The sequence below is a fragment of the Micropterus salmoides genome, unplaced genomic scaffold (genome assembly GCF_014851395.1).
Source record: "Micropterus salmoides isolate LMB-PRFRI ecotype aquatic unplaced genomic scaffold, ASM1485139v1 Ms_hic_scaffold_17, whole genome shotgun sequence".
Classification (NCBI taxonomy): domain Eukaryota; kingdom Metazoa; phylum Chordata; class Actinopteri; order Centrarchiformes; family Centrarchidae; genus Micropterus; species Micropterus salmoides.
This window is the reverse complement of record NW_024040817.1, coordinates 6595345-6737937: the sequence shown is the minus strand read 5'-3', so window position 1 is coordinate 6737937 and position 142593 is coordinate 6595345. Positions and strand designations below refer to the sequence as shown.

General features: G+C 41.6%; 24 gene segments (V, D, J or C); 19 read left to right on the top strand and 5 right to left on the bottom strand.

The window, feature by feature from the left end:
• The first annotated feature begins 10612 nt into the window (after window positions 1–10612).
• Window positions 10613–11678, top strand: LOC119907467. The segment is given in 2 exon segments: window positions 10613–10664; window positions 10881–11678. Coding segments are annotated over 2 exon segments (357 nt in total).
• Window positions 11679–12606: 928 nt separating this feature from the next.
• On the bottom strand, window positions 12607–14317 carry LOC119907735. The segment is given in 3 exon segments: window positions 12607–13119; window positions 14105–14156; window positions 14288–14317. Coding segments are annotated over 3 exon segments (423 nt in total).
• A 451-nt stretch (window positions 14318–14768) lies between these two features.
• Window positions 14769–15251, top strand: LOC119907734. The segment is given in 2 exon segments: window positions 14769–14824; window positions 14932–15251. Coding segments are annotated over 2 exon segments (372 nt in total).
• Window positions 15252–21001: 5750 nt separating this feature from the next.
• LOC119908058 lies at window positions 21002–21595 on the top strand. The segment is given in 2 exon segments: window positions 21002–21056; window positions 21273–21595. Coding segments are annotated over 2 exon segments (360 nt in total).
• Window positions 21596–24253: 2658 nt separating this feature from the next.
• LOC119908045 lies at window positions 24254–24796 on the top strand. The segment is given in 2 exon segments: window positions 24254–24317; window positions 24415–24796. Coding segments are annotated over 2 exon segments (393 nt in total).
• Window positions 24797–31189: 6393 nt separating this feature from the next.
• Window positions 31190–32672, top strand: LOC119908055. The segment is given in 2 exon segments: window positions 31190–31244; window positions 31458–32672. Coding segments are annotated over 2 exon segments (360 nt in total).
• Window positions 32673–34417: 1745 nt separating this feature from the next.
• Window positions 34418–54496, top strand: LOC119908040. The segment is given in 2 exon segments: window positions 34418–34481; window positions 54133–54496. Coding segments are annotated over 2 exon segments (405 nt in total).
• LOC119908044 lies at window positions 43574–44212 on the top strand. The segment is given in 2 exon segments: window positions 43574–43636; window positions 43712–44212. Coding segments are annotated over 2 exon segments (393 nt in total).
• LOC119908038 lies at window positions 52747–53757 on the bottom strand. The segment is given in 1 exon segment: window positions 52747–53757. A coding segment is annotated over 1 exon segment (471 nt).
• A 4974-nt stretch (window positions 54497–59470) lies between the features above and the next one.
• Window positions 59471–61106, top strand: LOC119908052. The segment is given in 2 exon segments: window positions 59471–59525; window positions 59742–61106. Coding segments are annotated over 2 exon segments (372 nt in total).
• Window positions 61107–61306: 200 nt separating this feature from the next.
• On the bottom strand, window positions 61307–62495 carry LOC119907730 (the record flags this gene model as incomplete). The annotated part of the segment is given in 3 exon segments: window positions 61307–61527; window positions 62283–62334; window positions 62466–62495. Coding segments are annotated over 3 exon segments (303 nt in total), but the record flags the coding sequence as incomplete, so codon positions are not given.
• A 357-nt stretch (window positions 62496–62852) lies between these two features.
• On the top strand, window positions 62853–63432 carry LOC119908043. The segment is given in 2 exon segments: window positions 62853–62916; window positions 63014–63432. Coding segments are annotated over 2 exon segments (393 nt in total).
• Window positions 63433–67800: 4368 nt separating this feature from the next.
• Window positions 67801–68775, top strand: LOC119908049. The segment is given in 2 exon segments: window positions 67801–67855; window positions 68072–68775. Coding segments are annotated over 2 exon segments (372 nt in total).
• A 2424-nt stretch (window positions 68776–71199) lies between these two features.
• On the top strand, window positions 71200–71718 carry LOC119908042. The segment is given in 2 exon segments: window positions 71200–71263; window positions 71361–71718. Coding segments are annotated over 2 exon segments (393 nt in total).
• Window positions 71719–75763: 4045 nt separating this feature from the next.
• Window positions 75764–77403, top strand: LOC119908051. The segment is given in 2 exon segments: window positions 75764–75818; window positions 76035–77403. Coding segments are annotated over 2 exon segments (372 nt in total).
• A 1782-nt stretch (window positions 77404–79185) lies between these two features.
• Window positions 79186–79690, top strand: LOC119908041. The segment is given in 2 exon segments: window positions 79186–79249; window positions 79347–79690. Coding segments are annotated over 2 exon segments (393 nt in total).
• An 11124-nt stretch (window positions 79691–90814) lies between these two features.
• On the top strand, window positions 90815–91393 carry LOC119907728. The segment is given in 2 exon segments: window positions 90815–90869; window positions 91086–91393. Coding segments are annotated over 2 exon segments (360 nt in total).
• A 548-nt stretch (window positions 91394–91941) lies between these two features.
• On the bottom strand, window positions 91942–100777 carry LOC119907727. The segment is given in 3 exon segments: window positions 91942–92756; window positions 93462–93513; window positions 100700–100777. Coding segments are annotated over 3 exon segments (471 nt in total).
• A 6087-nt stretch (window positions 100778–106864) lies between these two features.
• On the top strand, window positions 106865–107471 carry LOC119908054. The segment is given in 2 exon segments: window positions 106865–106919; window positions 107136–107471. Coding segments are annotated over 2 exon segments (360 nt in total).
• A 2660-nt stretch (window positions 107472–110131) lies between these two features.
• Window positions 110132–110610, top strand: LOC119908047 (the record flags this gene model as incomplete). The annotated part of the segment is given in 2 exon segments: window positions 110132–110181; window positions 110279–110610. Coding segments are annotated over 2 exon segments (381 nt in total), but the record flags the coding sequence as incomplete, so codon positions are not given.
• A 12598-nt stretch (window positions 110611–123208) lies between these two features.
• LOC119908053 lies at window positions 123209–123825 on the top strand. The segment is given in 2 exon segments: window positions 123209–123261; window positions 123478–123825. Coding segments are annotated over 2 exon segments (372 nt in total).
• A 1696-nt stretch (window positions 123826–125521) lies between these two features.
• LOC119908046 lies at window positions 125522–126124 on the top strand. The segment is given in 2 exon segments: window positions 125522–125578; window positions 125686–126124. Coding segments are annotated over 2 exon segments (390 nt in total).
• A 13203-nt stretch (window positions 126125–139327) lies between these two features.
• On the bottom strand, window positions 139328–140811 carry LOC119907726. The segment is given in 3 exon segments: window positions 139328–139840; window positions 140599–140650; window positions 140782–140811. Coding segments are annotated over 3 exon segments (423 nt in total).
• A 357-nt stretch (window positions 140812–141168) lies between these two features.
• Window positions 141169–141661, top strand: LOC119908048 (the record flags this gene model as incomplete). The annotated part of the segment is given in 2 exon segments: window positions 141169–141232; window positions 141330–141661. Coding segments are annotated over 2 exon segments (381 nt in total), but the record flags the coding sequence as incomplete, so codon positions are not given.
• Window positions 141662–142593: the final 932 nt, after the last annotated feature.

Sequence of the window (142593 nt, the reverse complement as noted above, 5' to 3'; positions counted from 1 at the left end):
TTACTTTGCTAGCACTCGAGAATCAGGGATTCCAGATCGTTTTTCAGGCAGTGGATCAGAGACTGACTTCACTCTGACCATCAGTGGAGTTCAGGCGGAAGATGCAGCAGTTTACTACTGTCAGAGTTATCATGAAATCAACAGTCAGGTTGTGTTCACACAGTGAAAAAGCATCGTACAAAAACCTCCCTCAGTCAGACTGAACAGAAACAGAAAGAAGGATCAGTTCAGGGCCGTATTGGTCATCTGTACCAGGCTCCCTGGATGAAGCTAAGAGTCTCTGTTTATTTTTGTGGAGACTCATTACTGTCTTGTGTAATACACGCCTTTATATCATCATGCCTGGATTACTGCAACAGCCTTTGTACTTGCTTCATTAAAAAAAAAAAAATCAATTGATCAACTCCAGATTGTTCAGAACTCAGCTGCCAGGCTTTTAACCAGAACAAAGAAATATGAGCACATCACTCCTGTTTTAGCTTCATTACACTGGCTCCCAGAATATATTAGAATAGACTTTAAAGTTTTATTGATTACCTTTAAAGCTCTTCGTGGCCTCTCTCACTGTTATATCCCTGACCTTTTAGTCCCATACCCACCTGCACATATCTTGAGATCCTCGGGCAGAGGTCTTTTGTCCGTTCCAGAGTCTCGACTGAAAACTAAAGGGGACAGTTTGCAGTCAGGGCCCCGAGGCTCTGGGACAGCCTGCCTGAGGAAATCAGGGCGGCTGAGTCAGAGAACTCCTCTTCTTCTTTGTTACGTTTTATGGCGAGTGGCCCCAGCGTTAAGGTGCATTACTGCCACCTTCTATGTATGAGTGTGGACCAGACTTTCTATTCCTTGATAAAAAAATAAAATAAACACAACAAAGCAAAACAAAAACGTAAAAGATAAAAAAGTTTAATTACTGAGTTATTTCACAGTTCACTAAACTCTATTGATCAATCCAGTTTCTTTCAAATAATGAAATAGTTTCCCTACCTCAATGGCAAATACATTTTTTAGACTCAATTCTTCCTGTCCAAGCTGTCTGATTTCCCTCCTTAATGTTTCTCGTTCCCGAGAGAATTTTTGACAGTGAAGAATTACATGTTCTACTGATTCCTCCATTTGACAGTGTTCGCATAATCCTGAAGGGTTCTTGTTTCTTAAGTGCAGTGTTTTATTAAGTCTAGAACGCCCTACCCTCAGCCTTGTCAAGATGTTCTCCTCTTTATTGATTCTTCTAGCGGTCCTTCTTGTGCCCACATCCTGCTGTAGTGTATAGAGATGTCGCCCTGTATTTCCTGTATCACTCCTTAATGATGTTTCTTTTGATTATTCCTTTGGCTTCAGATTTACTGAGTGCTACGCACAAGATCTCCTCGTGTTTCAGAGCCTGTTTTGCTAATGCATCCACACCTTCATTTCCCTTAATCCCTCTGTGAGCTGGGGTCCACATAAATGTTATCAGCGTGTTCATATTTTTAATTCTGTACAACGTCTCGTAAATCTCATTAACCATATCTTGCCTGCTGTCAGATGTAAATGACTGCAGTGACATTAATGCAGAGCAGGAGTCTGTACAAAGAATAACTTTTTTAATTTGTAATTCTTCTATCTGCTGTAATGCTGTTACAATTGCCAACATCTCGACTGTATATACGGATAAATGATCTGATGTTCTTCTTTTAACAGAAACATGTAAGGCAGGAATACTGAAAGCAAAACCGGTTCTGCCTGTATCAGGATCCTTGGATCCATCTGTATATACCTGGACAAATGTTTGATATAGTGTCTGTAACCTATCTTCAACCAATACTGTAATATTCCCACAACCCTTTTCAACCTGCATTATCCCCAGAAAATATAAGTCAACTGACACTGAAGGAAACATCCAGGGTGGTGTTACGGATAATGGCACTGTAGGGATATATCTTCCTTGACTTAATGTCATGTCTCCAACTATTTCCTCACATTTCCATGCAAAACACGCTTGCTTGGCCCTTTCTCTCTCCCAACATGGGAGAAGTATCTTTGTTGTAGGATGTCGGTCCTCAGGCTGCCCTTGCAGATTTACCCAGTAGTGCATCATTAACTGTTTATATCTAATATTCAGCGGCATTTCCCCACCTCAACCTGAAGAGCAGACACAGGAGTTGTTTTTACAGCCCCGCAACAGAGTCTCAAGGCTTGAGCTTGCACCACCTCCAACTTCTTTAATGAAGTTTTTGCTGCCGATCCATAAGCGATACACCCATAGTCTAATACTGATCTAATCAGCGCTATGTTAACATTTTTGATAGCAGCCCTACTTGCTCCCCACTCTGACCCTGTTAAGCATCTCATCACATTCAGTATCTTTTTACACTTGGTGTTTATCTTACTGATATGTTCATTCCATGTTAACTTATCATCAAACCACATACCCAAAAATCTAAAGACTTTTACTTGCTCTATCTTTTGCCCATACATCTTTAACTGAACATCGACCCCTCTCTTTTTAGTGAAGACTACGGTCGTAGTTTTCCCAATTGCAAACTTGAATCCCCATGCAAATGACCATCTTTCCACCACATTAACTGCCTCTTTTATTTTACCCTTAATATGGTTAATGTTCTTTCCCCTTTTCCACAAGGCTCCGTCGTCAGCAAACAGCGACTGTCCAATGTCACCCTGAACTTGAGAAAAAACATCATTAATCATAATGGAAAAGAGTACAGGGCCAATGACACTGCCCTGAGGAGTACCGTTCTCTACCATATACCTTCCTGATACAGCTGTCCCGATTCTGACTTGTATACTTCTCTCAAATAAGAATTCTTTAATCCAGTTATATGTCCTACCTGTTATTCCGATCATTTTTAATTTTATCATTAATCCCTCCTTCCAAACCATATCATATGCCTTCTCTGCATCAAAGAACGCTGCCATTACAGATTCTTTATTAACTTTCCTTATCTCTGTTTCTAAGTACATAACAGGATCCATAGTTCCTCTACTCCTCCTAAATCCACTCTGATGAGGTGATAAAATTCCTCTGCTTTCCATGTAAAATGATACTCTTTCTGTAATGATTCTTTCCATTATCTTTCCTATATGTGACGTAAGTGCTATTGGCCTGTAGTTCACTGGACTTGATGAATTCTTCCCTGGTTTCCTGATAGGAATAATTATTGATTCTTTCCACCCAGCTGGCAATTTCCCCATTTCCCATACTTTATTATAAAAACCTAGCAATTTAGTAGATGCTAAAACACCTAAATGTTCTAACATTACACAGCAGATATCATCCTTCCCCGGAGATGTTAGTCCAGATCTTGCTATTGCCCTCCTCATTTCCTCCATAGTAATTGGAGCATCCATTGTACTGTTAGTATCAAACCTATTTTCAAGTAAGTCACCATGCGCTGATCTTGTCATTGCCCTTGCTCTTTTACCTTCCTCCGTCAAGATATCGGAACTATGGATAAGAGTAAGTGCCTTCGCTATCATCGCTGCCTTCTCTTCATCAGACACTGCTGCTTCCTCCCCCATCTTCAGTACTGGATACCGCCATTCCCTTCTGATTCCTCGCATGTTCTTAATCATGTTCCACACGTCTCCGACAGGTGTTGCTCACCAATTTTACCACAAAAGGCCTGCCAGCTTTGTTTCTTTATATTTAATTAAATTGTGAAAATTATGGGTTCTACTTAATAACCTGAGGGCTTTATTCCTTTCTTTCACTACTTTCCCACACTCATCTGTCCACCAGGGAACTGCCTTTCTCTTCATTTTCCATTTACTTTTAGAAATTGATTCTTTGGCAGCTTGTAGTATTACTTTTTTAAGCTTTTTATCAATCTCCTCTATTTCCTCATTTAGGTCAATTTTATCCATTTCTATCTCACATATATATTTAAACCTTTCCCATTTTGCACTGCTAAATACCCACTTCCCCACTAATTCCCCTTGCTTCTTATTTTTTTGTAATAAAACACTACACCATACTGGAAAATGATCACTAACTACTGATGTTTCTTCTGATCGATCCCACTCACACATTCCCGCTAAATTCCTAGAAACTAAAGTTAAATCTAATACTGACGTGTTCCCTGTGTGCACATCTACTCTAGTCCCTCTCCCATCATTTAAGCAAACCATGTTCCTCTCTTCTAGCAGTTCTTCTATTACCTCACCATTTGCATGTGTTACTCCTCCCCATAACGTGCCATGTGCATTAAAGTCCCCACATACGACCATCCAGCCCCACCATTTGTGTCAGCCGCCCCAACTCTAATTTCCTACAAGGATTATAATAGTTTATAATTACAAGCTCTGCCTCACTTGTCCATATCTCTACAGTAACATATTCTTGCTCTTTCCCCCCTACACTCATTTCTCTAAATGAAATATCATTCCCAATAAATGTTGCACATCCTCCCCCTTCTCCATCCCCCCTATCACACCTAACAGAGGCATATCCTACTATAATATCCTACTAAAATCTAAATTTGGTCTCAACCATGTTTCCTGTACACAAATGACATCTGGTTTATTGGGGAGATTACCAATGTACTTTTTAAATTCCTGTCCATTGGCCAACAAACTTCTAGTATTCCATTGTAGCAAGAGGACCATTATTAATATTATCCAACCCATGCTTGCTCCTGGCTTGCTTGACTGCTAAGCTCATTCCTCACCTCCTCCCATGTTAACCCGCTGATATTTAGGTGATGAGCTGCTGCCTTTACGATTATCTGTATTCTCTCTGTTTTAGACTTAACCTCTGCTATGAAAGTGACTAGCTTCTTTAAATCCACCATTAATATTCCCTCCTTTGCCTGATCTGGTTCTGTAATGGGTTGTCTTTCATCTCTGTTTCTTTCCTCACTCCCCCTACTCTTACTGACCATCTTCACTGCCTCTGCATATGTGACCTTATTCTGAATTTCCCTTTTCATCACCTCATATCCCCCATAAGCCACACTATGATTTCCCCCACAGTTACAACATTTTGGTTGCTCATGATTACAGTGACCATACTCATGATCTTCTCCACATCTAGGACACCTTCTTCTGCCTTTACATGCATTTGCTGTATGTCCAAACCTTTGACAGTTGTAACACCTCATTGGTTTCGGTACATACTCTCTTACGCTAGAACTCAAAAAACCTAGTGTTACATTCTTTGGGAGCATTTCTTCCTCAAACTCCAGTACCACATGCTCACTGTCCTTCCTCACTCCCTCCCGAGTTACCTGCAACCTTTTAGACTTCCTCCTTTTAGATTTGATTTGATTTCCTCCATTGTAACTCCGACTGGCACCCTCCAAATCACTCCTTTACTCCACTTACTTCCTCTTTCAATTTGGCTTGTACTTATTACTTTGAATCTCCCAATTTCTTTAATCCTTCCAGCCCGCTCTCTCTGTTCTTTGTTTTTACAACCGATCATTAAATTGCCATCTCTCAACACCATGGCTACTACAATGTCCCCGACCTGGTTTCTCAAGACAGTTGTCAATTTCACCGGACCCATTGACGAAATTCCCCCTCCTCTCACCAAATCTCAGTATGATTTTAAACTCCAGCCCTTCTTGACCTTTTTGCTTTAATCCTTTCTTGTACTCTTCATTACTCCTGATCCTCTTTGTACTGGTCCCAGCAAAAGTATTTTCTCTTTGTCCCTCATTTTCCCACCATCTTGACTTATCTCCATGCTTCCGTCACTATCGGCTATGTCAGAATCTCCCCACGCTGGCCCATTCTCAACATAGTTGTGCCTACCCGCTGTTTTCTTCAGCTTCTCCATTCTTTTTAGTTCTCCTCTTTTCCGACCTCCAGCTGTCAACCGATCCTTTTTCCCAGGATCATCTGTTGGATTTTGTTTAAACGTTTTAACCATTCGTCGCCTCCCCGCTGTTTTACAGTTTTCCTTCTAATGACATCAAATGTATTGGCTATAACGGTACACAGTGATAACTGTCCAGCGTCAGAGAACTCTTTTCTTAAAACATACTTTTATAGAAGAGCATATTCCTGATACAGACAAGCACATTTAATGAGGCAAAATGTGACATTAGTGAGGCCGTCCATACAGAAGCTAATTAGCCTACTTTGAACGTCAACAGTTAGTTAAATACCCCATTAATCCATATTTTTCATTGGTATCAAAGTGATAAGAAAAGCACAACATTTACCTGTCCACTCTGCTGCATGTCTGTAAGTGATCATTATTGATTGTATAGTGTAAATAGTGTGTTGATAGTTCTATAATACTGTTTCTGTTCGTTTATATACCTTTGTGCTGCTGTGTCGACTGAAATTTATTTAATAATGTTACATCTTATGTTATGTCTTGTACTGTGCGTAGCTGAAGTCACTATGGCTTTATACTAAAATCATTTGTAATCACCAATTGCGGTTTGGTGGGCTGCGGTGGGATTGTGGGGCGATTGTCGATGCATCTTGATGCATTATACTTTTTCCCTGGGCAGGGTCTCTGAATGGCTGCTGGGCGTTTAGTTTGTGCATTGGAGTCCGGGGGAGGCATCTCCTCGTTGGCTTGGAGGGACCTGTTTGCGTTCCTGTTTTGCTTCGTTGGCCTCGGATCCGTGCTTGCCCATTCGGCCAGTTGTTGGACCCCTCTGGATACTGAGGTATATAGTTAGTTTTCGGGATGTGCAGTGTGGGTGCGGGGCAGGGCTGTGCTCCGGTTTGTTCTGGGTTTGTGCCTGGAGTTCTCGGCCCATTATGGGTGGGTGGGTTGTTGGTGGCCTGCAGCTGAGCTAGTTGATTTTGCCTCGTTGCTGGTTTGGTTGGTGTTGCATGGCGGCCGGGGGGGCGCGCTGGGCATAGGGGATGTCGGCTGGCGCCAGCAGCCTTAGTTTTTTCCGGCGGTTGGGGGGACGGTGGACTTTTATTGGCGGGTGCACGGTGACCTGTGCGGCACGTTTGCTGTCGGGCTGGGACTTGCTGCTGGTGTTTCTCTCCTCTGGCTTTCGCTGTCGTGTTGTTCCGTTTGCTCTCTCTCATTTGTCCGACCTCGCACGCGGGATTCGCGGGGGGGCTGCTGGGCATGGGTGTCGCCGTGCTCGCGCAGTGTAAGTAAGTAAGTAAAAGTTTATTTCTATAGCACCTTTCACAGGTATAGGGCCACAAAGTGCTTCACAACAAAAACATTAATATCATAAAATACACACAATAAAAGCATAGACAGTACATGATCATATCAACCCACAAGTAGCTAATTGAAAGCCTGAACAAATAAATGTGTCTTTAGTCTGCATTTGAAGGCATCAACAGAATCAGAAGAGCGCATAGATGGTGGAAGGTCATTCCACAACCTAGGGGCAACAGCCTGAAAAGATCGGTCACCTCTAGTACGGTAGCGAGTGCGTGGAACCGTCAGCAGGTTCTGATCCACAGACCTCAGAGCACGCACAGGGGTATAACGCTGAATCAGGTCACTAATATAGGGTGGAGCCTGGCCATGTAAAGCTCTGAAAACTAAAACCAAAATTTTAAAATTTATCCTATAAGACACTGGTAGCCAATGAAGTTCTTTTAGGATTGGTGATATGTGAGACCTCCTATTAGTACGTGTTAAAATTCTGGCTGCAGAGTTTTGTACTAATTGCAGTCGAGAGAGCTCCTTCTGGTTTAGGCATAAAAATAAACTATTACAATAGTCTAACCGCGACGACACAAAGGCGTGAATGATTAGCTCCAAATCATTTCTTGAAACTATATTTCTAAGTTTTGAGATTTTCCTTAATTGAAAGAAGCAGTTTCTCGTCAGCTGCTTGCAGTGCTGCACTAACGACATGTCTTTGTCCAGGACAACTCCCAAATTTCTAAGACTTTGCTTAGCAGACTGGCCTAAATCACCCAAGTATTGTTTAATTCCTGGAATTGCATCCTCAGGGGCAATGATTAATGTTTCTGTTTTGTCTGCATTTAGCTGCAGGGAGTTTTCACTTAGCCATTTTTTAATTTCCACAAGACAATGGAGCAAGGAGTTTAACTTCCAGATCTCTGACGGCTTGAAGCAGCAGTAAAGTTGGATATCATCAGCAAATAGATGAAAAGAAACATCATTGAACCTTTGTATGATCTTTCCCAAAGGGATCAAATACAACAAAAATAAAACGGGGCCCAGAACAGAGCCTTGAGGCACTCCACAAAGCAAGTCTGCAGACTCAGACCTTATTTGGTTTGCTGTAACACTAAAACTACGCCCAGATAAATATGAGGTGAACCACTGCAGAACTGACCCTGACAGCCCTACTTGATCCCTTAATCTTTCCAGCAAAACCTGATGGTCGACGGTGTCAAAGGCGGAAGACAGATCCAAGAGAACTAGAACAGTGTGTTTTCCAGAATCAGCAGACATCATAATGTCATTTGACACTTTCAGTAAGGCCGTTTCGGTAGAGTGTTGTTTACGAAAACCTGACTGGAATGGCTCATGGATGTTACTATTATCCAGGTAAAATGTCAACTGTTCGCAGACTACCTTCTCAATGATCTTGGATGTGCGCGTTGGGCTCGTCACTTGTGCATTGGTGTTGATGATTGCGTGGCATTTGGGCATTTTGGTTGTTTGCTGCGCGGCGGTGGGGTGCTGGATGGGGGGGGCCACTGGTCTATGTTGTGTGCGCGCTGCGGTCAGTCCGAGCGCTGCTCTTCCTCTTTTGCTTTCCGTCGGCATTACGTTGTCAACTGGCATTTGGGTCGGGGTCTTCTGCGTTTGCATCGCGGTGCGTCTGGGAGTCTTTGTTTTTTTTTTTTATTTGATTTATTCTTTTTTTCTTCCACCCCTATTGGCTACTGGGGTTCTTGCCTGCCTGTTACAGTCGTGGCGTCCCACTCTCTCTAACAACTACATTCTTTAACAGGCTTATGCGCACACACATGTACACACACACACACACACATACAGACACATTCACCCACATGCACACAGACACAAACAAACTTAGGTTGTCCCTGGTAGAATTATTCCTGATGCTTTTCTTTCAGTTACTTATTTAAATTAATTATTATTCCAGCTCTCGTGGCTGTGCTGTGTTGCTTATTTAGTGTGTGTGACTGTTTCTTGTTTTCATTGTTCTCTTAGTTGTCTTAATATGTCAGCTGTTTATTGCTGCTGTTCGGCTGGTTGTCTTTTACTATTATTATTATTTTTTTGTTTGTGTTTGTTTGTTGTTGTTGTTTTTCTCCTCCCCAAGCCCCCCTCTCTGTTCTATTGCAGGTTTCGTTGCTTTCTGCAATTGGTGTTTCCCACAGCTTTTCCCTGTTGTCCCCAATTTCCATCCCCGTTTCCCCCTTCTCTTGCAGGTGTTGTCCTTTCTCTGTGCTGTCTGTTTGTGCCCCCCCATCCCCGTGTCTGCCCCCCTGTCCGGCCCGGTGACAAATTAATACATAATTAAATAAATAATAAAACAGACAAAGGAGTATTTTAATACTCTCTTGTTAAAGTAAAATCTGTCTGGCACAATATGGTATCCAGGTCATTATACTCTATACCAGGCTGCTGGGCAGGACAGGTTTAAAAAAAAAAAAAATCATTTGCATCTTTTACGTGCATTGATTATAATTAACCTGTGTTATGCCAGTTTAAAATGCACTCTCCTTGTCAAGGGAGGTGTTGTGAACAGCTGTGGGATCAGCAGGTAAGATTGTTCAGGCAACCGTTTCGAGCCACTTTTGCAAATGTTTAACTCGTGAATGACACGTGAACCGTAAGTCATGGATAACCTTCTGGGTCGTGATGCTGTCTGAGGGACGACACTGACTGACTGAACGTGCACACTCTGAGTTAATGTGCTTGACACCGCTGGTCATCAAGCACGAATTGTAGCTTAGACTGCCTTCATACAGTTTGCTGTCACGGCAGATATTCATGATTAAGGAAACTTTTTTAAACACAATTTATACATAGTGGCAGGTAGCAACATGTAGGCTTCAGTTCTTGCAGCACTTCACTAGCCCTGAGTGTGCAGTTGCCCACCTCTCTTGCGCCTTTAAGAATGGGCGTCATCACACCCTGATTTACTAAAAGGAGAATCACCAAGCTGCTCTCAATCATTGTTGAGGAGTCAGTCCCCACACCCTGTGCAACAGGTGATCTGAATGATCCTTTAATCAACCCAGAGGAACGCTGACATTCAGCCAAGATTTATGGGAAGAAGGGAAATTAAATGGCAACAAATACATAAGAAGGGACTGCAACATTCCTGATCACCTGGGGATTCTCACTTACATCTGTTCTGACTCGCTAACCTGCCAGGAAGCTTTTTCATCTTCACTTTGATCTATAAATGACTGAACTGTCCCTGTGTGCCCTGACTGTCTAAGTCTGAATCCTCCTCCCTCTGCTGTATGAATTCAACCCAAAGACAGTTTGAGGTCAATTTGAAACCTTCTAATTTGGTTTTTTCATGTCACAAATATAGCCTGTTTGTGAGGCAGCTGTCCCAGCAGTGAGGAGGAAACAGCATGATATGTTGAGGACAGCTACAGCTCACTGACTCTGTGTGTTTGCATATCTGTCCTGCCTCTCTGCTCCCAGCCGTTAAGAGGCCAGTGTTGATCAGTGGCTGTCCAGGCCTTTCAGAGCCACTGACACGCCGGCAGCACAATGATGATGTCACTGATTCTACTGCTGGCCACCCTGGGGCTCCTTGTTCAGGGTGAGACTCTCTTCTGAAAACTTTGCTTCAGGATGCAACCAGGTTCACCACAATGATGTTCTGCTGTGATGGAGAAACACTGAAACAAGCAGCATTTACCTTCTTCCATCTGTTCTCCATCTTAAAGAAATGAGACTCTTCTGTTTGGATGCTGATCATCTTTCTCCAAGCTGGATTTGTCTCAATAACCCTTCTCCTCTTTTTCATCTTTTCCAGGTTCATCAGGACAAAACGTCCTGACTCAGTCTCCTGGATCTCAGTCTGCTGTTCCAGGACAGGTTGTCTCTCTCAAAAGTAAAGCCACTAGTAGTACTAGCTTCCTGCACTGGTACCTTCAGAAACCTGGAGAAGCTCCTAAACTCCTGATTTATCAAATTACAAACCGTCAGTCTGGAGTTCCAGATCGTTTTAGTGGAAGTGGATCTGGGACTGACTTCACTCTGACCATCAGTGGAGTTCAGGCTGAAGATTCAGGAGCTTACTACTGTCAGCAGGGTTGCAGCCTCCCGTTCACACAGTGATACAACGTCGTACAAAAACCTCCCTCAGCTGGAGAGGAACTGATCTGACTCAACAGCTGCACTGAAACTAAACATTTGAAACTTCTTCATGAGACATGATCACACTTCTACAGTTTACTTAAACTCCAATTTAAAGCAAAGTTTCAATCAGGAAAAAAACTGTTTTATAAGGACATGACACAAAAACACTAAATCTTTTATTCTGGAGAAAATGTTTCATCTTTGACTGATTTGTTAAAGCTACCTGTTTTTTCAATCTCACTGAGAATACTGCATTAGTCAAGAAGAAATCAACAATTCTAAAGCAGAAACTTGAAACTGAAGGATACATAGTTGGAAACATACTGAGTCTTTGAACACATTCAAGAAATACCAAAAAATCTGCATGTAAAACACTTTGAAATATTCATGTACTCTTTAACCCAAAACATTTGACATTATTGATGAAGCTAAGAAATACAGTATCCACTTTATTAGGTACAGCTGTATTACAAAAAATAATGTAAAACAGCACCTTGACCAGTAATAAACAAATGACTGAATTTACACATTTCTGACAAGGTCGACAAAATTATGAGTTATGAGCTTCGCAAAGATCGATGTTACAGGAGATGTAAATTCCCCACAGCTTCCTCCTCCACAAACTCAAATCAGAACCGGAGAGCAACATGACCACGTTATCAGAAGTAATGCATCAGAGTTTTAGTGAGAATCTCAAACGACTGACACAACTGGTGTATTTTATGGTTGAAACCAAAAATGATTTATGGAGTGTAATTCAGTAACACTTTGATTCTTTCCCCTTTTCATTATTTTCATTTGTCTTGTGGTTAAGCTCTTCAGCAGAAGCCGTATGTAAATATTTCCAGCTTTACATTTGAAGATGACTTATTTTGTAACAATGCTGATGATACACTACTTATTTCAGATGTAAAAAATATTTTTCATACTAGTTATATTTGAAGAAGAATACATGTTATTTGGAAACACCTAAACTATTATCATATTAAAGAGAGTCTTTAACAAATGTTATTCAGTGATAAGAGATGATTGGATGGCTTTTCATTGAAATTTTCCTACCATTGGTTTTGTTCCAAAGATTTATTATTGCATACAAATCTGTAATGATTATAACAGAAAAAGGTTTTACAGTCATGAAGGCATTTTAATTGATTGGAACAAATACTGGATTTTACTGGTTTTAACAAAATGATAAAGATATAATGGGGAGTTTTGTTTGAGTGTAAAAACTCTTCAGTATACATTATTTATGTCTTTTCATTACACAGTCTTACTAATAATTTGTAAAATCATCATGGAGATTCTTGTCACCATTTTTTCTGGATGTGAAACAGTCACTGACACCATCAAGAGAACATTTATTAAGACACTTTGATAATAATAAACATGAAAACAGCTGATTGGATGAAAAGGTCTTTATTATCTGGAAACACTGAAATAATATTGAAACAGTGCAACAAGCTAGTAAATCTTGCTGTTGAAAGATGTCAAATAAAAGAGAGAGACAGTTCCACAGTGCAGAGTGAGAGCAGGAGCAGAGGAAAACCAGTAGCAGAGTCCCAGTGAGTCAGGTCAGGACTGGGAACACTGGTCTCTCCTCAGTGTCTCTGAGAGCGGAGTCTGGGAGCCCTGGGTGGCCTCACAGGTCACAGAGCCCACCTTCCTCCACTGGTCTGCAGAGAGCCTCAGGGTGCTGCTCCAGCTGTAGTGGCCGTCCTTCTGCAGCACCCCGGGGCTCCTGCTCTCCTCCCAGCTGCTGCTGCTGCTGCTGCTGCTGCTGCCGTCCACCTTCCAGGCCAGACTCCAGTCTGAGGGGAAGCCCTTGTTGGCCAGGCACATGAGCGTGGCCTTCCCCTGCTGCAGCTCCTCGCTGGAGGGGGGCAGCACCGTCAGGGTGGGACGGACGTCACCCACTGGAGGAGGAGACAGAGAGATAACATGAAGAAAGTTCATGCACAGAGAAAATAAACTCCACCCTGGCGGTTGCAGCAGAGGAGGCTGCTGGTTCTGTTGGTCTTCCTCAGACTGGATGAAACTGGTCTTCAGGGTTTCACTTCCCTCTCTCAGCTCAGTAACCATGGCAACAGACAGGCATCACTGCTGAACCATGAAGATAAAGTTTCGGGCGGGAAACTCTTTCTTTAGCTGAATTAACGTCTTAAACTTCAGAGTTCAACAATTAAAGACTTTTATTTGTTCTTCAGATTTTTCAGCTCAAATCCAAACTCATCAGAGACGGTGTGTGTTTGCTCTCTTCATTTACGCAGACATCACTACTGAACCACGACAACAGACGGACTGAACTACTGAAAACAGTATGAAGTGCTACAAATGCTTTTTCCAGATCAAACAAATATTCTACCAATACAGCATGTGATTAAACTAACTGCAGTGATATTATGATATTCATTGGTTATAGTGAGGATGTGACATGTCTTTAAATTCATCAGTCTGGGAGGAAGACTGAGTAAAACACATTCAATGTTTCCAGATAAAACACTCACTAAATAAATGCATGATAGATTTCTTCAGCTGAAATTTTAACATTACTACATTTAAATCATTTAAGTATATTTTCTTTTAGTGAAAGTTTTTCCACATAATTTTATTTATGAGGCCAAAATTACGAATCAAAATATTTTTTTCTTTAATAACTAACTGTAGTTTTTAAAAACAACTAAATTATAAGAATGTACAAACTGTGTAAATGAACATTTTAAGTGTAACTAAAGAGTTTCTTCATCAGACAGAATTTTATCTGTATCACAGTGAAGTAATGGTCACTGCAATAATATTCAATTTCAACTATCAACCAACATCTTTAACTAAAGCTTGTTTTTATTCAATATAAAAAGAAAATATTAAATCTGAGTTCATGTAGAAGTCAAAAGTACTTACAGTTAACATCCAGTCTGGTTCCTCCACCGAACGTGTACCACAGTGATACAAACTGATTGAGTCGTCGTACAAAAACCTCTCACTGTAGAGAGACACGGCTCTCTGACTTTGAACACAACAAACTCAACAAAAACACTTCCTGTTTTTAAAAGAATGAACTATTTCATGTTATATTTATCAAACAGTGACACAGTTGTTCAGAATGAATCCCATTTTTACGTAAATATTGTTCCATTGGTCTGAAAGTCAAATTGATCCCTCTAGAATGAAATGAAAGCAGACAGAATTCAATTTCAATTCAATTCAATTCAATTTTATTTATATAGCGCCAAATCACAACAACAGTTATCTCACAGCGCTTACACAGAAGATGTTGTAAAAGAAAATCTTTCTGCAGTCATCAAAGCAAATGTCCATAAAAATGATCACTGACACATTCCTAATCAATCCTCTGGTAAACGTATTGATCCATTGAGAAGCAGCATCATCAGAGTAATCCAAGTCCCTGTTGGAGTCAGTCAGAGCATTTCCATAGAGAGCCACTTTGCATCAGCAGCACCATGCTCCAGTGCTCTGGGAGACTTTATAGTCCTGAGAGTTGAACACTGGATGACTGACAGCTGTCCTTCATGACAACAGAAGCCACAGAAATCCTCCTCATCAAAAACATGACTTTGGTCTCCGTCCTCATCTGGACTCTCCTCTGCTGCTGCTTCACAGGTAAAGTCCAGAGAATCAAACTCCTCTCCTCTATGAACATCCGTCCCTCTGAAATGAAGCCCACAAAACCATGACGCTGCTTTATGTGTTTGTCTCTGTATCCTCAGAGTCCAGAGGCCAGATCACAGTGACTCAGCCTGGAGCAGTGAGCTCTGCTCTGGGAGCCTCCGTCTCCATCAGCTGTAGGGTCAGTCAGGAGGTTGATGGAGATTTATTAGCCTGGTACCAAAAAAGAGATGGAGAAGCTCCTAAACTGCTCATTTACTTTGCTAGCACTCGAGAATCAGGGATTCCAGATCGTTTTTCAGGCAGTGGATCAGAGACTGACTTCACTCTGACCATCAGTGGAGTTCCGGCTGAAGATGCAGCAGTTTACTACTGTCAGAGTCTTCATGTTATCAACAGTCAAGCTGTGTTCACACAGTGAAAAAGCATCATACAAAAACCTCCCTCAGTCAGACTGAACAGAAACTGAACTGACTGCTGCAGCTGGAAGCTACTGCAGAGACTGATACAGTTCACTGAGGACACACACACACACACACACACACACACGATTTCTTATGCTCATTGTGTCTCCACCAGTTTTCCTCTTGAAGTTAAATTTCAGAATTTAATTTAAATTCTAATTTATTGATTTAAAAGGGACAGTGCACATCAATGAATGTCAAGGAAGTAAACATGCCAGATTTAGCCAGAAGGCTATTTTATATCTGTAGTCCTGTCAGTGCAAGTCAATATATACTAGACAACATAATGAAAATTTTACTGGCGCCAGACCCAGGGGTAATCTGGACCAGCAGCAAAGGTTACACAGGCTGGGAAGCACTGTGTAGCCACTGTGGATTAATAGAGAGACGACCAAAGTTAGCGTCTTGCTCAAGCCAGAGCTCATTTATTTCTGACTACAATCACATACAGTCCCAGTCACATTATCTTTAAATCTCAGCTTAAAGTGCATCTTAAACTAATACTAAACATTTCACAAAATAAACAACAAATGACAATATACAATATATAAAGCATTCTATCTTACGGAAAATAACCACTCATGACATCAAAATAATTGAACAGACATTCTACTTGACTTAACACATTACACTTTACACACATCTCGACACTACAGAGCTTTTTATACTGCATTCAAATTACATACTAATCCAAGCTAAAACATAGAAAAACAAGTTTTACTGTACTTGTGGATTAATAGAGAGATGACCAAAGTTAGCGTCTTGCTCAAGCCAGAGCTCATTTATTTCTGAGTAGCGCATGAGCGGAGTGTACTCCTCAAACCACAGGAGAACGAAAACAAAAAAGCAAACAACAATTTAGTCCTTTTATGTACTCACAAGGTTATTTCAACCATAAAATAAGAGTGTTAACTCTCTGAGTAATCACAATCTATTTTCCCTATCTTTTTGACATACCTACATTCACATTCAAGCTAAGGAACATAGGTGTCATTTACACTGGGGACGCTGGGGACACGTCCCTACCACTCTTATTTAAAGCATAATCTGTTAACAAATGTTCTGAAATATAGCTTGCGGTTAAATACCAAATGAAAACGCCTTTCGGGAGCTTGTAGCTGCAGTCTCCCTACTTGATCCAGAGCAATCCCAGCGCACAATCTACTGACGAGTAAGTGCATTACCTTAATGTTATGACTAGAGTATTAAAATAGATTATAACAAAAAATGCGGGGTGTCTGTTTATAGAAAACTAAACATGTAGCATTTCCAACCTACTACAAAAACAATAAACAAAATAGTACACTGCACAACAATATACAAAACAGTCCTTATGTTACAGTATTCATGGTTACCAAAGGAAACATAAGGAGACAGTAATCTGTTGTAGAGTTTGAGAAGTTATTCTTATGTGATGTTTTTAAAGTGCAGTTTATGTAGTAAAGTGCCATTTGATGCAATGAAGTCTTATCAAAAGTGCTAAAGAGGTGGTATTATGCTTTTTGGCTTTTCCCCTCTCCTTTATTGAGTTATATCTCTTTTTTGTGCATGTAACAGGTTTGCAAAGTGAGGAAGCCCAAAGTCCAGCCCAAAGGGAGTTCCCATCTCCCACAGAAAACTCTGCTCTGAACCGCTCGAAAACTGCTCGTTTGTAGTCCAGCCCTTCACTTCCTTTACTTGTGACATCACAGTGAAAACGCCTTTATATTTTACAGTTTTCGTATGGAAGTTCCTCACTAAATCCACTTCTGAGAAGTTTTGAGGTGAGAAATTTTGAATAGTGACAGTTTCATGAGAAGTGATGGCGGAACAAAAATATGCTTGCTCACAGAGCCCTCTGCTCCCGCCGTCACACAGACCGCTGCAGCAACAACAGCAGAGGAAAACACAGCTGGAAGCTTTTCATACCACTTATCTGTCTTTACATTCTGAGGAAGGTTCAAACATTTTAACTTAAAAAAGAGAAAGCTGTGTGGATCGCTGGTGTGTGTGAACATTACGTTGCGGCAGTTGCGTGTGGCGTCGCTATAACGACAAGCTATGTACTATCTCTGGGTTCTATCTGCAATGGAAAATGGAGCAGAAATGTGGCGATTTCTGTAGTGGTTTATGGTAAGATGTGGAACAATGATGTTGGTGTGTGAGTAACTTATACCACCTGCTAGGTTACGGTCGCAGTCTGAAGCGGCTTTGATTTGGATCACACTACCTTGTTTCTTACAACCTGTCCTTCTCTGATTGGCTAGTATTCCTTACCTGGGAACTGCGCATGTGCAACTCCCAACAAAGATTTTGTACAAGTAAGATGCATCACTCTGTAGCTCATGAGCGAAGCGTACAACACACAGGGTGAAAAGAGGAGCTGCAGCAATGTGCAGTATGAGAAAAATATGGTGTTTTTTGAACATTAAACCATGTAATAAGATTTTGAACCTGAAAATGAGCATAATACCACCTCTTTAAAGTGCTTAATCACTGTATACACGAACACACACATAGACACACACTGAAACAAGGTCAGTTAGAGACCACAGACTTGATGTGTCTTAAGCCATTGTTTGAGATGAGCCTTAAATGTGGGGTAGATGGGAAATGACTGACAGTACAGAATGTCCAAATGTTGTACGTCTGTAAGGCACCACAAAGTCTCCTCATGGAAGCCCTAGTTACAGTTCTGCCACCACCAGTTAATTTCAATTCAATGTATTCAGTTAATGGGGGTGGAGCAAGTCCATGTAGAATCTTTTATTTATATATATACACATACATACATACATACACGCACACAGTGTAGCAGGCAAATTTAAACTTTAAAAAAAATTCTAAATTAGCAAGTTATGTTTCTGCAGGATTAAGCAGTAATGAAAAGAAAATGGTTTTCTATCAAAGAGGTTTAAGGTTGTGACTGTATTAGTTTGAGTGGTAGAGGTTGAGTGGTTGAGTGGTATTTGTAAAATGACCAGTTTGTAAAACAATATTCAATATGAGAAAAGATCATTGAATGAGGAAACATTCTGGCTGCTGTTTCTGGAAGTGATGGTCTGATGTGCCTTAAATTGGAAAGATTGAAAATAACAGTTTTTGATTTTCAATTCATATGGTTTTCAAAAGATGTTGTTTGATCCAGTGGAACACCAAGGTACTTGAATTCATTTACAATTTCAAGTTCTTCATTCAAGAACACATCTGAGTGTGTCCTTACAGTCAGACGTTTCAAAAATATCATGCAGTTTTTTTTTAGTTCAGAAGCAGACAAGACTTAGTGAGCCAATCCTGCAAACGTGTCAGTACAGACAGGAAATCACATCCTCAATACAACTCTATGGGGAAAGCCCGTAACGGCAAAGATGGCAGTTATCCCGCAGTTGTCAAAATCTTACAGCGATTTTCATCAGATTTTACTGCAGATTCTATTCATGTAGTTTTTATGTCCCGTGACCAGTAAAAGTGCAGTTCTGGCTCTCTCCCCATTCATTCAGATAGGAGCCTGGTCTTGTTAGTCCAAAATAGCTGCCCAGAGGCGTTGCCAAGATGGCGGCCGAGTGGCATGACTTGCCTATAAGGACTTACAGATATCAGAGTTTGTGAGGCTTCCTGAGCAGTCTTTACTTGTGTAAAGATCAGTGTCGTCTGCGTACATTAAGATGTTGATGTTTTCACATACAGTAGGTAGGTCATTTATATATAAAGAGAAGAGAAAAGGTCCAAGTATGAAGCCTTGGAGGACTCCTACTGGACATTCAAGGTGAGGAGATTTAATATTATGTACAGATACACAGTGCGTTCTGTTTCAGATCATTCGGAGAAGTTGAAGTTTGTTAATTTGGACAGTAGAATTTGATGATCGACAAGATCAAATGCCCTTTTCAGATCCAGAAAAACTGCACCAACAACAGCATGACTCTCTGTGGAAAGCTGGACTTCTTGTATTTTAACTCTAGTGAGGCTTCAGAGGAGGGATAGTCGTGGAGGTAAATATATAACTTTTCAAGGAGGAGAAAGTACTATTTAATAACATTGTAAACTTGGAAAGGACTACAGATTAGATGAGAAAAATAAAATTAAAATGTTTGAAATTATAGGCAGCAATAATTCTGATTAACTGTCAGGTTGATAAAACAGGCAGGTTAGAATGTGACTTCAGGGAGCAGGCAGGTGGGTGGGGCTGTTGTTTTGGGTGAAGGTCCAGAGTTTCATGAGTCAAGGTGAGCTGGCAGATTGATCAGGCAGATGTCAGGGAGAGATGATCCAGAGCGAATTGTGGCTGAGTGTGAAGGCCGGCTGGCAGGTCTGGTGTTAGACAACAGCAGAGGTTAGTAAAGGCTGGCAAGCAAATGAGGCAGACAGAAAAGCTCACAGAGTTACTGGTGTCTAGCAAGTAAGTTGGTAATAGTAAGTTGTGGTAGACATACAAGTATGACTTAACGATACAGCAGGGACTGGATGTGATGCCTGGGTCTTTGAAGGGAGGCTGAATGAGTAGATGATGGTCAGGTGTGTTGAAAGTGCTTGCAGTCAGGTGAGGAGACGACACCAAATCAGGAAGGCCAAAAGCAACGGAGCGAGATGATCAGACAGACAAAAACCAAAACACACCACATTCACCCAAAGATTAAAACTAACAAAAAGCACACTCACTCCCACACCAGCTGTCACTTGCAGGAGTCATAGCAGGGAGGTGGTGTCATTATTAACTTGCTGTGTGAACACTTGTTAGTTTGCATTTGTTGACAGTTTACATGCAAGCCAAGCAAACAACATCTAACACCAACAGTGTTAGCCAAGGTAATAGGAGAAAGACCACACGCGATGGAAGACCATGGAATCTTCAACCTTCAAATTAACAGTAGCCATTGCTAAATGGAGAGCCACAACATGCAGGCCGAATGACACATTGGAGGACAAAGGTCTCTGCAACATAAGATCGCAGATCACATCCAACAACCGAACTTATGAGCTGCCCTCCAGAACCGCAGTCATACACAAGCTTTATGAAGCAGAGAGGGCAAAACATGCTGAGGAGTTAGAGATGACAGCGATGGTCGCACTTACTGGTGACCACTGGACATCACTAGGGAATAACAGCTACCTCTGGGTTACTGCCTATTCTATTGATGAACAATTTAAACAGCATTCAAATGCTTTGACCATCTTGAAAGAGGGGAGAGACATCATGCCGGACATTTTATGGATGAAGTAAAGCAGTGGAACATTGAAAATAAAAAAAAGCACTCTCCTTTCACTTAAACATCTTTCAGTGGGTTAAAATTTCAACAAATTAGGAAATAAGAGAAATTTACAAATAATCGCAATGACCAAGTCCATACTGTATATAAACTCCACCTGATTACACAAAATCAATTACATCAGCACTTCTACATCAAATGATTTAAAATATTCACAAAATAAAAAGCTGAGGCATCATTTCATATCAGTTTATGTGTATGCAGCCCAACACGTCAACACAGAGACCTGATGTAAAGTGGAAATAGTTGGAGTTCTTTCATGTTCTGACACAAATATAGCCTGTTTGTGAGGCAGCTGTCCCAGAAGTGAGGAGGAAACAGCATGATATGTTGAGGACAGCTACAGTTCACTGACTCTGTGTGTTTGCATATCTGTCCTGCCTCTCTGCTCCCAGCCGTTAAGAGGCCAGTGTTGATCAGTGGCTGTCCAGGCCTTTCAGAGCCACTGACACGCCGGCAGCACAATGATGATGTCACTGATTCTACTGCTGGCCACCCTGGGGCTCCTTGTTCAGGGTGAGACTCTCTTCTGAAAACTTTGCTTCAGGATGCAACCAGCTTCACCACAATGATGTTCTGCTGTGATGGAGAAACACTGAAACAAGCAGCATTTACCTTCTTCCATCTGTTCTCCATCTTAAAGAAATGAGACTCTTCTGTTTGGATGCTGATCATCTTTCTCCAAGCTGGATTTGTCTCAATAACCCTTCTCCTCTTTTTCATCTTTTCCAGGTTCATCAGGACAAATCAGTGTGACTCAGTCTCCTGGATCTCAGTCTGTTGTTCCAGGACAGGCTGTCTCTCTCAAATGTAAAGCCAGTTCAAGTGTTAGTAGCTACCTCAGCTGGTACCTTCAGAAACCTGGAGAAGCTCCTAAACTCCTGATTTATGCAGCTACAACCCGTCAGTCTGGAGTTCCAGATCGTTTTAGTGGAAGTGGATCTGGGACTGACTTCACTCTGACCATCAGTGGAGTTCAGGCTGAAGATTCAGGAGTTTACTACTGTCAGCAGGGTTGGAGCACACCGTTCACACAGTGATACAACGTCGTACAAAAACCTCCCTCAGCTGGAGAGGAACTGATCTGACTCAACAGCTGCACTGAAACTAAAACAGAGGTTTATAAAAAAACTTTTAGACAATAATAACAACACTTTAAACATTTCAACACTAAATATTTGTATTTAAGCCAAACATTTATAATCTAATTGAACTATTCTTCTGAAATTCACAGAGTATCATAACACTAAAATTGTAAATTTTTATGATTTTATATCTTACAATTTTTCATTGGAACTTCAACATACTTAACGAAATATCATCTCAATAAAATCTAATTTCATTCATCTAGTCAAAATGACAATCATGTCTATAACAACATGTATAAATAACTTAATTTGTGTTTTTTATTCCAGCAAACACATTTATTTCATAATGGAACCAAAAGGTTCATGGAGTAAATAAATCAGCAACATTTGAATTATTTCCTTTTATCATCTTTAGTTTTATTCAAGTGAAAAGGTTCTTTGGATACACAAACAATTACAAGATTAAAGTTATTACCATTAAGACAGTTTTACCAGGGATTTGTTCCAAAAAGGTTTATTATTACAGAAAAATCTGTAACGACAGCAGGAAAGGTTTTACAGTCATGAATGAATTCAAATTGATTGTGAAAAAATATGGAATTCTACGACCATCACTGGTTTGTACTAATCAAAATATAATGAGGAGTTATGTCTGACTTTAAAATCTCTCAATATACTGTAACTTTAGAAATATATTATGATGTTAAACTGTTGTTCTCTGGATGTGAAACAGTCACTGACACCATGAAGAGAACATTTATTAAGACACTTTGATAATAATAAACCTGAAAACAGCCGATTGGATGAAAAGGTCTTTATTATCTGGAAACACTGAAATAATATTGAAACAGTGCAACAAGCTAGTAAATCTTGCTGTTGAAAGATGTCAAATAAAAGAGAGAGACAGTTCCAGAGTGCAGAGTGAGAGCAGGAGCAGAGGAAAACCAGTAGCAGAGTCCCAGTGAGTCAGGTCAGGACTGGGAACACTGGTCTCTCCTCAGTGTCTCTGAGAGCGGAGTCTGGGAGCCCTGGGTGGCCTCACAGGTCACAGAGCCCACCTTCCTCCACTGGTCTGCAGAGAGCCTCAGGGTGCTGCTCCAGCTGTAGTGGCCGTCCTTCTGCAGCACCCCGGGGCTCCTGCTCTCCTCCCAGCTGCTGCTGCTGCTGCTGCTGCCGTCCACCTTCCAGGCCAGACTCCAGTCTGAGGGGAAGCCCTTGTTGGCCAGGCACATGAGCGTGGCCTTCCCCTGCTGCAGCTCCTCGCTGGAGGGGGGCAGCACCGTCAGGGTGGGACGGACATCACCTAGGAGAAGAACCAATCGGCTTAGAGGACGGGGACCACACAGCTGGTTTCTGCTCCACCAGTCACTCACTCACACATTGTTTCACTTCCTTTAAGAAACCTCTCATGCATATCAGCACAGAAAGAGTCCTCATATGAGCTGAAAGATATCAAACTGCACTGGAAATAAAACAACCAGGTTTTAAATTTGGAAATACAAAAAACATTTACTGTCAAAACTCTCAAAAGGGCAAAAGTTACTGAGATCCACTGTTAAAGGACATTATCAGCCCAAAATACCTGACGACCACAGGCAACCTGTTCCTCAGACGGATTTAAAAACAGCATCAGAGAACTTTCAACATTATTTCAAACCGAGGTTAAAAGACAATTTGAGCCATTTTAGAAGATCAGAGATTTGGAAACATTTTTATCTTCATTCACACTATTCAAAATAATTTGAACTCAACTTCTAAACAGTTTAAAATGCAGAATTAAAGGCTGAATCATTTTTAACGAGTGTTGTTCTTTAATCTTTGCTGCAGTTCAAGCTGTTCACATTTCACAAATTAAATGGAACGTTTAAAGAGAAGTTCAGTAAAGCTGCTTTGAGTTCAGCTTCATGGTTAAACAGGAGAAACGAACAATAAGATTGAGTCTTTAAAGTGATTTAGATCAGTCCAGAGGAAATTTATATCTACTACAAATGTTCAGACACAGAAATTAAAACCTTCACTGATGATACGATATTTAATATTTGTGCAGAAACTTACTTCCAAACTCCAGTCTGGTTCCTCCACCGAACGTGTACCACAGTGATACAAACTGATTGAGTCGTCGTACAAAAACCTCTCACTGTAGAGAGACACGGCTCTCTGACTTTGAACACAGCAAACTCAACAAAAACACTTGCTGTTTTTAAAAGAATGAACTATTTCATGTTATATTTATCAAACAGTGACACAGTTGTTCAGAATGAATCCCATTTTTACGTATATATTGTTCCATTGGTGTGAAAGTCAAATTGATCCCTCTAGAATGAAATGAAAACAGACAGAAGATGTTGTAAAAGAAAATCTTTCTGCAGTCATAAAAGCAAATGTCCATGAAAATGATCACTGACACATTCCTAATCAATCCTCTGGTAAACGTATTGATCCATTGAGAAGCAGCATCATCAGAGTAATCCAAGTCCCTGTTGGAGTCAGTCAGAGCATTTCCATAGAGAGCCACTTTGCATCAGCAGCACCATGCTCCAGTGCTCTGGGAGACTTTATAGTCCTGAGAGTTGAACACTGGATGACTGACAGCTGTCCTTCATGACAACAGAAGCCACAGAAATCCTCCTCATCAAAAACATGACTTTGGTCTCCGTCCTCATCTGGACTCTCCTCTGCTTCACTCAGGGTGAGGAAAATCATTTTTCTGTGATGTGAAAATCATTTGGCGTGTAGCTGAGTTTCACCTCACCATCTCATGTCCAGTGTTTCTTCTCTCTCCTCAGGGTCTGTTGGACAAAATGTTGTCTTGACTCAGCCAGCAGCCAAATCAGTGCAGCTGGGTCAGACTGTCTCTATTGGCTGTAAGGCCAGTCCAACAGTGCATCACTACACTGGTTCACAATACTACCTGTCCTGGTACCATCAGAAAACTGGAGAAGCTCCAAAACTTCTGATCTATTTAACATCAGACAGAGATTCTGGAATCTCCTCCAGATTCAGTGGAAGTGGAGCAGGGAATGGAGTTGACTTCACTCTGACCATCAGTGGAGTTCAGGCTGAAGATGCAGCAGTTTACTACTGTCAGAGTTATCATTATATCAACAGTCAGGAAGTGTTCACACAGTGAAAAAGCGTCGTACAAAAACCTCCCTCAGTCAGACTGAACAGAAACTGAACTGACTGCTGCAGCTGGAAGCTACTGCAGAGACTGATACAGTTGACTGAGGACACACACACACACACACGATTTCTGATGCTCATTGTGTCTCCACCAGTTTTCCTCCTGAAGTTAAATTTCAGAATTTAATTTAAATTCTAATTTATTGATTTAAAAGGGACAGTGCACATCAATGAATGTCAAGGAAGTAAACATGCCAGATTTAGCCAGAAGGCTATTTTATATCTGTAGTCCTGTCAGTGCAAGTCAATATATACTGGACAAAATAATGAAAATTTTACTGGCGCCAGACCCAGGGGTAATCTGGACCAGCAGCAAAGGTTACACAGGCTGGGAAACACTGTGTAGCCACTGTGGATTAATAGAGAGACGACCAAAGTTAGCGTCTTGCTCAAGCCAGAGCTCATTTATTTCTGACTACAATCACATACAGTCCCAGTCACATTATCTTTAAATCTCAGCTTAAAGTGTATCTTAAACTAATACTAAACATTTCACAAAATAAACAACAAATGACAATATAAAATGCATTTTATCTTGGGGAAAATAACCACTCATGACATCAAAATAATTGAACAGACATTCCACTTGACTTAACACATTACATTTCTGCTATAATGTTAACACTAGCATGAAATACACACACCTTTGTACACATTTCTTGAACATCACTCTCCTACACTTGCACTTAACCGCATTGCGTAACAATATGGCGGTACCGCGACATGCTAGTGTGTGATCAGCGAGGTGAAGTAGTTTGAATATGGTATCTTTCCCCTGACCATTTACTCACTACTGGCTGGCTAAGACTCTTAACAACGTCTAGAATACATTTTTGTCTGTTACAGAATGTTAATGTTAGTTACTCACACTTACAAAACTACCGTGAGACTGAAGTTCATGAAAATAACTACTGAACATGACGACGCTCGTCGGAGCTACAAAACGAAGCTTACTACACTTTACACACATCTCGAAATCATCTTAGAACACTACAGAGCTTTTTATACTGCATTCAAATTACATACTGATCCAAGCTAAAACATAGAAAAACGAGTTTTACTGTAATTGTGGATTAATAGAGAGATGACCAAAGTTAGCGTCTTGCTCAAGCCAGAGCTCATTTATTTCTGAGTAGCGCATGAGCGGAGTGTACTCCTCAAACCACAGGAGAACGAAAACAAAAAAGCAAACAACAATTTAGTCCTTTTATGTACTCACAAGGTTATTTCAACCATAAAATAAGAGTGTTAACTCTCTGAGTAATCACAATCTATTTTCCCTGTCTTTTTGACATACCTACATTCACATTCAAGCTAAGGAACATAGGTGTCATTTACACTGGGGACGCTGGGGACACGTCCCTACCACTCTTATTTAAAGCATAATCTGTTAACAAATGTTCTGAAATATAGCTTGCGGTTAAATACCAAATGAAAACGCCTTTCGGGAGCTTGTAGCTGCAGTCTCCCTACTTGATCCAGAGCAATCCCAGCGCACAATCTACTGACGAGTAAGTGCATTACCTTAATGTTATGACTAGAGTATTAAAATAGATTATAACAAAAAATGCGGGGTGTCTGTTTATAGAAAACTAAACATGTAGCATTTCCAACCTACTACAAAAACAATAAACAAAATAGTACACTGCACAACAATATACAAAACAGTCCTTATGTTACAGTATTCATGGTTACCAAAGGAAACATAAGGAGACAGTAATCTGTTGTAGAGTTTGAGAAGTTATTCTTATGTGATGTTTTTAAAGTGCAGTTTATGTAGTAAAGTGCCATTTGATGCAATGAAGTCTTATCAAAAGTGCTAAAGAGGTGGTATTATGCTTTTTGGCTTTTCCCCTCTCCTTTATTGAGTTATATCTCTTTTTTGTGCATGTAACAGGTTTGCAAAGTGAGGAAGCCCAAAGTCCAGCCCAAAGGGAGTTCCCATCTCCCACAGAAAACTCTGCTCTGAACCGCTCGAAAACCTCTCGTTTGTAGTCCAGCCCTTCACTTCCTTTACTTGTGACGTCACAATGAAAACGCCTTTATATTTTACAGTTTTCGTATGGAAGTTCCTCACTAAATCCACTTCTGAGAAGTTTTGAGGAGAGAAATCGGCTGTGTAAATTTTGAATAGTGACAGTTTCATGAGAAGTGATGGCGGAACAAAAATATGCTTGCTCACAGAGCCCTCTGCTCCCGCCGTCACACAGACCGTTGCAGCAACAACAGCAGAGGAAAACACAGCTGGAAGCTTTTCATACCGCTTATCTGTCTTTACATTCTGAGGAAGGTTCAAACGTTTTAACTTAAAAAAGAGAAAGTTGTGTGGATCGCTGGTGTGTGTGAACATTACGTTGCGGCAGTTGCGTGTGGCGTCGCTATAACGACAAGCTACGTACTATCTCTGGGTTCTATCTGCAATGGAAAATGGAGCAGAAATGTGGTGATTTCTGTAGTGGTTTATGGTAAGATGTGGAACAATGATGTTGGTGTGGTTGTGAGTAACTTATACCACCACAATTCAATGTATTCAGTTAATGGGGGTGGAGCAAGTCCATGTAGAATCTTTTATTTATATATACACATACATACATACATACATACATACACACACACACACAGTGTAGCAGGCAAATTTAAACTTAAAAAAAAATTCTAAATTAGCAAGTTATGTTTCTGCAGGATTAAGCAGTAATGAAAAGAAAATGGTTTTCTATCAAAGAGGTTTAAGGTTGTGACTGTATTAGTTTGAGTGGTAGAGGTTGAGTGGTTGAGTGGTATTTGTAAAATGACCAGTTTGTAAAACAATATTCAATATGAGAAAAGATCATTGAATGAGGAAACATTCTGGCTGCTGTTTCTGGAAGTGATGGTCTGATGTGCCTTAAATTGGAAAGATTGAAAATAACAGTTTTTGATTTTCAATTCATATGGTTTTCAAAAGATGTTGTTTGATCCAGTGGAACACCAAGGTACTTGAATTAATTTACAATTTCAAGTTCTTCATTCAAGAACACATCTGAGTGTGTCCTTACAGTCAGACGTTTCAAAAATATCATGCAGTTTTTTTTTAGTTCAGAAGCAGACAAGACTTAGTGAGCCAATCCTGCAAACGTGTCAGTACAGACAGGCAATCACATCCTCAATACAACTCTATGGGGAAAGCCCGTAACGGCAAAGATGGCAGTTATCCCGCCCCTCCCGCTAGAAAGCCAATCATCTTGTTTTGGGGTGTGGTGTGTGGACAGAGAGGACCCAAATGCAGCACTCAGAGGGAAGGAGGTTTATTGGAGGAAAAAGGGTGAGAGGGACGTCGGGGAAGTACAGGCACGGGGAACCAAGGAGACAGGCGGCCAGAGAGCCGGGGAACACAGGGGCCGGGGAAGCGAGGAGAGGCGGGGGAACAGGGAGGACGCCGTGAGGGAAGTCCAAAGAGGAGTGGGCCAGTGGATGAACCCAGCCGAACGGAGGACGAGGGTGAGTGTACCTGGGAGGGAAACAGACAGAGAGACAAGGTTAGGGAAGACAGCAACAAGGTACAGGGTAAACGTGAAAAAACAAGAAACATGAAAGCCTGAACGTGGGGATGGCACCGGGTATGGAGCAACGACGATCAAGCGAGGATGGTGTGGAGAACCGGGGTTGAAATACAGGCAGTCATGAGGTGATTACTGGCAGGCTGACGAGGTGGCTGATGAGATGCAGGTGCGGGTAGTTGGCTGGGCTCAGGAGCAGAGGGAGAGAGAGCACACAGGGGAGAAAACACAGGGAGGCAGGCAGAGAACAGGAAACCAAGGAAAAAAGCAGAAAAACTGATAAAAAGAAGAAAAAACCAGGACACTCACTGTCAGCCGGGCTGCCACCACAACACGTCTGCTTTTAAAAGCCAAAGCAGGAATCATATTTGAGCTAATCGTGTGGTTCCACTGATGTAAGTGTCTGTTATTCTTCTACTGCGCATGCGCAGAATTGGTGACACATGCGTAATAGAAGTATAACCGGTCGGGAAAAATGCTTTTTAAACCTTATTTTGGGGCAAAGTTGTCAAAATCTTACAGCGATTTTCATCAGATTTTACTGCAGATTCTATTCATGTAGTTTTTATGTCCCGTGACCAGTAAAAGTGCAGTTCTGGCTCTCTCCCCATTCATTCAGATAGGAGCCTGGTCTCGTTAGTCCAAAATAGCTGCCCAGAGGCGTTGCCAAGATGGCGGCCGAGTGGCATGACTTGCCTATAAGGACTTACAGATATCAGAGTTTGTGAGGCTTCCTGAGCAGTCTTTACTTGTGTAAAGATCAGTGTCGTCTGCGTACATTAAGATGTTGATGTTTTCACATACAGTAGGTAGGTCATTTATATATAAAGAGAAGAGAAAAGGTCCAAGTATGAAGCCTTGGAGGACTCCTACTGGAAATTCAAGGTGAGGAGATTTAATATTATGTACAGATACACAGTGCGTTCTGTTTCAGATCATTCGGAGAAGTTGAAGTTTGTTAATTTGGACAGTAGAATTTGATGATCGACAAGATCAAATGCCCTTTTCAGATCCAGAAAAACTGCACCAACAACAGCATGACTCTCTGTGGAAAGCTGGACTTCTTGTATTTTAACTCTAGTGAGGCTTCAGAGGAGGGATAGTCGTGGAGGTAAATATATAACTTTTCAAGTAGGAGAAAGTACTATTTAATAACATTGTAAACTTGGAAAGGACTACAGATTAGATGAGAAAAATAAAATTAAAATGTTTGAAATTATAGGCAGCAATAATTCTGATTAACTGTCAGGTTGATAAAACAGGCAGGTTAGAATGTGACTTCAGGGAGCAGGCAGGTGTGGGGCTGTTGTTTTGGGTGAAGGTCCAGAGTTTCATGAGTCAAGGTGAACTGGCAGATTAATCAGGCAGATGTCAGGGAGAGATGATCCAGAGCGAATTGTGGCTGAGTGTGAAGGCCGGCTGGCAGGTCTGGTGTTAGACAACAGCAGAGGTTAGTAAAGGCTGGCAAGCAAATGAGGCAGACAGAAAAGCTCACAGAGTTACTGGTGTCTAGCAAGTAAGTTGGTAATAGTAAGTTGTGGTAGACATACAAGTATGACTTAACGATACAGCAGGGACTGGATGTGATGCCTGGGTCTTTGAAGGGAGGCTGAATGAGTAGATGATGGTCAGGTGTGTTGAAAGTGCTTGCAGTCAGGTGAGGAGACGACACCAAACCAGGAAGGCCAAAAGCAACGGAGCGAGATGATCAGACAGACAAAAACCAAAACACACCACATTCACCCAAAGATTAAAACTAACAAAAGCACACTCACTCCCACACCAGCTGTCACTTGCAGGAGTCATAGCAGGGAGGGGTGTCATTATTAACTTGCTGTGTGAACACTTGTTAGTTTGCATTTGTTGACAGTTTACATGCAAGCCAAGCAAACAACATCTAACACCAACAGTGTTAGCCAAGGTAATAGGAGAAAGACCACATGCGATGGAAGACCATGGAATCTTCAACCTTCAAATTAACAGTAGCCATTGCTAAATGGAGAGCCACAACATGCAGGCCGAATGACACATTGGAGGACAAAGGTCTCTGCAACATAAGATCGCAGATCGCATCCAACAACCTAACTTATGAGCTGCCCTCCAGAACCGCAGTCATACACAAGCTTTATGAAGCAGAGAGGGCAAAACATGCTGAGGAGTTAGAGATGACAGCGATGGTCGCACTTACTGGTGACCACTGGACATCACTAGGGAATAACAGCTACCTCTGGGTTACTGCCTATTCTATTGATGAACAATTTAAACAGCATTCAAATGCTTTGACCATCTTGAAAGAGGGGAGAGACATCATGCCGGACATTTTATGGATGAAGTAAAGCAGTGGAACATTGAAAATAAAAAAAGCACTCTCCTTTCACTTAAACATCTTTCAGTGGGTTAAAATTTCAACAAATTAGGAAATAAGAGAAATTTACAATTAATCGCAATGACCAAGTCCATACTATATATAAACTCCACCTGATTACACAAAATCAATTACATCAGCACTTCTACATCAAATGATTTAAAATATTCACAAAATAAAAAGCTGAGGCATCATTTTATATCAGTTTATGTGTATGCAGCCCAACACGTCAACACAGAGACCTGATGTAAAGTTGAAATAGTTGGAGTTCTTTCATGTTCTGACACAAATATAGCCTGTTTGTGAGGCAGCTGTCCCAGCAGTGAGGAGGAAACAGCATGATATGTTGAGGACAGCTACAGTTCACTGACTCTGTGTGTTTGCATATCTGTCCTGCCTCTCTGCTCCCAGCCGTTAAGAGGCCAGTGTTGATCAGTGGCTGTCCAGGCCTTTCAGAGCCACTGACACGCCGGCAGCACAATGATGATGTCACTGATTCTACTGCTGGCCACCCTGGGGCTCCTTGTTCAGGGTGAGACTCTCTTCTGAAAACTTTGCTTCAGGATGCAACCAGGTTCACCACAATGATGTTCTGCTGTGATGGAGAAACACTGAAACAAGCAGCATTTACCTTCTTCCATCTGTTCTCCATCTTAAAGAAATGAGACTCTTCTGTTTGGATGCTGATCATCTTTCTCCAAGCTGGATTTGTCTCAATAACCCTTCTCTTTTTCATCTTTTCCAGGTTCATCAGGACAAATCATCCTGACTCAGTCTCCTGGATCTCAGTCTGTTGTTCCAGGACAGGCTGTGTCTCTCAAATGTAAAGCCAGTACAAGTGTTTATAACAACCTCCAGTGGTACCTTCAGAAACCTGGAGAAGCTCCTAAACTCCTGATTTATGCAGCTACAACTCGTCAGTCTGGAGTTCCAGATCGTTTTAGTGGAAGTGGATCTGGGACTGACTACACTCTGACCATCAGTGGAGTTCAGGCTGAAGATTCAGGAGTTTACTACTGTCAGCAGAGTCACAGCTTCCCGTTCACACAGTGATACGTCGTACAAAAACCTCCCTCAGCTGGAGAGGAACTGATCTGACTCAACAGCTGCACTGAAACTAAAACAGAGGTTTATAAAAAAACATTTAGACAATAATAACAACACTTTAAACATTTCAACACTAAATATTCTGTATTTAAGCCAAACATTTATAATCTAATTGAACTATTCTTCTGAAATTCACAGAGTATCATAACACTAAAATTGTAAATTTCATAGGAACTTCAACATACTTAACGAAATATCATCTCAATAAACTCTAATTTCATTCATCTAGTCAAAATGACCAATCATGTCTATAACAACATGTATAAATAACTTAATTTGTGTTTTTTATTCCAGCAAACACATTTATTTCATAATGGAACCAAAAGGTTCATGGAGTAAATAAATCAGCAACATTTGAATTATTTCCTTTTATCATCTTTAGTTTTATTCAAGTGAAAAGGTTCTTTGGATACACAAACAATTACAAGATTAAAATTATTACCATTAAGACAGTTTTACCAGGGATTTTGTTCCAAAAAGGTTTATTATTACAGAAAAATCTGTAACGACAGCAGGAAAGGTTTTACAGTCATGAATGAATTCAAATTGATTGTGAAAAAATATGGAATTCTACGACCATCACTGGTTTGTACTAATCAAAATATAATGAGGAGTTATGTCTGACTTTAAAATCTCTCTCAATATTCTGTAACTTTAGAAATATATTGATGTTAAACTGTTGTTCTCTGGATGTAAAACAGTCACTGACACCATCAAGAGAACATTTATTAAGACACTTTGATGATAATAAACATGAAAACAGCTGATTGGATGAAAAGGTCTTTATTATCTGGAAACACTGAAATAATATTGAAACAGTGCAACAAGCTAGTAAATCTTGCTGTTGAAAGATGTCAAATAAAAGAGAGAGACAGTTCCAGAGTGCAGAGTGAGAGCAGGAGCAGAGGAAAACCAGTAGCAGAGTCCCAGTGAGTCAGGTCAGGACTGGGAACACTGGTCTCTCCTCAGTGTCTCTGAGAGCGGAGTCTGGGAGCCCTGGGTGGCCTCACAGGTCACAGAGCCCACCTTCCTCCACTGGTCTGCAGAGAGCCTCAGGGTGCTGCTCCAGCTGTAGTGGCCGTCCTTCTGCAGCACCCCGGGGCTCCTGCTCTCCTCCCAGCTGCTGCTGCTGCTGCTGCTGCCGTCCACCTTCCAGGCCAGACTCCAGTCTGAGGGGAAGCCCTTGTTGGCCAGGCACATGAGCGTGGCCTTCCCCTGCTGCAGCTCCTCGCTGGAGGGGGGCAGCACCGTCAGGGTGGGACGGGCATCACCTAGGAGAAGAACCAATCAGCTTAGAGGACGGGGACCACACAGCTGGTTTCTGCTCCACCAGTCACTCACTCACACGTTGTTTCACTTCCTTTAAGAAACCTCTCATGCATATCAGCACAGAAAGAGTCCTCATATGAGCTGAAAGATATCAAACTGCACTGGAAATAAAACAACCAGGTTTTAAATTTGGAAATACAAAAAACATATTTACTGTCAAAACTCTCAAAAGGGCAAAAGTTACTGAGATCCACTGTTAAAGGACATTATCAGCCCAAAATACCTGACGACCACAGGTAACCTGTTCCTCAGACAGATTTAAAAACAGCATCAGAGAACTGTCAACATTATTTCAAACTGAGGTTAAAAGACAATTTGAGCCATTTTAGAAGATCAGAGATTTGGAAACATTTTTATCTTCATTCACACTATTCAAAATAATTTTAACTCAACTTCTAAACAGTTTAAAATGCAGAATTAAAGGCTGAATGATTTTTAAAGTACGAGTGTTGTTCTTTAATCTTTATGCAGTTCAAGCTGTTCACATTTCACAAATTAAATGGAACGTTTAAAGAGAAGTTCAGTAAAGCTGCTTTGAGTTCAGCTTCATGGTTAAACAGGAGAAACGAACAATAAGATTGAGTCTTTAAAGTGATTTAGATCAGTCCAGAGGAAATTTATATCTACTACAAATGTTCAGACACAGAAATTAAAACCTTCGCTGATGATACGATATTTAATATTTGTGCAGAAACTTACTTCCAACATCCAGTCTGGTTCCTCCACCGAACGTGTACCACAGTGATACAAACTGATTGAGTCGTCGTACAAAAACCTCTCACTGTAGAGAGACACGGCTCTCTGACTTTGAACACAACAAACTCAACAAAAACACTTCCTGTTTTTAAAAGAATGAACTATTTCATGTTATATTTATCAAACAGTGACACAGTTGTTCAGAATGAATCCCATTTTTACGTATATATTGTTCCATTGGTGTGAAAGTCAAATTGATCCCTCTAGAATGAAATGAAAGCAGACAGAAGATGTTGTAAAAGAAAATCTTTCTGCAGTCATCAAAGCAAATGTCCATAAAAATGATCACTGACACATTCCTAATCAATCCTCTGGTAAACGTATTGATCCATTGAGAAGCAGCATCATCAGAGTAATCCAAGTCCCTGTTGGAGTCAGTCAGAGCATTTCCATAGAGAGCCACTTTGCATCAGCAGCACCATGCTCCAGTGCTCTGGGAGACTTTATAGTCCTGAGAGTTGAACACTGGATGACTGACAGCTGTCCTTCATGACAACAGAAGCCACAGAAATCCTCCTCATCAAAAACATGACTTTGGTCTCCGTCCTCATCTGGACTCTCCTCTGCTTCACTCAGGGTGAGGAAAATCATTTTTCTGTGATGTGAAAATCATTTGGCGTATAGCTGAGTTTCACCTCACCATCTCATGTCCAGTGTTTCTTCTCTCTCCTCAGGGTCTGTTGGACAAAATGTTGTCTTGACTCAGCCAGCAGCCAAATCAGTGCAGCTGGGTCAGACTGTCTCTATTGACTGTAAGGCCAGTCCAGCAGTTGCTCACCGCTCTGGTTCACAATACTACCTGGCCTGGTACCATCAGAAAACTGGAGAAGCTCCTAAACTTCTGATCTACTATACATCAAGTAGATTTTCTGGAATCTCCTCCAGATTCAGTGGAAGTGGAGCAGGGAATGGAGTTGACTTCACTCTGACCATCAGTGGAGTTCAGGCTGAAGATGCAGCAGTTTACTACTGTCAGAGTTTCATAGGATCACACAGTTCTCTGTGACCAACGAGTTCCACAGTGAAAAAGCGTCGTACAAAAACCTCCCTCAGTCAGACTGAACAGAAACTGAACTGACTGCTGCAGCTGGAAGCTACTGCAGAGACTGATACAGTTCACTGAGGACACACACACACACACACACACACACACACACACACAGACAGATGATTTGTGATGCTCATTGCGTCTCCACCAGTTTTCCTCCTGAAGTTCAAACAGTCCTCCTCAACAAGCTGAAAGTTTCCTCAGATGAAGAGAACAGTTCCAGTGAAGAAGCCCAGTCAGACCATTAAAACCACAACAGCAGCAGAGTCAGCTCCACTGATGTAGAGACACAAAACAAATTCACAATATATCAAACATCAACGTCCACACATCACACTGAAATCTCAGGATACTGAAGCTCCATATCTGCAATGCAACAAATGTTTTCTGTGGCAGAAACACTGACGCTATTCTGGGTCACAGTTCACACTGTACATGTCACTGAACAACCTGTGATTGTCTAAAGGCAGAATTACATTTTGGTTTGGACACATTATTAGGCTAAAAATAGAAATTACCAACAAAGAAAAACTAATGACAAAAAATATATATTCAAAACCCTGTTTTCACCTCCTGGACAAACAGATTGACAGAAGATAATGATATTTGAAGCAATTCAATGTGAATCAGATTCATTCTCTTCACACTGAGCTCTTCCTTAAAGGAGCTACGCTGCTCTTATTACACCGTCTCGATTCATGCAGATCCACTCGGGTATTAGACACACAGACCTGAACCATTTGGCAGTAAAACATGACACTACCTGACCTGATAAGACCAAATTAGTATAAAAGAGGAACCCAGTATGACTTGGGCTCCGGGTCAGGTCTCAGTTCTTCAGGATCTGTGAAGACCTCACATCATATCAAGATCGTCAGCACTGGTCTTTATATTTAGTGTCTGAGAATGTAAGGTGCTCCAACAATCAGGACTTTAGTCTGTTAGATCCCAAGTTACCCCTGTCCAGGAGGTACTGCTCCAGATCACTGGTAAAAGGGTCAGATCCTCAGGCCTAGGGGTATTAACCTTTAGGTATAACTGGGAAGTGTTTAAGCTGGTTGTGAGGAGACTAGCCTAGCTTCTCACTGTCTTCATCTGGACGCCTTTCCTGTTTAATCTGAAACAGCACCTGACCAAATATCCCTAAAGCCAAATACCCATGCCCATTAATGGTAGCTCTCTTGTCATTGTTCAGTGTACTTGGTATGGTTGCTATGACAATATTTAATGGCCAGGAAAATAGGCCACGAGGATATGTTAATTTATGTGGCTGGAGCAACTCATAAGAAACTTTAAAGATGTTGAATACACTATACCTAGTAAAGTATTGCCTTGATGAAGAAACAATCTAAGTGTCTACAACTTGTACTTTAAATTAGGTTTCAGGATTTCACTCTTAAATTAAGAAAGAAAAATTGATTTAGTCACTTCTAATGTTCAGTATCAATATCATCATAAGTTGATCAGATAATGTTTTACTTCAAAACCATCTTTCATAGTCAATCATTTTACAGCTCATACATGTATTAAGTTTTGTGTCTCTAGATGGAAAGTATTTTACACTTCCCTTTACTCACTCACTGTTACTCACACCTGATAAAAAGTCCCATTTCCCATCATGCTGGTTTATGCATATAGAGGAATCTCAACTTTCTCAGTCTCATCTCTGTTCAGCTGCTGGAATTTGTGCCAAATATGTATTAACATAGAAATGTACATGTTTATTGACCAGGCACAGGTAATTTTGTGATAAAAAATGCACAGGTGTTTATCATCTACATACATATACAAATGAATTCCATGTCCCTTGCTATTAAGCAAATGCAGCATGTAAAGTCAGCAGAGATTGAGTCTTGCGGGACACCTAGAATTTAACTGACAGTAGATGATGAATGTGACCAAGTGAGACAACATCATGTCTGCCTGACAGATAAGGACTGAACCAGTTTAACACTGTGACAGTGAGGGCAACATATCTCTGCAGTCTACTTAGACGTGTCCCTTATTTTCCATCTTATTGAGGTAATAATTAGCAGTTCCTTAACCAAGGGTGTCACTTCCTCCAGTTTCAAACTTGCAATTCTGCAACCCCTTTTAAGGAAACCTAGCCTTGACTCCAATGACAAAAACTACAGGCTCATCTCCAAGCTACCATTTATTTCCAGCGTTTTAGAAAAATTGGTCCTCCTCGTACTTGAACACGTCAAACATCTTTGACAAATTCCAGTCTGGTTTTAGAGAACTTCATAGTACTGAATCTGCCCTGTTAAGGTACATAATGATATCCTTCTCTCCGTCATCTCTGATTCTAGTGCCATTTTAGTCCTGCTTGATCTTAGCTTAGGACAGAGTCGAAGATGGAATTCTATTCAAACGCCTGGAGGACAAAGTTGGTCTATAGGGCGCTGTGTTAAAATGGTTTACCTCCTACCTGAGAGAAATCATTTTTACTGCTATTAAATGTGGCATCCCTTAAGGCTCAGTTTTAGGCCCTCTCTTATTCTGGCTATACATGCTTCCCCTTGGCACTATCTTTCAGAAAAACAATGTTTTGTATCACTGTTATGCGGATGACACACAGTTTTACATACCAGATGCACACAAAATGTTATTTGTTTGTTCTTAAAGCCCTCTATAGTTTAGCTCCACAATACATTGTCAGGACTGGCCGCGTGCAGAGGCAGGTTAGGAACCAAATGCAGGACACAGACGAGCAGTAAGCAGTTCTTGTGTTTATTAATGATATGCTAATTACATATTCTGCGCCTAGGTCACTTAGGTCATCCTCAAAACAACTCACTTACAACTAAAGGTGACCAGGCTTTTTCTGTTGCTGCCTCCAGGCTAAGGAATCGTCTTCCGTCCAACATTAAGTCACGCACCACCACTGAGATCTTCAAATCTAATTTAAAGATCTACCTTTTTTTTCTGGCTTTTACCTGATTCTGACCCAATAGTTTTTATCAGGCCCAAATTGAATTATTTTAGATGTTCTCTTACAGCATTCAATCTGACATTGTTCTAATTTATTTCCTTTTAGTTTCTTTGATTTTGATATTAACCGAGTACTCAAAAGATGTAACCACTTTAATTTGCTTCAGTGCTTCAGCCCGTCTCTGACACTGACATGTTAATGTTTCAGGTCAAAACTGAAGATAAATTGATCTGAATATTTAAGAAATATAGATATTTTATGAACTTGTAACTTACTATTTGTTCCCATTCCCATTGTCATGACAAAAACTGCTAGCTGTTCATAACAAAGCTCTTGTTTAAACCATAAACCTCTTGGGCCAGTCCCTCTATGTATGCTTTAAAAAAAACTGTACATTATGTTTTAATGTGTTTTAAAGGTTTAAGGTTTGGCCACTCCCGCTGTATAATGTGCCTCATACGTTTATTATCCACTCACTCTCTATATTAATGAGCCCACATTCCTGAGTGCCTTTTGTAGAACCCAGGTGCATGTAGGAGTTGAGGCAGTGTTAGCATCATCATGACTGTAAAAAGTGTAGAAAACATCAGCAAAAGTTTAAATAGTGCAAAAATAAGTGAATTAATGAGCGTTTGGTGCCATGAAAAATCAGTTTGATCCAGTTTTAGTTGGAACGTCACAGAAACCTCACTGCAGGAAAACACCTGATTGTATGAAATGTATTGTATAAGAGAAAGTTGGGTTTTGGAGCATTAAAGAGGTGGTATTATGCTCACTTTCTGGTTCAAAATTTTATTTAGGGGTTGTACCAGAACAGGTTTACGTGGTTTGATTTTCAAAAAACACCATATTGTTTGTCATACTGCACATTGCTGCAGCTCCTCTTTTACCCTGTGTTGGAGGCTTCGTTCTAGTCTCTAAATGATCTTTATTGAGAGTTGCACATGCACAGTTCCTAGTTAAGCACTACTAGCCAATCAGAAACAAAGAAGGGCGGGTCAGCGTGAAGCCGGTAAACAGCTTCGGTTCAGCTATACATGTTGCCGACCAGCTTGGCAACATGGACTGGAGCAAGAGTTTCAGAGTGGTGAGTTATTAATCTGTAACAAAAGTATCTTTCATCTATAAAGTTTTAACTGAGCTCTGTCTCTACATCACGGAACAACTTTATGTCCACTGTCTGCCTGGAGGGTAGCTAGTGTTTGGAAGGGAGAGGAGAGGTGTGTGCTGCAGCTCATTGTTTTTCCACCGCTGTTTTTTGAGGGCATGTCGGAGTAACCGCTTATATGAGGCGCATTTGGCTTTCATCCCTGTGACTTCACAGCAGAGATTTCTGTGGGAGATGGGAACTCCCTTTGGGCTGGACTTTGGGCTTTTTCACTTTGCAAACCTGTTACATGCACAAAAAAGATATATAACTCAATAAAGGAGAGGGGAAAAGCCAAAAAGCATAATACCACCTCTTTAAGTGTATGTAATGTAATTTCATTTTATGAAGTTGTAAGGGTGTAAAAATGTAGTTGAAATGTAACTGTAATGTCCAAACAATTAAATAAATATTAAACCAGTGAGACAACATCATGTCTGCCTGACATATAAAGACGGAACCAGTTTAACACTGTGACACAGAGGGCAACATATCTCTGCAGCCTATGTAGACGCTTACTAATTTATTCGACTTAATGTCTAAAGTGAAATTAATAATGTTTGGTCTTGTGTTTTGCTAATGCTGTTTTCATGCTGCCCTCTTGGCCAGATCTTTTATTAAAAAAAGGCTTTAATTAGTTAGGTTAGTTTGGTTAGAAGATTTTTACTTAAAAAAGTTAATTTTCAGTTACAGTCGGATGGTTTAAACAGCATCTGTCCCAGCAGTGAGGAGGAAACAGCATGATATGTTGAGGACAGCTACAGTTCACTGACTCTGTGTGTTTGCATATCTGTCCTGCCTCTCTGCTCCCAGCCGTTAAGAGGCCAGTGTTGATCAGTGGCTGTCCAGGCCTTTCAGAGCCACTGACACGCCGGCAGCACAATGATGATGTCACTGATTCTACTGCTGGCCACCCTGGGGCTCCTTGTTCAGGGTGAGACTCTCTTCTGAAAACTTTGCTTCAGGATGCAACCAGGTTCACCACAATGATGTTCTGCTGTGATGGAGAAACACTGAAACAAGCAGCATTTACCTTCTTCCATCTGTTCTCCATCTTAAAGAAATGAGACTCTTCTGTTTGGATGCTGATCATCTTTCTCCAAGCTGGATTTGTCTCAATAACCCTTCTCCTCTTTTTAATCTTTTCCAGGTTCATCAGGACAAATCATCCTGACTCAGTCTCCTGGATCTCAGTCTGTTGTTCCAGGACAGGCTGTCTCTCTCAAATGTAAAACCAGTACAAGTGTTACTAGTTCTGGTTACAGCTACCTGCACTGGTACCTTCAGAAACCTGGAGAAGCTCCTAAACTCCTGATTTATGGAGCTACAACCCGTCAGTCTGGAGTTCCAGATCGTTTTAGTGGAAGTGGATCTGGGACTGACTTCACTCTGACCATCAGTGGAGTTCAGGCTGAAGATTCAGGAGTTTACTACTGTCAGCAGAGTGCTAACTCGTTCACACAGTGATACAACGTCGTACAAAAACCTCCCTCAGCTGGAGAGGAACTGATCTGACTCAACAGCTGCACTGAAACTAAAACAGAGGTTTATAAAAAAAACATTTAGACAATAATAATAACACTTTAAACAAAAAAGAAGCTTAAAATTAATTAATTACATCACATAATATTTTGGATTTGATCTAAACATTCATACTTTTAATACTTTTATTAAAACAGCTTTTTAAAAATGTATTTAATAAGTAATTGTATATGTATGATTTGAATCAATGTAACATCTGAAGTATAAGACATGAACACTACAATTGTGTCTGTATATATATATATATATATATATATATATATATATATATATATATATATATATATATATATTTCACTTCATCTCAATTTTTCATAGAAACTTGAACATACTCATTTTGGAAATAATGGGGTGCACACTATACCGACTTTAAGATTTAAGTAATATTTTAGAATTCCGTAGTCTCATTTACAATGTTAAAGTCGTTAATATTATGACTATTTAGTTTAAACAGATGTGATTTATGATTGAAATGTTTCTACCATGTGTTTTGTTCCAAAGGTTTATTATTTCAGACAAATCTGTTATGACAACAGCAGAAAAAGTTTTACAGTCAAGAAGTCTTTCAGACTGACTGAACTAATGGCCTTTAAACTCCTACCATCGCTGGTTTGTACTAATCAAACTGAAATGGCGGGTTTCTCTCCTAATATACAGGATATATGGCAATACACTACATGATGTTACACATTCAGATTCATTCTTTATTTTCCTCAGTGGAGGAAATCTGTACAAAGAGCACCTTCAACATGAATTCTGCACACAAACTACACATAGTACAGACACATAGACAATATACACATATCTACACATATAACACAGGAGTGAGTTTTCTGTGAGTTTAAAGCTCTTATAGCGCAGGGTACAAAACGTTTTCCAAAGCGTGCCTTTTTGTAGAGCAGCTTCGCTGAGTATATATACTCTCCTAAAATATAGTATATATGGCAATACACTACATAATGTTACACATTCATTTAAAAATCTTCATGGAGGAACATTTGTGTCAGCTCAGAGTTTCTCTGGATGTAATACAGTCACTGACACCATCAAGAGAACATTTATTAAGACACTTTGATAATAATAAACATGAAAACAGCTGATTGGATGAAAAGGTCTTTATTATCTGGAAACACTGAAATAATATTGAAACAGTGCAACAAGCTAGTAAATCTTGCTGTTGAAAGATGTCAAATAAAAGAGAGAGACAGTTCCAGAGTGCAGAGTGAGAGCAGGAGCAGAGGAAAACCAGTAGCAGAGTCCCAGTGAGTCAGGTCAGGACTGGGAACACTGGTCTCTCCTCAGTGTCTCTGAGAGCGGAGTCTGGGAGCCCTGGGTGGCCTCACAGAGCCCACCTTCCTCCACTGGTCTGCAGAGAGCCTCAGGGTGCTGCTCCAGCTGTAGTGGCCGTCCTTCTGCAGCACCCCGGGGCTCCTGCTCTCCTCCCAGCTGCTGCTGCTGCTGCTGCTGCCGTCCACCTTCCAGGCCAGACTCCAGTCTGAGGGGAAGCCCTTGTTGGCCAGGCACATGAGCGTGGCCTTCCCCTGCTGCAGCTCCTCGCTGGAGGGGGGCAGCACCGTCAGGGTGGGACGGACATCACCCACTGGAGGAGGAGACAGAGAGACAACATGAAGAAAGTTCATGCACAGAGAAAATAAACTCCACCCTGTTGGTTGCAGCAGAGGAGGCTGCTGGTTCTGTTGGTCTTCCTCAGACTGGATGAAACTGGTCTTCAGATTTTTCATCTCAAATCCAAACTCATCAGAGACGGTGTGTGTTTGCTCTCTTCATTTACGCAGACATCACTACTGAACCACGACAACAGACGGACTGAACTACTGAAAACAGTTTGAAGTGCTACAAATGCTTTTTCCAGATCAAACAAATATTCTACCAATACAGCATGTGATTAAACTAACTGCAGTGATATTATGATATTCATTGGTTATAGTGAGGATGTGACATGTCGTTAAATTCATTAGTCTGGGAGGAAGACTGAGTAAAACACATTCAATGTTTCCAGATAAAACACTCACTAAATAAATGCTTGATAGATTTCTTCAGCTGAAAATTGAAGATTATTACATTTAAATCAATTAAGTATATTTTCTTTTAGTGAAAGTTTTTCCACATAATTTCTTTTCAGAGGACAAAATTACGAATCAAAATATTTTCTTTAATAACTAACAGTAGTTTTTAAAAACAACTAAATTACAAGAATGTACAAACTGTGTAAATGAACATTTTAAGTGTAACTAAAGAGTTTCTTCATCAGACAGAATTTTATCTGTATCACAGTGAAGTAATGGTCACTGCAATAATATTAAATTTCAACCATCAACCAACATCTTTAACTAAAGCTTGTTTTTATTAAATATAAAAAGAATATATAGAGAATCTGAGTTCATGTAGAAGTCAAAAGTACTTACAGTTAACATCCAGTCTGGTTCCTCCACCAAAAGTCCACCACAGTGATACAAACTGATTGAGTCGTCGTACAAAAACCTCTCACTGTAGAGAGACACGGCTCTCTGACTTTGAACACAACACACTCAACAAAAACACCTCCTGTTTTTAAAAGAATGAACTATTTCATGTTATATTTATCAAACAGTGACACAGTTGTTGAGAATGAATCCCATTTTTACGTATATATTGTTCCATTGGTCTGAAAGTCAAATTGATCCCTCTAGAATGAAATGAAAGCAGACAGAAGATGTTGTAAAAGAAAATCTTTCTGCAGTCATCAAAGCAAATGTCCATAAAAATGATCACTGACACATTCCTAATCAATCCTCTGGTAAACGTATTGATCCACTGAGAAGCAGCATCATCAGAGTAATCCAAGTCCCTGTTGGAGTCAGTCAGAGCATTTCCATAGAGAGCCACTTTGCATCAGCAGCACCATGCTCCAGTGCTCTGGGAGACTTTATAGTCCTGAGAGTTGAACACTGGATGACTGACAGCTGTCCTTCATGACAACAGAAGCCACAGAAATCCTCCTCATCAAAAACATGACTTTGGTCTCCGTACTCATCTGGACTCTCCTCTGCTTCACTCAGGGTGAGGAAAATCATTTGGAGTGTAGCTGAGTTTCACCTCACCATCTCATGTCCAGTGTTTCTTCTCTCTCCTCAGGGTCTGTTGGACAAAATCTTGTCGTGACTCAGCCAGCAGCCAAATCAGTGCAGCTGGGTCAGACTGTCTCTATTGACTGTAAATCCAGTCCAGCAGCTGGTCACTCCTCTGGTTCACAATACTACCTGTCCTGGTACCAACAGAAAACTGGTGAAGCTCCTAAACCTCTGATCTACAGAACATCAGACAGATATTCTGGAGTCTCCTCCAGATTCAGTGGAAGTGGAGCAGGGAATGGAGTTGACTTCACTCTGACCATCAGTGGAGTTCAGGCTGAAGATGCAGCAGTTTACTACTGTCAGAGTTATCATTATATCAACAGTCAGCGTGTGTTCACACAGTGAAAAAGTGTCGTACAAAAACCTCCCTCAGTCAGACTGAACAGAAACTGAACTGACTGCTGCAGCTGGAAGCTACTGCAGAGACTGATACAGTTCACTGAGGACACACACACACACACACAGTTCATACAGTACATGTCACTGAACAACCTGTTTGTGGACCAAATGCCTCATATGTCACCTCACACTTCAGATTTATAAACTCATCATAACAGATGGAATAAAGGAATAAAGAAACTATTTCGGTTCAGCCAACTAATAACTTCTGAGATTTGATCTCATTAAAAGTGTCTACTTAGATTTATTACCTATCATTGAAAATGTTCAACACCTGATTTTACTGCCATGCTGGCTGATTCATTATGTGCCTGTCTGCCCGAAATGTGCACTGACATTAGTGAAACGCTCTGTAGTGCTGCACAAGTCCACCATGAGATTTTGGCTTTTTTCCCCTCTGAATTGTACAAACTCTGTGGAAAGTTGGACGTGATTTATTCTTGTATCTTAACTGTAATGAGGCTTCAGAGGAGGGATATTCATGGAGGTACATATATAAATTTTCAAGAAAATAAAACAGGAAATGTAACGCTTCGTATTTGTATAGCACCTTTCTAGTCTTTGCGACCACTCATTGCTTTGACACTACATCACATTCACACAATGGTGGAACAGCCACCAGGGGCAATTCAGGGTTCAGTATCTTGTCCAACATCGACATGAAGCCTGGAGGAGCCGGGGATTGAACCGCTGAACTTCCCATTAACGAGCAACCCGCTCTACCCCCTGAGCCACAGCCGCCCCTATAGTCTTTAATAACATTGTAAAATTGGAAAGGACCACAGTTTAGATCAGAAATTTAAAAGTTTGAAATAACAGGAAGCAATAATGCTGATTACTTGTCAGGAATCTGGCTGGACCCAAAAGTAGATTGAGACAAACAGGTCAGGTTTAAGGAGGTTTATTAAACAGGCAGGTTAGAATGTGAGTTCAGGGAGCAGGCAGGTGGGTGGGGCTGGGGTTTTGGGTGAAGGTCCAGGGTTTCTTGAGTCATTGTGAGCTGGCTGATTAATGAGGCACATGCCAGGGAGAGATGATCCAGAACAAATTGTAGTTGAATGTGAAGGCCGGCTGGCAAGCAAACAAGGCAGACAGAAAAGCTCACAGAGTTACTGGTGTCTGGCAAGTAAGCTGGTAATAGTACGTTGTGGTAGACATAATAGTATGACTTAACAATGCAGCAGGGACTGGATGTGATGCCTCGGTCTTTGAAGGGAGGCTGAATGAGTAGATGATGGTCAGGTGTGTTGAAACTGATTGCAGTCAGGTGAGGAGACGACACCAAACCAGGAAGGCCAAAAGCAACAGAGCGAGATGATCAGACAGACAAAAACCAAAACACACCACATTCACCCAAAGATTAAAACTAACTAAAAGCACACACACCAGCTGTCACTTGCAGGAGTCATAGCATGGCTTTAAACACATGCTGAAAGTGCTTGAGCCACGTTACGACATCCGGTCGCTCACCCACTTCAGCGAAAAGATTGTGCCAGATCTTTATGGGCAGGAGAAGAAAAAAGTTGTGGATGAACTATCCCGAGCATCCTCTGTTGTCTGTCACGACAGACGGGTGGACGTCCAGGGGAACGGAGAGCTACGTGACGATAACCGCTCACTTCATCACAGCAGACTGGGAGATGAGAAGTCCGGTGCTGCAGACAATGCCCCCTCTACGAGAGTCACACTCATCTTGCGCAGGTACTGACACAAGCTGTGGAGGAATGGAAGATAAAGAGGCCCAGTACTAATATCCCAGTCACAACTGATAATGCCACTAATCAAATAAATGCAGTGAATGAGGCAGGACTGGGTCCACGGATAGCGTGCTTTGCACATGTAGTGAATTTGGCATCACAGAAGGGAATCTCAGTCAATAGGATGGACCGCCTCCTTGGGAGGATCAGGAAGGTGGTTTCCTACTTTGACCGAAGCACAACAGCTGCTCATGTGCTTAAGACAAAGCAACAAATGCTAAACCTGCCTACTCATAAGCTCATAAATGATGTCCCAACAAGGTGGAACTCCACTTATGATGTGTTAGAGCGTTATGTGGAGCAGCAGGCAGCTATATACTCTGCACTGACGAAAAATGTCTAAGACATCATCACCCTGTCTGATGATGATGTGAGAGTGGCAGAGGAGGTCCTCCAGGTGCTTAAACCCCTCAAAACTGTTACATCTCTGCTGAGCACTGAAACTTCACCATCTGTGTCAACTATCCTGCCGCTGAAAACAAGGATTCTACAATCCATGGCTCCAAGTGTGGAAGACAGCGCCATCACTCGAGATGTCAAGTCTGCCATTAGAGAGGACCTGAAGCCCAGATAAACTTCACCCCCTACTCTACAGGACTACCTTCACAGATCTACTGCCCTGGATCCGAGGTTCAAGTCCCTGTCTCACATGGACCCTGCCCTACGCCAGAGGACATACAGTGACCTCACCACTGAGATTGTGAGCAGTCTGGGCACTGAAGACTGATGAGGTAAAGAAAAAGAGTATTATAGAAAAATGATCAATTTAAATCTAAATACATTTTTTATTTTCAGTAATAATGGCAATGAGTGTAAATACCCTCATATTGCCAAGATGGCAAGATGCTATCTCGCTGTGCCAGGCTCTTCAGTTCCTTCCGAGAGAGTGTTCTCAACAGCAGGGGACGCAGTGACTGCAAAGAGGTCCACACTCTCCCCACACAATGTAGACATCCTTGTCTTTTTGAAAAAGAATTTGAAATTATAAGCTCAGGTATGCTTTGCTTTCTTTCTTTTTCTTTGATGATGTGGACATAGGCTTTATTTCACTATCCATGTTTAAAGGAAGGAGATATGCCTTTTTATGTTGCACTTTAAGTTGTTTTTCATTAATTATGTTAAAAAGAAGATAATATGCCTTGTGCACTTTAAAGGGACTATATTTAGTTTTTCTACTAAAATTAATCCTTTTGTTATTGCCTGTGTGTGAAGGGGTTGTAATCTGACATTAAAATGATCCACTTGCCAGGTTTGGCTATTAACTCTGAAGGCAAGTATTCCTATTCCTATTTGAAGGCTACGGCTCAGATTTTCTGCAAAATCCAGTGACTGACACCTGCATGCGCGCTCCCGAGCCTCTCGCTTTATCTACTGCACTCGACGACACTGCAATTTACGACATGGAGTCTGCTAACACTAAGAAACGACCTGCTCCCAGCACAACACAGACTCCAACACAAACTCCACATAAGGATAAAAACCAACAAAAAACTTTTATCTGCTGAAGCTCGTCAGGCCAAATGTGAATCGGATCGACTTTGAACGAAAACACGGATCAACATCGGCAGGGCTTTTGAATCATGGAGAAACCATCGCTTTGTTTTGGGTATAAAAACAGACCCGGAGTTGGCTTTCATCCTATTGAACAGGTAAGCTAACATTATTATAAAACATGTAAAACATTTTGATTTTGTGTTTCAGTTGGCTCAAGTTAGATAGCATTAGCTCGCCGGCTAACGCCGAGTAGTTGCTAATGTTGTCTGGTGCAAAGTTATATCGTAATGGTAAAAAGCTAATGTGGAGCGATGGAGGATGTTTACTGTAATGCAGCCACGAGCAGCCAGCTAACGCTACATTAGCTCGGACCCACCGCTGTTTGCTTCATAACGTTCAATTTAGATTTGTTGTCTTTTACCGATACTCAGGTACACGGCTTCTCCACCTCTCAGTCGCTGTAACTAACATGACCCACATAATACACAACCCAGTGGAAGAGCCATCCACTAACACTACAGTAAAGTTTCTTACTGTGGTCTAACTGCTATAAAGTGTGACACAATCTCGTTATAATATTCAGTCCAGCTCACTAAAAGTTTCATTATCGTCCAAAACATGTAGCCGTGTTGAAATTGCTGAGCCTCCGGTGACAGATACACAGATAGTTAAGACAGTTACTGAAAGCAGCATCCGAGCTAACGATGTAGCACGTTGGCTAAATGCAGTCACTGTAACTTTATCATGTAACGAGCGTGGATTAGTTCAACATCAAGCTGATAAAAATATTACTGTAACGTTGCAGTGGGAGTTTACCTGAGTTTCCACCATGTTGTGTGAAGCAGTCTCCCTACCTGTCTATAGCCGCTGTCACTTTGCCTTTTTTAGGGAGTACTGTGCCAATATGCCGGTGTCTCGCTGCGCTGAATGAAACGTACGGCGCCGGTGTTGATCTGCCTCTGAGACAGGAACGTTGAAGTAACAGAGCCTGAACATGTCTGAGTGAAAAGCCACAGCCTGTATGCTGGTGTTCCTGCGTTTATTGCAGGATTTCTATATGAAAGCGGTTGTGTTTCGGATTATGCTCACTCATGAGTTCAAGCGAGTACGCGTACGAGCACACGCCTGGTAGCAATCTTTAAACTGCACTGGAAACGCTGGAAACTACATAATGTCCCTTTAAGCTGATTTAAATTATTAAATAAAAAAATATAAAAAGTGTTAATAAATGAAAAGACAAAACTTATGTTTATTTGTTCTGCTGATCTGAAGAATGATCCGATCCGTGAATCTGATCCGAGTTTTTTGATCCGTTGCACCCCTATCAGGATGCCTATACTGCTTACTCTGAAATAGCACCTGACTGAACAGCCCTACAGCCAGATACCACAACAGCCACGTCCGAACTAAGAACCTTTAAAGATGTTAAACACACTATACCTAGTAAATTCTTTCCTTGGTAAAGAAACATCTCAGTGTCTACAACTTTTTTAATTAAGCAAGAAAAATGCACTCGTAATGATTAAAACTGATTTAGGCAATTCTATTGTTCAATATCAATATCATCATAACATTAGTTAATCACATAATGTTTTACTTCTAAGTCGTCTTTCATAGGTAATCTTTTTACATGTAAGTTCTGTGTCTCTAGATGGAAAGCACTTTACCCTTCCCTTTACTCACTCACTGTTGTTACCAAAAAGAAAAAGGCTCCAACTGTTTTGCAACCTGATAAAAAGTCCCATTTCCCTTCATGGTGGTTTATGCATATAGAGGAATCTCAACTTTCTCAGTCTCATCTCTGTTCAGCTGCTGGAATTTGTGACAAATATGTATAATTAACATAGAAATGTACATGTTTATTGACCAGGCAGAGGTAATTTTGTGATTAAAAAAATGCACAGGTGTTTATCATCTACATACATATACAAATGATATGGGGTGGTGATGGAACAGTGGATAAGACACATGCCTTTGGTGTGAGAGACCCAGGTTCCCCACTGTGACACATCCACCAGTGTGTCCCTGAGCAAGACACTTAGTGTTAGTTGCTCCAGAGGTGTGCGACCTCTGACCCATATAGCAATTGTAACTCGCTTTGGATAAAAGCGTCAGCTAAATGAATAAGTGTAATGTGAATGAATTCCATGTCCCCTGCTATAAAGCAAATGCAGCACGTAAAGTCAGCAGAGATTGAGTCTTGTGGGACACCGAGTTTATAACTGGCTGTTGCTGATGAATGTGACCAAGTGAGACAACATCACGTCTGCCTGACAGATAAGGACTGAATCAGTTTAACACTGTGACACAGAGGGTAACATATCTCTGCAGTCTATGTAGAGGTTCACTGTAATTTACACAACAGTTTCCATCTGTGCTATCTTCACAGCTGCTGGAGGTGGTCATGCATATGAATCCCTACTGTCCCTTAGACAATATTCTGTCAAGTCAAGGACGTTTGACTCAAGTCTTATTCAGGTGATAATTAGCAGTTCCTTAACCAAGGGTGTTGTTCCCTCCAGTTTTAAACATGCAATTCTGCAACCCCTTTTATGGAAACCTACCCTTGACTCCAGTGACAAAAACTACAGGCTCATCTCCAAGCTACCATTTATTTCCAACGTTTTTGAAAAAGTGGTCCTCCTCCTACTTGAACACATTAAACATCTTTGACAAATTCCAAACTGGTTTTTAGAGAACTTCTACTACTGACTCTGCCCTGTTAAGGTACATAATGACATCCTTCTCACAGTGTTGGTTTACCCCCTACCTGAGAGAAATTACTCAGGTACTACTGCTATTAAATGTGGCATCCCTCAAGGCTCAGTTTTATGCTTCCCCTTGGCACTATCTTTCAGAAGTACAATGATTTGTATCACTGTTATGCGGATGACACACAGTTTTACATACCAGATGCACAAAATGATTTTGTTTTTGAAGCCTTCAATAGTTTAGCTCCACAATACATTATTGTCAGGATTGCCCAAGTGCAGAGGCAGGTTAGTGCAGACCCAAACGAGCAGGATGGAGTTCTTGTGTTTATGAATGATATGCTAAGTACATACTCTGTGCCTGGGTCACTACAACTAAAGGTGACCAGGCTTTGGAATAGTCTTCCGTCAAACGTTAAGTCCTGCCCCACCATGGAGATCTTCAAATCTAATTTAAATATCTACCTTTTTTTTTGGTTTTTTTTTACCTGATTCTGACCCAATAGTCTTTATCAGGCCCACATAGAATTATTTTAATCGTTCTCTTGCACCATTTCAACCTGACAGTATTATAATTATAAGTCTTAGTTAATCTGTTAATTGAATGATGAACAAAATCATTTCCTTGTTTAAAAAGATTACTTGTCAGTTACTGTATAGAATACTGTGTTTGGGTTAATCTGCATGAGGATGTTTTAAACAGGCAGCTGTCCCAGCAGTGAGGAGGAAACAGCATGATATGTTGAGGACAGCTACAGTTCACTGACTCTGTGTGTTTGCATATCTGTCCTGCCTCTCTGCTCCCAGCCGTTAAGAGGCCAGTGTTGATCAGTGGCTGTCCAGGCCTTTCAGAGCCACTGACACGCCGGCAGCACAATGATGATGTCACTGATTCTACTGCTGGCCACCCTGGGGCTCCTTGTTCAGGGTGAGACTCTCTTCTGAAAACTTTGCTTCAGGATGCAACCAGGTTCACCACAATGATGTTCTGCTGTGATGGAGAAACACTGAAACAAGCAGCATTTACCTTCTTCCATCTGTTCTCCATCTTAAAGAAATGAGACTCTTCTGTTTGGATGCTGATCATCTTTCTCCAAGCTGGATTTGTCTCAATAACCCTTCTCCTCTTTTTCATCTTTTCCAGGTTCATCAGGACAAAACGTCCTGACTCAGTCTCCTGGATCTCAGTCTGTTGTTCCAGGACAGGCTGTCTCTCTCAAATGTAAAACCAGTACAAGTGTTAGCTGGCTCCAGTGGTACCTTCAGAAACCTGGAGAAGCTCCTAAACTCCTGATTTATGCAGCTACAACTCGTCAGTCTGGAGTTCCAGATCGTTTTAGTGGAAGTGGATCTGGGACTGACTTCACTCTGACCATCAGTGGAGTTCAGGCTGAAGATTCAGGAGTTTACTACTGTCAGCAGGGTGGCAGCTTCCCGTTCACACAGTGATACAACGTCGTACAAAAACCTCCCTCAGCTGGAGAGGAACTGATCTGACTCAACAGCTGCACTGAAACTAAAACAACAGGAGTTTTCTGGAAAAAAAGAAGCTTAAAATTAATTAATTACAACACAAAATATATTTTTTAATACTTTTCTTAAAACAGCTTTTTAAAAATGTATTTAATAAGTAATTGTATATGTATGATTTGTCGTTAATATTATGACTATTTAGTTTAAACAGATGTTATTTATGATTGAAATGTTTCTACCATGTGTTTTATTCCAAAGGTTTATTATTTCAGACAAATCTGTAATGACAACAGCAGAAAAAGTTTTACAGTCAAGAAGTCCTTCAGACTGACTGAACTGATGGCCTTTAAACTCCTACCATCACTGGTTTGCACTAATCAAACTGAAATGGCGGGTTTCTCTCCTAATATACAGGATATATGGCAATACACTACATGATGTTACACATTCAGATTCATTCTTTATTTTCCTCAGTGGAGGAAATCTGTACAAAGAGCACCTTCAACATGAATTCTGCACACAAACTACACATAGTACAGACACATAGACAATATACACATATCTACATATATAACACAGGAGTGAGTTTTCTGTGAGTTTAAAGCTCTTATAGCGCAGGGTACAAAACGTTTTCCAAAGCGTGCCTTTTTGTAGAGCAGCCGTCTGTATCTACGGCCAGATGGGAGAAGGGTTAAGCTCGACTTTAGAGGGTGGCTCGGATTTTGTACTATGGTAGTTGCTCTACGAGTAGTGGCAGTATTAATGAGGGCTGGCAGGTTGGGAGCAGGAAGACTTATTGTTTTGTAGGAGTTGTTAGTGATTTTAAGAAACTTATTCCTATTGGTGAGAGAGAGCACGGTGAAGTAGCAGGTAGCACAGTACAAGAGGATGGGTTCAATGATACTACGGAACAGTACACTCCCTCATACTGGCAACTCTGAGCAACTGATGGCTTTATCCTGCTACCATCACTGGTTTGTACCAATGAAACTAAAATGGCCGGTTTTTGCTGAGTATATATACTCTCCTAAAATATAGTATATATGGCAATACACTACATAATGTTACACATTCATTTAAAAATCTTCATGGAGGAACATTTGTGTCAGCTCAGAGTTTCTCTGGATATAAAACAGTCACTGACACCATCAAGAGAACATTTATTAAGACACTTTGATGATAATAAACATGAAAACAGCTGATTGGATGAAAAGGTCTTTATTATCTGGAAACACTGAAATAATATTGAAACAGTGCAACAAGCTAGTAAATCTTGCTGTTGAAAGATGTGAAATAAAAGAGAGAGACAGTTCCAGAGTGCAGAGTGAGAGCAGGAGCAGAGGAAAACCAGTAGCAGAGTCCCAGTGAGTCAGGTCAGGACTGGGAACACTGGTCTCTCCTCAGTGTCTCTGAGAGCGGAGTCTGGGAGCCCTGGGTGGCCTCACAGGTCACAGAGCCCACCTTCCTCCACTGGTCTGCAGAGAGCCTCAGGGTGCTGCTCCAGCTGTAGTGGCCGTCCTTCTGCAGCACCCCGGGGCTCCTGCTCTCCTCCCAGCTGCTGCTGCTGCTGCTGCTGCTGCTGCTGCCGTCCACCTTCCAGGCCAGACTCCAGTCTGAGGGGAAGCCCTTGTTGGCCAGGCACATGAGCGTGGCCTTCCCCTGCTGCAGCTCCTCGCTGGAGGGGGGCAGCACCGTCAGGGTGGGACGGGCATCACCTAGGAGAAGAACCAATCGGCTTAGAGGACGGGGACCACACAGCTGGTTTCTGCTCCACCAGTCACTCACACATTGTTTCACTTCCTTTAAGAAACCTCTCATGCATATCAGCACAGAAAGAGTCCTCATATGAGCTGAAAGATATCAAACTGCACTGGAAATAAAACAACCAGGTTTTAAATTTGGAAAAATTACAAAACATATTTACGACATTATTAGCTCAAAATAAGTCGTCGTACAAAAACCTCTCACTGTAGAGAGACACGGCTCTCTGACTTTGAACACAACAAACTCAACAAAAACACTTGCTGTTTTTAAAAGAATTCACTATTTCATGTTATATTTATCAAACAGTGACACAGTTGTTCAGAATGAATCCCATTTTTACGTATATATTGTTCCATTGGTCTGAAAGTCAAATTGATCCCTCTAGAATGAAATGAAAGCAGACAGAAGATGTTGTAAAAGAAAATCTTTCTGCAGTCATCAAAGCAAATGTCTATAAAAATGATCACATTCCTAATCAATCCTCTGGTAAACGTATTGATCCATTGAGAAGCAGCATCATCAGAGTAATCCAAGTCCCTGTTGGAGTCAGTCAGAGCATTTCCATAGAGAGCCACTTTGCATCAGCAGCACCATGCTCCAGTGCTCTGGGAGACTTTATAGTCCTGAGAGTTGAACACTGGATGACTGACAGCTGTCCTTCATGACAACAGAAGCCACAGAAATCCTCCTCATCAAAAACATGACTTTGGTCTCCGTACTCATCTGGACTCTCCTCTGCTTCACTCAGGGTGAGGAAAATCATTTGGAGTGTAGCTGAGTTTCACCTCACCATCTCATGTCCAGTGTTTCTTCTCTCTCCTCAGGGTCTGTTGGACAAAATGTTGTCGTGACTCAGCCAGCAGCCAAATCAGTGCAGCTGGGTCAGACTGTCTCTATTGACTGTAAGGCCAGTCCAACAGTTGCTCAGTACTCTGGTTCACAATACTACCTGTCCTGGTACCATCAGAAAACTGGAGAAGCTCCTAAACTTCTGATCTACAGAACATCAGACAGATATTCTGGAATCTCCTCCAGATTCAGTGGAAGTGGAGCAGGGAATGGAGTGGACTTCACTCTGACCATCAGTGGAGTTCAGGCTGAAGATGCAGCAGTTTACTACTGTCAGAGTTTTCATAGGATCACACATTGGTTCTCTGTGACCAACGAGTTCCCACAGTGAAAAAGCGTCGTACAAAAACCTCCCTCAGTCAGACTGAACAGAAACTGAACTGACTGCTGCAGCTGGAAGCTACTGCAGAGACTGATACAGTTCACTGAGGACACACACACACACACACACACACACACAGATGATTTCTGATGCTCATTGCGTCTCCACCAGTTTTCCTCCTGAAGTTCAAACAGTCCTCCTCAACAAGCTGAAAGTTTCCTCAGATGAAGAGAACAGTTCCAGTGAAGAAGCCCAGTCAGACCATTAAAACCACAACAGCAGCAGAGTCAGCTCCACTGATGTAGAGACACAAAACAAATTCAGAATATATCAAACATCAACGTCCACACATCACACTCAAATCTCAGGACACTGAAGCTCCATATCTGCAATGCAACAAATGTTTTCTGTGGCAGAAACACTGACGCTCAGAAACATAATGCATTCTGGGCCACAGGTCATACAGTACATGTCACTGAACAACCTGTGACTGTCTAAGGGCAGAATTACATTTTGGTTTGGACACATTATTAGGCTAAAAATAATTTAGCCTAAAAATACAAATTACCAACAAAGAGAAACTAATGACAAAAAATATATATTCAAAACCCTGTTTTCACCTCCTGGACAAACAGATTGACAGAAGATAATGATATTTGAAGCAATTCAATGTGAATCAGATTCATTCTCTTCACACTGAGCTCTTCCTTAAAGGAGCTACGCTGCTCTTATTACACCGTCTCGATTCATGCAGATCCACTCGGGTATTAGACACACAGACCTGAAACATTTGGCAGTAAAACATGACACTACCTGACCTGATAAGACCAAATTAGTATGAAAGAGGAACCCAGTATGACTTGGGCTCCGGGTCAGATCTCAGTTCTTCAGGATCTGTGAAGACCTCACATCATATCAAGATCGTCAGCACTGGTCTTTATATTTAGTGTCTGAGAATGTAAGGTGCTCCAACAATCAGGACTTTAGTCTGTTAGATCCCAAGTTACCCCTGTCCAGGAGGTACTGCTCCAGATCACTGGTAAAAGGGTCAGATCCTCAGGCCTAGGGGTATTAACCTTTAGGTATAACTGGGAAGTGTTTAAGCTGGTTGTGAGGAGACTAGCCTAGCTTCTCACTGTCTTCATCTGGATGCCTTTCCTGTTTAATCTGAAACAGCACCTGACCAAATATCCCTAAAGCCAAATACCCATGCCCATTAATGGTAGCTCTCTTGTCATTGTTCAGTGCACTTGGTATGGTTGCTATGACAATATTTAATGGCCAGGAAAATAGGCCACGAGGATATGTTAATTTATTTGGCTGGAGCAACTCATAAGAAACTTTAAAGATGTTGAATACACTATACCTAGTAAATTATTGCCTTGATGAAGAAACAATCGAAGTGTCTACAACTTGTACTTTAAATTAGGTTTTAGGATTTCACTCTTAAATTAAGAAAGAAAAATACACTCAATGATTAAAATTGATTTAGTCACTTCTAATGTTCAGTATCAATATCATCATAACATTAGTTAATCAGATAATGTTTTACTTCAAAACCATCTTTCATAGTCAATCATTTTACAGCTCATACATGTAATAAGTTTTGTGTCTCTAGGTGGAAAGTATTTTACACTTCCCTTTACTCACTCACTGTTACTCACACCTGATAAAAATTTCCCATCATGGTGGTTTATGAATATAGAGGAATCTCAACTTTCTCAGTCTCATCTCTGTTCAGCTGCTGGAATTTGTGCCAAATATGTATTAACATAGAAATTTACATGTTTATTGACCAGGCACAGGTAATTTTGTGATAAAAATGCACAGGTGTTTATTACCTACATACATATACAAATGAATTCCATGTCCCTTGCTATTAAGCAAATGCAGCATGTAAAGTCAGCAGAGATTGAGTCTTGCGGGACACCTAGAATTTAACTGACAGTAGATGATGAATGTGACCAAGTGAGACAACATCATGTCTGCCTGACAGATAAGGACTGAACCAGTTTAACACTGTGACAGTGAGGGCAACATATCTCTGCAGTCTACTTAGACGTGTCCCTTATTTGCCGTCTTATTGAGGTGATAATTAGCAGTTCCTTAACCAAGGGTGTCATTCCCTCCAGTTTCAAACATGCAATTCTGCAATCCCTTTTAAGGAAACTTAGCCTTGACTCCAATGACAAAAACTACAGGCTCATCTCCAAGCTACCATTTATTTCCAGCGTTTTAGAAAAAGTGGTCCTCCTCGTACTTGAACACGTCAAACATCTTTGACAAATTCCAGTCTGGTTTTAGAGAACTTCATAGTACTGAATCTGCCCTGTTAAGGTACATAATGACATCCTTCTCTCCGTCATCTCTGATTCTAGTGCCATTTTAGTCCTGCTTGATCTTAGCTTAGGACAGAGTCGAAGATGGAATTCTATTCAAACGCCTGGAGGACAAAGTTGGTCTATAGGGCGCTGTGTTAAAATGGTTTACCTCCTACCTGAGAGAAATCATTTTTACTGCTATTAAATGTGGCATCCCTTAAGGCTCAGTTTTAGGCCCTCTCTTATTCTGGCTATACATGCTTCCCCTTGGCACTATCTTTCAGAAAAACAATGTTTTGTATCACTGTTATGCGGATGACACAGTTTTACATACCAGATGCACACAAAATGTTATTTGTTTTTAAAGCCCTCTATAGTTTAGCTCCACAATACATTGTCAGGACTGGCCGCGTGCAGAGGCAGGTTAGGAACCAAATGCAGGACACAGATGAGCAGTAAGCAGTTCTTGTGTTTATTAATGATATGCTAATTACATATTCTGCGCCTAGGTCACTTAGGTCATCCTCAAAACAACTCACTTACAACTAAAGGTGACCAGGCTTTTTCTGTTGCTGCCTCCAGGCTAAGGAATCGTCTTCCGTCAAACATTAAGTCACGCCCCACCACTGAGATCTTCAAATCTAATTTAAAGATCTACCTTTTTTTTTTTCTGGCTTTTACCTGATTCTGACCCAATAGTTATCAGGCCCAAATTGAATTATTTTAAATGTTCTCTTACAGCATTCAACCTGACATTGTTCTAATTTATTTCCTTTTAGTTTCTTTGATTTTGATATTAACCGAGTACTCCAAAAATGTCACCACTTTAATTTGCTTCAGTGCTTCAGCCCGTCTCTGACACTGACATGTTAATGTTTCAGGTCAAAACTGAAGATAAATTGATCTGAATATTTAAGAAATATAGATATTTTATGAACTTGTAACTTACTATTTGTTCCCATTTTCATGACAAAAACTGTGTAGCCGTTCATAACAAAGCTCTTGTTTAAACCATAAACCTCTTGGGCCAGTCTCTCTATGTATGCTTTAAAAAAAACTGTACATTATGTTTTAATGTGTTTTAAAGGTTTAAGGTTTGGCCACTCCCGCTGTATAATGTGCCTCATACATTTATTATCCACTCACTCTCTATATTAATGAGCCCACATTCCTGAGTGCCTTTTGTAGAACCCAGGTGCATGTAGGAGTTGAGGCAGTGTTAGCATCATCATGACTGTAAAAAGTGTAGAAAACATCAGCAAAAGTTTAAATAGTGCAAAAATAAGTGATTTAATGAGCGTTTGGTGCCATGAAAAATCAGTTTGATCCAGTTTTAGTTAGAACGTCCCAGAAACCTCAGTGCAGGAAAACACCTGATTGTATGAAATGTATTGTATAAGAGAAAGTTGGGTTTTGGAGCATTAAAGAGGTGGTATTATGCTCACTTTCTGGTTCAAAATTTTATTTAGAGGTTGTACCAGAACAGGTTTACGTGGTTTAATTTTCAAAAAACACCATATTGTTTGTCATACTGCACATTGCTGAACCTCCTCTTTTCAGCCTGTGTTGGAGGCTTCGTTCTAGTCTCTAAATGATCTTTGTTGAGAGTTGTACATGCACAGTTCCTAGTTAAACACTACTAGCCAATCAGAAACAAAGAAGGGTGGGTCAGTTATACATGTTGCCGACCAGCTTGGCAACATGGGCTGGAGCAAGAGTTTCAGAGTGGTGAGTTATTAATCTGTAACAAAAGTATCTTTCATCTATAAAGTTTTAACTGAGCTCTGTCTCTACATCACAGGAACAACTTTATGTCCACTGTCTGCCTGGAGGGTAGCTAGTGTTTGGAAGGGAGAGGAGAGGTGTGTGCTGCAGCTCATTGTTTTTCCACCGCTGTTTTTTAAGGGCATGTCGGAGTAGCCGCTTATATGAGGCGCATTTGGCTTTCATCCCTGTGACTTCACAGCAGAGATTTCTGTGGGAGATGGGAACTCCCTTTGGGCTGGACTTTGGGCTTTTTCACTTTGCAAACCTGTTACATGCACAAAAAAGATATATAACTCAATAAAGGAGAGGGGAAAAGCCAAAAAGCATAATACCACCTCTTTAAGTGTATGTAATGTAATTTCATTTTATGAAGTTGTAAGGGTGTAAAAATGTAGTTGAAATGTAACTGTAATGTCCAAACAATTAAATGAATATTAAACAAGTGAGACAACATCATGTCTGCCTGACATATAAAGACGGAACCAGTTTAACACTGTGACACAGAGGGCAACATATCTCTGCAGCCTATGTAGACGCTTACTAATTTATTCGACTTAATGTCTAAAGTGAAATTAATAATGTTTGGTCTTGTGTTTTGCTAATGCTGTTTTCATGATGCCCTCTTGGCCAGATCTTTTATTAAAAAAGAGGCTTTAATTAGTTAGGTTACTTTGGTTAGAAGATTTTTACTTAAAAAAGTTAATTTTCAGTTACAGTCGGATGGTTTAAACAGGCAGCTGTCCCAGCAGTGAGGAGGAAACAGCATGATATGTTGAGGACAGCTACAGTTCACTGACTCTGTGTGTTTGCATATCTGTCCTGCCTCTCTGCTCCCAGCCGTTAAGAGGCCAGTGTTGATCAGTGGCTGTCCAGGCCTTTCAGAGCCACTGACACGCCGGCAGCACAATGATGATGTCACTGATTCTACTGCTGGCCACCCTGGGGCTCCTTGTTCAGGGTGAGACGCTCTTCTGAAAACTTTGCTTCAGGATGCAACCAGCTTCACCACAATGATGTTCTGCTGTGATGGAGAAACACTGAAACAAGCAGCATTTACCTTCTTCCATCTGTTCTCCATCTTAAAGAAATGAGACTCTTCTGTTTGGATGCTGATCATCTTTCTCCAAGCTGGATTTGTCTCAATAACCCTTCTCCTCTTTTTCATCTTTTCCAGGTTCATCAGGACAAATCATCCTGACTCAGTCTCCTGGATCTCAGTCTGCTGTTCCAGGACAGGCTGTCGCTCTCAAATGTAAAACCAGTACAAGTGTTACTAGTTCTGGTTACAGCTACCTCAGCTGGTACCTTCAGAAACCTGGAGAAGCTCCTAAACTCCTGATTTATGGAGCTACAACTCGTCAGTCTGGAGTTCCAGATCGTTTTAGTGGAAGTGGATCTGGGACTGACTTCACTCTGACCATCAGTGGAGTTCAGGCTGAAGATTCAGGAGTTTACTACTGTCAGCAATATCAAAGCTATCCACTCACACAGTGATACAACGTCGTACAAAAACCTCCCTCAGCTGGAGAGGAACTGATCTGACTTAACAGCTGCACTGAAACTAAAATAACATGTTTATAAAAAAATTTCAAATCAATTCATTTTGAACGTTGTAAGAAAACATTTAGTATTTAATCCAAACATATACTTTTAATATTCTCATTTAAATTACATCAATAACTTTGATAAATTTAATCTATGAACTAAAAAAAAACTTTTTACATTTTTACATTTTACTTTTTCCATATCTTACATTTTATATACAAACTTGATCAAACACATTGCTGATATAAAATACATTTAATCTCAACATCTAAATTTGTTCATGTTGTCAAATTAAAAATAATGTCTATGACATATTTCAGTTATTCTGTGTGTTTTGTTTTCCAAAACAAAAATGCATTTAATGATTGATATCTAAAAGGGTTTATGGAGAAAGTAAATCAGTAACATTTGAATTCTTTCCTTTTCTCATCTTTTATTTTTGGTTCTTCAGCAGAATCAGTATGTAAATAGCTCCTGGTTAGAATAGCAGATTACACTAATGTTGTGCTTTTGTTTTGGTAAAATATTTTTTTCATATAATAATGTTCTTGGATTCACCTACGCAATAAAAATATTAAAGTTATTAACCTTAAGTCAGATTTTCAAATGTACCTACCATGGGTTTGTTCCAAATGTTTATTACTGCAGAGTAATCTGGAATGACGACAGTATTCATCAACGCATTCATAATGAATGAAAAATGATGGACTTCTTCTACCATCACTGTTTTGTAGTAACCAAAACATAATGAGGAGTTTTGTCTGAGTTTGTAAACTCTGAATATTCTGTAACTTTAGAAATCTATTATGACGTTAAACTGTTGTTCTCTGGATGTAATACAGTCACTGACACCATCAAGAGAACATTTATTAAGACACTTTGATAATAATAAACATGAAAACAGCTGATTGGATGAAAAGGTCTTTATTATCTGGAAACACTGAAATAATATTGAAACAGTGCAACAAGCTAGTAAATCTTGCTGTTGAAAGATGTCAAATAAAAGAGAGAGACAGTTCCAGAGTGCAGAGTGAGAGCAGGAGCAGAGGAAAACCAGTAGCAGAGTCCCAGTGAGTCAGGTCAGGACTGGGAACACTGGTCTCTCCTCAGTGTCTCTGAGAGCGGAGTCTGGGAGCCCTGGGTGGCCTCACAGGTCACAGAGCCCACCTTCCTCCACTGGTCTGCAGAGAGCCTCAGGGTGCTGCTCCAGCTGTAGTGGCCGTCCTTCTGCAGCACCCCGGGGCTCCTGCTCTCCTCCCAGCTGCTGCTGCTGCTGCTGCTGCTGCCGTCCACCTTCCAGGCCAGACTCCAGTCTGAGGGGAAGCCCTTGTTGGCCAGGCACATGAGCGTGGCCTTCCCCTGCTGCAGCTCCTCGCTGGAGGGGGGCAGCACCGTCAGGGTGGGACGGGCATCACCTAGGAGAAGAACCAATCACCTTAGAGGACGGGGACCACACAGCTGGTTTCTGCTCCACCAGTCACTCACTCACACATTGTTTCACTTCCTTTAAGAAACCTCTCATGCATATCAGCACAGAAAGAGTCCTCATATGAGCTGAAAGATATCAAACTGCACTGGAAATAAAACAACCAGGTTTTAAATTTGGAAATACAAAAAACATATTTACTGTCAAAACTCTCAAAAGGGTAAAAGTTACTGAGATCCACTGTTAAAGGACATTATCAGCCCAGAATACCTGACGACCACAGGCAACCTGTTCCTCAGACGGATTTAAAAACAGCATCAGAGAACTGTCAACATTATTTCAAACTGAGGTTAAAAAGACAATTTGAGCCATTTTAGAAGATCAGAGATTTGGAAACATTTTTATCTTCATTCACACTATTCAAAATAATTTTAACTCAACTTCTAAACAGTTTAAAATGCAGAATTAAAGGCTGAATAATTTTTAACGAGTGTTGTTCTTTAATCTTTGCTGCAGTTCAAGCTGTTCACATTTCACAAATTAAATGGAACGTTTAAAGAGAAGTTCAGTAAAGCTGCTTTGAGTTCAGCTTCATGGTTAAACAGGAGAAACGAACAATAAGATTGAGTCTTTAAAGTGATTTAGATCAGTCCAGAGGAAATTTATATCTACTACAAATGTTCAGACACAGAAATTAAAACCTTCACTGATGATACGATATTTAATATTTGTGCAGAAACTTACTTCCAAACTCCAGTCTGGTTCCTCCACCAAAAGTCCACCACAGTGATACAAACTGATTGAGTCGTCGTACAAAAACCTCTCACTGTAGAGAGACACGGCTCTCTGACTTTGAACACAACAAACTCAACAAAAACACTTGCTGTTTTTAAAAGAATGAACTATTTCATGTTATATTTATCAAACAGTGACACAGTTGTTCAGAATGAATCCCATTTTTACGTATATATTGTTCCATTGGTGTGAAAGTCAAATTGATCCCTCTAGAATGAAATGAAAGCAGACAGAAGATGTTGTAAAAGAAAATCTTTCTGCAGTCATCAAAGCAAATGTCCATAAAAATGATCACTGACACATTCCTAATCAATCCTCTGGTAAACGTATTGATCCATTGAGAAGCAGCATCATCAGAGTAATCCAAGTCCCTGTTGGAGTCAGTCAGAGCATTTCCATAGAGAGCCACTTTGCATCAGCAGCACCATGCTCCAGTGCTCTGGGAGACTTTATAGTCCTGAGAGTTGAACACTGGATGACTGACAGCTGTCCTTCATGACAACAGAAGCCACAGAAATCCTCCTCATCAAAAACATGACTTTGGTCTCCGTCCTCATCTGGACTCTCCTCTGCTTCACTCAGGGTGAGGAAAATCATTTTTCTGTGATGTGAAAATCATTTGGAGTGTAGCTGAGTTTCACCTCACCATCTCATGTCCAGTGTTTCTTCTCTCTCCTCAGGGTCTGTTGGACAAAATGTTGTCTTGACTCAGCCAGCAGCCAAATCAGTGCAACTGGGTCAGACTGTCTCTATTGACTGTAAGGCCAGTCCAGCAGCTCGTCACTACACTGGTTCACAATATTTCCTGGCCTGGTACCATCAGAAAACTGGAGAAGCTCCAAAACTTCTGATCTATTTAACATCAAGCAGATATTCTGGAATCTCCTCCAGATTCAGTGGAAGTGGAGCAGGGAATGGAGTTGACTTCACTCTGACCATCAGTGGAGTTCAGGCTGAAGATGCAGCAGTTTACTACTGTCAGAGTTATCATTGGATCAACAGTCAAGCTGTGTTCACACAGTGAAAAAGTGTCGTACAAAAACCTCCTTCAGTCAGACTGAACAGAAACTGAACTGACTGCTGCAGCTGGAAGCTACTGCAGAGACTGATACAGTTCACTGAGGACACACACACACACACACACACACACACACACACACACACACACACACCCCGTTATGGCACCATGGTCTTGGGGGAAAGTCATTCACATAATGCATTCTCTAGCCCTTTACCCTAACCTTAACTATGACAACTAATCATCAAGTCCTAACCTCAAACAGCCCTTTAAATTGTGAGTCCAGCACCACACGTCTGTATATGTGGGTTTTTATCCTCCAAGAGTCAATACTCTCGGTCAATATTGTTCAAGGTGAAGAAGAACTGTCAAAACATCACCATTATTATAATATTTAATAATAATACTAATATTACTCTTGAAAATCCTCTGGTACAAGTAAAAGTTGTATTTGTTTTGTATATGTTTTTAAATGTTCACTCCGGCATCATCAGCTAAATCTAGTTAATCCAAAAGTACTAATTTGGGCAGAATGGCTCCTTCCAGAGTGTTGAAATATTGTTACTGCAGCATTTTAGTGTCACAACTGGTGGAAGTGGAGCAAAGTTTAACAAGTTAATATGCTGTGTAAGGTATTTTAATTTGTGCAGTTAATCATACAAAATCTAATGAAAATGAACTGTGACTGTCAGATAAATCTAAAGTTAAAAGAACCATATTTGCCTCCCAAGATAAATCTGAGGGGTCGTGAGATGATTAATGGAAGATGAAAGAAGAAGAAACAAAGTTGGCTCAAACAGTTTTTGAAATCAAACCATGTGTGAAGTTATGAGGCGAAATGTCTTTTATGGAACTGCTAACAACTCACAGACGTCTGAAACACGGGGCCCAACAACCTGTTTCAGAAAGCAGGATTAGTGAAAATATGTTGACCCTGAGATGAGGGAAACTCTGGGTTTTCTGTTTCAGAGAGTGAGATCAGATAAACCCTGGATCAGTAACTCCGGCACCTGATGCTGTGAACCTGACCTCCTCAGCAGGAGGTTAGGTTCACAAGATAAGTTGGAAAACAGTCAGTTTCTCTTGGACTCCTGTCTGATGCGTCTGACACATCATACTGTCGATATCAAAGCACATATCTGAACGTACAGGGACATGCACAGGTGGGCAGAGGATCAAGTGGGGAAAAAAGGGCCCTTCTCATAATTATTTATAGTTTTTTAATCAAGACACATTTTAAATCTCAACATTTTTACTTTTCTACAAAAATTATTTGATTAAATACATTATTGTTGTTGCTATTATATTACACTGTGGTGTATAACATATGTGCATCTGGCCATTACAGTTTAACATAATGTTCTGCAGCTGGTGAGAGGGACAGTGAACCCTTATGGGGAAGTAATGATTGATAGGTGCAGTGTTAGGGGAAGTAGAAATTAGGTATAAAGAGATTAGTGTGTATAAAGAGATTAGTGTGTATGAAGGGACTGTACCCTTCTGTGGTGTCTAATAGATAGTTACACTTATTCTACAGCACCGTGCCCTTATATGGTTTTTAGCAGAGACCTAAACATGTCCTATATAAGCTGTGTTCGATGTACAGAGAGACAGAGTGGTCATCGGGCTGGGTCACTCTCCAAGCTGCTGCAGAGCTTGTAATTGATGCTGAATTCTTTGATGTAATAAACTTTTATAACCAAGAACAGTGTCAAGCGGATTTCTTCTCAACACATCATCGCAGCATTATCGTTCGGAACCACAACACTTACCACACACACACACCATTACTGATGGTGACATTGTCAAGATTTCCTAAACAGAACCCAGAAGCAGACCAGAGAACAGTTTAGGATGTTTATTAGTGTGAACAGAGGTGGATGGTAAGCACAGTCGGGAAGGGCAGCAGGCAGGCAGAGAACTTGAGCTGAGGTCTGAGAGGTGGAGGCTGAAGGGCAGGCAGGGGGACGAGGATTGGGTCCAGAGATCACAACCCGATGGCTGGTGCAGGTGACTAGAGACAGAGACAAATGAAGTTACAAACTTAACAGACTTCATGAGGACTGAGTTTTTGCGCAGAGGTAAAGATGGCAAAGACACTAATTGTTGTACAGATAAATAAATATATATAATATAAATATAAAGATGTTTGTCCTCTGATGTCTGCAGATATTGAGATACATTTTGGACAAACAGGGACTGAGCCTGATTAAAACAAAGTGAAGATGGAAAACGTCCTGCTGGTTGCAGCAGAGGAGGCTGCTGGTTCTATTGGTCTTCCTCTGATTGGATGAAACTGGACTTGAAACTGGTTTCACTTCCCTCCCTGAGCTAAGTTACCATGGCAACAGACAGGCATCACTGATGAACCATGGCAACAGGCAGGTTTCAGTACTAAAGATAAAAGTGTGATGTTTTTTACTGCAAATTCTGATAATAAGTAATAATGATAATAATACAACATTTTTTTATAGGCGCTTTTCTGAACACTCAAGGTCACCTCACAAAACATAATAAAACAGTACAGCAATAAATCGATAAAATTAACAACTATAATTACAGTGCATAAAATCAGGGTACCGAGGAGCGAGGTTGTGAATAGCCTTGTCACATTTGTCACTAAGTTTAAGGAAGTTGCAAGAGAACCAGAATTTGATTTCCGTAGAGCTGGGTGTCATCTGCATAGCAGTGGAAAGGGATGTTAAATTTATGAAAGATATGGCCAAGAGGAAGCAGATAGATGATGAACAGAAGGGACAGAGCCCTGAGGAACACTGGTAGTGACAGGAGATAGCTCTGATTTTTCAATCCAATTCAATTTTATTTATATAGCGCCAAATCACAACAACAGTTATCTCACAGCGCTTTTCATAAAAGAGCAGGTCTAGACCGTACTCTGTGATGCTATTTACAGAAGCCCAACAGTTCCCACCAAGAGCAGCACTAGGCGACAGAGGCAAGGAAAAACTTCCTTTTAAGAGGCAGAAACCTCGAGCAGAACCATGGCTCAGGGTGGGCGGCCATCTGCCTTGACCGGTTGGGGTGAAGGAGAGAGAGAGAGAGAGAGAGAGAGAGAGAGAGAGGGATGGAAGGAGAGAGAGGGGAGGGAGGCAGCCTACACAATATACACACACAGAGGTACAGACAGTGAAGGTGATGTTGCTATAGACTAAATGAAAAATGGTACAGATATTTATAGTAGTGTTAATGGTAACAGTCGTAATGTTAATGATTATAATAACAATAATAACAATAAGACTAGTAACAATAGTCGTTGCAGCAGACGGTGTCGAGCAGGAACACAGGGGCAGTCTTAATTTGGCCATAACTTTTTCTGTGTTTCAGCAAATGGAATGATTTTTGGTGACAAATCTTATTTTGAAAAACATTTTGGGAAAATGCTTTGAAAAATTTCAAAAACTCAACAGTACACTGTGGGCAAATTAACTACCCTTTCGTTATGTTCGTGGCTGAAAACAGACACTACTTTAAACTGCTGTAAAATGTATCGGATAAATATTAAAAAAAAATTTTTTTGCATAAATCTATTAATCAACCTCAGTCCTTATCAAATCTACTATTTAAAAAAAAAAAATATATATATATATATATCAGGATTTTAACTCTTTAATTGCCAAATTTATAAATGATGATTTGGGGGAAAAAACAACACAAAATGACTTATTTTCAATATAAAATGTAATTATGGACTGGATTTTTTTTACCTTTTATCACAGTCTTGGACATGTCAAATATTAGAAACAACATTGTTTTTGATGCATTGTTGTTGTTGTTTCGGAGAAGGCTTGAACTACATTTAGTAGTTTTGATCAGGACGGAAGTTGATTAATAGATTTATGCAAAAGAATTTTTAAAAAATATTTATCTGACACATTTTTACAGCAGTTTAAAGTAGTGGCTGTTTTTAGCCACCAACATAACGAAAGGGCAGTGAATTTGAACAACAGCTGATTTTAGAGATGAGAGAATACCAGAGATGAGAGAGGAATGTATAATGGTACTCATTTGGGAAGATAGAGAGGGTAAGCAGGCTTTTACTAAGAAGGTAGGAAGTTGGTTTTTGAATTTCTAATAATGTCCAATATTTCAGCAACAGAGGGAAGCAAGAAACTTGAAAATGAAAAAGAAAGACATGTCAGGAGAACTGAAAAAGACGAGAAGAAGAGGTAGTAGTCAGTTGCTGGTGAATCTTGTGTAGAAGTCAGTTATAACTTCTATTGTTAGTTTGTGTTAATCTGCATGAGGATGTTTTAAACAGGCAGCTGTCCCAGCAGTGAGGAGGAAACAGCATGATATGTTGAGGACAGCTACAGTTCACTGACTCTGTGTGTTTGCATATCTGTCCTGCCTCTCTGCTCCCAGCCGTTAAGAGGCCAGTGTTGATCAGTGGCTGTCCAGGCCTTTCAGAGCTACTGACACGCCGGCAGCACAATGATGATGTCACTGATTCTACTGCTGGCCACCCTGGGGCTCCTTGTTCAGGGTGAGACTCTCTTCTGAAAACTTTGCTTCAGGATGCAACCAGCTTCACCACAATGATGTTCTGCTGTGATGGAGAAACACTGAAACAAGCAGCATTTACCTTCTTCCATCTGTTCTCCATCTTAAAGAAATGAGACTCTTCTGTTTGGATGCTGATCATCTTTCTCCAAGCTGGATTTGTCTCAATAACCCTTCTCCTCTTTTTCATCTTTTCCAGGTTCATCAGGACAAATCATCCTGACTCAGTCTCCTGGATCTCAGTCTGTTGTTCCAGGACAGGCTGTCTCTCTCAAATGTAAAACCAGTACAAGTGTTACTAGTTATGGGTCCAGCTGGCTCCACTGGTACCTTCAGAAACCTGGAGAAGCTCCTAAACTCCTGATTTATACAGCTACAACTCGTCAGTCTGGAGTTCCAGATCGTTTTAGTGGAAGTGGATCTGGGACTGACTTCACTCTGACCATCAGTGGAGTTCAGGCTGAAGATTCAGGAGTTTACTACTGTCAGCAGAGTCACAGCTTCCCGTTCACACAGTGATACAACGTCGTACAAAAACCTCCCTCAGCTGGAGAGGAACTGATCTGACTCAACAGCTGCACTGAAACTAAAACAGAGGTTTATAAAAAAAAGTTCAAATCAATTCATTTTGAACATTGTAAGAAAATATTTAGTATTTAATCCAAACATATACTTTTAATATTCTTTTAAAACAGGGTTTCATTCATCAATGCAGTCGTTTAAATTACATCAATAACTTTGATAAGTTTAATCTATGAACTAAAATAAACACATTTGTACATATTACTTTTCTTACATTTTTTCATACAAACTTGATCAAACACATTGCTGATATAAAATACATTTAATCTCAACATCTAAATTTGTTCATGTTGTCAAATTAAAAATAATGTCTATGACATATTTCAGTTATTCTGTGTGTTTTGTTTTCCAAAACAAAAATGCATTTAATGATTGATATCTAAAAGGGTTTATGGAGAAAGTAAATCAGCAACATTTGAATTCTTTCCTTTTCTCATCTTTTATTTTGGTTCTTCAGCAGAATCAGTGTGTAAATAGCTCCTGGTTAGAATAGCAGATTACACTAATGTGGTGCTTTTGTTTTGGTAAAATATTTTTTCATATAATAATGTTCTTGGATTCACCTACGCAATAAAAATATTAAAGTTATTAACCTTAAGTCAGATTTTCAAATGTACCTACCATGGGTTTGTTCCAAAGGTTTATTACTGCAGAGTAATCTGGAATGACGACAGTATTCATCAACGCATTCATAATGAATGAAAAATGATGGACTTCTTCTACCATCACTGTTTTGTAGTAACCAAAACATAATGAGGAGTTTTGTCTGAGTTTGTAAACTCTGAATATTCTGTAACTTTAGAAATATATTATGACGTTAAACTGTTGTTCTCTGGATGTAACACAGTCACTGACACCATCAAGAGAACATTTATTAAGACACTTTGATGATAATAAACATGAAAACAGCTGATTGGATGAAAAGGTCTTTATTATCTGGAAACACTGAAATAATATTGAAACAGTGCAACAAGCTAGTAAATCTTGCTGTTGAAAGATGTCAAATAAAAGAGAGAGACAGTTCCAGAGTGCAGAGTGAGAGCAGGAGCAGAGGAAAACCAGTAGCAGAGTCCCAGTGAGTCAGGTCAGGACTGGGAACACTGGTCTCTCCTCAGTGTCTCTGAGAGCGGAGTCTGGGAGCCCTGGGTGGCCTCACAGGTCACAGAGCCCACCTTCCTCCACTGGTCTGCAGAGAGCCTCAGGGTGCTGCTCCAGCTGTAGTGGCCGTCCTTCTGCAGCACCCCGGGGCTCCTGCTCTCCTCCCAGCTGCTGCTGCTGCTGCTGCTGCCGTCCACCTTCCAGGCCAGACTCCAGTCTGAGGGGAAGCCCTTGTTGGCCAGGCACATGAGCGTGGCCTTCCCCTGCTGCAGCTCCTCGCTGGAGGGGGGCAGCACCGTCAGGGTGGGACGGGCATCACCTAGGAGAAGAACCAATCGGCTTAGAGGACGGGGACCACACAGCTGGTTTCTGCTCCACCAGTCACTCGCTCACACATTGTTTCACTTCCTTTAAGAAACCTCTCATGCATATCAGCACAGAAAGAGTCCTCATATGAGCTGAAAGATATCAAACTGCACTGGAAATAAAACAACCAGGTTTTAAATTTGGAAATACAAAAAACATATTTACTGTCAAAACTCTCAAAAGTGCAAAAGTTACTGAGATCCACTGTTAAAGGACATTATCAGCCCAAAATACCTGACGACCACAGCTAATCTGTTCCTCAGACAGATTTAAAAACAGCATCAGAGAACTGTCAACATTATTTCAAACCGAGGTTAAAAGACAATTTGAGCCATTTTAGAAGATCAGAGATTTGGAAACATTTTTATCTTCATTCACACTATTCAAAATAATTTTAACTCAACTTCTAAACAGTTTAAAATGCAGAATTAAAGGCTGAATCATTTTTAAAGTACGAGTGTTGTTCTTTAATCTTTGCTGCAGTTCAAGCTGTTCACATTTCACAAATTAAATGGAACGTTTAAAGAGAAGTTCAGTAAAGCTGCTTTGAGTTCAGCTTCATGGTTAAACAGGAGAAACGTACAATAAGATTGAGTCTTTAAAGTGATTTAGATCAGTCCAGAGGAAATTTATATCTACTACAAATGTTCAGACACAGAAATTAAAACCTTCGCTGATAATACGATATTTAATATTTGTGCAGAAACTTACTTCCAAACTCCAGTCTGGTTCCTCCACCGAACGTGTACCACAGTGATACAAACTGATTGAGTCGTCGTACAAAAACCTCTCACTGTAGAGAGACACGGCTCTCTGACTTTGAACACAACAAACTCAACAAAAACACTTGCTGTTTTTAAAAGAATGAACTATTTCATGTTATATTTATCAAACAGTGACACAGTTGTTCAGAATGAATCCCATTTTTACGTATATATTGTTCCATTGGTGTGAAAGTCAAATTGATCCCTCTAGAATGAAATGAAAGCAGACAGAAGATGTTGTAAAAGAAAATCTTTCTGCAGTCATCAAAGCAAATGTCCATAAAAATGATCACTGACACATTCCTAATCAATCCTCTGGTAAACGTATTGATCCATTGAGAAGCAGCATCATCAGAGTAATCCAAGTCCCTGTTGGAGTCAGTCAGAGCATTTCCATAGAGAGCCACTTTGCATCAGCAGCACCATGCTCCAGTGCTCTGGGAGACTTTATAGTCCTGAGAGTTGAACACTGGATGACTGACAGCTGTCCTTCATGACAACAGAAGCCACAGAAATCCTCCTCATCAAAAACATGACTTTGGTCTCCGTCCTCATCTGGACTCTCCTCTGCTTCACTCAGGGTGAGGAAAATCATTTTTCTGTGATGTGAAAATCATTTGGAGTGTAGCTGAGTTTCACCTCACCATCTCATGTCCAGTGTTTCTTCTCTCTCCTCAGGGTCTGTTGGACAAAATGTTGTCTTGACTCAGCCAGCAGCCAAATCAGTGCAACTGGGTCAGACTGTCTCTATTGACTGTAAGGCCAGTCCAGCAGCTCGTCACTACACTGGTTCACAATATTTCCTGGCCTGGTACCATCAGAAAACTGGAGAAGCTCCAAAACTTCTGATCTACGAAACATCAAGCAGATATTCTGGAATCTCCACCAGATTCAGTGGAAGTGGAGCAGGGAATGGAGTTGACTTCACTCTGACCATCAGTGGAGTTCAGGCTGAAGATGCAGCAGTTTACTACTGTCAGAGTTATCATGTTATCAACAGTCAAGCTGTGTTCACACAGTAAAAAAGCGTCGTACAAAAACCTCCCTCAGTCAGACTGAACAGAAACTGAACTGACTGCTGCAGCTGGAAGCTACTGCAGAGACTGATACAGTTCACTGAGGACACACACACACACACACACACACACACACACACAAACACCCCGTTATGGCACTATGGTCTTGGGGGCAAGTCATTCACATAATACATTTTCTAGCCCCTTTACCCTAACCTTAACTATGACAACTAACCATAGAAACAAGTCCTAACCTCAAACAGCCCTTTAAATTGTGGAGTCCAGCACCACCCGTCTGTATATGTGGGTTTTTATCCTCCAAGAATCAAAATACTCTCAGTCAATATTGTTCAAGGTGAAGAAGAACTGTCAAAACATCAACACTGAAATAATATTTAATAATAATAATACTAATATTACTCCTGAAAGTCCTCTGGTACAAGTAAAAGTCCTGTTTTTAAATGTTCACTCCAGCATCATCAGCTAAATCTAGTTAATCCAAAAGTACTAATTTGGGCAGAATGGCTCCTTCCAGAGTGTTGAAATATTGTTACTGCAGCATTTTAGTGTCACAACTGGTGGAAGTGGAGCAAAGTTTAAAAAGTTAATATGCTGTGTAAGGTATTTTAATTTGTGCAGTTAATCATACAAAATCTAATGAAAATGAACTGTGACTTTCAGATAAATCTACAGTTAAAAGAACCATATTTGCCTCCCAAGATAAATCTGAGGGGTCGTGAGATGATTAATGGAAGATGAGAGAAGAAGAATCAAAGTTGTGGAACACAAAGCTTTGATTTTTCTGTTCTCCTCAGGGCTCAAACAGTTTTTGAAATTAAACCATGTGTGAAGTTATGAGGCGAAATGTCTTTTGTGGAACTGCTAACAACTCACAGACGTCTGAAACACGGGGCCCAACAACCAGGTCACAGACCACAAACAGGCCAAATCATTGTTTATTATGAGCTCATCATATGTTTTTATGTAAAATGTTCAGCGAAGTAGCAATAAAGTATAAAACTATAAAATAGCAGAATATTTCTCTCTGAGAGGGAAAGTACAAGTACTTCAAAACTGAACTTAGGTTAAAATAAGTAAAGAAAACAATGTTTAAACTTAATTCAAAACAAGATAACAAAAATAATAAATATATGGCCAGATAAAATTGTATCATTAAACATAGAAAGGTTAGGTATACAGGGGGGCAATGCAGGCAGCGCTTCATATTCAGTAAGTTAAATTAAAAGGAGGTGGTCCAATAGAAAAAGGCAAATCAGAAACAATTTCAGGAATATTTTAAAGTTAGAGATTTGTATTAGCTCACAACTATAGTGCAAATTCTAGTATTACCAGAGCCGGCCCGTCCTAAACGCTCACTACGCACGTCACGTAGGGCCCCGCATATTAAGCAGGGCCCCGCCTTACTCTCGTGTCAAAGGTGAAAGCGAGTGTCAATGTTTTGATGGATGGATGAAAAGGGAATCGATGTCCTTCTGGGCACAAGAAGAGGAAAACATCAAGGAGAGTGAATTGTGGGAACAGCAGTCTGTAAACTGGTGTTCTCTCCTCTCAAAGTCTGATGTCAGCAGATCACAGTAAGTTAATGTGTTGGCTGCAGTGCATCTCTCTAGACCGTCTGTCTTGCTGACCCAGCAGGGCAGCGCCCGGCAAATATTCATAACGTTTGATAAACGCCAACATGCAACGGTGTTTATAAACTGCAGCTTGGAAAAGAAAACCGCGCCACGCGTGAACATGCGTTTATATGCACGTAAGAAAACTTGCGCCTTCCTGCAGAGACCTCTATGAGGACCAGTTCAAACAATACCTGGATGTGCTGGCACTCCTCAGAGGCGCACATCATTTTAAAACAAGACAATAATAAAGGAAATGCGGGGAGCCAGTTTGAATGGGCCTGATGTAGCTGATGACATTTATCGTTATCTATAATTTACAGGGTCGATGCTGAAGTTTGTCAGTAGAACAGATGCTGGATTGTCAGCCGGTACTAGCACAGACCCAGTCCAGATGTCTTTACACACAGACCCAGGTGAAATATACAGTCAGCCTCAGGCAGTACAAGCAGCCACAGATGTACAGCCATCCACCAAATGACCCTGCAGATTGGCCCCCGGTCTTGGGAGACTGTAAGAGGACTGAGTTTGTGCGCAGAGGTCCATTCAAACCAGCACTGGTTTCCATTCAGGCTTATTACAGAGACAGACTGTTTTAAAGGAGGGAGGGTTGTAGTGAGAGCACTGCAGTGTCATTAGTGACTGTGCAGCAATGGCAAACTGTTTACATTGCTCATGATTCAGGTAGAAGGGCCCCATGGCAGGATTTCGCATAGGGCCCAAGGGAGGTCAGGACCGGCTCTGAGTACTGCTGGTAATAACTGTTGTTAGGAAGTCTGGCTGAAGTCTCTAACTCAACCACTGAGGGGCAGTAAAGTAAAGTCAGTGTGCATTTGTGAACATTTGTGTCTGTTCTACCCCATAATGTGTTATGTCCATTAAAATCTCCACACCAAACAACATTACTACTGTTCTGCCCTTCTATCTCTTCCAGCTTCATTAACTCTGTAAGTTAACTGTAAGTTTTTTGCACGGATTATAATAATTCACAATCGCTACTTCTTTCTCTTCAGCCCACACTTTCACTACCACGTACTCTTGTTCTCTTCCTATCCCTAAAATCCTGAAAGGAATGCCCTGCTTTATAAAAGTGACACATCCCCCACCTGACCCCTCCATCCTGTCTCGCCTCACTGTTACATAACCATGTAGAACAACATCCAAGTTCGGTTACTAACTATAAACTGTTTGAAATCTTGCCCATTAGCTATCAAGCTTCTCGCGTTCCACTTAAGAATTAAAATGATTAGTATCAGGACTATCAGCCCACACATGCTGTCCCTTGACTTGGCTGTATTTGTTTGCTGTACACGCAGGTAGCAGGTCTGAGCTACAGAGAGAGCTGGAGGGGAGTAAAAAGTGTTTTGCATTGAAAAAGTAGCTGCCTGCTCTCATCGGCTGGATGTGGATGTCGAGTCGGCCGACTCCTCCAGATATTTGGCATGCTAGATATCTGGCTGGCGTCTGCGATGTGTCACCGTTTTGATGCAGCGTTAAATAGTTCACACATAACGACAGGCGACCACCGATCGATCACTGATTTACCCCTGATCACAGACTGACGGTCGCCGAGCTCTCAGACGGGCAACTCGGGCTTAAAATTGTGTAGTGAGAACTAGGCTTTACTGGTGACCGCTGGGCATCACGAGGGAAGGACAGTTATCTCGGGGTTACTGCCCATTATATTGTTGAAAAATTTAAACAGCATTCACAGGCTTTGACCATCTTGAAACCGAGGAGAGACATCATACTGAACATTTTCTGGATGTAGCAGTGGAACATTGAAAATAAAGCAAGCACACTCCTTACACTTAAACATTTGTCAGTGAGTTAAAATTTCAACAAATTATGAAATTAAATAAATTTGATTGATTGTGGTAAAAAAAAAATTTTATCTCTTGACAGCCCTACTTAAAAAGTATTTATTTTTCAACAGAAGACAACAAGAAGTGTATATACTGTATACTCCACTATCTTAGCCTACTGGCATCAAGAAAAAGGCAAATTGATTTAATGTTTTTAAATTTTTTATTGAGTCTTCTTCAGGTAATACTCAGTATGTGTCAATACAGAAAGTCGAACCGATTCAACAAAACAAGCTCTACAATTGATTACATCAGCACGTCTACATCAAACTACAAAATATTTACAAAATTAAAAGCTGAGGTATCACTTGGTATCCGTTTGTATGGATGCAGCCCAACAATGTGGAAAAAGAAGAGTTCTTTCATGTTCTGACACAAATATAGCCTGTTTGTGAGGCAGCTGTCCCAGCAGTGAGGAGGAAACAGCATGATATGTTGAGGACAGCTACAGTTCACTGACTCTGTGTGTTTGCATATCTGTCCTGCCTCTCTGCTCCCAGCCGTTAAGAGGCCAGTGTTGATCAGTGGCTGTCCAGGCCTTTCAGAGCCACTGACACGCCGGCAGCACAATGATGATGTCACTGATTCTACTGCTGGCCACCCTGGGGCTCCTTGTTCAGGGTGAGACTCTCTTCTGAAAACTTTGCTTCAGGATGCAACCAGCTTCACCACAATGATGTTCTGCTGTGATGGAGAAACACTGAAACAAGCAGCATTTACCTTCTTCCATCTGTTCTCCATCTTAAAGAAATGAGACTCTTCTGTTTGGATGCTGATCATCTTTCTCCAAGCTGGATTTGTCTCAATAACCCTTCTCCTCTTTTTCATCTTTTCCAGGTTCATCAGGACAAATCATCCTGACTCAGTCTCCTGGATCTCAGTCTGTTGTTCCAGGACAGGCTGTCTCTCTCAAATGTAAAACCAGTACAGGTGTTTATAGTTATGGTTCCAGCTGGCTCAGCTGGTACCTTCAGAAACCTGGAGAAGCTCCTAAACTCCTGATTTATGCAGCTACAACCCGTCTGTCTGGAGTTCCAGATCGTTTTAGTGGAAGTGGATCTGGGACTGACTTCACTCTGACCATCAGTGGAGTTCAGGCTGAAGATTCAGGAGTTTACTACTGTCAGCAGGGTTACAGCAGACCGTTCACACAGTGATACAACGTCGTACAAAAACCTCCCTCAGCTGGAGAGGAACTGATCTGACTCAACAGCTGCACTGAAACTAAAACAGAGGTTTATAAAAAAAAGTTCAAATCAATTCATTTTGAACATTGTAAGAAAATATTTAGTATTTAATCCAAACATATACTTTTAATATTCTTTTAAAACAGGGTTTCATTCATCAATGCAGTCGTTTAAATTACATCAATAACTTTGATAAATTTAATCTATGAACTAAAATAAACACATTTGTACATATTACTTTTCTTACATTTTTTCATACAAACTTGATCAAACACATTGCTGATATAAAATACATTTAATCTCAACATCTAAATTTGTTCATGTTGTCAAATTAATAATAATGTCTGACAAATTTCAGTTATTCTGTGTGTTTTGTTTTCCAAAACAAAAATGCATTTAATGATTGATATCTAAAAGGGTTTATGGAGAAAGTAAATCAGTAACATTTGAATTCCTTTTCTCATCTTTTATTTTTCTTTGTGGTTCTTCAGCAGAATCAGTATGTAAATAGCTCCTGGTTAGAATAGCAGATTACACTAATGTGGTGCTTTTTAGTTTATTTATGTAAAATATTTGGATTCACCTACGCAATAAAAATATTAAAGTTATTAACCTTAAGCCAGATTTTCAAATGTACCTACCATGGGTTTGTTCCAAAGGTTTATTACTGCAGAGTAATCTGGAATGACGACAGTATTCATCAACGCATTCATAATGAATGAAAAATGATGGACTTCTTCTACCATCACTGTTTTGTAGTAACCAAAACATAATGAGGAGTTTTGTCTGAGTTTGTTAACTCTGAATATTCTGTATCTTTAGAAATATATTATGACGTTAAACTGTTGTTCTCTGGATGTAAAACAGTCACTGACACCATCAAGAGAACATTTATTAAGACACTTTGATGATAATAAACATGAAAACAGCTGATTGGATGAAAAGGTCTTTATTATCTGGAAACACTGAAATAATATTGAAACAGTGCAACAAGCTAGTAAATCTTGCTGTTGAAAGATGTCAAATAAAAGAGAGAGACAGTTCCAGAGTGCAGAGTGAGAGCAGGAGCAGAGGAAAACCAGTAGCAGAGTCCCAGTGAGTCAGGTCAGGACTGGGAACACTGGTCTCTCCTCAGTGTCTCTGAGAGCGGAGTCTGGGAGCCCTGGGTGGCCTCACAGGTCACAGAGCCCACCTTCCTCCACTGGTCTGCAGAGAGCCTCAGGGTGCTGCTCCAGCTGTAGTGGCCGTCCTTCTGCAGCACCCCGGGGCTCCTGCTCTCCTCCCAGCTGCTGCTGCTGCTGCTGCTGCTGCTGCTGCTGCTGCTGCTGCTGCTGCTGCTGCTGCCGTCCACCTTCCAGGCCAGACTCCAGTCTGAGGGGAAGCCCTTGTTGGCCAGGCACATGAGCGTGGCCTTCCCCTGCTGCAGCTCCTCGCTGGAGGGGGGCAGCACCGTCAGGGTGGGACGGGCATCACCTAGGAGAAGAACCAATCGGCTTAGAGGACGGGGACCACACAGCTGGTTTCTGCTCCACCAGTCACTCACTCACACGTTGTTTCACTTCCTTTAAGAAACCTCTCATGCATATCAGCACAGAAAGAGTCCTCATATGAGCTGAAAGATATCAAACTGCACTGGAAATAAAACAACCAGGTTTTAAATTTGGAAATACAAAAAACATATTTACTGTCAAAACTCTCAAAAGGGCAAAAGTTACTGAGATCCACTGTTAAAGGACATTATCAGCCCAAAATAAGAGACAACCACAGGTGACCTGTTCCTCAGACAGATTTAAAAACAGCATCAGAGAACTGTCAACATTATTTCAAACTGAGGTTAAAAGACAATTTGAGCCATTTTAGAAGATCAGAGATTTGGAAACATTTTTATCTTCATTCACACTATTCAAAATAATTTTAACTCAACTTCTAAACAGTTTAAAATGCAGAATTAAAGGCTGAATGATTTTTAAAGTACGAGTGTTGTTCTTTAATCTTTGCTGCAGTTCAAGCTGTTCACATTTCACAAATTAAATGGAACGTTTAAAGAGAAGTTCAGTAAAGCTGCTTTGAGTTCAGCTTCATGGTTAAACAGGAGAAACGAACAATAAGATTGAGTCTTTAAAGTGATTTAGATCAGTCCAGAGGAAATTTATATCTACTACAAATGTTCAGACACAGAAATTAAAACCTTTGCTGATGATACGATATTTAATATTTGTGCAGAAACTTACTTCCAACATCCAGTCTGGTTCCTCCACCAAAAGTCAACCACAGTGATACAAACTGATTGAGTCGTCGTACAAAAACCTCTCACTGTAGAGAGACACGGCTCTCTGACTTTGAACACAACAAACTCAACAAAAACACTTGCTGTTTTTAAAAGAATGAACTATTTCATGTTATATTTATCAAACAGTGACACAGTTGTTCAGAATGAATCCCATTTTTACGTAAATATTGTTCCATTGGTGTGAAAGTCAAATTGATCCCTCTAGAATGAAATGAAAGCAGACAGAAGATGTTGTAAAAGAAAATCTTTCTGCAGTCATCAAAGCAAATGTCCATAAAAATGATCACTGACACATTCCTAATCAATCCTCTGGTAAACGTATTGATCCATTGAGAAGCAGCATCATCAGAGTAATCCAAGTCCCTGTTGGAGTCAGTCAGAGCATTTCCATAGAGAGCCACTTTGCATCAGCAGCACCATGCTCCAGTGCTCTGGGAGACTTTATAGTCCTGAGAGTTGAACACTGGATGACTGACAGCTGTCCTTCATGACAACAGAAGCCACAGAAATCCTCCTCATCAAAAACATGACTTTGGTCTCCGTCCTCATCTGGACTCTCCTCTGCTTCACTCAGGGTGAGGAAAATCATTTTTCTGTGATGTGAAAATCATTTGGAGTGTAGCTGAGTTTCACCTCACCATCTCATGTCCAGTGTTTCTTCTCTCTCCTCAGGGTCTGTTGGACAAAATGTTGTCGTGACTCAGCCAGCAGCCAAATCAGTGCAGCTGGGTCAGACTGTCACTATTGACTGTAAGGCCAGTCCAAAGGTTGCTCAGTACTCTGGTTCACAATACCACCTGGCCTGGTACCATCAGAAAACTGGAGAAGCTCCTAAACTTCTGATCTACTATACATCAGACAGATATTCTGGAATCTCCTCCAGATTCAGTGGAAGTGGAGCAGGGAATGGAGTTGACTTCACTCTGACCATCAGTGGAGTTCAGGCTGAAGATGCAGCAGTTTACTACTGTCTGAGTTATCATTATATCAACAGTCAAGCTGTGTTCACACAGTGAAAAAGCGTCGTACAAAAACCTCCCTCAGTCAGACTGAACAGAAACTGAACTGACTGCTGCAGCTGGAAGCTACTGCAGAGACTGATACAGTTCACTGAGGACACACACACACAAACACACACACACACACACGACTTGTGGACCCACAAACCACAGCTGACTGAAAACAGCAAGCAGAGGATCAAACTTGTCTGATGGCTCTTAAATTTCCTTCAGTATATTAATTAACTGCATTTTAAATTCACTTGTATCAAACACTGTCCACTCACCAAATATTCATTTCCAAACACATGCTTAGCCTGGTTCCCCTGTTTTCCTGCAAACATCCCTCTGACCTCCATCTGACACGGTTGACACAACATGAAGGTAGAAGTACATTACAAATTAACAGAATTGAAAACAAACTATATGAACATATACTGATTAATGTGGCCGACCATAAGTCCAAAAAACAGATCCCTTTACTATCTTCTACCCCTACACTTTATACAGACAGACGCTTCAGACACTGATCTACAAACCTCTGACAGTTTGTCTAATATTATAAAACTAAAGGAAAATAATAACTCGTCTTATAGCGTTAAAGCTTTTTGAAGCATGATTTGAGATCTGTGTTATGCCAGTTTAAAATGCACTCTCCTTGTCAAGGGAGGAGTTGTGAACAGCTGTGGGATCAGCAGGTAAGATTGTTTAGGCAACCGTTTCGAGCCACTTATGCAAATGTTTAACTCGTGAATGACACGTGAACCGTAAGTCACGGATAACCTTCTGGGTCGTGATGCTGTCTGAGGGACGACACTGACTGACTGAACGTGCACACTCTGAGTTAATGTGCTTGACACCGCTGGTCATCAAGCACGAATTGTAGTTTAGACTGCTGTGGTGTCCGAACGATAATGCTGCGATGATGTGTTGAGAAGAAATCCGCTTGACACTGTTCTTGATCATAAAAGTTTATTACATCAAGGAGTTCAGCATCAATTACAAGCTCTGCAGCAGCTTGGAGAGTGACCCAGCCCGATGGCCACTCTGTCTCTCTGTACATCAAACATCGCTTATGTAGGGTGTGTTTAGGTATCTGGTAGGACGCCATCTTTAGGACCGCTGCGCAGCCCCTCCTTCGTTAGAATGAATGATGTCGCACACTAAAATAGCACACCTCACCACCGCTGAAAAGCAACGGTATTTGAAGAAGGTTGATACGTTAGGTTTCGATCCATATCTACTGTCCAGTGAACTGCTGACTCCACTAAAGTCTAGCAAAAACCTGCCAAATTTGATGTTTGCTGATATTTACATTTACCTCGTCCACAATCCATCCCTCAAGGCGTTTAAAAGCACCGAAGCCTACCGCTACTTCACCTCAGGATGGGTTAATGATCCCAAAATTCATCATCTGGAGATGAAGAAAATGTTCTTGATCACAGGAAGGGTAAGTGGCAGTGTTTTATTCAAGTGATATTAACATTAACGTTACTCAAGAAAAATAGCAACATAACATAAATCAACCACTACTGTAAATATAGCTTTTGCTAGATGTCTAGAATAACATCATGTCCCCATTTTAAACTACATGTTTTAATCTAGCGAGCTAACATGTAGTTTGTGAACTTCTGGTTAAAATTTGCAGGTGAAGAATTCACAAAGCCTCAGTGTAACCCCAACACACCCCTGGATCACAGTACAGGATGATGGGACTGTTTTAATGGCTCATTGTACCTGTAAGGCAGGTTTAGGAGAGGTATGCTCACATGCATCAGCTCTGCTGTATTGTGTGTTGGCTGCTGTTGATATCAGGGATGGGCAGGCTTGCACCCAGACGCCCTGTGCATGGGCACAGCCAAGCACGGCGTCTGTCAGAGATGTCCAATATGCAGAGATCCAAAACATCAATTTCTGTCATAACCGAGAGCCCCGTCATGTTCAAGGCCGGTTTTCCTGATATTAGACCATCAGATGAAAATGCAGGATGTTTTTTGAGATGCTTCATCAGAGTGAGAAGCAAGAGTCTAAGCCAAAGAAAAGTGCCATCCTTTCTGTCATTGAGGGCCACTCCCACATGTACACAGTGGTGAAATGGAATTAAATACATCCAAAACCATGACGTATACTTTAATGAAGTATATTGAGGCTTATACTTTTTATTCATTAGTCTAAGTATACATTTTACTGCAGAAGTTTCACGTCACAGCATATTTTTGCTTAAGTCAAATATCTGGGCACATCTTCCACCACTGTAGGTACACGCCAAAGGTGATGCAGCTGGACTTGCCCACTCCTTTGTCAACCTTATATTCAAGCACCTGGCTAGAGGTAGACCTGCCCACACTACTGGTTGAGACTTCCAAGGTCTTTGATAACCTACATCTGACATAGTAACAGGTAAATATTATAAAAACAGGTTGGTGTTAATATTTCCATTTGTCAATCTCTTCAGTTGAAAATCAAAGTAATCACTAGTAAAATTATTTCTGCCTGTGAAGTTGAAATTCATGACAAGTCAACTAACTAATGAACAAACTAACGTTTCCAGTGTTTGGTAGTTGAGGAGGAGACCAGGGAGCAGAGTAAAAGTAGGGTATGGTTTGATCAGAGGGCAGGAAGAGTCACAGCGTCGGTATTCTGCGAGGCAGCCAAAGCAAACAAACCCGTATCCTTGATCAAAAGGATTTGCTATCCGCTCTCTTCTCAGTTTTCCACTGAGGCAACAAGGTGCGTAGAGTAAAGCACAATTAAACATGCAGGTTGGATTTGTGTAGCCATGATGTAACCAGTTTAGCTATTCAAGTCAATGAGAAGAATCAGATTACAAGCAAATTATAAGCAAAGGCATTTATGAGTGGTCAGAGTGCAACAAATTTAGCTAAATGTTGATAGGCATTAAATGTCATTCAGACAAATACAATACAATGTAATAAACTGTTTATATTTCAATTTTTTTCAAGGGAAGAGCAAGGGCAAGCTATGTCGCTATGACGCAAGACCACCACGAAGACTTCCAGGTCCATCAACAACTAAGAGATGAATGATATGTTCATAGGGCTGGGCGATATAGACACATCACATTTCATTAAATATTGATTATTCTCATGAGAATGTGTCATGTCATGTCAAATTATTATTTCTTTCGAGCTTAAAGGCTGATTTTTGCTCCAGAGTGAAAGTTGAAGAAACCAGGTGGTTAATTGTGGTTCTAAACTATATTTTTATGGTTAGAATGTGAGAAACACTTGATGACAAACCGTGGATCACTTCACAAATCTGAGGCAGAACATTCAAAATTATTATGATACAATCTTTTTTCAACAAATGTGTTTTAGTAAAATTAAGTAAAATCTTTTTGAGTTCCTTTTCTTAAAAAATATTAATGCAAAGTAAGTAAAAGTGCTAATTTCTTTGTGATTCAAATGAATTAAATCAAACATTTATTGAATACATTTGTTATATTGTTATTGAGAAAAAGTGTGTGATAATTATCATTATTGTTTTATTGCCCAGCCCAATATCTACATCCTATCAATATCTGTACACAGTTTATCATTATACTGTATATACCTCCAGGTTCATGCATCAGGGTTCATCATCCACCCAGACCTCCCCTGGATTGGAGCATCACCTGACGGCATGGTAACATGCACTTGCCATGGTGATGGCGTGCTGGAGATAAAATGCCCATTCAACAGCAGGGACTGCTCACTCGCTGAAAGCTGCAAACACGCATCATTCTGTTTAGGCCTCAGAGAGGATGGGACAATGTCACTTAGGACAGACCACAAGTTCATGTATCAATTGCAAGTTCAAATGCATGTGGCCACTGTGAGTTACTGCGATTTCATGGTATGGACACCGCAGGAGTTTTTCATTCAGCGGATCCAGTATGATCCTGTTTTCTTCCCTAACGCCTACCTCAAAGTGGCTGAATTCATCAAAACCGGAGTACTTCCAGAGCTGCTGGGGAAATGGTATACAGCACCACGGCATTCTCATACAGACAGGGCAACCACAGAACAGCCACCTGAAATGGGATGCTACTGCGGTAAACCTTGTGACACAGATGACATCACCTGCACATCTGGACAGTGTAGGCGGAAGCACTTTCACAGGTCTTGCCTTAAATTGAGCAGGGTACCAAAGACATGGAAATGTGTGGAGTGCAGAAAAAAAGTGTAGTATTGCTTTAGTTTTTGATTAATCGGTTTCATCTTTTATTCGCTTAAATATCCTTTCAACATAACATTCATTGTTATGAACTGATTGGTATGAAATAGTAAAGATGAATAAGAGCTATGTATTTTACTGCCAGCTGTTTTGTTTTATAGCAAATAAAGTTACAAAATACAAAAACAGTTCATATTTTGTGTTACACTTAAATTTTCTATTCTGAGGCACTACAGATGGGCAAATGTTGCACAAAGCACAGCAGACTCTGACCATCTTGTCAAGAGATGTAAGCTCTCCTGGAGTTGTAGTCTGGCAAAGAGAGATGGGTATTGTACTTTGTAAGATTGTGTACTTGTTCCTCACGAGACCAATGACACGTTCTACATGAATCCGAACAGCTGCTTGTCCCCTCGTAGTCTCAAGTTCACTTGGGTGCAGTTGCTGTTTCCCTTTAGTGAAGGCAGGTATTTTGAGATGAGCACTGTACAAGCCCACGGCATCTTTTATGGTAAACCCTCGATCTGCTAGGACCACATCACCAGGTGACAGATGTTCCAGGTAGCCGCAGTTTTGGGTTATGTGCTTATCACTTGTTCGCCCCCCCCAACCAGTAGACACAAATGATATGACTCCCTGTGGAGTTATTGATATCAAAAACTTCACAGTATTATGATGTTTATACTGTGAATATGTTTGTGCTCGGGCTCTCGTGTTCTTAGGCTTCTCAATGAAAACTTCAAAGCAATCTATTATGGAAGTACAATTTCTGTAACTACTGTTTTTGAAACACATGGGTAAACTAATTTGAATCTGTTCCTTAATGGGCCACACTATGAATGAAGACAACCTACTGTACATTATATTTAGTGTATTATTAAAAATACGGCTTACAGTAGGCTTTGATACAAGAAATATGTATGTGAGGAAGTGCAGTGGTAAATTCAATCTCATTCTCATTAGAGTCATTAAAAAGCAGAGAAAAGGAGAGATCCCAGGCCCCCCCTTTAGGTATCCTGACAAGAAGGTAAAGATGACCATCATCTTGGCATAGGATGGAAGTCCAGTTAAGTCCTGCACCATGTCATCATTGTCCTTGAAGGCCTCCTGCTGGAAAGATGACCTTCTTACCCTGTCCCGAAGCTGATAGACCTCAATCTGGTACACTCTTCAGTCAGTTTCTTTACAGCTGCTTGGCAGGCTTCATTGGAGCATGCTACACTGCTCTCAGTATCGATGGGGTCTTTACAGTAGCTGTGTTCCCCACTCTGCCCGCTCTCAGGAACGCTGTCACAGCAGTTAATGTCCATGTCAATAACGTTACTGTTATCACAGTGTGACGTTGTCAGATCGTCCTGGGTAGACCTTCTCTTCCTTTTGACAGCTTGGGTTTGTTCAAATTTCTTGTGGCAATTGATTTTTTTTTGGCGGTGCTCAGGTGACAGGTATGCAAACAGACTTGGCACGTAATCGGGGCTCAGAGGATTATTGCTTTTCTTGCCTGCAGTGTTATGAGACACAAACAACACAATGACATTACCTAATTTGAAATAATTACTCGAACATTGGATATAGATTATAGAAATTTAAATTTGTCTGCAAAGCCATCGACATAGATTACCTATTTTAATTAGTCTGAACACGTTCATCATTATGGATCTGGTGCTAATGTTAGGATAGCTAATGTTTGCTAATGCTGACGTTAGCTTAGCGATACTTACTTACCCGAAATAAAGTGCTCACTGCACAGCCTGGAGTGTTCTGTAGGAGTCCAGTGATCCCTCCTGATAACAGCAATCCATTTCTCACGACGCTCAGGGTTTTTGGGGATATTGTAAAATGGTAATCCATTACTTTTAGATTTGCTGTTATCACAGCCCACAGCACAGCAGATAGACGGCATTTTGGTACTCGGTCCTACAGATGGCGCTGCGACCACTGTGTGACGTCACATGATATCTAAGAATAGAAGGGTTCAGTCCCTACATAACCATCAATCACTACTCTCCCCTTAGGAGGTCACTGACCCTCTGTCCCGCTGCTACAGTGCTATTTTTAACTGTTATGAGTCAAATGCACATACATTGTACACCACACTGCCTTCATACAGTTTGCTGTCACGGCAGATATTTATGATTAAGGAAACTTTTTTAAACATCATTTAGACTCTGCTGCAAGGCTTTTAACTCACATTAATAAAAGAGCACACATCACACCTGTTTTAGCAGCACTTCACTTGTTACCAGTCCAGTATAGAATTCAATTTAAAATCCTGGTTCTTACTTTTAGAGCCCTGCACGGTCAAGTTCCTCCCTACATATCGGAGTTGATACAGCTTCATACTCCGACCCGTAGCCTGAGGTCATCAGGTCAGGGGTTGTTAGTGGTTCCCCACACTCCTTTTAAAACCAGGGGGGATCGATCATTTCAAGCAGTGGCACCTAGGCTGTGGAATGCATTGCCTCCCTTTCTACGTTGTCTTAATGCTGTTGATTCTTTTAAAATGCAACTGAAGACGCTGCTATTCAAGCAGGCTTTTAGTTAGACGAGGAGTTTTTATGGTTTTTGATCTATGTTTTCCATATGTATTTAAATTTTCTTATGCATTGTATTTTAGTATGTTGTATTGTTTTACATTTTATTGTGAAGCACTTTGTGATTTTTATCTGTGAAAGGTAACTTTACTTGCTTACTTAGACAGTGTCAGGTAGCAACATGTAGGCTACAGTTCTTGCAGCACTTCAAATATTATTTTGTTACACTCAGAAAAAAGCACAATACCCCTGTCTGGTGTATTATCATCATTATTAGGATGAGAGATAGCTGAGACGACTGTGAGGAGACCGACTGTACTTATCAGGCTGAAACATTGAGAGCTTTGCTGCGTTCTTCACCTGCCCCTGGAGCAACTTCAACGAGCTGAAGTTGTCAGTAAACTACCAACCCAGCAAGAAGCAACACAGAAAGTTTTGGTCTAGAGTGGAGTTCTAGTCTACGGGGTGGTGACGGCGCAATGGATAAGACTATACCTTTGGTGTGAGAGACCCAGGTTTAGTCCCCCACTGTGACCCATCCACCATTGTGTCCCTGAGCAAGACACTTAACCCTAGTTGCTCCAGAGGTGTGCGACCTCTGACATATATAGCAATTGTAATTGGTTTGGATAAAAGCGTCAGCTAAATGAGTAAATGTAGAGAAAGTGAGCTAAGATAGTATCCATACACATGAGCTAGCCTAGTAGCTTACAGCAGCTCCACACAGCCATACTACGGTTGCTAGCAAACCAAAAGCAACCATGCCAACAATACCCTGTGAGGACTCCATTCTACTTGCTGAAGCAAACAAAAAGATTACTGACCTTAGAAAAGACATCCGACGGCTATCTGAGGAACTCCAGAAAAAACACTCCCTTCTGACCGGCTTCATGGAAGTGGCTTCAGCACAGACCAAACAGATTGCCTCCCTCAATGCCGCCATCCAAAACACAATGCTGTGGGATCCCTCTACTTGCCCACGGCTCTCATCCTGCTCGACACCAAAACACCAGTCAACTTGGTTGTGGTGGTCTATGGACGCAAGAGAGAAGTGGACGGGGCGGATAAGCCTCTCCTGTCCCTGTCTCACAACACTCCGGTACACACAGCGGATACACCTTTGGGCCCAGCATGTCCCGATAATGACCCCGGTCTACGGACGATGCCTGCTGACCCTGCGGCCTTCCCTCCAGCTAGTGGTGCTCGGCTGGGTCCTCGGTCTGATTATGGACCACCATCCCAGTCAAGAACCTGTGCTTCCCGGTGTGGGATCCTCAGGGAGGCTGTGCAGAGAGGGTCTGGAGGCCATCCCTGCTCTCTGACAGCAGGAAATCCCTTTCTCAGGTCACACCTTGCTCCCTCAACACAACATTTGCCTGTCCACAAGTCCCATCCTCTGTCAACACATACTGAGGAAGTTGATTCTGTGCTGTCCCGCTCCAAAAATCTGCAACTCTTATCCCCTCGTCCCCTTTTCTGCTCCATAATCAGGAACATCCGTTTCTTTAATGCAACAACTTCTTTAATGCAACAACTCCTTTCCTGGAGCCACAGTCCCTACCCTCTTGGATGAGCTCCTGGGGCTGCTGAGCTCACTTCCACCCACCATACACGGAGTGATTGTCCATGTGGGGACAAAGAGCTGACCAAAAAGGATTTTAATGACCTTATGAGCTTTTTAAGTACATGTGGAAAGTATTTATTTTCCGTTTTTATTTCTGGTCCTATTCCCAAACTGAACCGTGGAGCAGGGTGCTTCTCCACAATCCTCAGCCTCCACACCTGGTTAAACTCCACCTGCAGAGCACACAATATCGGTATTATAGAAAATTTAAACTTGTTTTGGGAGCGTTCCTCCCTTTAAAGACTGACTAGTGGCTAACTGGCAGCACGCTGTACAGTCCGCTTCACGGGAATGACTACACACCCCTTACAGGTATCTTCCTCATGTCTCACTGCCAGCTCAGAGTACACTTACTCCGGCTACAGCCCCCTCCTGGCCTCATCTGTCATTACACCACTCCAGTTTACTCACACAGACTGTTATTAAGCACAGGGAAACCCGCCTACACAGTACACGGTGTGTAGACTTCAACGTTCTAACTCCACTAGCCAAATCACCTACACACACACATACACACTGGACCTGCCATAAGTTTGCTCTCTTCAACATCCGCTCTATTGTCAATAAAGCCCCGCTAGTGAATGACTTCATCACAGGTCACAAACTGGATTTTTTATGTCTCACAGAAACATGGCAGCCACAAAATGATTTTCTTCATCTAAACTCAGCAGCTCCACCTACATATCCAAACCACGCTCTGGGGGTAGGGGAGGCAGCCTTGTGCTGATCTATCATGAGTGTATAAAACTAACACCAACCTGTTTACCTGATCAGTGTTCCTTTGAACTGCTGGCTGTTACTACTACTCACAAAAGATTTTAAATCAATGTTAGAGTGCTTTGAGCTAAAACAATATCTAAACTTCATAACACACACCAAGGGCCACATTCTGGACTTAGTCTATAGTTCTGGCATCTTACCCTATAACATCCCATCTGCCAAGCTACCCATCTCTGACCATAAAGCTGTACTGTTCAACACCAACTTACGGCTCAGTAAAGGCCCATTGTGTCATAACATATTGAAACATAGACATGTGCACCCAGAAAGCCTTATCAGTTTAATTACATCAAACCCAGCTCCACCGCCCACCACCTCAACTCTGGATCTAATGGACTGCTACAATGACAGCTTATCTTCTGCTCTGGACACTTTAGCCCCTCTAAAAACACGGACTGTCTCATTTACCCATACTTCTCCCTGGTACACATCTGAACTGCGTCAGCTTACGGCCATAGGACGCTGCCTGGAGAGGCTCTACAAAAAGACTGGACTTGCAGTACATAAACAGATACAATGACCATATACTGCTATAGAAAAACACTCTTTCAACATCCAAAAACTCATACTGTGCAAACATCATCGCGGCAGGTGAAGGGAATGCCAAGACCCTCTTCTCCACAGTAAAAAAAACTACTCAAACCACCGGAAACTAATATACAATAACCTTTAAAATGAACTCAAAAATCACTGCAATACATGACCATCTTGCCTCTGTAAACACAGTGCAGACCAACCCACAATCAGGGAGTTCATTACCTCTGCCACTGTATTCTGTGACTTCAGCCTTCAAACTGAAAGTCACATTTCTGAAACTATTAAAAAATCCAGTAACTCCACATGTCATCTGGATCCAATCCCCATAACCCTAGTAAAAAAGTCGAAAATTCTGTTCGATTTATTCCTAAAAGTTGTTGCATCTCAACTACAGACCCACCTCAACAAAAACAGTCTCCTGGTAAAAATTCCAATCTGCAAACATAGCACAGAAACTACCCTGATTAACATCACCAACGATCTCCTCCGTGCAGAAGATCCCAGTCCTTTACTGTCCATTCTGATCCTCCTGGACCTCACAGCAGCTTTTGACACTGCATTCTGGACTCTATTACAAACTGCGCTCAAATCTTTTTAAACTACCATACTCACTGGAATAATATACAACACCAATTCCCATTGTGACTGTTGATGTTTTAAATTTCATTTTCCTTTTATTTTTTATGCTATATTTTTATGATGATATGTACATACTTTTGCTTCTTGTTGTAAGGTGACCTTGAGTGCCATGAAATTAGTATTATAATATTTATATTGTTGTTGTTATTATTATTATTTAAAAAAACTTCTCAAGGTTTTGTCACTAGCCCTGAGTGTGCAGTTGCCCACCTCTCTTATGCTTTCAAGAATGGGCGTCATCACACCCTGATTTACTAAAAATGAGAATCACCAAGCTGCTCTCAATCATTGTTGAGGAATCAGTCCCCACACCCTGTGCAACAGGTGATCTGAATGATCCTTTAATCAACCCAGAGGAACGCTGACATTCAGCCAAAATCTATGGGAAAAGGGAAATTAAATGGCAACAAATACATAAGAAGGGACTGCAACATTCCTGATCACCTGGGGATTCTCAGTTACATCTGTTCTGACCTGCCAGGAAGCTTTTTCATCTTCACTTTGATCTATAAATGACTGAACATTCCCTGTGTGCCCTGACTGTCTAAGTCTGAATCCTCCTCCCTCTGCTGTATGAATTCATCCCAAAGACAGTTTGAGGTCAATTTAAAACCTTCAGAAGTTTGATTTGAAAAATTTCTAACTTGGTTCTTTCATGTCACAAATATAGCCTGTTTGTGAGGCAGCTGTCCCAGCAGTGAGGAGGAAACAGCATGATATGTTGAGGACAGCTACAGTTCACTGACTCTGTGTGTTTGCATATCTGTCCTGCCTCTCTGCTCCCAGCCGTTAAGAGGCCAGTGTTGATCAGTGGCTGTCCAGGCCTTTCAGAGCCACTGACACGCCGGCAGCACAATGATGATGTCACTGATTCTACTGCTGGCCACCCTGGGGCTCCTTGTTCAGGGTGAGACTCTCTTCTGAAAACTTTGCTTCAGGATGCAACCAGCTTCACCACAATGATGTTCTGCTGTGATGGAGAAACACTGAAACAAGCAGCATTTACCTTCTTCCATCTGTTCTCCATCTTAAAGAAATGAGACTCTTCTGTTTGGATGCTGATCATCTTTCTCCAAGCTGGATTTCTCTCAATAACCCTTCTCCTCTTTTTCATCTTTTCCAGGTTCATCAGGACAAATCATCCTGACTCAGTCTCCTGGATCTCAGTCTGCTGTTCCAGGACAGGCTGTCTCTCTCAAATGTAAAACCAGTACAAGTGTTGGTAGCTCCCTCCACTGGTACCTTCAGAAACCTGGAGAAGCTCCTAAACTCCTGATTTATGCAGCTACAACCCGTCAGTCTGGAGTTCCAGATCGTTTTAGTGGAAGTGGATCTGGGACTGACTTCACTCTGACCATCAGTGGAGTTCAGGCTGAAGATTCAGGAGTTTACTACTGTCAGCAGGGTTGGAGCACACCGTTCACACAGTGATACAACGTCGTACAAAAACCTCCCTCAGCTGGAGAGGAACTGATCTGACTCAACAGCTGCACTGAAACTAAAACAGAGGTTTATAAAAAAACTTTTAGACAATAATAACAACACTTTAAACATTTCAACACTAAATATTTTGTATTTAAGCCAAACATTTATAATCTAATTGAACTATTCTTCTGAAATTCACAGAGTATCATAACACTAAAATTGTAAATTTTTATGATTTTATATCTTACAATTTTTCATAGGAACTTCAACATACTTAACGAAATATCATCTCAATAAAATCTAATTTCATTCATCTAATCAAAATGACAAATCATGTCTATAACAACATGTATAAATAACTTAATTTGTGTTTTTTATTCCAGCAAACACATTTATTTCATAATGGAACCAAAAGGTTCATGGAGTAAATAAATCAGCAACATTTGAATTATTTCCTTTTATCATCTTTAGTTTTATTAAAGTGAAAAGGTTCTTTGGATACACAAACAATTACAAGATTAAAGTTATTACCATTAAGACAGTTTTACCAGGGATTTTGTTCCAAAAAGGTTTATTATTACAGAAAAATCTGTAACGACAGCAGGAACTGTTTTACAATCATGAATGAATTCAAATTGATTGTGAAAAAATATGGAATTCTACGACCATCACTGGTTTGTACTAATCAAAATATAATGAGGAGTTATGTCTGACTTTAAAATCTCTCAATATACTGTAACTTTAGAAATATATTATGATGTTAAACTGTTGTTCTCTGGATGTGAAACAGTCACTGACACCATGAAGAGAACATTTATTAAGACACTTTGATAATAATAAACCTGAAAACAGCTGATTGGATGAAGAGGTCTTTATTATCTGGAAACACTGAAATAATATTGAAACAGTGCAACAAGCTAGTAAATCTTGCTGTTGAAAGATGTGAAATAAAAGAGAGAGACAGTTCCAGAGTGCAGAGTGAGAGCAGGAGCAGAGGAAAACCAGTAGCAGAGTCCCAGTGAGTCAGGTCAGGACTGGGAACACTGGTCTCTCCTCAGTGTCTCTGAGAGCGGAGTCTGGGAGCCCTGGGTGGCCTCACAGGTCACAGAGCCCACCTTCCTCCACTGGTCTGCAGAGAGCCTCAGGGTGCTGCTCCAGCTGTAGTGGCCGTCCTTCTGCAGCACCCCGGGGCTCCTGCTCTCCTCCCAGCTGCTGCTGCTGCTGCTGCTGCTGCTGCTGCCGTCCACCTTCCAGGCCAGACTCCAGTCTGAGGGGAAGCCCTTGTTGGCCAGGCACATGAGCGTGGCCTTCCCCTGCTGCAGCTCCTCGCTGGAGGGGGGCAGCACCGTCAGGGTGGGACGGGCATCACCTAGGAGAAGAACCAATCGGCTTAGAGCACGGGGACCACACAGCTGGTTTCTGCTCCACCAGTCACTCACTCACACATTGTTTCACTTCCTTTAAGAAACCTCTCATGCATATCAGCACAGAAAGAGTCCTCATATGAGCTGAAAGATATCAAACTGTACTGGAAATAAAACAACCAGGTTTTAAATTTGGAAATACAAAAAACATATTTACTGTCAAAACTCTCAAAAGGGCAAAAGATACTGAGATCCACTGTTAAAGGACATTATCAGCCCAAAATACCTGACGACCACAGGTAACCTGTTCCTCAGACAGATTTAAAAACAGCATCAGAGAACTGTCAACATTATTTCAAACTGAAGGTAAAAGACAATTTGAGCCATTTTAGAAGATCAGAGATTTGGAAACATTTTTATCTTCATTCACACTATTCAAAATAATTTTAACTCAACTTCTAAACAGTTTAAAATGCAGAATTAAAGGCTGAATAATTTTTAAAGTACGAGTGTTGTTCTTTAAAGAGAAGTTCAGTAAAGCTGCTTTGAGTTCAGCTTCATGGTTAAACAGGAGAAACGAACAATAAGATTGAGTCTTTAAAGTGATTTAGATCAGTCCAGAGGAAATTTATATCTACTACAAATGTTCAGACACAGAAATTAAAACCTTCGCTGATGATACGATATTTAATATTTGTGCAGAAACTTACTTCCAAACTCCAGTCTGGTTCCTCCACCGAACGTGTACCACAGTGATACAAACTGATTGAGTCGTCGTACAAAAACCTCTCACTGTAGAGAGACACGGCTCTCTGACTTTGAACACAACAAACTCAACAAAAACACTTGCTGTTTTTAAAAGAATGAACTATTTCATGTTATATTTATCAAACAGTGACACAGTTGTTCAGAATGAATCCCATTTTTATTTATTTATTTTAAATATTGTTCCATTGGTGTGAAAGTCAAATTGATCCCTCTAGAATGAAATGAAAGCAGACAGAAGATGTTGTAAAAGAAAATCTTTCTGCAGTCATCAAAGCAAATGTCCATAAAAATGATCACTGACACATTCCTAATCAATCCTCTGGTAAACGCATTGATCCATTGAGAAGCAGCATCATCAGAGTAATCCAAGTCCCTGTTGGAGTCAGTCAGAGCATTTCCATAGAGAGCCACTTTGCATCAGCAGCACCATGCTCCAGTGCTCTGGGAGACTTTATAGTCCTGAGAGTTGAACACTGGATGACTGACAGCTGTCCTTCATGACAACAGAAGCCACAGAAATCCTCCTCATCAAAAACATGACTTTGGTCTCCGTCCTCATCTGGACTCTCCTCTGCTGCTGCTTCACAGGTAAAGTCCAGAGAATCAAACTCCTCTCCTCTATGAACATCCGTCCCTCTGAAATGAAGCCCACAAAACCATGACGCTGCTTTATGTGTTTGTCTCTGTATCCTCAGAGTCCAGAGGCCAGATCACAGTGACTCAGTATGGAGCAGTGAGCTCTGCTCTGGTAGCCTCCGTCTCCATCAGCTGTAGGGTCAGTCAGCAGGTTTGGGGCTGTAGCAGTGCTTACTGTTTACACTGGTACCAACAGAAAGATGGAGAAACTCCTAAACTACTCATTCGCAACACCAACGAGAGAATGTCAGGGATTCCAGGTCGTTTTTCAGGTAGTGGATCTGGGACTGACTTCACTCTGACCATCAGTGGAGTTCAGGCTGAAGATGCAGCAGTTTACTACTGTCAGAGTTATCATAGGATCACACGTTGGTTCTCTGTGACCAACGAGTTCACACAGTGAAAAAGCGTCGTACAAAAACCTCCCTCAGTCAGACTGAACAGAAACTGAACTGACTGCTGCAGCTGGAAGCTACTGCAGAGACTGATACAGTTCACTGAGGACACACACACACAAACACACACACACACACACACACGACTTGTGGACCCACAAACCACAGCTGACTGAAAACAGCAAGCAGAGGATCAAACTTGTCTGATGGCTCTTAAATTTCCTTCAGTATATTAATTAACTGCATTTTAAATTCACTTGTATCAAACACTGTCCACTCACCAAATATTCATTTCCAAACACATGCTTAGCCTGGTTCCCCTGTTCTCCTGCAAACATCCTTCTGACCTCCATCTGACACAGTTGACACAACATGAAGGTAGAAGTACATTACAAATTCACAGAATTGAAAACATAAACTATATGAACATATACTGATTAATGTGGCCGACCATAAGTCCAAAAAACAGATCCCTTTACTATCTTCTACCCCTATACTTTATACAGACAGACACAGACACTGATCCACAAACCTCTGACAGTTTGTCTAATATTATAAAACTAAAGGAAAAAATAACTCGTCTTTTAGCGTTAAAGCTTTTTGAAGCACGATTTGAGCGATCTTAGGAAGAAGCATCCAAAAGCTGTCTGCCTGAACAATTCTACAATGTTTTACTGCTGGAATGAACCAAATGGGACACATTTTGCTGCCTCTCCCACTGCTGGCTGTTTCATTTGTCTTAGCTAGTAGGACATCATCTGTGAGCGCTGGATCATCCAGATCATTCTTAAGCTGGTATTTCACATTATCACACATCAGTCCTGTCCCCACAGCTTAGACATTTCCACTGGATCAGTTCAGGGCCGTATTGGTCATCTGTACCAGGCTCCCTGGATGAAGCTAAGAGTCTCTGTTTCAGTTCTATTGCCCTAAATAGGACATTTTGTGGAGACTCATTACTGTCTTGTGTAATACACGCCTTTATATCAGAACTAGAATAGACTTTAAAGTTTTATTGATTACCTTTAAAGCTCTTCGTGGCCTCTCTCACTGTTATATCCCTGACCTTTTAGTCCCATACCCACCTGCACATATCTTGAGATCCTCGGGCAGAGGTCTTTTGTCGGTTCCAGAGTCTCGACTGAAAACTAAAGGGGACAGTTTGCAGTCAGTCTTCTTAAGATACATTTATAGAAGAGCATATTCCTGATACAGACAAGCCCATTTAATGAGGCAAAATGTGACATTAGTGAGGCCGTCCATACAGAAGCTAATTAGCCTACTTTGAACGTCAACAGTTAGTTAAATACCCCATTAATCCATATTTTTCATTGGTATCAAAGTGATAAGAAATTTTTTTTTTTTTAGACTGCTCACAGTTTGTATATTTATGATTTAAGGAAACCTTTTTAAAACATCATTTAGACATAGTGGCAGGTAGCAACACGTAGGTTTCAGTTCTTGCAGCACTTCACTAGCCCTGAGTGTGCAGTTGCCCACCTCTCTTTTGCTTTCAAGAATGGACGTCATCACACCCTCATTTACTAAAAGGAGAATCACCAAGCTGCTCTCAGTCATTGTTGAGGAGTCAGTCCCCACACCCTGTGCAACAGGTGATCTGAACGATCCTTTAATCAACCCAGAGGAACGCTGACATTCAGCCAAAATTTATGGGAAAAGGGAAATTAAATGGCAACAAATACATAAGAAGGGACTGTAACATTCCTGATCACCTGGGGATTCTCACTTACATCTGTTCTGACTTGCTAGGAAGCTTTTTCATCTTCACTTTGATCTATAAATGACTGAACTGTCCCTGTGTGCCCTGATTGTCTAAGTCTGAATCCTCCTCACTCTGCTGAATGAATTCAACCCAAAGACAGTTTGAGGTCAATTTGAAACCTTCAGAAAAAATAAAAAGCTTTTTTTAAACAACCAGAGTGAAACTAACAGAAGCTCAGATTTGAAAATAGAAATTGATTTTCTATTATTTTAGTGTAGTATGTGACAGTTGTCTTTACTTATGTTTTCTGTATTTCTGTCAAGATCACACTTATAAAACAACAATCACAATAAGACCGATGTGGTAAACTAAATTTCAGAGGGAAACATTTGTTATTATTCATTTTGAATTACTGTACAGCGTCTTAAGTGTGTTAATCTCAATGAGGATGTTTTAAACAGCAGCAGAGTCAGCTCCACTGATGTAGAGACACAAACCAAATTCACAATATATCAAACATCAACGTCCACACATCACACTGAAATCTCAGCACACTGAAGCTCCATATCTGCAATGCAACAAATGTTTTCTGTGGCAGAAACACTGACGCTCAGAAACATAATGGATTCTGGGCCACAGTTCATACAGTACATGTCACTGAACAACCTGTTTGTGGACCAAATGCCTCAGATGTCACCTCACACTTCACAAGCCCATCACAACAGCTTTCTGTAAGGGAGGAGTTCATTGAATCAGCCGACCTGATTTCCTTGGACAGGCTGTTCCAGAGCCTTGAAGCCGAGGAGCCACGAGCGAGGATACACAAGAGCAGCCTTCAGGGAAGTCTTTTACTGGTCGACACACCCGCTTATTATCAACAACAATTAAAGTCAGAGAGGCTTCCTGTCAGCAAGAAACACGTTTTACATATTTTATCCCTTCCTTTCAGTCACATGTGAGGCTGATATAGGACAGGGGCAGTATTAATTCACTCCATGGGAACTTGGCTTGGGAACTGGAGGGTTGCAGGTTCAAGTCCACATAGTCAAAGGTGCCCCTGAGTAAGGCCCTGAACCCTAAACTGCTCCCTGGCTGTCTGCCCATTGGTCCTAAGAGTTTCCCTTCATGGATTAAGACAGATTAGATATAAAAATGATCCTAAACATCGGCTTTGATACGAGTTACATCATTTCAGTTTCCCCTGATACATCTGGCCTAGTAAATCAAAAGTCAGCACATGTTCATATGTGGGTTAATCAATAATGAATTTACAATCAGAATATCAATAAATACACACATAAATAACAAATATGTCATATAAAGGCATTCTGCCAATAGAAATGATCCTGTGCCTCTGAGCAGGACGCAGTAGGCCGCTACAGTAGCTATAACAACATGTTCTCATCTCAGGTCATCAAATAGGCCTGACAAAATGATCAGCTGCCGCCGGCATCAGAAACAGAGGTCGCTGTAGAGGCCTGTACTACGAAGCAGGGTTTGAGCTTAGCGAGGGAACTTCAGGAGTAACCCTGGGTTTTCACTCCTAAAATGCTGCTTCAATTCTTACCACGGTACATCACCATGGTTACTTTTGCCAAACATCTGGACACTGCAGCTGTGTTGCTTTTAGCCTGGAGGATGTGTTTGACTTCTTTGTATTTGTCTAATATTATACTTTGCTCTTTGTTGGTAAAATTTGCCTCTCTGCTGCCAGTGGGCTTTTCTAAGTTTGCGATCGGTCATCAGCTGCAAACACTGCCCTTTTTTATGTGATCGGATTGTTTGGTTTAGTGAAGCCAGATAATGAAACGATATCCTGGGTATATTGAACTACCTGAAGATTCAGAGGAAAGGAAAACATATGTGCTCTTATCTTCTCTTCTTGCATGGTTTCTGTCTGTATTTACATACAATATATTGACAAGTTTTGGGACCCCCCTCCGAATCACTGAATTCAGGTGATCCAATCACTTCCACGGCCACTGGTGCATAAAATCAAGCACCTAGACTGCTTCCACAAACGTGTGAAAGAATGAGTCGCTCTCAGGAGCTCAGTGAATTCAAACGTGGTACCGTGATAGGTTGCCACCCATGCAAGTACATTTGTGAAATTTCTTCAATGCCAAATATTCCACAGTCAATTGTTAGTGGTATTATAACAAAGTGGAAGCGATTAGGAGCAACAGAAACTCAGCAATGAAGTGGTAGGCCACATAAAATCACAGAGCAGGGTCACTGCGTGCTGAGGCGCACAGTGCGCAGAAGTCGCCAACTTTCTGCAGAGTCAATAGCTATAGACCTACAAACGTCGTGTGGCCTTCGGATTAGCTCAAGTACAGTGCGTAGAAAGCTTCATGGAATGATTTTCCCTGGCCGAGCAGCTGCATCCAAGCCTTACATCTCCAGTGCAATGCAAAGTGTCGGATGCAGCGGTGTAAAGCACGACGCCATTGGACACTAGAGCGGTGTAGACGTGTTCTCTGGGGGGACGAATCACACTTCTCTGTCTGGCAATCTGATGTACGAGTCTGGGTTTGGCGGTTGCCAGGAGGCCGGTACTTGCTGAACTTCATGTCAGTAGCTGCAGTGTCGTAGCGCAGGGTCAGTAGACGAGGCAAGAGTGCATCAAAGCAAGGGATTTCCGTAAAATCCAACCCTGAGTCTTCCTCCAGATTTCCTCCATATAGGAACTGGCATACTGGCCTTCAGAGGTCACAATAAAACCCAGTAAGTGGATCGTTTTTGTGTGTGAGGTTACAACCTCTTCACCCACAGGCAATGAAAAAGTGATTTGTTAATTTTTTTTAAACTACGTATAGCCCCTTTAAATCCAACTGAAACCTATTGTGCAGGACATCAACTTTAGCAGTAAAGGAGCATTTTCAAAAATGGAAGAATTATAACTAGCTACTATAACTATAACATGTCTGTGAAGGTTCTCAGTCATCCAGGTCATAGTTATCCAAAGAAGGTTAAAGTCAAGGCAACTGGACTTGGCTGAAGATACTGGAAAATGTTTTGTCTCTCATCCAAGAGACTTCTTCAGTTCTGACTGATCGGTAGGGAAACTCAGCTATTTAACCTCTGTGGGGTCGTTAGCTAGGATCATCGATACCGCTGGTTCATTTGTGCTCCTGGCTGTGGTAACAACATCATTGGCATCTTCACCTGAGGCCAAAAGGTTTCGCTTGTTCAGTTTCCTGGGAAGTGATGAAAGGACAGCATTGTATGTGGGGGATAAGTGGTGGCGTAGACCCCCTCCTCTGTTCAGCGACAGCTTCTCAACCCTGGTGTAAATGGCTTCCTTGACACCACTTTCAAACCATCCATCCTCTCTGTCTAAAATGTGCACCTGGTGGTCCTCAAACGAGTGTCCTCTGTCCTTCAGATGTAAGTAGACTGCAGAGTCTTGACCTGAGGAGTTGGCCCTTCAGTGTTGAGCCATGCGTTTGTGTCGTGGTTGTTTAGTCTCCCCAATGAACAGTTCTGTGCATTTCACTTTGTGTTGAAAAGTGGGGGGACACAAGTGCTCAAATTTGGGGCATGATGATACATTTTGGGTCATGAGACATGATGATGCACAACAACAAGACGAGAAGATTTTTAACACCATTTTGAAGAAATCTGAAATATATGAGTGGGGGTCTGGGGGTCTTCCCCCCAAAAATTGAAGCATTAAACACTTAATTTCCTGCATTCTGGAGACATTTTCTGCTCCAATTTATGGTGGAAATGTCTTTATTTATTTAAAGGGAAACAAAAAAATTCAGCTGAAGGGACAATTCATGAATATAAAATAGAATACAGAATACTGTATAAGGCATTTTTTATAACTTAAGTTACTTTGTTTGAACAGTGCACATTTGTTTCTTCTATATTTAAATTTCATTGCATGTTTTCTTAATGCAAATAAACCTTTCTCAAAACATTTTCATTTCTTAAGTAACATTTTTTGGTACAACCTATTTTTCAGAACATTTTTAACAAATGCTTTCAAAAAGTGGGTTGGACAAAATCAGCAATTTCAAAATGCGGTGGGGAGGCTTGACAGCCATCTGAATGCACAGCAGCATGTGTCAAATGCAACAGCCAGTGCCACTGCAGAGGTCCAGAGGTGAAGTATTTTACAGTGTGCTTTCTTTTGTGGTGTATAACATATGTGCATTTGACGCGTGTCAAGCGGATTTCTTCTCAACACGTCATCGCAGCATTATTGTTCGGACACCACATTTTATTGTAGCTTAGACTGCCTGGTTTGCTGTTATAGCAGATAATGATGATTTAAGGAAACTTTTTGAAACCTTATTTAGACATAGTGGCAGGTAGCAACATGTAGGCTACAGTTCTTGCAGCACTTACAATCAGAAAAAAAGCCTATAAATCTTCACGAGGCTTTGTCACTAGCCCTGGCTGTGCTGTTGCCCACCTCTCTTATGCCTTCAAGAATGGGCGTCATCACACCCTGATTTGCCAAGAAGAGAATCACCAAGCTGCTCTCAATCATTGTTAAGGAGTCAGTTCCCACACCCTGTGCAACAGGTGATCTCAATGATCCCAGAAGACCCAATGTCAACTCAAAGGAATGTTGACATTGAGCCAAAATGTATTGGAAACAGGGGATTTAAATTAGTGATGGGCAAAGCGAGGCTTTGTGAAACATTGAAACGTTTGAAGCAATTGTGCCGGAATTGTGTCGAGGCTTCGAAAAACTTCGACACCTGTCTCCACGGTGACACCTACTGGTCACTTTTCATTGAAACAATGACTGACCCGCGTTTACTATTCTAAACGTCTTATCAATACATGACCAACAGGATTTCGGAGAAATCACCATACAACAAAGAAACTAACGCTTTCAGATTGTCAGAGACAGCAGATGGGGATTGCAATAAAAGTGTGTTTAAATAGGCTAAAACACATCTGTGTTGTTTCGTAAGTAATCACTCATTTAGCCGACGCTTTTCTCAAAAGCATGTCAGAGGACGCACCTTGGGAGCAACTAGAGGTTAAGTGTCTTGCTCAGGTACACATGTATCACGGTGGGAATCAAACCCAGGTCTCTCAGACCAAACGCATGTGTCTTAACCACTAACCCATAGAGACAACTTGTTTGTGCTCAGAATCGGAATACTTTATTGATCTACCACGGTGAAGTCTTTGTTGCAGATACTCGCAAGGCATAAAAGGAATAAAAATACTAGGTAGAATTTAGTGATTAGAGAATATAATATAGTATACAAATCAAGAATATAGCCTAATGATAAATGATAATAAATGTGGATATCTACGGTATTATACAGTAGCTTATTAACAAAGGTGGAATGATAATTAGCAGAAAAGATATTGGCCCTAGTGTAATAATAATTAATAATTAAAGCTGCAAGCAGCGTTGGGCGGGCCCTCGCACTTGTAGTTCCGGGTGTGAGCCGGCCGAGTTGCATATTCTGGAGCTCTGCCGGTGCGGCTGTGAATTTGCTACATGGTTCTGACGCCGCATGAAGGTGCTATATGTCACTTCCTGTGTCCCCTATGTGGAGCTACATAGCACTTGCCGCTATGAGAGTTATCAAGCACGTAAAGTTTGTTTCAGATGTGAGCATGTACACTGAACAATAATGTACCCAAACGATAAAATAAATTCCTTTTATATTTCCCTGCCTTGTTGTTTATGTGTACATACAGAAGAAGAATGTGAGAACAGCACACATTTCATCGTTACTGTGTGTTAGAGCATGGGAGAACAGTGGATACTTTTAATACAGCCCACACCCCTAATACTGTGTAACTATAACAAGTAGAGAACAGAAGAAAAAGATGTTCTTTCTTTACAACTGTCTGCATAGCTTATTCATATTGTGTAATGAATGAAAATAAATAGGCCTACTAGGCTCCTCTCTACTTTGACATTTAAGATTAGCTTGTTTGATCCACCTTCATACACATGTGACATTACTGTACAACTTGAGAAAGGTGAGTTGTTTTCTGCTCCAGCCTGCCTAAAAGAAAAGCGTTTTTGGGATTAAATGGACTTTATTAGCTGCTGCAGTGCAGGATGAACTCAGAATAGACCCATTTCTCACCTTATTATTCTAAATCATGCAACGAAGAAGAAGAAATGCATAATAAATCCTGGGACAAAATCTGTCCACAAATACTGTACAGCATGTAGTCTAATGAACAAGACTTGTGTTATAGCTGACTTGGGCAGTGAAATGTTTTTTTAATTCATGTGGTCATAGTTGTCCACAACTCAAATCAGAATATAAGAAGAAATGTTTTATACCACCTCAAGAAGGCTTCCTATCAGAAAGGTAGGAAGGTATTTCAAATGTACAACTGCAGTACTTAAATCTAAGTAAAGTAATTTCCCTGACATTTTTGTGTTACTTTACTTTTAATAGACGCATGTAACAGGTTTTATACTTCCTGTGAGTATAATCCAATCAATCTTATTTTCATACTGTATATCCGTTGTGTAATTTGATAAATTGTGTTGTATGTGGTGCTCGCATCTCAGAGAAGACTCTGACTGCAACATGCGTCTTTGTAAAGAGAGAAACAGACAGAAAAAGTCTCTAACTCTGCCTGTCAGCTCGCTCTGCTCCGTTAAAACTGAATTTACCATACAGAATTGAATACGAGTGCACTCCAGATTTAGCTGCAGCCAGCTGACCGTGTGCTTCTCCCTGTATTGCAGTTCTGTGTCCATGCATGCAGCAAACTGAAAGCACTGTCTGTCGGTGCGTCTACGTGAAAAGAGAAGGAAGACATGGCTGGTAGTGTCTTCAGAGTTGTTAAACACCTCAGCGCACTAAAGGAAGCCATCTGACTGTGTGAGGGGCAAGATCGTTGATGTCTGCAGGCAGAGTAGGAGCTCTCCTGTCTGACTGGTCCACCAATAGCAGAGAAGATGACCTCTTGAGACACAGCCCCTCCTCATTTGCATAATGAGGCAGAAATGCATACAGAAATTTAAAAAAGACAGGCAGAAATAAATACCATGGGTGAAAACAAATAAGGTAAAAAAATACAAAGGAAGAATAAAACAGACAAAAATATTAAAACACACACATAAATAAATACATTTAAAAAATTAGTAATAAATAAAGTTGAAGATTATAACGGAGAATAAATAAATAAGGTAATTATAACAAAGGTGAATAATAAAGGCACTAATTAAAATATATACATTTATGTCTCCTTTTATAATTTAATTACTACCAACATTTGTTTATTTACTTTATTTTTTCGTGTATTTAATTGGATGCTTGTTTATTTATTGAGCATTTATTTATTTATGTATTTATTTCTGACTGTCAGGATCGGTCCTCCATAGCGGGGTGGGAGAGTTATCAAGCACGTAAAGTTTGGTCCAGATGTGAGCATGTACACTGAAGTTACAACAACTTCCTGTGTCATGGCAAAGAGTTGATCTTTGACGACACGCCCACTGACAAACTCACAGATAGCACAACTTTTCATCGTCAATGACTTTAGAAGGTGCAGCAAAACTTTGAAGATCGGACTAAATCCCTAGGAGGGGTTCGTTAAAGTACGGAGTGTGTAAATCATCCAAAAATGACTGTAAAATTCAAAATGGCCGACTTCCTGTTGGGTTTAGGGCATCACTCCAAGAGGCTTTTTGGTACGTCTGGACATGATACATGGGCCACAGAAATTTCATACATGTAGCTGAAACGTGCCACGGGGCTGCTTCGTTAAATGTTATTTCCTGTTGCCAGCAGGTGGCGCTATGACCATGGGGGAATGTCGGCATGTACATGTGTCTCGCACGGTTTGTGCTCGGGCCCAAAATACAATAAAATCAGACAGACTTCAGTGTAGACAACACAAATATACACACTATGAACAAACAACAATATAGACATATTGACAAATAGTGCAATGATCAGAGTGCAAAGGATGCAGGTGGATGTACATGTCGGAGGTGGATGTGATATACATGTACACAGTGCAGTGAAGAATAGTGCAAAGGATGCTGGAATAAGTATTTTGTGCAGGAGTTATGACTTGAGGTAGGTGGATTTGGTATACAGTATCTACAATATAACAGTATGAACAGCAGTAAATAATAAATGTTAGCCAGTAAACAGGTGGCTGATTAGAGACAGAGTTACTGGGTTATTGCACAAGAATTGTTCCTGACACTGTGAGTCAGAAATCAGCTGTTCATCAGAGTGATGGCTTGTGGGAAGAAACTGTTCCTGAGTCTGTTGGTTTTGGCGTACAGTGCTCTGTAGCACCTATCAGAGGGGAGAAGCTGGAACAGGTTGTATCCGGGGTGAGATGGATCTGCAGTGATGTTTCCTGACTCTGGAAATGTATAAGTCCTGAATGGAGGGCAGGTTGGCACTGATGATCTTTTCTGCAGTCTTGACTGTCCGTTGTAGTCTGCTCCTGTCCATTTAGGTGGCTGATCCAAACCAGACAGTGATGAAGGTGCAGAGGACAGACTGGATGATGGCTGTGTAGAACTGGATCAGCAGCTCCTCAGGCAGGTTGAGCTTCCTGAGCTGGTGCTGGAAGTACGTCCTCTGCTGGGCCTTCTTGATGATGGTGTCAGTGCTGGGCTCCCACTTCAGGTCCTGGGAAATAGTGGATCCCAGAAACCTGAAGGATTCCACAGCAGACACAGGGCTGTTGAGTATGGTGATGGGGGGCAGAGTCGGGGGGGCTCCTCCTGAAGTCCACGGTCATCTCCACAGGTTTGAGCGTGTTAAGCTCCAGTTTGTTCTGACCTCACCAGAGAGCCAGCTGATCAACCTCCCGTCTGTAGGCCGACTCATCATGAGGCCGATGACCGTTGTGTCGTTAGCAAACTTCAGGAGTTTGACAGATGGGTCTCCACCGATGTTGGAGTGGCGGAAAGGTGTGACTGTGGGCTTCTTAAACCTACAATAAAAGCCACTCAGCTCGTCTGCCAGTTGTTGAGTACCAGCAGAGTTGAGGGATGGTCTCCCGTAGTTGGTGAGTGTCGGTAGGATCGTTGGCAGCAAAGCTGTTATTTAGCTTTTCGGCGTAGCTCCTCTTTGCAGCTTTGATTTCCTTAGTCAGAGTGTTCCTGGCCTGGTTGTACAGGACTCTGTTCCCACTTCTGAAGGCCTCCTCCTTGGTCTGACGAAGCTGAATGAGTTTTGCTGTGAACCAGGGTTTTTGGTTGTTGTATGTGCAGAAGGTTTTAGTCGGCACACACACGTCCTCACAAAAACTGATGTAAGATGTCACAGTGTCATTTAGTTCGTCCAGGTCAGTGGCTGCAGCCTCAAAAACACTCCGGTCAGTGCAGTCAAAGCAGGCATGTAACTCCAGCTTTGACTCGTTGGTCCATCTTTTCACAGTCTTTACAAAAGGTTTAGCAGATTTCAGTTTTTGCCTGTGTGTCGGGAGAAGATGAACCAGACAGTGATCAGAGAGTCCCAAGTCCTAAGGTCCTTTAATGTTGTGTAGCAGTGGTCCAGTGTGTTAGTGTCCCTGGTGGGACACTTAATATGCTGTCTGTATTCTGGAAGTTCATGACTGAGGTTTGCTTTGTTAAAGTCCCTAAGAACAATGAGCAGGGAGTCTGGATGTTTTTTCTCCACGTTGGTTTTCTGGTCGGCCAGGTGTAGTAACGTCTCACTAACACAGGCCTGAGGTGGAATGTAAACAGCGACCAGAACAAACGAGGAAAACTCCCGCAGTGAATAAAACTTTCCAACCTTCGTTTATATAGAAACAGAGTCAGCCTCCCCGTGTTTTTCCCGTGATTTTCCCCTAATGTCAGTAACCTGAAAGGTTCCCTCTGTTAGAACGGTGTCTCTGTTAAAAAGACGAAAGTTTCTATTGGGCTTGTGAAGTGCACTTCTGATTAACTCATTTAAACCTGTTAAATGCAGAGCTTCATAGTCTTCAGAAAATAAATTTCACCTGACACATTTTTTACAGTGACAGCGGTGAAGCAATGTCCTGGCAAATTTACTGATTGTGATTCAGATACAGTAAATAAGAATATAAAGATGTTTGTCCTCTGATGTCTGCAGAGATTGAGACACATTTCGGACAGCAATGTGAAGATGGACATCGTCCTGCTGGTTGCAGCAGAGGAGACTGCTGGTTCTGTTGGTCTTCTTCGAACTGGATGAAACTGGTCTTAAAACTGGTTTCACTTCCCTCTCTGAGCTCAGTAACCATGGCAACAGACAGGCATCACTGATGAACCATGGCAACAGGCAGGTTTCAGTACTAAAGATAAAAGTGTGATGTTTTACTGTAGTGTAAATTCTGATCACCAAAACCATCAGATGTTGGTGGTTAACTGTGAACAGGAGAACCAGTTAGAACAGGTCAGCTGATAGAAAAGTTAGTTAGTTATAACTTCTATTGTTAGTTTGTGTTAATCTGCATGAGGATGTTTTAAATAGGCAGCTGTCCCAGCAGTGAGGAGGAAACAGCATGATATGTTGAGGACAGCTACAGTTCACTGACTCTGTGTGTTTGCATATCTGTCCTGCCTCTCTGCTCCCAGCCGTTAAGAGGCCAGTGTTGATCAGTGGCTGTCCAGGCCTTTCAGAGCCACTGACACGCCGGCAGCACAATGATGATGTCACTGATTCTACTGCTGGCCACCCTGGGGCTCCTTGTTCAGGGTGAGACTCTCTTCTGAAAACTTTGCTTCAGGATGCAACCAGCTTCACCACAATGATGTTCTGCTGTGATGGAGAAACACTGAAACAAGCAGCATTTACCTTCTTCCATCTGTTCTCCATCTTAAAGAAATGAGACTCTTCTGTTTGGATGCTGATCATCTTTCTCCAAGCTGGATTTGTCTCAATAACCCTTCTCCTCTTTTTCATCTTTTCCAGGTTCATCAGGACAAATCATCCTGACTCAGTCTCCTGGATCTCAGTCTGTTGTTCCAGGACAGGCTGTCTCTCTCAAATGTAAAACCAGTACAAGTGTTGGTAGCTACCTCCACTGGTACCTTCAGAAACCTGGAGAAGCTCCTAAACTCCTGATTAGGTATGCTACAACCCGTCAGTCTGGAGTTCCAGATCGTTTTAGTGGAAGTGGATCTGGGACTGACTTCACTCTGACCATCAGTGGAGTTCAGGCTGAAGATTCAGGAGTTTACTACTGTCAGCAGGGTGGCAGCATCCCGTTCACACAGTGATACAACGTCGTACAAAAACCTCCCTCAGCTGGAGAGGAACTGATCTGACTCAACAGCTGCACTGAAACTAAAACAGAGGTTTATAAAAAACATTTAGACAATAATAACAACACTTTAAACATTTCAACACTAAATATTCTGTATTTAAGCCAAACATTTATAATCTAATTGAACTATTCTTCTGAAATTCAGAGCATCATAACACTAAAATTGTAAATTTTTATGATTTTATATCTTACAATTTTTCATAGGAACTTCAACATACTTAACGAAATATCATCTCAATAAAATCTAATTTCATTCATCTAGTCAAAATGACCAATCATATCTATAACAACATGTATAAATAACTTAGTTTGTGTTTTTTATTCCAGCAAACACATTTATTTCATAATGGAACCAAAAGGTTCATGGAGTAAATAAATCAGCAACATTTGAATTATTTCCTTTCATCATCTTTAGTTTTATTCAAGTGAAAAGATTCTTTGGAAACACAAACAATTACAAGAATAAAATTATTACCATTAAGACAGTTTTACCAGGGATTTTGTTCCAAAAAGGTTTATTATTACAGAAAAATCTGTAACGACAGCAGGAAAGGTTTTACAGTCATGAATGAATTCAAATTGATTGTGAAAAAATATGGAATTCTACGAACATCACTGGTTTGTACTAATCAAAATATAATGAGGAGTTATGTCTGACTTTAAAATCTCTCAATATACTGTAACTTTAGAAATATATCATGACGTTAAACTGTTGTTCTCTGGATGTAAAACAGTCACTGACACCATCAAGAGAACATTTATTAAGACACTTTGATGATAATAAACATGAAAACAGCTGATTGGATGAAAAGGTCTTTATTATCTGGAAACACTGAAATAATATTGAAACAGTGCAACAAGCTAGTAAATCTTGCTGTTGAAAGATGTCAAATAAAAGAGAGAGACAGTTCCAGAGTGCAGAGTGAGAGCAGGAGCAGAGGAAAACCAGTAGCAGAGTCCCAGTGAGTCAGGTCAGGACTGGGAACACTGGTCTCTCCTCAGTGTCTCTGAGAGCGGAGTCTGGGAGCCCTGGGTGGCCTCACAGGTCACAGAGCCCACCTTCCTCCACTGGTCTGCAGAGAGCCTCAGGGTGCTGCTCCAGCTGTAGTGGCCGTCCTTCTGCAGCACCCCGGGGCTCCTGCTCTCCTCCCAGCTGCTGCTGCTGCTGCTGCTGCCGTCCACCTTCCAGGCCAGACTCCAGTCTGAGGGGAAGCCCTTGTTGGCCAGGCACATGAGCGTGGCCATCCCCTGCTGCAGCTCCTCGCTGGAGGGGGGCAGCACCGTCAGGGTGGGACGGGCATCACCTAGGAGAAGAACCAATCGGCTTAGAGGACGGGGACCACACAGCTGGTTTCTGCTCCACCAGTCACTCACACATTGTTTCACTTCCTTTAAGAAACCTCTCATGCATATCAGCACAGAAAGAGTCCTCATATGAGATGAAAGATATCAAACTGCACTGGAAATAAAACAATCAGGTTTTAAATTTGGAAATACAAAAAACATATTTACTGTCAAAACTCTCAAAAGGGCAAAAGTTACTGAGATCCACTGTTAAAGGACATTATCAGCCAAAATACCTGATGACCACAGGTAACCTGTTCCTCAGACAGATTTAAAAACAGCATCAGAGAACTGTCAGCATTATTTCAAACTGAGGTTAAAAGACAATTTGAGCCATTTTAGAAGATCAGAGATTTGGAAACATTTTTATCTTCATTCACACTATTCAAAATAATTTTAACTCAACTTCTAAACAGTTTAAAATGCAGAATTAAAGGCTGAATCATTTTTAAAGTACGCGTGTTGTTCTTTAATCTTTGCTGCAGTTCAAGCTGTTCACATTTCACAAATTAAATGGAACGTTTAAAGAGAAGTTCAGTAAAGCTGCTTTGAGTTCAGCTTCATGGTTAAACAGGAGAAACGAACAATAAGATTGAGTCTTTAAAGTGATTTAGATCAGTCCAGAGGAAATTTATATCTACTACAAATGTTCAGACACAGAAATTAAAACCTTCGCTGATGATACGATATTTAATATTTGTGCAGAAACTTACTTCCAACATCCAGTCTGGTTCCTCCACCAAAAGTCAACCACAGTGATACAAACTGATTGAGTCGTCGTACAAAAACCTCTCACTGTAGAGAGACACGGCTCTCTGACTTTGAACACAACACACTCAACAAAAACACTTGCTGTTTTTAAAAGAATGAACTATTTCATGTTATATGTATCAAACAGTGACACAGTTGTTGAGAATGAATCCCATTTTTACGTATATATTGTTCCATTGGTGTGAAAGTCAAATTGATCCCTCTAGAATGAAATGAAAGCAGACAGAAGATGTTGTAAAAGAAAATCTTTCTGCAGTCATCAAAGCAAATGTCCATAAAAATGATCACTGACACATTCCTAATCAATCCTCTGGTAAACGTATTGATCCATTGAGAAGCAGCATCATCAGAGTAATCCAAGTCCCTGTTGGAGTCAGTCAGAGCATTTCCATAGAGAGCCACTTTGCATCAGCAGCACCATGCTCCAGTGCTCTGGGAGACTTTATAGTCCTGAGAGTTGAACACTGGATGACTGACAGCTGTCCTTCATGACAACAGAAGCCACAGAAATCCTCCTCATCAAAAACATGCCTTTGGTCTCCGTCCTCATCTGGACTCTCCTCTGCTTCACTCAGGGTGAGGAAAATCATTTTTCTGTGATGTGAAAATCATTTGGAGTGTAGCTGAGTTTCACCTCACCATCTCATGTCCAGTGTTTCTTCTCTCTCCTCAGGGTCTGTTGGACAAAATGTTGTCTTGACTCAGCCAGCAGCCAAATCAGTGCAGCTGGGTCAGACTGTCTCTATTGACTGTAAGGCCAGTCCAACAATAACTCAGTACACTGGTTCACAATATTTCCTGGCCTGGTATCATCAGAAAACTGGAGAAGCTCCAAAACTTCTGATCTACAGAACATCAGACAGATTTTCTGGAATCTCCTCCAGATTCAGTGGAAGTGGAGCAGGGAATGGAGTTGACTTCACTCTGACCATCAGTGGAGTTCAGGCTGAAGATGCAGAAGTTTACTACTGTCAGAGTTATCATTATATCAACAGTCAGTATCTGTTCACACAGTGAAAAAGTGTCGTACAAAAACCTCCCTCAGTCAGACTGAACAGAAACTGAACTGACTGCTGCAGCTGGAAGCTACTGCAGAGACTGATACAGTTCACTGAGGACACACACACACACACACACACAAACACACACACACACACACCCCGTTATGGCACTATGGTCTTGGGGGCAAGTCATTCACATAATGCATTCCCTAGCCCTTTACCCTAATCTTAACTATGACAACTAATCATCAAGTCCTAACCTCAAACAGCCCTTTAAATTGTGGAGTCCAGCACCACCCGTCTGTATATGTGGGTTTTTATCCTCCAAGAATCAAAATACTCTCAGTCAATATTGTTCAAGGTGAAGAAGAACTGTCAAAACATCACCACGATTATAATATTTAATAATAATAATACTAATATACTCTTGAAAATCCTCTGGTACAGGTAAAAGTCCTGTTTTTAAATGTTTACTCCAGCATCATCAGCAAAATCTAGTTAATCCAAAAGTACTAATTTGGGCAGAATGGCTCCTTCCAGAGTGTTGAAATATTGTTACTGCAGCATTTTAGTGTCACAACTGGTGGAAGTGGAGCAAAGTTTAACAAGTTAATATGCTGTGTAAGGTATTTTAATTTGTGCAGTTAATCATACAAAATCTAATGAAAATGAACTGTGACTGTCAGATAAATCTAAAGTTAAAAGAACCATATTTGCCTCCCAAGATAAATCTGAGGGGTCGTGAGATGATTAATGGAAGATGTGAGAAGAAGAATCAAAGTTGTGGAACACAAAGCTTTGATTTTTCTGTTCTCCTCAGGGCTCAAACAGATTTTGAAATTAAACCATGTGTGAAGTTATGAGGCGAAATGTCTTTTGTGGAACTGCTTACAACTCACAGACGTCTGAAACACGGGGCCCAACAACCAGATCACAAACCACAAACAGGCCAAATCATTGTTTATTATGAGCTCATTATATGTTTTTATCTTAAATGTTCAGCGAAGTAGCAATGAAGTATACAACTATAAAATAGCAGAATATTTCTCTCTGAGAGGGAAAGTACAAGTACTTCAAAACTGAACTTAGGTTAAAATAAGTAAAGAAAACAATGTTTAAACTTAATTCAAAACAAGATAACAAAAATAATAAATATATCACCAGATAAAATTGTATCATTAAACATAGAAACGTTAGGTATACAGGGGGGCAATGCAGGCAGCGCTTCATATTCAGTAAGTTAAATTAAAAGGAGGTGGTCCAATAGAAAAAGGCAAATCAGAAACAATTTCAGGAATATTTTAAAGTTAGAGATTTGTATTAGCTCACAACTATAGTGCAAATTCTAGTATTACCAGAGCCGGCCCGTCCTAAACGCTCACTACGCACGTCACGTAGGGCCCCGCATATTAAGCAGGGCCCCGCCTTACTCTCGTGTTAAAGGTGAAAGCGAGTATCAATGTGTTGATGGAAGGATGAAAAGGGAATCGATGTCCTTCTGGGCACAAGAAGAGGAAAACATCAAGGAGAGTGAATTGTGGGAACAGCAGTCCGGTAAACTGGTGTTCTCTCCTCTCAAAGTCTGATGTCAGCAGATCACAGTAAGTTAATGTGTTGGCTGCAGTGCATCTCTCTAGACCGTCTGTCTTGCTGACCCAGCAGGGCAGCGCCCGGCAAATATTCATAACGTTTGATAAACGCCAACATGCAACGGTGTTTATAAACTGCAGCTTGGAAAAGAAAACCGCGCCACGCGTTAACATGCGTTTATATGCACGTAAGAAAACTTGCGCCTTCCCGCTGAGACCTATGAGGACCAGTCCAAACAATACCTGGATGTGCTGGCACTCCTCAGAGGTGCACATCATTTTAAAACAAGACAATAATAAAGGAAATGTGGGGAGCCAGTTTGAATGGGCCTGATGTAACTGATGACATTTATCGTTATCTATAATTTACAGGGTCGATGCTGAAGTTTGTCAGTAGAACAGATGCTGGATTGTCAGCCGGTACTAGCACAGACCCAGTCCAGATGTCTTTACACACAGACCCAGGTGAAATATACAGTCAGCCTCAGGCAGTACAAGCAGCCACAGATGTACAGCCATCCACCAAATGACCCAGCAGATTGGCCGGACGTTATGAGGACTGAGTTTGTGCGCAGAGGTTCATTCAAACCAGCACTGGTTTCCATTCAGGCTTATTACAGAGACAGACTGTTTTAAAGGAGGGAGGGTTGTAGTGAGAGCACTGCAGTGTCATTAGTGACTGTGCAGCAATGGCAAACTGTTTACATTGCTCATGATTCAGGTAGAAGGGCCCCATGGCAGGATTTCGCATAGGGCCCAAGGGAGGTCAGGACCGGCTCTGAGTACTGCTGGTAATAACTGTTGTTAGGAAGTCTGGCTGAAGTCTCTAACTCAACCACTGAGGGGCAGTAAAGTAAAGTCAGTGTCAACAACCTGAAAGGTTCCCTCTGTTAGAACGCTGCCTCAGTTTTATCAGCTTTAAAAAGACAAATGTTTGTGCTTTTGGAGTTCACCTGTTGAAGAGCTTCAGAGTCTACAGGACAAAACATTTTAACCTGACAAACTAAATTTTTTTAGTGGCAGTGGTAAAGCTGGCAAAGACACTGATTGTGGTGCAGATAAATAAATATATATAAATCATATATATTTCTGCAGATATTGAGACACATTTTGACTGATTAAAACAATGTGAAGATGGAAAACGTCCTGCTGGTCGCAGCACAGGAGGCTGCTGGTTCTGTTGGTCTTCCTCTGATTGGATGAAACTGGACTTGAAACTGGTTTCACTTCCCTCTCTGAGCTCAGTTACCATGGCAACAGACAGGCATCACTGATGAACGTCTCGGGTTACGTATGTAACCCTGGTTCCCCGAGAAGGGGAACGAGAGACTGCGTCGGTTACGACACTATGGGAACGCCTCTAGGCGAAGCAGGTCTGAACGTGAATGAAATCACTCCAATCCTATTGGCTTGTTGCTAGAACGGTAAGGTGTGACGGAATAACCGGAGGAGTATAAAGCACACCTGTACACACTCATCATTAGCTTAAACTATGAAGCAGGCGCTTCAGGCGGGGAGAGAGGTGCGGCAGTCTCTCGTTCCCCTTCTCGGGGAACCAGGGTTACATACGAGACGTTCCCCTTCGAGGGAACTCGAACTGCGTCGGTTACGACACTATGGGAACGAGATACCCACTAAACCGTGCCGAAAACCCCGCCTGCCCCTGTGTGCAATAAAGTGGCACGACTAAGAGGAGAGCGCACGAGTGCCCGGTGCCGAAGGAAGGTCAAGACTGTAAAACCGAATGAATGCATGCGGAGTGGCCCAGCCAGCCGCTAAACAACATCCTGCAAGAGTACCCGGAAAGGAGGGCTCGAGAGGCCGCCTTGCCTCTGGTAGAATGAGCCCTCACAGCCACAGGTGAAGGCAAACCGCGCACCTGATAGGCCAGGGAAATAGTCTGAACAATCCAGTTGCTAATCGTATGTTTGGATGCAGGGAGCCCAGCCCTGGGGGACCCAAAACACACTAGCAGCTGGTCAGCCTTCCTCCAACGGGAGGACCTCAGAGTGTAAATACTCAGTGCTCTGACCGGGCAGAGCAGATGAAGCCTCCCGTCCTCCGCTGTCACATGAGGTGGAGGATGAAATGCCTGCAGCACCGTGGACCCTGCCGCACAAGAAGGCACTTTAGGGATGTATCCTGGACGAGGGTGCAGGATAGCCCTAATATTCCCCGGGGCAAACTCCAGGCTTTGCGGGGAACAGAAAGCGCTTGGAGATCCCCCACCCTCCTCAGAGAGGTGATAGCAAGGAGAAAGGCCATCTTGAGGGTCAAGTGCTTAGCCTCAGCTAACTCTAGGGGTTCGAAGGGGGCCTCAGCCAACGCCCCAAGAACCACCGCCACATCCCAAGGGGGAACCTTGGACCGAGTCGCAGGTCTCATCCTCCGGGCACCACGGAGGAAACGTACAACCAAGGGAAGTTTCCCCAAGGACCCCTCCCTCAGAGGGGTGTGGAAAGACGAAATAGCTGCCACGTACACCTTGAGGGTGGAAGGGGAAAGACCAGCAGAGAACCGGTCCTGGAGGAACTCAAGTACCTGAACCACCGGGCAGGTAACAGGGTCCACCGACCGCTCCCTACACCAAGTGGAGAAAACACTCCACTTCAGGCCGTACATCCTCCGTGTGGACGGGGCCCTGGAGCTCAGGAGGGTCTCGACTGCTCCGGCTGTCAGACCCGCCTCTAGGGTGAAGGGTGAAGAACCCGGCCCTGCGCCTGGGACAGCAGGTCTCTCCTCAGAGGGACCCGCCACGGCGGGCCGTCCAGGAGCGACATGATGTCCGAGAACCACATCCGGGTTGGCCAGAACGGGGCTACAAGCAGTAGGCCGACATTGTCCTGGCGGACCCGCTCCAGAACCCCCGGGAGCAGAGCAACTGGGGGAAAAGCGTACAGACGTAGCCTCGGCCACGAATGTACCATGGCGTCCAGACCCAACGGGGCTGGAGGAACGAGAGAAAACCATAGCGGGCAGTGCGTAGTCTCTTGAGACGCAAACAGATCCACGTCTATGGGGCCGAACTCTTCGCACAAGAGCTCCACCACTTCGGGGTGAAGTCTCCATTCCCCAGGCCTCAGCCCCTGCCTCAACAGCAGGTCTGCTCCCTGATTCTGTGTCCCCGGGAGATACATCGCCCTGAGCGACAGTAACCTCTGCTGGGACCACAGGAGGATCTGATGCGCCAGTCTGTCCAGAGGGCGCGAGCGCAGACCGCCCTGGTGATTCAGATAGGCCACCACCGTTGTGTTGTCGGAACGAACCAGGACGTGGTGGCCTTGGAGATCGGGCAGGAAACTCCTTAGAGCCTGGAACACCGCCAACATCTCGAGACAGTTGATATGCCACTCGGATAGATGCACCTGCCAGGATCCCCTTGCAAAGCGGCCGTCCATGACCGCGCCCCAGCCCGTGAGGGAGGCGTCTGTCGGAATAACCAGCCGGCGACAAGACCCTCCCAGCACGGGCCCCTCGGACAGGAACCAAGTTTCCTTCCAAACTGATAGGGAACGAAGACACTTGCGCGTAACCCAAATCAGATGGAGAGGATTTCCCCTCGGGGAAAAACCCTTGTTCCTTAGCCACCACTGCAGGGGTCTCATGTGCAGTAGTCCAGATGGTATTACGCTGGACGCAGCTGCCAGGAGACCCAACACTCGTTGAAAGTGTTTCATAGTGATGGCGTGGCCTAACTTCACCCCTCTCAAGGCAGCCAATATGGTGTCGACACGTGCCGGAGACAATTGAGCCCGCATCGTTGTCGAATCCCATACAACCCCTAGGAACGTAGTCCGTTGGGTGGGCGCCAGCACGCTCTTCTTTGCGTTGAGCCTCAGCCCTAAACGCCGCAGACGAGCCAGAACGACATCTTGATGCCGAACCGCCAACTCTCGAGACTGGGCTAGGATGAGCCAGTCGTCGATGAAGTTGAAATCCGGATGCCCCGGAGCCTCAGCGGGGCCAGTGCTGCATCCATACACTTGGTGAATGTGCAAGGGGAAAGTGCCAGGCCGAATGGAAGAACCCGATACTGGTAAGCCACACCCCCGAAGGCAAACCTCAGGAACTTCCTGTGAGAAGGACGGATGGAGACCTGGAAATAGGCGTCCTTTAGATCTATCGTGACGAACTAATCCTCAGATTGGATGTGCGTCACGATTGCGGGGATGATGAGCATCTTGAACCTGAATCTCCTCAGAGACCGGTTAGAACCCGCAGATCCAAAATAGGGCACGCAGCCCTCCGTCCTTCTTGGAGACTATGAAGTACCGGCTGTAGAACCGGCGTCTCTGTCTGGGGGGAGACACGTTCCACGGCCCCTTTCCTCAGCAGAGTACGAACTTCCTGTCCCAACACCAGACCTTGCTCCGGGCGGACCACAGTCCAAACAACCCCTTCTCTTCTGTTGAATTTGGAGGGCGGGTTTTGAACTGTAGTCGATACCCATCTATGGCAGTGCGCAGGACCCACGGAGAAATGTTCGTCAGGCTCCGCCAAGCCTCTGCAAAGTCTGCCAACGGAACCAGCCCCTCGGGGCTGGTGGTCGGTGTCTCGTGTGATCTTCTGGTGGACCCCTGAAGCCCCAGAATGGCAGGGGAGAGTCGCCGAAGATCCACGGTGAGTGAGTCGGGATGCCGTCCGCCTGCAGACCCTCGGGGCAGGCAGTACGGCGCGGACTCAATGGTGGCAGGTGCGTCCTGAACGTGTAAACGGCGGGATAACATCACCTGTTGCCACGGCGGAGGGGACCTTGGTCGGCCTCCGGGGGGTGTGGGAGGGGAGAAAGACTCCCCTACCCCGGTCTTCCCTGAGCTCCGTCGGGACTGGATGACGGTTCTCAGATCGCGTCTCTCAGACGGCTGAGGGTGAGAGCGCCGTCTCGCTGCCCCAGCTCCTCGGGGGGACCCCCGAGAAGCGACACTCTGCTTCCTCTCCTCTCCGTAGGAGCTCGTAGAGGGAAGGGACCTACGCCTGGCAGCCTCAGCTGCCTTGGGTCCAGACCAGCGAGGGAGGTACTGGTGGAACGCTTCGCACTGCGTCTAACGCTTCGTGGTTCTGCGAAGCTCCGCCAGATCTTCCTCGGAGGGACCCCCCCTCTGAACCATCTCCTGTAGCAGGTTGGCTTGGTAGACTTGAAGCACCGTGGTGTGCAAGCTCGCACTTGCCTGGCCCGCTGCCATGTACGCCTTCCCCACAAGCGTGGATGTGGTGCGACATGGTTTGGATGGTAACGCCGGCTTCTCCAGGGAGGACGCAAGTCGAGGGGAGAGATAGCTCGCAAGCTCATCCTCCACCCGAGGCATCCTCCCATAACCACGGTCCCTAACCCCCATCACATTACTGTAGTTCAGTGATCGGGGTGTGGAAAGCCATGTAGAGAAGGGTCTGCCCCATGATTTACTCAGTTCATCATGTAAATCAGGAAAGAATGGCAGAGACCGGCGTGGAGGTGGCGTGTGGTGCTTAGGAAACCTTTCATCAAGCTACCACTAGCCTGTGGTGTCTGCTCCTCCTGTGGCTAGTTGATGTTGAGCTTAGCCACAGCTCTAGTCACCACCTCCAGCAGCACGTCATAGTCGGGCGTCGCTAGATGACACCGCCCCGACACCCGGAAGTCATCGTCCACTGCGCTGAGCACGTCCACCTCCTCGGAGTCGGTTGCTGCAGCGTCTCCGGATCCAAACCGCGAGCGGGAGAAGCCGGGAACGGGCTCCCGAACGAGGAAAGGAAGCGTCGGAGCCAGCGGATGAAGGTCAGGAAAAAGCCTCAGCCGTCCCGAAATCCTCCGACAGATCACGCTGTGAACCCCATGAGTGAAGCCGCCGGGCTGCCTCAGCGGCCGCAGGGCCCACACCACGGGGAGAACACATCCGGCCATCCTCGGAAAAGAGAGCCATGCTGTACCTCAGTACCCGCACGGAAAGGGCTTCGCAACGGGCGCAGGCAGCCCCCTCGAGAGCTGCCCGTGCGTGCTCCATCCCCAAACATGAGACACACATCTCATGAGAATCTCCATCCGTGATGTACCGAGGGCAAGAAAAAACACACCTTCTGTACATCTGGTTGCCGGACATGCTGGTAGACTTCTTCTTCAGGTAAGACACACTGCTTGTAGGACTGGAGCTTTCTTCAAACAACATACAGAGCGCCTGCTGAATAAAAAAAAGCTAATGATGAGTGTGTACAGGTGTGCTTTATACTCCTCCGGTTATTCCGTCACACCTTACCGTTCTAGCAACAAGCCAATAGGATTGGAGTGATTTCATTCACGTTCAGACCTGCTTCGCCTAGAGGTGTTCCCATAGTGTCGTAACCGACGCAGTTCGAGTTCCCTCGAAGGGGAACCATGGCAACAGGCAGGTTTCAGTACTAAAGATAAAAGTGTGATGTTTTACTGTAGTGTAAATTCTGATCACCAAAACCACCAGATGTTGGTGGTTAACAGTGAACAGGAGAACCAGTTAGAACAGGTCAGCTGATAGAAAAGTTAGTTAGTTATAACTTCTGTTGTTAGTTTGTGTTAATCTGCATGAGGATGTTTTAAACAGCATCTGTCCCAGCAGTGAGGAGGAAACAGCATGATACCCAAATGAACACCAAAATCTGTGACCTCTCAGATTCTGTGACTACACCCAAACGACGATGTTTTCCTAACCATAACCAAGTACTGTTAGTACCTAAACCCAACCAAGCTGCAACAGCTTCACATCGTCATCAAAGCCTCTGGCGCTTAACTTCCAATTTGGGTCACAGAATCTGAGAGGTCACAGATTTTGGTGTCACACCAGCAACAGATTGAACAGGACTCCTTTTGAGCGAAGCAACAGCCACAGCAGGGTGTCGAACAAAGAACAGGACCGTGGAGTATAGGGTGTGGGCTACTTAACAAGTAGCCCACACCCTATGTGGGCTACTTATCACTCTACTTGCCAGTGCTTCCTTGTTGTAGGGACGAGTGGCGGAGACCGAGAAAGCTGACGAAGCGAGCCGTGGGAGAGCAACGCGACCCGTGGAAGCGCTGAGGGGGGGACTGAGGAACCGACTGAGTGACTGTGGCCCAGCTCCCGAGAGCTGGCGAATGTGGCGTTGTCAGGATTCTTTTTAAATACACTTTATTTGAACCCTTGAACTGAACCTTTTATCGGCCACGGCTAACACAACGTTACTGCAAACTACCAAAAACAACAGTGTGGTTTTATAAAACATTATTTTACAGGAAGGGATGGGGTGGATGGTTTATGCATCCTGCCTTCTGTTAGGGTCAGGCCACATCACCTCATTCACATCACATGCAATTTCATCCCTGGGTATGCAATGGGGAACATTTCGTCTTGCGTGCTGTATCCAAACCTGGACTGACCCCACCTCAGTGTCTCTGGATACCACTTTTATTGCTTGCAGAAGAGGCATGCGGGCATGTAGTTCGTATGCCTTCCAACGCCGAGCTGAAAATAATTCCTCAATTGGATTGAGAAATGGGCATAAAGGGGGCAAAAACTACGAAGCTATCGTGGTTTGTGAACCGCCGACTGCATGATGATGCCACTGATTCATCAATCTCACGTCAAAATAACCTTTCATCTCTCTAAATTATTTTCATACCATTTCAAATAGCCCTGCCTGACTTTCTTTCTTGTGAAGAACATAACTTCACTGACAAGTTAAATCGCCATTTTGTTCCCCACTTTTCAACTTGATTAATTCCATCTTGCATTTTCTTAGCTACATATTCCACATTTCTCCCTCTTTTTCCACAATGCTCCATCATCTGCAAACAATGATCTCCCAATATCAGTTTGAATGTTTACCAATACATCATTTATCATAATGGAAAATAAAGTTGGGCTTATTAGACTCCCCTGAGGTGTCCCGTTCTCTACAGCATATTGGTTAGATAATTCTGCTCCTATCTTCATCTGAATAGTTCTTTCATTTAAAAAGTCCATAATCCAATTAAACATTTCCCTCCAACACCCATTAGGTACAGTTTAATTAGCAACCCTTCCTTCCATAACATATCATATGCCTTTTCCACATCGAAAAATAATGAAACCACCGCGTCTTTATTTACTAGAGCTTTCCTTCTTTCATCTTCTAACCCCAGCACTGGATCACTCATTCACCATATGCTCCATTAACTTACAGATATGAGAAGTCAAGGCAATTGGTCTATAGCTTCCAGGTCTACTGGCATCTTTTCCAGGTTTCCTTGGAATAATTATAGCCTCCTTCCAACTCCCTGGCATTATTCCCTCTACCCACACTCTGTTGTACAGCAGCAATAATTTCTCCAGACTTCCTACACTTAGATGCTTTATCATACTATAACATATTTCATCTTTCCCTGGCGCCGTCTGTCCTCCTTTATATAGTGCCCTCTCCTATTCTAAAGGGGACTTTCTCTCCATCTCTTCTACCTTTTCCTACAAATGATTTGAGCTATGTACCATCCCCAACCTGAGTTGTGTTTCCTATAGAATCACAATACTTCCTCCATTGTGTCTTTTTGCCTGTCTTATTGTCCTCCTTTCTACTGCCTGTGCTTGCTTGTACTGAATCAGATGTTGAAAATTATGAGTTCTTTTAACTAGTTTAAATGCCTTATCTCTATTTCTCACTGCTTCCTTGCACTCATCATCCCGCCATGGTACTACTTTCTGCCTTGCTCTGCCTTTAGGAATTGATTCTGTCCAGTGTTTACAGAATATGTTCATCCCATCGTGAATCTGACTTGGATAGCTATCACTTACATCAAGATCCATTTCCCCCCTGTGCTCTCTATGAACAGTGGAGTTGCCATATTTATCTTGCACCAAACTGGTGTGATGGAAATGTGATATTTTACTGTGTTTACTGTTTCACCCTGCATGCTTCATCAGAATAGACCAGTGTTTCACTGTGTGGTATTTGATTATTTTATTAGGTTACAGTTAGGTGAAGGTTCCCATGGGAAAGATGCTCGTTAGAGAGTTTTCTTATCTGACTGTCCTTGATAGGCCTTCATCTCAGGACAGCTGGTCCCTACTCCCTTCCTCCTTTGGATAGCTGCGTAATACCCTTACAGTATAAAGTCACCTGTTTCTTCACTGGCTCTTTGTCTTACACTCTGCAGACTGGTTGCACTCTGTTTGTCTGTCTGACCCTTCACAAAGAATAAAACATTTAAAAGACGTCTGGATTGGGCTCTTTATTTCAGAAGACTCACTAAAGGACATATTTCCATTTCACTGGATAATGATCACTCACTATAGTTCCTTCATGGTACACCGACCAATCACATGCTGATGCCATGGAGTTTTATACCAAAGTGAGATCAAGCACAGATTCTTTTCCTGTATATATAAACATCTGATGATCACTGGGGTGGTGATGGCGCAATGGTAAAGTCTTTTCATCTAGCAACTCTTCTGTCACCTGAACATTTGTGTCTGTTCTACCCCATAATGTGTTATGTCCATTAAAATCTCCACACCAAACAACATTACTACTGTTCTGCCCTTCTATCTCTTCCAGCTTCATTAACTCTGTAAGTTAACTGTAAGTTTTTTGCACGGATTATAATAATTCACAATCGCTACTTCTTTCTCTTCAGCCCACACTTTCACTACCACGTACTCTTGTTCTCTTCCTATCCCTAAAATCCTGAAAGGAATGCCCTGCTTTATAAAAGTGACACATCCCCCACCTGACCCCTCCATCCTGTCTCGCCTCACTGTTACATAACCATGTAGAACAACATCCAAGTTCAGTTACTAACTATAAACTGTTTGAAATCTTGCCCATTAGCTATCAAGCTTCTCGCGTTCCACTTAAGAATTAAAATGATTAGTATCAGGACTATCAGCCCACACATGCTGTCCCTTGACTTGGCTGTATTTGTTTGCTGTACACGCAGGTAGCAGGGATCGTCTGAGCTACAGAGAGCTGGAGGGGAGTAAAAAGTGTTTTGCATTGAAAAAGTAGCTGCCTGCTCTCATCGGCTGGATGTGGATGTCGAGTCGGCCGACTCCTCCAGATATTTGGCATGCTAGATATCTGGCTGGCGTCTGCGATGGTTCACCGTTTTGATGCAGCGTTAAATAGTTCACACATAACGACAGGCGACCACCGATCGATCACTGATTTACCCCTGATCACAGCCTGACGGTCGCCGAGCTCTCAGACGGGCAACTCGGGCTTAAAATTGTGTAGTGAGAACTAGGCTTTACTGGTGACCACTGGGCATCACAAGGGAAGGACAGTTATCTCGGGGTTACTGCCCATTATATTGTTGAAAAATTTAAACAGCATTCACAGGCTTTGACCATCTTGAAACTGAGGAGAGACATCATAGTGAACATTTTCTGGATGTAGCAGTGGAACATTGAAAATAAAGCAAGCACACTCCTTACACTTAAACATTTGTCAGTGAGTTAAAATTTCAACAAATTATGAAATTAAATAAATTTGATTGTGTTAAAAAAAATTTTTTATCTCTGACAGCCCTACTTAAAAAGTATTTATTTTTCAACAGAAGACAACAAGAAGTGTATATATTGTATACTCCACTATCTTAGCCTACTGGCATCAAGAAAAAGGCAAATTGATTTAATGTTTTTAAATTTTTTATTGAGTCTTCTTCAGGTAATACTCAGTATGTGTCAATACAGAAAGTCGACCCGATTCAACAAAACAAGCTCTACAATTGATTACATCAGCACTTCTACATCAAACTACAAAATATTTACAAAATTAAAAGTTGAGGTATCACTTGGTATCCGTTTGTATGGATGCAGCCCAACAATGTGGAAAAAGAAGAGTTCTTTCATGTTCTGACACAAATATAGCCTGTTTGTGAGGCAGCTGTCCCAGCAGTGAGGAGGAAACAGCATGATATGTTGAGGACAGCTACAGTTCACTGACTCTGTGTGTTTGCATATCTGTCCTGCCTCTCTGCTCCCAGCCGTTAAGAGGCCAGTGTTGATCAGTGGCTGTCCAGGCCTTTCAGAGCCACTGACACGCCGGCAGCACAATGATGATGTCACTGATTCTACTGCTGGCCACCCTGGGGCTCCTTGTTCAGGGTGAGACTCTCTTCTGAAAACTTTGCTTCAGGATGCAACCAGGTTCACCACAATGATGTTCTGCTGTGATGGAGAAACACTGAAACAAGCAGCATTTACCTTCTTCCATCTGTTCTCCATCTTAAAGAAATGAGACTCTTCTGTTTGGATGCTGATCATCTTTCTCCAAGCTGGATTTGTCTCAATAACCCTTCTCCTCTTTTTCATCTTTTCCAGGTTCATCAGGACAAATCATCCTGACTCAGTCTCCTGGATCTCAGTCTGCTGTTCCAGGACAGACTGTCTCTCTCAGATGTAAAACCAGTACAGGTGTTTATAGTTCTGGTTACAGCTGGCTCAGCTGGTACCTTCAGAAACCTGGAGAAGCTCCTAAACTCCTGATTTATACAGCTACAACTCGTCAGTCTGGAGTTCCAGATCGTTTTAGTGGAAGTGGATCTGGGACTGACTTCACTCTGACCATCAGTGGAGTTCAGGCTGAAGATTCAGGAGTTTACTACTGTCAGCAGGGTTACAGCAGACCGTTCACACAGTGATACAACGTCGTACAAAAACCTCCCTCAGCTGGAGAGGAACTGATCTGATTCAACAGCCGCACTGAAACTAAAATAACAGGAGGTTTATTTTTAAAAAAAGCTTAATATCAAATCATTTTAGCACAAAACATTTTGGATTGGATCCAAACATTTATACTTTTGATAACTTTATTAATATAAGATTTAAATAATTTATCAAAGCTGTACTTTAATATTTAAATTAATATAATCTATGAAGATAAACAAGACAAGAACACTAGTAGTATATATTTTGGGTAATTTGATCGCACAATTTTTCATAGAAATGTGAACATATTCATTATTGAAATTAAATAACTAATAAATCTCAACATCAAGTATTTCAACAAACACGTACTATGATCGACCGATCAGTAACATGTTAATTATTTCCTTTTGTCATCTTTGGTTTCTGTGGTTCTTATTTATCTTTATTTTGATGATGTTGTCCTTTTTTTAGACTTTTGTAGTTCTATTACAGGATAATGCATGTTGGATACATCAAAAGCAATTACAATATTACAGTTATTACTATTTACACAGTTTAGAATGAAGAGATATGATTTATCTTTGAAATGGCTCAAAATGTTGGGCCATAAAATGGTTTTTTATTACAGATAAATCTGTGACTATAACAGAAAAGATACTACAGTCATGAAAGCATTCATAATACTGTGATAATAATAAACCTGAAAACAGCTGATTAGATGAAAAGGTCTTTATTATCTGGAAACACTGAAATAATATTGAAACAGTGCAACAAGCTAGTAAATCTTGCTGTTGAAAGATGTCAAATAAAAGAGAGAGACAGTTCCAGAGTGCAGAGTGAGAGCAGGAGCAGAGGAAAACCAGTAGCAGAGTCCCAGTGAGTCAGGTCAGGACTGGGAACACTGGTCTCTCCTCAGTGTCTCTGAGAGCGGAGTCTGGGAGCCCTGGGTGGCCTCACAGGTCACAGAGCCCACCTTCCTCCACTGGTCTGCAGAGAGCCTCAGGGTGCTGCTCCAGCTGTAGTGGCCGTCCTTCTGCAGCACCCCGGGGCTCCTGCTCTCCTCCCAGCTGCTGCTGCTGCTGCTGCTGCCGTCCACCTTCCAGGCCAGACTCCAGTCTGAGGGGAAGCCCTTGTTGGCCAGGCACATGAGCGTGGCCTTCCCCTGCTGCAGCTCCTCGCTGGAGGGGGGCAGCACCGTCAGGATGGGACGGGCATCACCTAGGAGAAGAACCAATCGGCTTAGAGGACGGGGACCACACAGCTGGTTTCTGCTCCACCAGTCACTCACTCACACATTGTTTCACTTCCTTTAAGAAACCTCTCATGCATATCAGCACAGAAAGAGTCCTCATATGAGCTGAAAGATATCAAACTGCACTGGAAATAAAACAATCAGGTTTTAAATTTGGAAATAAAAAAATATTTACTGTCAAAACTCTGAAAAGGGCAAAGTACGTATTTTTACGTTTATAAAAATGATCACTGACACATTCCTAATCAATCCTCTGGTAAACGTATTGATCCATTGAGAAGCAGCATCATCAGAGTAATCCAAGTCCCTGTTGGAGTCAGTCAGAGCATTTCCATAGAGAGCCACTCTGCATCAGCAGCACCATGCTCCAGTGCTCTGGGAGACTTTATAGTCCTGAGAGTTGAACACTGGATGACTGACAGCTGTCCTTCATGACAACAGAAGCCACAGAAATCCTCCTCATCAAAAACATGACTTTGGTCTCCGTCCTCATCTGGACTCTCCTCTGCTGCTGCTTCACAGGTAAAGTCCAGAGAATCAAACTCCTCTCCTCTATGAACATCCGTCCCTCTGAAATGAAGCCCACAAAACCATGACGCTGCTTTATGTGTTTGTCTCTGTATCCTCAGAGTCCAGAGGCCAGATCACAGTGACTCAGCCTGGAGCAGTGAGCTCTGCTCTGGGAGCCTCCGTCTCCATCAGCTGTAGCGTCAGTCAGCAGGTGGAAGTGGGATTATCAAGTGGTAAAGATCTGTTACATTGGTACCAACAGAGAGGAGAAGAAGCTCCTAAACTGCTCATTTATAGGGTTAATGAGCGAGAATCAGGGATTCCAGGTCGTTTTTCTGGCAGTGGATCTGGGACTGACTTCACTCTGACCATCAGTGGAGTTCAGGCTGAAGATGCAGCAGTTTACTACTGTCAGAGTTATCATTATATCAACAGTCAGGATGTGTTCACACAGTGAAAAAGCGTCGTACAAAAACCTCCCTCAGTCAGACTGAACAGAAACTGAACTGACTGCTGCAGCTGGAAGCTACTGCAGAGACTGATACAGTTCACTGAGGACACACACACACACACACACACACACACACACACACACACTCTAAAGTTGGTTGAAAGTTTAGAGGAACATTTGTACATAATATTGGTGGTTACAATCTGACCGCATCAGCTGAACAATATTGATTTTGATTGAGCCGGCTCCCGTCTGAGAAAAGATTTCGCCCCTGCACCTGTTTACAGAAACACTTGATCATCATTATAGTTTATTTCTGATTGCTTAGCAAACTTTTTGAAACTATTGGCTATTTTGGCCAATCTCTACACACTAACCACAAACCCTTACACCAAAAAAACAAAACATTATATATCTCTTGCAAAACCCTTTTTAAAGTTCTGTTGTTGTTTTTCCAGTACACACAAAAATCTCTGAGTGAGCACACAAAGCAGTAATTACATACTGATACTAAAATTGAAAATACACTTGCGATTTTTTTGCGATTAAGTTTTGTCATGCATGTAGCAAAACTCTCAAACACACAGGTGCCCAAATGTGTAAAGATGTTTGTTCCTCAGTTGTTTTACACAAAATAAGTTTATTTTGAAAGGGACTCTGTACTGCAGCCTCACCCAGTGTAGAGACACTCAAGCTGATGATACAAGGGGCAACTTTTTGAGCAATATTGCTGGGCAATCTTGCTCGTGGCAAGTCTGACTATGTTTTGAACGGATAGCGGCAGTGCGGGCAGGTGGCAGAGTGGTGGGGGAAGGGGATTACGGTAGTAATCTTGCAATGACCATATTTACAATGTGGGTCTCCTGCTCTGGGGCTCTGAACAGTCGACCTGTTCCACCAGATACTGGTTTCCTTGACCTTGTAAAAAACATTTGTCAGACAGATTGACAGATCCATGTCATCACAGTACATATTACTGAACCAGTACCAGAGCTGAACATCACCTACGATTAATAACTGCTTCTCATTTCAAAATAATTTCAGATGATACCTGCAACAGTAAAGCAGCTCAGATTTGGGGGAATCTGCTGCCCAGCCTCCCTCAAGCTCATCCCATGGTTGACAGGATGGTCAATCACAGTTGCTCTGATTTCATCAGTTGTTATGTTCCTGACTCCACTTTCTCTTCCTCGTCCTCTTCTTCTCCCCCTATCCTACTTGATCTCGCCCTCTCCTCCTCTTCTTTCTTCACATCCTAGTCCATGTCCTCCTCTTCCTCCTCTAATTCTCACCCCTTTAAAGCCTCCATTGTTAGCCAAACCAAATGTTTACCTGTGGCCTTTTCACGTGTAGTGCTCATTCTCAGATTTTATTTTCACGTGCTAATGTGGAATAATGTCACAAAACATTGTAATGTTTACGGTTTTGATATAAGTGTGATATGAGTGTGAAGCAGAGAACGTGCTTCAGTCTGGCACACTTGGTAAACGATTTAAATATAAATGTTGATGGTTTCACAAAGTGTTTAAGTACTCAGAGAAAACTGTAAGAGATGTATTCACTTAAATACTCAAAAAGGTCACACAGGTTTGCACTGTGAGTGGACTAGAAAGGCCATTTAATCCCAAACTGAATGAAGGGCTGTTTGTTATTGATCACACATAACTGACCAAAACTCTTTTCTTTCTTCTCTGAGGGGGGGGGGGGACTATCCCTTTTGCGTCAATTGTTGACATTTAGGGCTCTGAGGTCAAGTTGTGTAAAGTTGTGAAACGTTGCAGTTTTGTTAGTTTTTAGGCAACAAAACTACTTGGTTAAGGTTAGGAAAAGATCATGGTTTGAGTTACAATAACTACGTACGTCAGTTAATACGTAAGTTAACTAAAGTCAATTTACGTAACTTGCTTAAATAAAAATATTTAATGATGAGTTTTTGTTTCACATGGAACCCCGGTCTCCTGGTTCAAAACCCGGGTTCTGGCCCTCCTTCCACGCCAACCACCTCCTTACTCAGTCTTTTCTGTTAAATATCATTTACCTGCCTTTACAGTCAAGAACTGACGCTACAGGGCTTCCCCAGTACGTCGAATTATGATGGCAAAGGGATTCCCAGTGCGTCACAAACTGACGACTATGGCTCTTGACCATACGTTCATGTGTGACTTGAGAGTGAGAACGGGTTGGAGGGGGAGAGTTTGGGTGAAGTATAGGAGAAGGTCCTAGCACCCATGGTACTGAGGTTCAGGGCTTGACATTAACTTTTTTTGCTCACTAGCCAATGTGGCTAGTGGTTTTTCAAAGTTACTAGTCACGCAGCATTTTCACTAGCCACATTTTCGTTGTTGGGAAATTACTTTTTATACGATTAAAGTTGACAATGGCACGCTTAAATTGGCGTGCTAAAATGTACTAATATTGTCATTAGCTCTGATAAGGTTGTGTAAAGCTCCTTTTGTTGAAAAAATTGTCTATTAAGATAAACACATTAAAATAGCAGCTTCTTATTGTATATAATAAAAGTGCTGCATGGGTGTAAAAGATTGACTGAAAAGATAAAAACTAAACTAAAAACAAAATTTACCAGAAACATTGATTAAATCCTAGGCTAATTACTGTAATACAGAGTAGAAAATTTGTCTGCATTAGAAACAAAAAATGAAAAAAATCACACACAATTAAGGCAATAGGATTAAAATGTTAAGTATAGGCCTATATTATTTTTGTGCACTTTTGGAGTGTTTGTTTTTCCTCAGAGCTCTGACTGTATTTATGTTTATCATCACGAAGCTCTGCAGTAGCTCTGAGTAACTGGAGATATGAATTGAGTATACAGGTATTTATTTTCCAGATTATTCCCCTGCAAATACATCTTCTGCTTTCAGACATGGCATGAAAACTTTTTATTAAAACACAGAATCAACTCTATAAAGGTAGTTGTGATATGACGATCTGGGGCTGTCCTGCTAGTAGGAGTCTGTTTTCTTTTATAAACACTAGCATGACGGTAATCATGAAGATATCTAGATTTTACAGCATTTAATGGCACTTTCTTCCTGCTTTTCTCCGCCTCTGCTCTGCCTTTTCTCTTTCCTTCGTTCTCCTGTGCATTTTCAACGTCTTGTTTACAGTGTTGTTCGTCAGTAGCGCGCAAGACAATAGGCTTCACTAATGGACCAATGAGCAAACACTATGTGCAGCAAGTACTCATGGGAGTTTGCTATTATGCCTTTTGACAAGACTACAATTTTTCAACACGCCAAAGTGGCTAGTGGGAGTGACTGTGTTACCCGCCACAGCCGAAATTCACACGCATTTGGCGGGTATGCGGGTGTTAATGTCAGGCCCTGCTGAGGTCGACGGTTGGTAGTGCCAAAGACTTGTTGCAGAAGACCTCAACGAACGAGATGGAGTGTAGGTCTGAATGAGGTCAGACTGTGGAGGGCTTGAATGTTAGTAATAATGTTTTAAAGTTAATCCTTTTGTGATACAGGGAGCAAGTGTAGTTGAATCAGCAGAGGAGTGATATGTTCTGTGGACTTGGAACGTGTTATGATCCTTGCTGCAGTCGGTGAATAAGTATGCTAGGAATACCTGCTAAAATTGCACTGCAGTAATCAATGCGTGATGTGACCAAGGCATATCCTAGGACTTCCGTTGAGTTTTGAGTTAGAGCAGGACATGGTTTGGAGATGTTTCGTACGTGGAAAAAGGCAGTCCGGGATACGTTATGCATATGGCTGATGTAAGACAGGGTACTGTCCAATATTACATCAAGGCTCTTAATTTGCGTGGAGACAGGTATTGCGGTTCCCTTTATGGGGAGTGAGCTGATGTTGGTTTTTGAACCAATGAGTAGTAGCTCAGTCTTACTATTGTTGAGTTGCAGGTAATTAGTTGTCATCCATGTCTGTATGTCATGTAGACAGGCAGTGAGTGTACTGGAGGGGAGTGTGGAGCTGGGGTTAGTGGACAGATAAGGTTGTATATCGTCAGCGTAACAGTAAAAATGGATATTGTAGCCCCGGAAGATGTTGCCAAGAGGGAGGAGGTAGATGATGAATAGTAGTGGTCCAAGCACTGAACCCTGCGGTACTCGGTAATGAACGCTGGAGGTTTCCGACCTGTAGTTTTGTATTTTTACATATTGTGACCTTTCTGAGAGGTAGGAAGTAAACCATTTCTCACTTCTCTATCAAAATGAAACTCTACAGTCAAAACCTTTTCAATCCTTTTTCAAAACGGCATTTTTGTGACAAAAGGATGCACACACTGTTTTTACTCTTTCAGGCAGGTAACAACACACTGATGTGCTTTATACAAAACACTGCTGTCTTTAGTACTTTGTATACCTATTTTCTCATACAGGCTTCTGTAAAATGTTATCATCTACTCACATTTCAATGAATACAAAAAATAGAAAGGGAAAAAAAACATTTATAGATTTGTTCTCCTTTGCAGGTTTTTACATTAGCAAAAACACAAAGAAAAGTAGAATTAGAGTACAGTAGTCAATACAATGTTACTGCAAACTACCGAAAACAAAGGCAATGATATACAAAATTATTATTTTACAGTAAGGGATGGTTTATGGATCCTGCCTTCTGTTAGGGTCTGACCACATCACCTCATTCACATCACACGCAATTTCATCCCTCGGTAGACAATGGGGAATATTACGTCTTGTGTGCTGTATCCAAAGCAAACCCGTGTCTCTGCATGCCACTTTCATTGTTTGCAGAAGAGGCATGTGGGCATGTAGTTGGTGGTCGTATGCCAACACCAAGCCGAAAAAGATTTCCTCAATTGGATAAAGGAATGGGGAGTAAGGGGTGAAATATACAACTTTTGTGAACCAGTCCTGGACCAGAGCAGCCCGGTGGAAACTAACGTTATCCCAGATTACAACAAACCTTGGCTGCTCTGTAAATACTGTAATGCTGAAATAGTCATTAGATAGTTGTGTACCTGTTCTCATTTCTGAAAGTTCAAATTATGAACACCACTGTAAAGTTACTCAAGTTGGGCTGGACGCTCAGTCCTGCTTCTCACATGATCAATAACTGTGTGTCTGAACTCTTCCTCCTTGAACTTGTCATCGTTGTCGTCACCTGCCTTTCCCTCCTAATCCCCTTGATCTCTGTCCATTGTTGGCTTCCATTGTTCAAAACAGGTAATCTGACCTTTGACCTATTTATAGGCCTAGACTAAAGCAGTGATTGGTTAGTGATCTGTTAAGCAGTTAGTTGCTGCACCTGTGAGGAGTGGCTGTGTGACCTGGTGAATAAGTGCAGCATTTTGATTGGTTGTGTTTGGAAAAGGAAAACAAGGGACTTCCTGTTGAAAGGCAGAGAAATAGCTTATGGGTTTGGAGATTTGGTGTGTAGTTTGTCGTTTTGAGTGAGAGGTTTCAAAAATTGTGTGATATGTAAAGATTTGTGTGTAAGCTGATGTAAAAAACTGTAAATGTGTGGAATAGGAGAGTTAAATGTGGACCCTTAAACATCAGATCTCTCTCTTCTAAAGGTGTACTAGTAAATGAACTAATATCAGATTATGATATTGATTTATTTTGTCTTACTGAAACCTGGCTGGGTGATGGAGAATATGTTAGCCTAAATGAATCCACCCCTCCCAGTCATATTAATACTCACATTCCTCGAGGCACAGGCCGAGGAGGTGGAGTTGCAGCTATCTTCGACTCTAGCCTACTAATCAGCTCTAAACCTAAACCAAACTATAACTCATTTGAAAGTCTTGTTCTTAGTCTTTCGCACCCAAGTTGGAAATCACTGCAACCACTTCTCTTCATTATAGTGTACCGAGCACCTGGCCCGTATTCTGAATTCTTATCTGAATTCTGAGTTTTTGTCAACTTTAGTCCTTAAAACGGACAAAGTTATTATTGTAGGGGATTTTAATATTCATGTGGACGTTGAGAATGACAGCTTTAGTACTGCGTTTATCTCTCTGTTAGATTCCATTGGCTTCTCTCAGAGTGTTCATGAACCAACTCACTGTTTTAACCACACCCTCGACCTTGTTTTGGTGTATGGTATTGAAATTGAACATTTAGTGGTGTTCCCACAGAATCCCTCTTTATCCGACCACTATTTGATAACTTTTGAGTTTGTATTTCTGAACTACACGCCATTGGGCAAAAATTTCTATACAAGATGTTTGTCTGATAGTGCTGTAGCTAAATTTAAGGATGCGATTCCATCAGCTCTAAATACATTATCAAGTCACAAAGTAACGGAGGACTCCTATGCTAGTTTCAGTCCCTCCCAAATCGATCATCTTGTTGATAGTGCTGCAGGCTCGCTGCGAATGACACTCGACTCTGTAGCCCCTCTAAAAAAGAAAATACTAAAACAAAGACGGTTAGCTCCATGGTATAATACTGAAACTCGCAAATTAAAGCAAATATCGCGGAAACTTGAGAGGAATTGGCGTTCCACCAAAGTGGAAAATTCTCGTTTAATTTTGGCAAGATAGTCTTAAAACTTATAGGAAGGCCCTCCGTAATGCCAGAGCAGCGTACTACTCGTCATTAATAGAGGAAAATAGGAACAACCCCAGGTTTCTTTTCAGCACTGTAGCCAGGCTGACAGAGAGTCACAGCTCTATTGAGCCAAGTATTCCCATAGCTCTCAGTAGTTACGAATTCATGAGCTTCTTTAATGATAAAATTCTAGCTATTAGAGACAAAATTCACCAAGACCTGCCCTCAACTGGCACCGACTTATCTCTTAACTCAGGAACCTTATTAACAGCTGTAGAACCAGATATATGTTTAGACTGTTTTGCTTCCCTCAATCTTTACCAACTAACTTCAATAATTTCTTCATCTAAACCATCAACCTGCCTCTTAGACCCCATCCCGACTAGGCTGCTTAAACATGTTTTACCCTTAGTCAGCACCTCTATACTAGATATGATCAATCTATCTTTATCAACAGGCTATGTACCACAGTACTTTAAAGTAGCTGTAATTAAACCTCTTCTGAAAAAGCCCAAACTTGATCCGGATGTTTTAGCCAACTATAGACCTATATCTAACCTTCCATTTCTCTCTAAGGTTCTGGAGAAAGCAGTTGCTAAACAGCTGTGTGACTTTCTACAGAGCAATAGTTTATTTGAGGATTTTTAGTCAGGATTTAGAGCTCATCATAGCACAGAGACAGCACTGGTGAAAATTACTAACGACCTCCTTATTGCATCAGACAAAGGACTTGTCTCTGTACTGGTTTTATTAGATCTTAGTGCTGCATTTGATACCATTGACCATCAGATCCTATTGCAGAGACTGGAATATTTCATTGGCATTAAAGGAACCGCTCTAAGCTGGTTTAAGTCCTATTTATCAGATCGATTTCAGTTTGTACATGTTAACGATGAGTCCTCCATGCACGGCAAAGTTAGTCATGGAGTTCCTCAAGGATCTGTCCTCGGACCAATCCTCTTCACTTTATATATGCTTCCCTTAAGCAATATTATCAGGAAATATTCCATAAGCTTTCATTGTTATGCAAATTATACTCAGTTATATCTATCGATCAAACCAGATGATACTCATCAGTTAGCTAAACTCAGATAAAACTGAAGTTATTGTGTCTGTCTGGGGCCCAAGCACCTCCGTGACGCATTATCTAAAGATATAGTCTCCCTTGATGGCATCGCCCTGGCCTCCAGCACCACTGTGAGGAATCTTGGAGTTATCTTTGATCAGGACATGTCGTTTAATTCTCACATTAAGCAAATTTCAAGGACCGCCTTTTTCCACCTACGTAATATTGCGAAAATCAGGAATATCCTGTCTAAAAATGATGCAGAAAAACTAGTCCATGCATTTGTTACTTCTAGGCTGGATTACTGCAATTCCTTATTATCAGGCTGCTCGAAAAAGTCCGTTAAGACTCTTCAGCTTCTGACAGGAACCAGGAAAAGAGATCATATTTCTCCTGTTTTAGCTTCTCTGCTTTGGCTTCCAGTAAAATCCAGAATAGAATTTAAAATCATTCTTCTTCCCTACAAAGCTCTTAATGGTCAGGCACTATCTTATCTTCTTATCTTAACTATTGTTACTAGTCCTATTGTTATTATTGTTATTATAATCATTAACATTAAGATTGTTATCATTAACACTACTATAAATATCTGTACCATTTTTTCATTTAGTCCATAGCAACACCACCTTTACTGTCTGTACCTCTGTGTGTATATTGTGTAGGCTGCCTCCCTCCCCTCCCTCTCTCCTTCTATCCTTCTCTTTTTCTCTCTGTTCCTCTCCTGCCCTCTCTCTCTCCCTCTCTCTCTCTCTCTCTCTCTCTCCTTCACCCCAACCAGTCGAGGCAGATGGCCGCCCACCCTGAGCCATGGTTCTGCTCGAGGTTTCTGCCTCTTAAAGGAAGTTTTTCCTTGCCTCTGTCGCCTAGTGCTGCTCTTGGTGGGAACTGTTGGGCTTCTGTAAATTGCATCATAGAGTACGGTCTAGACCTGCTCTTTTATGAAAGGCGCTGTGAGATAACTGTTGTTGTGATTTGGCGCTATATAAATAAAATTGAATTGAATCTCACCCCGGATACAACCTGTTCCAACTCCTCCCCTGTGGTAGGTGCCACAGAGCACTGTACGCCAAAACCAACAGAAACAGTTTCTTCCCACGAGCCATCACTCTGATGAACAGCTGATTTCTGACTCACGGTGTCAGGAACAATTCTTGTGCAATAACCCAGTAACTCTGTCTCTAATCAGCCACCTGTTTACTGGCTAACATTTATTATTTACTTATTCACCATTCTCTATTTCAGAGCTGTTCATACTGTTATATTGTAGATACTGTATACCAAATCCACCTACCTCAAGTCATAACTCCTGCACAAAATACTTATTCCAGCATCCTTTGCACTATTCTTCACTGCACTGTGTACATGTGTACATGTATGCATGTATGTGTACCTGTATATCACATCCACCTCCGACATGTACATCCACCTGCTTCCTTTGCACTCTGATCACTGCACTATTTGTCAATATGTCTATATTGTTGTTTGTTCATAGTGTGTATATTTGTGTTGTCTACACTGAAGTCTGTCTGATTTTATTTTATTTTTATTATTGTGATTTTGTATGAGTAAGCACATCGTGAGCAATGTACAATCCATAATCACATTCCTCATATGTGTACACATACCTGGCGATCTGATTCTAATTCAGCCACTGAGGGGCAGTAAAGTAAAGTCAGAGCCAACAACCTGAAAGGTTCCCTCTGTTCAGTGTCTCTGTTTTGTCAGCTTTAAAAAGACAATTGTTTCTATTGTCTATAGAAAAATGTTTTCACCTGACAAGCCACATTTTTATAGTGAGAGTGGTGAAGCAAAGTCCTGACAAAGACATTAATTGTGATACAGATAAATATATATAATGTAGAAATATAAAGGTGTTTGTTCTCTGATTTCTGCAGATATTTAGACAAATTTTGGACAAAGAGCGACGGAGACCTTTTAAAGCAACATGAAGATGGACGTTGTCCTGCTCAGTGCTGCTGGTTCTGTTGGTCTTCCTCTGATTGGATGAAACTGGTCTTGAAACTTGTTTCACTTCCCTCTCTGAGCTCAGTAACCATGGCAACAGACAGGCATCACTGATGAACCATGGCAACAGGAAGGTTTCAGTACTAAAGATAAAAGTGTGATGTTTTACTGCAAATTCTGATCAACAAAACCACCAGATGTTGGTGGTTAACTGTGAACAGGAGAACCAGTTAGAACAGGTCAGCTGATAGAAAAGTTAGTTAGTTATAACTTCTATTGTTAGTTTGTGTTAATCTGCATGAGGATGTTTTAAACAGGCAGCTGTCCCAGCAGTGAGGAGGAAACAGCATGTTATGTTGAGGACAGCTACAGTTCACTGACTCTGTGTGTTTGCATATCTGTCCTGCCTCTCTGCTCCCAGCCGTTAAGAGGCCAGTGTTGATCAGTGGCTGTCCAGGCCTTTCAGAGCCACTGACACGCCGGCAGCACAATGATGATGTCACTGATTCTACTGCTGGCCACCCTGGGGCTCCTTGTTCAGGGTGAGACTCTCTTCTGAAAACTTTGCTTCAGGATGCAACCAGCTTCACCACAATGATGTTCTGCTGTGATGGAGAAACACTGAAACAAGCAGCATTTACCTTCTTCCATCTGTTCTCCATCTTAAAGAAATAAGACTCTTCTGTTTGGATGCTGATCATCTTTCTCCAAGCTGGATTTGTCTCAATAACCCTTCTCCTCTTTTTCATCTTTTCCAGGTTCATCAGGACAAACCATCCTGACTCAGTCTCCTGGATCTCAGTCTGTTGTTCCAGGACAGGCTGTCTCTCTCAAATGTAAAACCAGTTCAAGTGTTAGTAGCTGGCTCAGCTGATACCTTCAGAAACCTGGAGAAGCTCCTAAACTCCTGATTTATGCAGCTACAACTCGTCAGTCTGGAGTTTCAGATCGTTTTAGTGGAAGTGGATCTGGGACTGGCTTCACTCTGACCATCAGTGGAGTTCAGGCTGAAGATACAGGAGTTTACTACTGTCAGCAATATCAAAGCTATCCACTCACACAGTGATACAACGTCATACAAAAACCTCCCTCAGCTGGAGAGGAACTGATCTGACTCAACAGCTGCACTGAAACTAAAACAGAGGTTTATAAAAATGCACATTTAGCCAATAATTATTCACATTAAAGATTGCAACACTAAATGTTCTTTAATATATAATATTCTAGAAGTTATACTTCTAATATGTTTATTAAAACAGATTTTGAACCATTCTTCTGAACATTAAAGCTAACCTCTGTTGAATTATGATGTGTGTGATATTCATGAAAACACAAGGACACAGATTGTAAATATTATTTATTATTTTATATCTTACCATTTTTTCATTGAATCTCAGATATACTATAAATTAATTTCATTAATTGCAGTTAAATGACTAGTCATGTTTATAACAACATGTATTTATAACTTAAATTGTGTTTTTTATCCCAGCAAACAAATTCATTTTAGTATGAAAGTAGTAAATCATTAATATTTGAATTGTTTCCTTTGGTCAACTTTTACTTGTCTTTCTTCAGCTTGTATAACAGTGTAAATTTGCTGTCCCCTCAAAATAACACATCACACAGCCATTAATGTCTAAACCGCTGGTGACAAAAGTAAGTAGGCCTACACTCCTAAGTGAAAATGTGCAAATTGGGCCGCCATGGCGCTCAGCGGTCCCGTTGTGACACCAAAATGTGTGACCTATCAGATTCTGTGACCCAAATGAGAAGTTAAGCGCCAGAGGCTTTGTTGACGATGTGAAGCGGTTGCAGTTTGGTTGGGTTTAGGCAACAAAAGTACTTGGTTATGGTTAGGAGAACATCATCGTTTGGATGTAGTCACAGAATCAGAGTCACACATTTTGGTTTTACACCGTTATGCCAATTGTTTAAACATGTGTTGATAAGCAGGCTGTCATTTCATGAGCTACAGCTATGTATTTCAAAGATAGAAGCAGAAAAGCAGAAGAAGGATAAATGCCCAAGAAGTTCTGCTGAGTGAGGGAGGATCAGATGGGGGAGAGATAACAGCCGGCATGGGTGCTTCTGTCTGTGTGTGCGCGTGAGAGAGAGAGAGAAAAAGAGAGAGAGAGCGCTCAGTTCATTTATTCTCATATAGGCTAACTAATGGACTGCTACCAAATATTTGATTTTTAACTTTGTTATGGCAAGGCTAGCAGACCCAAGTGCAGGACTAAGAGAGAGAGGATTTAAATAAAAGAGGAATATTTATTGCAGGGTAAAGGGATGCCGAACCGGGTTGATTGCTGCTGTACAGAGCAGGGGGGGAACGTAACTGAGAGTCCAGAGTGAGAGAGTCTGATCCGAGCAGGTCCAGAGCAGAATCCGGGAATAGTTTAGCCGGACTGGGGTCCAGGCAGAGAGCAGACGGGATGAGCTTATTTTCGGTAGCGGAACTAAATCTAACACGTTATAATACACAAAAATTCACTTTTAACTTTTATTATAGCGACTAAATGCTCTTCTTCTACAATTGCCTAATATAATTTAAAAGTGTTCATTATGTTGTTGTTTGTTTGTGGTAGCCTGGAGTTTAGGCCTACTTATTAATTTTAAAATGTAGGAAATTTGACTGTTTTGATCTGTAATTAAGCAATTGTAAAATTAATAAACGCCATAACTTCCACAGTACTGCTGTCCTCACTCAGTTTAAAGGGTTCTCACACAACTCAAGGCTTCGTTTTGTTTTCCCTTTAATGTGAACTGGAGCGTTGGATTATGTTCACTGCTGTCGGCGGAGTTCAGGAGCGTGAAAAAACCCCTCAATAATCAAATCTCGACATTGAAAATCAAATGTGTACCCAACAGTCGAATATTCACATATTCGGGTCCAGCCCTAATGAATTTACATTACATAATGTCACACATTCTTTGTAAAATCATCCCGGAGAAAGATTTCTCTCAGTGTTTCTCTGGATGTAATATCCCTTTGATGTGAGAGACTCAGGTTCGAATCCACTGTGAGACACCAATGTGTCCAAAGCAAGACACTTAACCCCTCATTGCTCAAGAGGTGTACGACCTCTGACATATTGTAAGTCACTTTGAAAGCGTCAGCTAAATTTGTGTATTTTGTATTCCAACAAAAAATGTGTTTTATGATTGAAACCAAAAAGGGTTTATGGAGTAAGTAAATCACTAAAATTTGAATTCTTTCCTTTTGTCATCTTTAATTTGTCCTTGAAGTTCTTCAGCAGGAGAAGAATGTTAATAGTTCCTGCTTAGAATAGCAGATTACTCATTTTATTTCTCAATATGCTGATGATATGGTGCTTTATATTCCAGGTTTGTAAATTCTATGACAGCCATGTAGTTTTATATAAATAACACAATAAGTATCATTAAAGCATCTGTATTAACAGATGATAGGATGATAAATGATTGAGGGGTTTCTACATTGGGTTTTGTTCCAAAGGTTTATTATTACAGACAAATCTCTAACGACTACAGTAGCAAGTGTTTGACAGCCATTAGGCATTCATATTAATTCTGACCAAATGATTTTTTGTATAGTATTATTGATAATTGGCCTTATACTGCTAACATCACTGGTTTGTACAAATCCAACTGTACTGTGACATTTTTTAAAATTCACTGTGGAGATATATCCATTATGTCAGCCCAGTTTCTCTGGATGTAATACATTCACCGACACCATCAAGAGAACATTTATTAAGACACTTTGATAATAATAAACATGAAAACAGCTGATTGGATGAAAAGGTCTTTATTATCTGGAAACACTGAAATAATATTGAAACAGTGCAACAAGCTAGTAAATCTTGCTGTTGAAAGATGTCAAATAAAAGAGAGAGACAGTTCCAGAGTGCAGAGTGAGAGCAGGAGCAGAGGAAAACCAGTAGCAGAGTCCCAGTGAGTCAGGTCAGGACTGGGAACACTGGTCTCTCCTCAGTGTCTCTGAGAGCGGAGTCTGGGAGCCCTGGGTGGCCTCACAGGTCACAGAGCCCACCTTCCTCCACTGGTCTGCAGAGAGCCTCAGGGTGCTGCTCCAGCTGTAGTGGCCATCCTTCTGCAGCACCCCGGGGCTCCTGCTCTCCTCCCAGCTGCTGCTGCTGCTGCTGCTGCTGCTGCTGCCGTCCACCTTCCAGGCCAGACTCCAGTCTGAGGGGAAGCCCTTGTTGGCCAGGCACATGAGCGTGGCCTTCCCCTGCTGCAGCTCCTCGCTGGAGGGGGGCAGCACCGTCAGGGTGGGACGGGCATCACCTAGGAGAAGAACCAATCGGCTTAGAGGACGGGGACCACACAGCTGGTTTCTGCTCCACCAGTCACTCACTCACACATTGTTTCACTTCCTTTAAGAAACCTCTCATGCATATCAGCACAGAAAGAGTCCTCATATGAGCTGAAAGATATCAAACTGCACTGGAAATAAAACAACCAGGTTTTAAATTTGGAAATACAAAAAACATATTTACTGTCAAAACTCTCAAAAGGGTAAAAGTTACTGAGATCCACTGTTAAAGGACATTATCAGCCCAAAATACCTGACGACCACAGGTAACCTGTTCCTCAGACAGATTTAAAAACAGCATCAGAGAACTGTCAACATTATTTCAAACCGAGGTTAAAAGACAATTTGAGCCATTTTAGAAGATCAGAGATTTGGACAGATTTTTATCTTCATTCACACTATTCAAAATAATTTTAACTCAACTTCTAAACAGTTTAAAATGCAGAATTAAAGGCTGAATCATTTTTAAAGTACGAGTGTTGTTCTTTAATCTTTGCTGCAGTTCAAGCTATTCACATTTCACAAATTAAATGGAACGTTTAAAGAGAAGTTCAGTAAAGCTGCTTTGAGTTCAGCTTCATGGTTAAACAGGAGAAACGAACAATAAGATTGAGTCTTTAAAGTGATTTAGATCAGTCCAGAGGAAATTTATATCTACTACAAATGTTCAGACACAGAAATTAAAACCTTCGCTGATGATACGATATTTAATATTTGTGCAGAAACTTACTTCCAAACTCCAGTCTGGTTCCTCCACCGAACGTGTACCACAGTGATACAAACTGATTGAGTCGTCGTACAAAAACCTCTCACTGAAGAGAGACACGGCTCTCTGACTTTGAACACAACAAACTCAACAAAAACACTTGCTGTTTTTAAAAGAATGAACTATTTCATGTTATGTTTATCAAACAGTGACACAGTTGTTCAGAATGAATCCCATTTTTACGTATATATTGTTCCATTGGTCTGAAAGTCAAATTGATCCCTCTAGAATGAAATGAAAGCAGACAGAAGATGTTGTAAAAGAAAATCTTTCTGCAGTCATCAAAGCAAATGTCCATAAAAATGATCACTGACACATTCCTAATCAATCCTCTGGTAAACGTATTGATCCATTGAGAAGCAGCATCATCAGAGTAATCCAAGTCCCTGTTGGAGTCAGTCAGAGCATTTCCATAGAGAGCCACTTTGCATCAGCAGCACCATGCTCCAGTGCTCTGGGAGACTTTATAGTCCTGAGAGTTGAACACTGGATGACTGACAGCTGTCCTTCATGACAACAGAAGCCACAGAAATCCTCCTCATCAAAAACATGACTTTGGTCTCCGTCCTCATCTGGACTCTCCTCTGCTTCACTCAGGGTGAGGAAAATCATTTTTCTGTGATGTGAAAATCATTTGGAGTGTAGCTGAGTTTCACCTCACCATCTCATGTCCAGTGTTTCTTCTCTCTCCTCAGGGTCTGTTGGACAAAATGTTGTCTTGACTCAGCCAGCAGCCAAATCAGTGCAGCTGGGTCGGACTGTCTCTATTGACTGTAAGGCCAGTCCAACAGTTGCTCACCACACTGGTTCACAATACTACCTGGCCTGGTACCATCAGAAAACTGGAGAAGCTCCTAAACCTCTGATCTATGTAACAACAAGCAGATTTTCTGGAATCTCCTCCAGATTCAGTGGAAGTGGAGCAGGGAATGGAGTTGACTTCACTCTGACCATCAGTGGAGTTCAGGCTGAAGATGCAGCAGTTTACTACTGTCAGAGTTATCATAACATCAACAGTCAGCGTGTGTTCACACAGTGAAAAAGCGTCGTACAAAAACCTCCCTCAGTCAGACTGAACAGAAACTGAACTGACTGCTGCAGCTGGAAGCTACTGCAGAGACTGATACAGTTCACTGAGGACACACACACACACACACACACACACACACACACACGATTTGTGATGCTCATTGCGTCTCCACCAGTTTTCCTCCTGAAGTTCAAACAGTCCTCCTCAACAAGCTGAAAGTTTCCTCAGATGAAGAGAACAGTTCCAGTGAAGAAGCCCAGTCAAACCATTAAAACCACAACAGCAGCAGAGTCAGCTCCACTGATGTAGAGACACAAACCAAATTCACAATATATCAAACATCAACGTCCACACATCACACTGAAATCTCAGGACACTGAAGCTCCATATCTGCAATGCAACAAATGTTTTCTGTGGCAGAAACACTGACGCTCAGAAACATAATGGATTCTGGGCCACAGGTCATACAGTACATGTCACTGAACAACCTGTGACTGTCTAAGGGCAAAATTACATTTTGGTTTGGACACATTATTAGGCTAAAAATAATTTAGCCTAAAAATACAAATTACCAACAAAGAGAAACTAATGACAAAAAAATAAATATTCAAAACCCTGTTTTCACCTCTTGGACAAACAGATTGACAGAAAATAATGATATTTGAAGCAATTCAATGTGAATCAGATTCAATCTCTTCACACTGAGCTCTTCCTTAAAGGAGCTACGCTGCTCTTATTACACCGTCTCGATTCATGCAGATCCACTCGGGTATTAGACACACAGACCTGAAACATTTGGCAGTAAAACATGACACTACCTGACCTGATAAGACCAAATTTGTATGGAAGAGGAACCCAGTATGACTTGGGCTCAGGGTCAGGTCTCAGTTCTTCAGGATCTGTGAAGACCTCACATCATATCAAGATCG